At 41.1% G+C, this 144,179-nt stretch overlaps 5 protein-coding genes across 9 annotated transcripts in view; 3 read left to right on the forward strand and 2 right to left on the reverse strand.

Moving 5' to 3' along the window:
• Nucleotides 1-1,074: 1,074 nt before the first annotated feature.
• On the reverse strand, nucleotides 1,075-8,603 carry LOC141016576 (annexin A13-like). The gene is made up of 11 exons (XM_073491032.1): nucleotides 8,472-8,603; nucleotides 7,622-7,697; nucleotides 5,919-6,013; nucleotides 5,645-5,815; nucleotides 4,743-4,776; nucleotides 4,400-4,479; nucleotides 3,728-3,796; nucleotides 2,293-2,394; nucleotides 2,087-2,162; nucleotides 1,877-1,989; nucleotides 1,075-1,463 (listed from the first exon to the last, which is right to left on the reverse strand). The coding sequence occupies exons 1-11, from the start codon at nucleotides 8,484-8,486 to the stop codon at nucleotides 1,344-1,346; spliced, it is 951 nt and encodes a 316-aa protein (XP_073347133.1). The 5' UTR covers nucleotides 8,487-8,603; the 3' UTR covers nucleotides 1,075-1,343.
• A 3,560-nt stretch (nucleotides 8,604-12,163) lies between these two features.
• Nucleotides 12,164-85,913, reverse strand: gpr158b (G protein-coupled receptor 158b). Its single transcript, XM_073491864.1, has 13 exons — nucleotides 85,057-85,913; nucleotides 77,630-77,735; nucleotides 55,127-55,229; nucleotides 49,717-49,928; nucleotides 47,465-47,533; nucleotides 36,708-36,817; nucleotides 33,618-33,856; nucleotides 23,345-23,483; nucleotides 17,623-17,728; nucleotides 15,433-15,579; nucleotides 14,705-14,948; nucleotides 13,871-14,427; nucleotides 12,164-13,105 (listed from the first exon to the last, which is right to left on the reverse strand). The coding sequence occupies exons 1-13, from the start codon at nucleotides 85,911-85,913 to the stop codon at nucleotides 12,164-12,166; spliced, it is 3,831 nt and encodes a 1,276-aa protein (XP_073347965.1).
• A 7,571-nt stretch (nucleotides 85,914-93,484) lies between these two features.
• Nucleotides 93,485-105,822, forward strand: dis3l2 (DIS3 like 3'-5' exoribonuclease 2). 3 transcript variants are annotated; one of them, XM_073491517.1, is made up of 21 exons: nucleotides 93,485-93,559; nucleotides 94,118-94,896; nucleotides 95,015-95,145; nucleotides 95,427-95,480; nucleotides 96,251-96,352; nucleotides 96,532-96,706; nucleotides 96,925-96,989; nucleotides 97,508-97,737; nucleotides 97,823-97,996; nucleotides 98,253-98,332; nucleotides 98,450-98,562; nucleotides 98,794-98,901; nucleotides 98,991-99,224; nucleotides 100,223-100,302; nucleotides 100,472-100,655; nucleotides 101,012-101,098; nucleotides 101,351-101,498; nucleotides 101,819-101,949; nucleotides 102,896-103,000; nucleotides 103,351-103,455; nucleotides 103,868-105,822. In XM_073491517.1, exons 2-21 carry the CDS (start codon nucleotides 94,143-94,145, stop codon nucleotides 103,964-103,966), a joined length of 3,159 nt encoding a protein of 1,052 aa, XP_073347618.1. In that variant the 5' UTR covers nucleotides 93,485-93,559; nucleotides 94,118-94,142; the 3' UTR covers nucleotides 103,967-105,822. The 3 variants fall into 3 exon arrangements, with proteins under 3 accessions (XP_073347618.1, XP_073347616.1, XP_073347619.1); XM_073491515.1 differs by having other exon boundaries at nucleotides 93,489-93,568; XM_073491518.1 differs by lacking the exon at nucleotides 93,485-93,559 and adding an exon at nucleotides 93,946-93,993.
• Nucleotides 105,823-108,977: 3,155 nt separating this feature from the next.
• Nucleotides 108,978-129,988, forward strand: LOC141017238 (unconventional myosin-VIIa-like). The gene is made up of 49 exons (XM_073491889.1): nucleotides 108,978-108,989; nucleotides 109,217-109,318; nucleotides 109,437-109,589; nucleotides 111,162-111,230; nucleotides 111,324-111,439; nucleotides 111,527-111,654; nucleotides 111,798-111,940; nucleotides 112,229-112,342; nucleotides 112,445-112,598; nucleotides 113,874-113,950; nucleotides 114,036-114,155; nucleotides 114,520-114,662; nucleotides 114,750-114,960; nucleotides 115,070-115,205; nucleotides 115,285-115,451; nucleotides 115,641-115,781; nucleotides 117,087-117,245; nucleotides 117,450-117,542; nucleotides 117,771-117,865; nucleotides 118,030-118,114; nucleotides 118,256-118,357; nucleotides 119,347-119,463; nucleotides 119,576-119,794; nucleotides 119,881-120,120; nucleotides 120,209-120,364; nucleotides 121,135-121,203; nucleotides 121,290-121,414; nucleotides 121,665-121,791; nucleotides 122,487-122,606; nucleotides 122,739-122,912; nucleotides 123,050-123,277; nucleotides 123,613-123,780; nucleotides 123,912-124,029; nucleotides 124,491-124,617; nucleotides 124,718-124,884; nucleotides 124,978-125,156; nucleotides 125,672-125,778; nucleotides 125,900-126,054; nucleotides 126,351-126,504; nucleotides 126,604-126,759; nucleotides 127,106-127,211; nucleotides 127,513-127,626; nucleotides 127,884-127,977; nucleotides 128,055-128,161; nucleotides 128,259-128,444; nucleotides 128,595-128,711; nucleotides 128,814-128,897; nucleotides 129,546-129,662; nucleotides 129,787-129,988. The coding sequence occupies exons 1-49, from the start codon at nucleotides 108,978-108,980 to the stop codon at nucleotides 129,874-129,876; spliced, it is 6,441 nt and encodes a 2,146-aa protein (XP_073347990.1). The 3' UTR covers nucleotides 129,877-129,988.
• Nucleotides 129,989-134,079: 4,091 nt separating this feature from the next.
• The window catches only part of LOC141016426 (serine/threonine-protein kinase tousled-like 1-B), a 12,560-nt gene continuing 2,460 nt past the window's right edge, over nucleotides 134,080-144,179 (forward strand). Inside the window, exons 1-21 of one of the 3 annotated variants that reach the window (XM_073490782.1) lie at nucleotides 134,274-134,491; nucleotides 136,258-136,379; nucleotides 137,394-137,462; nucleotides 137,690-137,728; nucleotides 137,859-137,934; nucleotides 138,018-138,061; nucleotides 138,151-138,240; nucleotides 138,344-138,424; nucleotides 138,536-138,628; nucleotides 138,791-138,901; nucleotides 139,544-139,680; nucleotides 139,870-140,061; nucleotides 140,674-140,740; nucleotides 140,999-141,096; nucleotides 141,241-141,322; nucleotides 141,417-141,508; nucleotides 141,605-141,694; nucleotides 142,651-142,820; nucleotides 143,091-143,226; nucleotides 143,471-143,582; nucleotides 143,738-143,845. In XM_073490782.1, coding sequence (XP_073346883.1) covers nucleotides 134,365-134,491; nucleotides 136,258-136,379; nucleotides 137,394-137,462; nucleotides 137,690-137,728; nucleotides 137,859-137,934; nucleotides 138,018-138,061; nucleotides 138,151-138,240; nucleotides 138,344-138,424; nucleotides 138,536-138,628; nucleotides 138,791-138,901; nucleotides 139,544-139,680; nucleotides 139,870-140,061; nucleotides 140,674-140,740; nucleotides 140,999-141,096; nucleotides 141,241-141,322; nucleotides 141,417-141,508; nucleotides 141,605-141,694; nucleotides 142,651-142,820; nucleotides 143,091-143,226; nucleotides 143,471-143,582; nucleotides 143,738-143,845 — 2,136 coding nt within the window. In that variant the 5' untranslated portion in view covers nucleotides 134,274-134,364. Of the gene's footprint in view, nucleotides 134,492-136,257; nucleotides 136,380-137,393; nucleotides 137,463-137,689; nucleotides 137,729-137,858; nucleotides 137,935-138,017; nucleotides 138,062-138,150; nucleotides 138,241-138,343; nucleotides 138,425-138,535; nucleotides 138,629-138,790; nucleotides 138,902-139,543; nucleotides 139,681-139,869; nucleotides 140,062-140,673; nucleotides 140,741-140,998; nucleotides 141,097-141,240; nucleotides 141,323-141,416; nucleotides 141,509-141,604; nucleotides 141,695-142,650; nucleotides 142,821-143,090; nucleotides 143,227-143,470; nucleotides 143,583-143,737; nucleotides 143,846-144,179 lie in introns of all 3 variants that reach the window. The other 2 variants (XM_073490783.1, XM_073490784.1) reach the window with 2 other exon arrangements.

A 144,179-nucleotide genomic window follows, 5' to 3' on the forward strand; every position in this document is an offset into this window, starting at 1 on the left:
TGTCAAGTCTTTTTTTCCCACAAAGCAGAGCAGACATATTCCTACTGGTGCAACACTGCCCTCTACAGGAGATAAAAGGAATACAACATGATCTTTTTTTTTTTTTTTGTTGGGGTTAAATTTATTATCACTGCATACATATGCCACATTTTTATACCACAATGTTAACAATGACCTATTTCATATAATTTAGTTCATTAATTTGCTTTTGACAATACAACCAATAGTAGAAGAGTAATATCGATCACTGTAATCTTGGTTATGAATAGATTCAGTTCAGATACAATGTCACACATGATTGCAGACTGTACTTCAGGGGTTACAGAGTAAAATGTTTTTCAGTATTAGCATTATTGCCTAATGATCTCGAACTTTTACACAATTATCAAGTAGGACTATATTTAGTACAGGTAAAGTTAATTATTACTGAATGATAGCAGACAAACAGCAACTGTCTAATAAAGTGTGTAAACATGAGCTGTGATCGAAGAAAAGACTACAAAGTTAAAAATCCCAGATATCATTTCAGGATGTGACTACAAAAACCTAATACTGTGTACTTTAAGAGTTTAGGCTTTTGCTATCAGTGTAATATTTTAGCCATGTATAATGAACCCTTCACTGCGTTCAGACAACAGAGATCAGACGTGATAATTCGGCACTTAAGTGTTGAGTGTTGCAGCATAAAGGAAATTACATCGCGATCATCTTATGAAAGGCATCTTTGAGGCTTACAGTGGTGAAGTTAATGGATGATGATGAAATGAAACGAACAAAGTGAGGGATGAAAGAGGCTGCGTGGTGAGTGTCGAGCAGCAGCAGCCTCTTGATGTTTACAGCTTTGGGATACGCTCGAAATGGTGAACTACGGCCGAAATACAAAAGGGCTGTGAAGCTGCTGATTGTGAATGACGACCATCTGTTTGGATAAATGCATTAACGTGATGCTCAGCTGCACGGTTTCCATGTAAGTTACGCAATGCTGCAATAATGCTGTCAACGGGATAACAAATAGTCAATGCACCTCGGTTGTACTGGGTTAAAACAGTAAGGCAATCTCCACTCAGTGTGATGTTCCTGGCAAAACTGTGTATTTAAAGCTTATGAGTGTAGGTAAAACACTGTATCACATGATAATTCGTTGAATTTTGGTCCATGCTGCGAATACAACTGACTGTCTCTAAGATGTGAGAGAGAGAGATCAGAAGAAATGTGAGAAGGATGATAGATAGAAAGACATCCACAGAGTGAATGAGTGAAAAAGAAGAAGAGGAGGAAGGATGAGTGGGTACAGAGGAGAGACTGTGTCGCGTTGGTTAAATAAGGCCTGGAGTGAGACAGTTTCAGTGCAGGATCTCGATGAGGAGGCGTTTGAAGTCTCCACCACACTCTGAATCCAGAGCGTCTTTCAGGGTGACATCGTATTTCTCCAGGTACATGTCCTTCACGGTGTCCAGGTCGATCTGTGGGTGGACAACATGACACTGCTGTCAACACAAAAACTCCTTTCATCGCTAGCATCGCTTGTTTTTGAAATAGACAGTCATAAATTAGAAACAGCCAGGTGCAGAGCCGGACTCGGATTTATTTTCACTCCTGTTTATCAACCTGACTGCAGCAGTGATCCGCAGAGGTGACCTCCATTGTTGGGTGTTTATGCACTGTGATGTTGACTGCTGGCTGGAGGCTGAACTGGAGGTTGAACTGAACTGAAATGCATCATTACCTTGAGGGATTTGACTGCAGAAATCTTACATATTATATCTTTAATATCAAAATTTGGTTTTGAAGATCTGCAATCTCTGTGATTCATGAAATTATAATGCGGTAACTATGTATGATCAGACATTTTCGCTGTGTGGTTACAAGGACTTGCCTCAGAACGGCCTACAATGATGCGGATGAGTGTGTCTTCATCGGTGCCCGCTCCCTTCATGGCGGCATTAAGGCGTCGGGCAAAATAAAGCTGCGGGTTCTTCGCACACCGGACTACAAAACACAAAAAGGCAGCAGGTGTTTTTAAAAGAATGTGTCTTTGATTATGTATTTCATGGCTTGTGAACAATCCCGTCACAGTGTTACCTACCCAGAGTGATGTAGCAGTCCTTGAGAGTTCCTGTCGCCTCACCGTCAATGGTGTCCAAAATGTCTGTGCCTGAAAGCTGCAAGACAATAAGTTAATGAAAAGAACAGGACAATAAGATAATAAGACTACTGTCAACAATGAGGAGAGGTCAGCAGGAAATCATCTTGCAAACACAGCTTTTTTGGCATGAAGCAGTGTGTCCTTACCGACTCATAGGCCTTAAATGTGGCCTGAAGCTGCATGTAGTTCCTGTGTGCCAGGATGTAGGTGAAGGTTGACTCATCAGTGCCAAACCTGCCTTCTCCTGCCTGACGGGCACAAAAACAGGAAATAATATGCCAACATTTGTGAGTATATTTCATAGCATTAAAGCAATATTTGCTACTTTTGGTCAGCATTCCCATCAGTATGGGCCTGTACTCAAATTCATGGGATCTGGGAACATGGTGAGTACAGTGTCATCCTGACTGATGAAAAGTACAGCTAGTACAACGAAAATAAGACTCTGTGTGACTCAGTGTCATTCTTTTATGGAGAGAGATCTAAAGATGACTATGAAACCTCATGAGGGCAACAACACTAGTCTCATTTCTCTCTACACCTAAGCCAATTTTGACAACTTGAAATCTCCCCCTATGACATAGAAGAGGCCTTCAAGACACGATCAGACATTTCCAATATGGCGTCTTCATCTGTGGTGATTTCTCTTGCATTACTGTGGCAATCCTGGTATTATCACAAAGCTGTTAGCCTTTTATCTGATGGAGATAGAAAAGTATCACAATTTCACGCTATCAATCAAGTCGTCAAATAAAAAAAAGAACACTGCTTCATTACTTTGCCACGAGTGGTGTGTTATAGGCTAACATTGGCTACGTGTGCTCTTACCCTGCTAGCCTGCACTGATATCAGAGGAGTGATACCAAGCACAGCAACTTCACTGCTGGACTTTAGTTAAATTTCAGGCGTCAAGTAGCCTAGCATCAAATGGGGGAATACAACATTGAATTAGGTCAAAATGGAGGACTGTCATGTAGATAACAGCAAAAAAATGTAACTTTAACCCTCATCATCTAACCAACCATCTAACCCTCAGCAGGCAACGAACACAAGCCAATAAGGGGGACACTTGGTGGGTCTTTTCGGACATTTGGCCACCACAGAGTACAGCCTTTGACCTGATGATTGTGCTAGATAAAAAGTTGAGGGATGATCAAAGTGATGATAACTCCAGCAATCTATCAAAAACGTTGCCAGACATTTTCACTAAATCCTCACAATGCTAAAAGAACTGACTCAGGATCAGTAATTTTTATAGAAGATGGACACATTACCGTCGCTGCACACATTTATTGTTGTACAGTATGACCGTGAAACCTAAAATATGAAGCTTCACAACATAGTGAAATTCCACAAAGATTTCACAATCCTGTACTGTAATAAATGCCACAGCACGGCATCACCAAAACCAAAACAAGCTTTGATTTAATAAAAACCTGCACTTGTGAGATTTTTCCAGTCATCCATCTAAATCTAGGATCAGGTTTCCGTACAAACACTGGTGGTATTTTCGGGGCAGACTATGAATAAGGTCTCTAATTTGAAGGAAGTGTGCGGCGCAGATTTCATCTGTCAAAGTACCTCAAACAAAGATGCGGCATCCTGTTGGGCTAAATCCTCATCCACTTCATAGCCGTCGTCTCTGCTCGCCTGTGAGAAGAAAGCAGGATACAGGAGAGCAGAGGGGAGAAAAGGAGAGGAGAGGTTTAAGAGGATGGATAAAGTATGCGATGCGGTGAGGGAAAAGATTTGGTGAGCGGAGGAAAGGTCAAAAAGATGGATTACAAAATAATCTCAGGCATTTAACAGGATAACAATCATCTGCCACACATTAAAGGGAAATATTTGAAGGCCATTGAAGCTCTCTGGATAAATGTCGCTGTAGAACATGAGTCACAATGTGTTTGTCTTTTCTTATCTGAGGGAAGGAAAAGAGAGGGGAAGCAGAAAAAAAGGGTGGGAGCGCTGGAAGGCTGGAGAAGGCATGGAGGCCGAGGCATGCCAGACAATGATGTGATGTGTGACGAATGCCTCAGTGGGCGAAACACAGCGTGGAGAACAATTCTGCCAGCTATTATCAAAGGAAGACAAGTACTGTTGTCCTTGTCTTTATGGCTTCGCTCCAGGTACAAGACTTCCAACTCAATATCTAACTGTGCTTGAAACTCATGCTGCCTTGTGTAGTGCAGCGCCCCTTGTAACTGTCAGAGTATCTGTCATGGTTAAATAAACCGAAAGATAATGAGTCTTTACCTGCAGCAGTGACATCAGCATGTTCCTCACATCTCCACTGGTGTCATCCTCAATGTCTGCGTCTAGTTCACGCTCATGAACTGGAAGGTAAGAGACAAAAAGTGCTCGAGATATTTTGTAACAAGTTAAACTGGAGCCTGAGGAGGATAAAATCGGACTGTATTTGTGGTCAGTGATGGATCATTTCACCATGAATCACTCCTTAAAGTGAAAACACCCACAACATTATGATAAGTGCAGCGCAGTGTTTATCTGTTCCATGTGCTGCTTAAATGACCACACTTTCCAGCATGAGATGAACATGTAGCCGTTTATCCGTGAGTCAGCATGGAAGGAAGCTCACCCTGGGCGTAAGCCTGCTTGTAGCTCAAGATGTCCTGTAAGAAGTAGAAGAAGATGAGATTTAGACATATTAGAGCTGCTGGAACTGGAATAAACTAGAAACATGAAACTTGGCTCAATAGGTGGAAATGATGTCAAAGACCGCCATGATGTCTTTTTTTTTACATCTCCTCCTAAACCCTACGTCTGATTGCTACCAAATTTCCTGTGGATCATCACTGGACCGAGCGTATTAGAAGTGGCACAAGGCTCGTTGATATCTTATTTAGTTTTCAAGATATTGACCAATAAAGTGGACAGCATTTTACCAATTTCATATATTTCATGTATTAATCAAAATAATAAGTGCCATATTGATTGGTGCAAGTGGCCGTGGCCTATCACAAATTTGCTCAAGATGCCTCTGAGCAACCCTGATTAAACTCACTGGAGACATCCTACGCTATCACTTGAACATGCACCTCAGGTTTTGTTAAATCTGATTCAGGGGGACGAATGACAAAACTTTGAGCGAGCAGTCACTCAACAGCTGCAGGCTTTGTTCTAACGAAACAAGAGTGTGTTTGGTCTCACTCAGTCAAATTCAATTTAACCTAGCTGAAGTGACTTGTCTCACCTGTGTGAAGCCCCACTCGATGTGAGTGCAAAAGAGCTTAATATTTGAGATGGATCAAATGACTGTGTGTGATATGAAAGAGGTCTACAGTTCAGATCTTTTGAGTGTTTAGCATCTTTTAGCTTTAGGTTTTACAGCTTAAACTTGACTGTTTTCTTGTTTCACCCCTGCCCCTCGGACAGTCCGAGTCCACCACTGCGGACTAGTTTACTGTAGTTAACCTATAGTTAAAGACTGAATGAAACTAGACACATGTTGGACAACAATAGTATCCCATATTGACAGACCTCATTGGTGGCTGTGCACAGGATCTCCACGAGCACAGCTTCGTCTGTGCCTGCCCCCTTCATGGCCTTCCTCAGCTCCTTGGCAAAGTAGATATGAGGAGGGTCCAACATGGCCATGGTGGCGTTCTCAAAACTACCAGTCAGCTCCTTCTTCAGGACCTCCTCCAGCTCCTGAGCAAACACATTTGCTAACTTAAATAAACTCATACACACAAACACACATGACAACCAGGCATCATGTTACCTCTGTGTTCACTCACAGGCAGGTACTCACATCATCGTACTTTTCGAAGTAGGCCTGTTTGATCTCCACACGCTGAGCTGCAGAGCGATTGGCCAGGATCTGAATAATGGCCTCTTCATCTGTGCCTGGAGAACACACAGCAGCACACACACGAAGGGTTAACTTCACATTCAAATACAGTAAAAAGCACTTAGCCATCATTGCAATACTACACCACTGCTCGACACCTAAAAAGCATTTTAAAGACTGAAGGCTGTGTAGGAATCGTGCCACTCAACCTGGACACGCTTTTCACTAAAGGTGCAATATGTACACATTTTAGTTGAAAAGTAACCAAAATTATCAACAGAACGTGAAGAATCAACTGTTTTGACGTTACGGTAGAGACGTCTATGTATCGTGTTGCAGAAGTTAGCTTGCTAACCAGCTAGGCCTGGTCATAAGCTGCTGTGTTCGGGATGTAAACACCAACATTCCCCTGGTGGTCCGAGCTCCCAGTCAGGACCGCTAGTTGCACGGCTAACTGAGCTAATTCGCTAAAGGCAGCTACTGTTGGCAGGTTACTGTGGCTGCCTGCTATTTGTTTAGAGTATGACAGGTGGCCAATTCTTACATGTTGCACCTTTAAAATGGCTGCCAGACTTAAAGACATATTTCTGTTAAAATTGGGTTAAACCAGAGTGAATGTTATATTCACAGTAAATGAACCTCATGTGATAACATACAGTAATGCATGCTGGAGCCATTTAAGACTGAAAGATTGTGTCATATTTATGCTCACTATTTTCATAATTGTGACATTTTATTTTATTTGATGTCCCTTTAAATTTAGTGGGTATTTCTGTGTTGGAGCTGCCTCTCATTCAGTAGACGAGATGAGACTGAGAGGATTTGACACTGTGCTTTGATGCCTGTCACTGTTAGACTATCCATTCATCATGATGCAAAGTACACTTAATATGTTTAGTCTGTTTCTGTAACTTGTTTCTGTCACTTGTAATGTCAGTAGTAAATTATAACAGAGATGGAAAATGGAACAGATCAAAAAAGGAGGAAGTATTGGCTACATATTGATAACACAATATTGCTGGTATAAAGCAGCTCCCAGTGAACAGATGTTATTGACAAATTGCCTTAAAATGTTCTGCAAAATGTTCTGCAGGATGTCTGGCAGACTTTTATCTTCAGTCACTTTAAAGGGGCACTATGTAGTTTTGGGGGAGAAGAGAAAGATCTTCATTTACTGATTTTTTATGCCTAAACTAAATAAATAAACTCTCTTTGTTTTCATGACTGAACAAACAAACTGACCTTAAAGGACAACACAATTTCATACTGTTTATATTTGGCGGACCCTGCCACCTTTCTAGCTTCAAACAGTGATAAATATTTTTTTAGTTTGTATTATTAAACATAGTGCTCCTTTAAAATTAGGGTAAAAGTGTTTTGCTCTCTGGAGTATTAACAGATAACATGTTTTGATATCAGGTAAATCAGCTGATTTCATCTAATCAGGTGATCATGTCATGGATGCTTTAAAGGTCCTACTTGTAAGAAAAGTTCATTTTTGAGTCTCATTCCCAACTCGCTTGTGGGATTGTAGGACGGGTCGGCCGCCATCCCAAAGCACCACTTTTTTGACAAGTTGGGAATGAGACTCAAAAATCTATTTTTGTTGTTCCAAATAGAGAAAGAGAGAAGATTTAGCCAAACCTGTTACTCTGTACACTTACCTAAACCTTTACATGCTTTCCTGATGGCCTTGATATCAGCTGTGACATCAAAGTCCTCATATGGGACTATGGTGGGCTAGAGGATAAAAAGTCAATATGGAAATCATTCATAAAATGAAAGAAAAAAGAAAACTACAAAATCATCCACTTAAAATGTACTTCTTGGGTCATGTCACTGACAGACTGTAAGAGTGAAAGCAGCCTGCAGAAAGTAATGTAGCCTTTAAGAAAATTGAACAAACACTAGTATAAAGCTATAATCATTATGCTCTCCGGTCAGACAGATGAAAGAGTGTAGAGAGGATGTATCACAGCAGATCCAGGGCAGAGTCTCCCTGCAGGAAAAGGGTGCAGCCCTGCTGTACTCGCTGAGTCATGGCTCAGCAGCAGCAGCAGCAGCAGCAGTATGCAGCCTCCTCTCCTCTCCTGTCCTCGCCCACCCCCAGTTTAACACAATGCGGCCTTATTGATCAGCGTTTCTGGGAAATTCCTCATCGCTGCTGCTGCTGCTGCTGCTGAATGCTGGGCCTGGCAGGGCACACTGTCTGTGCCCGAGTTAACTGCGCAACTTTCTCAGTACTCACACTGATCACACACAGTTTGTACAGAAAGTCTCCTGATGAAAGCTATAAACTTGTATTATGATGCTTCAGTGATCCTCCTGCTGATGATTTATAGGCTCACTACGACTTCTTATTTTTCCACATCCCATTACATCACCGCAAACCCGACCGTCCAGCACAGTAACAAGAGTTTTCTAAATAAATCCAGCGACACCATTCTGATGCACTTCATACGACAGCTGATGCAGTTTTGGCTGCAGAAGTTGTAGAAAACCCACTTTTCTTACCTGAACGTTGCCCATGATGTTCCGGACAGACTGTGTGCGGCTCTAACAAAGTGACAAATGAAGGCTGAGAGTGTGTGTGTGTGTGTGTGTCGGGTGTGTTGTTTGCTCTGCAGCTGATGTGTGATGCGTGTCAGGTCGGATGGGCTGTTCCTGCATGGAGGCAGCCCTGTCCGGTGCTGCAGGGTGACGTCACTGCCGCTTATTAATTTAGCAGGATGGAGCTGGGTCCTAAAACATGATCATTAGCTAGTTGTTGGACTGATTCTAACATTGGCTTATGAGTTATATGTTCTTACTTGTGCCCAGTGGTGGATTTTAACGAAATACTTTTATTCAACTACCATTTTAAAGTACTTCTACTAAACTTAAAGGGGCACTATGTGACTCTGGAGAAGAAATTTAAACTCTGAATTTTAATATATGCAATATTAATGAGGTAATCATACAAACTCAGAATTTTTTGATTTTTTTTTCCATAACTGAATAAACAAGCTGTTCTCAGAGGAAAATAAGGTCCCAGAACACTGTTTGAAGCTAGAAAGGTGGCAGGGTCCGCCATATATACAAAGTAATACACTATAAAATTGTGTTTATTCACTCATGAAAACAAAGACAGTTTTTATTTAGTTTGTTTAAGCATAAAAATATCAGTCGATGAAGACCCTTCTCTTCTGATTAAAAATGTTCCCCAAAACTACAAAGTGCTCCTTTAAAGGGTAATTCAAGCAATTTTACACATTAAAGTGTGTTTACAGGTCTTGGTGAGTACTACTGCATATGTGAAGAAAGTAGTATAAAGCCTTTTGTGGCTCCAGAGGAAGCTGCATGTAATCTGGTAAACTGCCTCCAGTGAAGTTGCATCGTTGGTAATGTAGGCACCAGTGAAATAATTATTATGGCAATTATAAAGTGTTACCCAGTGTAGAAATACTCCTTTAAGTTCCTGCATTCGAAATTTTAGTCAAGCAAAATGATCATCAGCAAAATGTGTTAAAGAATCAAAAATTAAAGTACTTATTAGTTATATGATATCTTCGTTAAAATCACATTAAAATGTAAGAAGCATTGTAATGTTGACGAGGTAGCTGCACCTTTGAACAACTTTAACAACAAGAATAGTTCATCTCTAGCAATACATTGAGTTTAATAAGATGATATGTTTTGTTTGAAAGATCAGAATCTGAAGAGTAACTTAACTAGTTACAACAGCAGAAGAGGCGATGTAGTCGAGCAAAAAAGTACAATATTTCCCTCTGAAATGGAGTCATAAAGGAGAAATACAGGTCTTCGGTAAATATAGTAAGTTTCCACCACTGTCTAATCTAGAGCATCAGGAGTCTCCACATGGTGTCAGTGTTGTACAGACTACAAGAAAGACAAATAGCTCCTACAGTAGAATTGAATTGGACATGTGGCAGACAGAAGCAGGTATTCAAAGGTTGAAAGACTAACAAATATGTTACTTTGTATGAGAAATGTATACACTTGACCTTTTTACTCACTGATGGGTTAAGAGTAAAATTGAAAAGTGGTTGTAATGTTTCATGTTCAAAGTATTTTTTCTAAAAGATGATGATGTTTTGTATACTTGGTATCTTTGGTGATCCATGACTGAGCAATCGACTGTGTATAAGGAAACAGCAAACAGCCTCTGGCACACCCTCGTGATGTTAAGATAGCCGATTGGTTTTCGTTCTGTGAGGTGATTCAACCTTGGCGGTCCAGAGAAAACACTGGCAGGTTGATCAAGACATATGGATTATTACTGTAAACCTCACACAAACAATATTGAGCACAACAAAGACAGTCTTGAAGCAAACTGGGGCTTTATAGAAAGATTTAATCCAGAGTTGAGAACAGGGTATTTACTATATGTACATGCAACACAATATGAATGTACAATATGCTGTAAACACTCCCATGTGGACGCTACAACATGTTGTAACTTCTTGGAGCAACACTGTACAGTATAACAAGCATAAAATACATGAAGTGGGCAAGTTACATCATTCCATTTCAAACAGCCTAAAGCCACCAGATAGAAAAAACCATGTGAGAGTTAGAGAGAGTGGTGGGTCACTTTTTTTTTATCAAGCCTTTCACTTTGTGGATGCTCCTTTCTGAATGCTCAATGGGCAAAACAGATTATTTACACCTTCACTCAAAATGCTTGATAAATACATGACAACATCTGACATCTAGATTTGAAAATCCCATGTGCTCCAAAGTCCTCTTTAAGTATCTCATAAGATATGCAATTTTTTTTAAGCCTTCTGGTGAATGTATTTTCACTGACATGCACACACAGCCGTAATGAAGCTGAACTGTCTACCGTGTTTGACGCGCTGCATTAGGTGTTGACCGCGCTGCATTAGGTGTCAGTGGTGGGTGGCTGATCACAGGACAGAAAGGCTGACTGTTGTTCTCGACGGATGTGACGTCTAAATGATAAATGACTCACTTTCTGTCAGCGAGAGGGTGGCAAAAAAACGCTTTGGTCATGCATAGTCGTGGTTTTAGCAATTGAATATGTGCAAAGATTTGAAGGAAGGTGCATTCAAGCTGATGTAAAACGGGCAACTAAGTGACAGAAAAAAATGTATTATTCACATCATCCACCCTAGTCAGGCTTGGTTTTGGTCCTCTGGCACATTTTTTTTAGACGTGGAAATACTACAGCCTCTGAGAAGGGACATCCAGGGTGAGAATATGGAGTAAACAGTAAATAAATATCAACAGAAGGGAGAGCCTCGTGGATATTTCAGTACTGCTCAACTGTAAGCCGTTTGAATAGGTGTGTACAGTATTGATGGCGATGCACGTCATTTCAAACAGCATGTGGTACGTAAGGAGACAAATACCAGAAGCAACAACATCAAAAGTTCCATATTTGAGTACAAGTTAACCAATAAACATTCAGTTATTGGATGCTTGACAGTTTGCCACATGCAATGAATTTTTAGAAAAATACACACCGTATATTGAGCATTATTACTGAAACATACAGTTTTTCTTGTTTTGAAATGAAGCCATACTACAATCCTTTGTTATTCCTGTGTTCCACTAATCAAACAGATCATATTATGAATTATGCATTTGGCCTCAAGGTAAGACATCACAGCTGTGTCTGGGGCTTTGGTCCTGCTTCTCAGAGCTGATAACTCATTTTTTCCTAAAGTCTTTTTTCCCCCCTGCTGCCTGCTGGTTTTCATCATCAGCATCTTTATACAGTCAGTCTCCACTGACTTACCGCGTAACGTAGAATATCATCGGCGTAACAAAAAAAACATTCGTCTGAATTCGATAAGCTCATTCGGTGAAGCATTTACTGTGTGACTAATGATTGTCTGATCTGTTGGTAAATATAGATATGATTCATTTTCTCATTATGTAATCAATGTGATAGAACATACGTACAATGTAACTTCGACAAAATGTGCAAGCAAAAGTGCAGACTGAAAAATTCCTTTAAAGTGACTTCAAGGTTGCATTCAATGCAATGTAACAACGACACGTTTGCTGTTTAGCAAATGTTTGGGTTGCATCGATGGACAGCAGAATAAATGTTCTTTTCCCATTCAGGTCACCCAGAGAAAAGCTTCCTCATCAACTGCAGTGTTCTGTCTTTATCAATGTGTCCTCTGTGCTGTCCGTCTGTGAATACAAAAAAAGTACAATCATCACACCAGTCATCATGCCCTCCCCCCGGAGTCTTGCTCGTGAAAGTCCCAGGGGCAAACATCCTCCGTGACTGCCGCTTTGTAACTAGAACTCAAAGAGCTCTCTTTCTTCTTCTCTGGTGATTTTTTAGTCTGAGCAAAGCTGGTGTGTGAGGGCTCACCCCCCCTCCTGTTCTCCATGGCCTCTGGGTCTCTGGTGGAGCTCCTCCGCCGCTCAGAAACCGGCCCGCCGCACTCCGACGACTGGCTGACCCGCCTCCTCTCCGACTGTGGCTTGCTGGAGGAGCTCCGCCTCTCTCTGCTTTTCTCCCTTGCTTTCTCCCTCTCTGCCTTGTAGTTGGACGAGCTGGAACCTTTCCGTTTCTTCTTGTGGGTGGTGGGGCTGTTGCATGTCTTCTCCTGCTTCGGTGAAGGTGGGCTGCTGTAATCCCACGGGCAGATCTCAACCATCAGGGAGGGAGGCTGCAAAAGGCTCCCGGTGGACTTGGAGTAGTCTGAGTGGAGCCCCTTGGGTTTGCCGTCAGTGGGCGTGACACTTTTCTTACGCCTGATTCGGTCTGGGGAGATGGAATCTGAATCTCCTGCCAGCATGGGCTGCTCATCGAACTCCCAGGGACAGACGTCCGGCTTGAGAGGGAGAGGTGACCTGGGTGGCCGAGATTTCCGCGTTTCCCTTCCGTCCTCCCTCTCACTTCCTTTATCTTTGGAGCGGCGTCTGTTGGAAGGGGACTGGCCTGCTTTCTGCCTCTGCTGGGAGCGGCTCCCTTTGCTGATTCCAGAGCTGCTGCTGCCTCTCCGGCCACTGGTGGTTTCTCCAGGAGCGATGGAAACATGTTTCTGGGTCTTTGCTTCAGACGGAGTCTGAGGTTCTTCCAGCTCCCAGGGACAAACCTCGGACACATCGTAGAGGTTCCTGCCGGTTTCGGAGCAAATGGACGGCTGGCTGCCACTTACCTGTTCAAATCAAGTGATAAAAAAACACTGTAAATCAATTACTGCATTAATCAAATGATTTGAGAGCTAAAGAGGGCTGCAACTATCAATTATTTCAAATATATAATATTACGTAATCAGTTAACTGATTATTTGAATCTATAGCAGCTAAATGGAGAACATAGCGTAGCATTTACACTAGCTGCTCATTTACTAAACAAAAGTGAATACTTGCTCCGTGTCTGCTGTAAGTGTAAATAGGCAAAGGTTTTGTTTACAACTTGCTTTGTTGCTGTCAAGTGGCCAAAAAAAGTTATTTCTGGAGAGTTATTGCCAGTTTAAAGGCCAGATGTTCCAACCACCCAGACACATAATATGGTCCCACTGGGATGCTTTTGGTAGGCCTTGTTGATTTATCAGTGTCCTTCCTGGTCTGAAGTCTGGACAGAATTCAAATGATTCTCTCCTTGTCTGGCCATTGAAACAAACAAAACAGCCTCAGCTCAATCCCTCTATTCTTCTTCTCACTAATAAGATGCTTTATAAGAAAAGGTCTCCATCCACTGACATGTCATTGATATTTCCAGAATGAGCTGGTAAGTGGAGCTTGAGTTAAGAACTATGATTTCTGAGGTAAAGAAAAAATCCAACGAAAAAAAAAGCAAATCCTTATATTTAAGAAGCTGAAAATAAATGACTTTGAAGTAATTAATATATTAACATTTCAGCACTACAGCTCAATAACATCAATCAGGTTGGATTTGAATAAAAAGGGGTAAAAAGTACCTGTTGTTTCATGATGCCCATCTTCAAGGGACTCTTGGAGTACTCCACTGACTGGCTGATGATCATCTTGGGGTAGTGCTCAGGAGTCTCATCCACCTCAGACAGCATCCTCTCCTCCTGCCCCTTCATACCCTTCTTACTGGCGTCCTCCACGCTTTGCGTCTTGTTGGTCAGGCCCGGCATCTTCTCCTTGGCACTCGCGATCACGCTCAGAGACTTCTGCATGATGGAGGTCCGCAGGTGGACTGGTTTCTTCTCGTGCGTTAGGTTGTGAGCGCTCGCCGATTTCCAGAATAGTGGGACAGACTCGGTGGACTCGGCTGGTTCCAGTCTCGGAGGGGTTGCAGCTGGTTCCAGCTGCTTCTTAGTGTGTTTCCGGCCAATCAGGGAACCTAGAAGAGATCCTTCCCCGCCATCTCTAACGGGAGTCATTTTGTCTCCTGTGGTCGAGCCAGTCTGGCTTCCAGTTTCCTCGTCCTGGTCACAAACGTGGTCATAGCTGAGTGATTTCTTCAAGCCCATGACTTTGTTCTTCAGAGAGTCATCGCGAGATTTGCCTGAGGTTAGATTAAAGGAGACATTGTTTCCTCATTTTCAGGTCCATAATTTTATTTTGGGTTACTACTAGAATAGGTTTACATGCTTTAGTGCTCAAATAACACATCGGTTTTCTCATACTGTCCAGTGCTGCAGCACTGTGTTCCCCCATCTGTCTGAAACCTTTATGCTTCATGCACATTTACTTGTATTAAAGGTTAAAACTCAGTTAAATGATCTGAACTGACATGCTGCTTCTGTGGCCCTGAGATGAAACAGCTGGAACCATGACCTTACCGTGGTGGCTCGCTTCAAGCGGGTTCCTCCTCAGGGTGCTGCGGTTGCTGCCGTGTTCGCTGCCGTCCTCACGGCTGCACTGCCGGTGTATGTGCATGGTCTCTGGGATCTCTGTTATCCGTTTCATTAGGGAGCGGCCCAGACCTTTCTTGGAATTGCGCTTCTTTTGGAGGTGCGGGTTGTTGGCGAGCATCTTTTTCCGTTTGTAGACTTCCAACTGGGCGTACAGCTTCTTCAACTCATCCTAGAAAGAAAAGGGACACTGTGAATGTTCAGCGGCTTTGAAAGAACTTCCTACTGTGTAACTTTTCGATAAATTTTTTCATGATTATTGCTGATTTGGTACTGGTACAAGGGGTGGAGGACTGAAGAGTTTTCCTTCGCGCTTATCTTGACTGGCTTCGGTAAGTATAGTATGATTGTGGTAGTATGATTTAGGGTAGAGCTCTAATACTGTTGATCTGATTGGTTGGAGTTTGCTCGTGATAGATGATGGTTCATGATTGATTGGTTCATCCAATCATCTGTCAAGTAGTTTTTCAAAGTGCCTGCCATTTTCCAAACAGTTGTCTTTCCAGATGCTTCTGTCTAACCAACCATCTGACACGTCATGTTATTATATACACTTTTAATGGCTCCAACAATCTGTCTCATGTGTGACACCTTCTATAAGGAGTAAAAAAATAATTTGGAAGCATATTTAGATCGTGCCGTGAATGCTCCTTTACCCGTATGTCCTCAGGGTCCAAGCTGTGCTCGCTCCAGGCTGAAGTAATGCTGTTGTTGAGGTAAGAGCCAGATCTTCCCATGTCCAGCTCCTCCTCGTAGGCCTCGGTGGCAATATCATCCCTGGCCTGTGTCCCTTTGGACAGGAACTAAGACAGATGGAGAGCAAGGTCAAAGAATGACATCACTGAGTCAGCGGGAAGGGTGAGAAAAAGATGTAAAATTGTAAATGTAGCTTCTCAAACGAGATAAGCCTGGCCTGTAGGACGCCTCTGATTAGATTAATCTTTTGAGAGTATAAATATGTTGGTTAAAGAGGTCAGTTGAGGAGGGCTGTTGGTGAAAATCGTTCTACTGCAGCAAAATCTTTACTGATGTTCATTTTATTCAACGAATAAGTTACTTTCCTCTCCACGATTGACTTTGTTTAACTTAAATGACGAAAAGCATATACATTGATTTATGTTTTTCTATATTAATCATTTATTACTTTCTAACTCCAACTTCAAGTTACGTTTTCTTCAAGCTAATTTCTATCCGTTGACTGTTGGGGCAAACATATATATATATATATATATATATATATATATATATGTATATATATATATATATATATATATATATATAAATCTGTTTTTTCAATTTCATACTGTTTTACTTTGTTTATATGTGGCGGACCCTGCCACAGTGTTCTGGGGACCTTAATTTCCTCTGAGAACAGCTTGTTTATTCATTGATGGAAAAGATAAATATTTCTGAGTTTGTATTATTACCTCATTAATATTGTAAATATTAAAATTCTGAGTTTTAATTTCATCTCCAAAACTACAAAGTTTACTAAAGTGGCCCTTTAATGGATCTGAAATGGATCTGAAATCACAGTTACTTACATTTAAAATATACGCAAGTTACTATGTTATGTTGAAATTTTTTTCTCATTATTTTATTCACTGCAACTATGCAAATTGTGTATAACAAATTCAAATGTATGCAGCTCAGTTTTTGCAGCCACTAATCACGTCCTCACTTGGAAGTACAGAAACAAAAGGTGAGATATGGTTGGATTATTACAATAACAATTATTACAATAACACATTCTATCGAGAAGAGAATGATCTGCAATGATCTGTCTGATTTCAACTTTATCTTCGGGGCCAGATAATTTAGATTTGCTTGAATAACAAATCTGTGAACAAAGAAAGACCAAATATTCATTCCATATTCAAGAACAGACGCTGTGTGAGATTAACATCCTCTCATTGTGCTTAATTATCCCAGTGTACCCGACCGACTTCTGAGGTGCCTAATTAAGAAAGAATGAAAGAACGAGTGCTGATGGTGTATTGTATTTCTCACACAGCGGGAGAATTAAATGTTTTCCATCAGACTTGAGAGATTGCACATAAAGACACCCGCGGGAGCGCTCAGCTAAATTACAATAACCACTAGCGCAGTCTGAATGAGTTTAAGGTAATGGTAGCAAATGCGCCTGTGTGCATCTGCGTGTATGTGTGTGTTCCAGATAGCTAATATCAAATTAACTTAAGATGATTAATGCATTGTTTTGCACACAAGCTACAGTACAGCAGCAGCCATTATGGAAAACTCTCAGTACTGAATAGACCCATAACAATCACAGTGTTTTCCATCATTTAAACAAAGAAAAGTTAGACTTCATGCAGCTCTTTAAATGGCAGCTGCTTCTCTTCTGAAGATTGGTTTCCCAACCAAGTTGTGCAAATACCTGAAGTATATGGGATTACATTTGTGCCCAGTTAATGAACAAGCAATGACACATTTCGAGCACAGAACAAATATGTTTCGCAAGTCTAAATATGATCTTTTGTGTACACACAGTTTCTGAGTGCAACACCACTCTCGTAAATACAAATCCCAGGTCTGTGACAGTTTGTCAGATGTAATGTAGGTGCTAACTACAAACAAAACTCATAACCTCATAACAATGTTATGTGTTGAAAACTTGTATGTTGAAGTAAACATGTATGTAACGCTGTGATCCTACCCTCTCACTGAAGTTACATAGTGCAGAAACAAGTGATAGGGGCCAGAATGGCTGAGACAGAGACACCATTCACCCTGTTACAAGACACTGAACCATCTACATGATTTTGAAGCTGATATTTTGAGGTGAAAAACTCGCATAATGTTGCTTTAAAGATATGAAGTGTTACCTTTGGGATGAGCAGCAGGCCCAGAGTCACAGTCACAGTCAGATGAGTGTGAGCAAAGAACAACATGAGCATCCAGTCAGGGTGCAGCCCCGGCACCAGAGAGAACCTGCAGAAGAGACAAACATCAACATCATCACATTATCAAAGGTAATATTTGTTGGACGGAGTGCTTGGTGTGTGACTGTGAAATACACTCAGACACACAAACACACATCAGAAGCAGCCTGTAGTGATGTGAGTCTCTGGATGCGGAAAACAGAATGAAATGTAGGCTAACACCACAACCCTGAAGCCCTCCTCTTCCATAAAACTGTAAACAGAGGCAGGGAAGCAAACCTGGGGGAAATTATTAAAGTAGCAGTATTTGGAACCGTTTTCCTCCTTTTGAGAGGCTTCTGTAAAGGATATGACTGATCTGTTCACCTGAACTCGAGTGCAGTGAATTTGTGTTGAGGCAAGATACACTTTAAACGTGTCACACTACAGTATAGAGCCACAGACAGCTGCCAAGATAAACACTTTTTTCCAAAAGACTTTGGCTATGTTTAAACCTTCACAATAAGGTATTTTACTGTGTTTTTGCTAACTGGCAAATGCTAGTTTGCTAACATGCTAACTAAAATGTTGAACATGGTAAACTTGATATAGATTTGTCATTGTGAGCATATGAGCAGCCTATGCAGAAGTTAGCATTTAGCTTAATATGCACCAGTGTGTGTGAACACGGCCTCACAGAGCTGCTAGCATGGCCTCTTTAGTCCTGCTTTCCTTTATTTTCTGCTGTTTCTTCTCACATTGCACAGTCTTTCTATGTCTGTCTGTCTGTTTCTGTGTGGTCCTTACCTGATCTGTAACCTGAATCACCTGGAGCTGCCCTCCAGGGTTTGGCTCATTAACGTTTGCTCGACCATCACAGTTTCCGAAGTAGACCTATTATCAGCATTTATCCTCTTGGCTACAGTGAGATATCGACAGCTCATACAGTGTGTTTTCAGCTTTATGTGTAACAGGAGCTGCAACATTTTCCAAAAGATTCAGTGATTTAAAACTGGCCTTAAATTTGATATGATACTGCGTTTGGGTTGGTAACCTGCTAAGATTTCGCAGGGCTACCGTCTTCTCTGTATGGACCCTGACTGCGATCTGGACCCTGTACAGTGAAGTAATGAAGTGTGTAAAGTGCAGCAGGAATGAGTCATAAAACCTAGAAACAAGTTACCAGGTGAATGGGTTGTTTGAATGGATTGTCGTTTAACTGCTGAAAATAAGATCCGTGGTTAACACAAGCTTAAGAGATTTTCTCAATTTCTTCTATGACATAAAATATGCAAATACCCCCTGATCTATTTAAAAAGCATTTAAATGTCTTTTTTTAAAAAGAGTGGTTGCTTACAAGTGGCAGAATGAGACCACAGATGCTGTCAGGGCGTTAAACATCATTAGGGGAGACCGGGTGCAATTGTAACATCTTAAATTGCTCAAAGCAGAAGCAATGCAGAGCCGTGACATTCATCATGCACATGGTCTTTGATCCCTCTCTGCCTGCCAAAGGACAAACTGATGTCTCATACCTGTCTACCTGTTTTTTTTTGCCAAAGCTCATTTTTGAGGTATAAAATAATTTCTTTGGTCCTTAGTATTTTCCTCATACACTGTTAACCTTCAGTGTCCTTGAGTTTAAATGTAATAAAATGTTCTAACAATGTAAGAAAAGTGTTTTGTGTTCAGTTTAAATCCCTGTTCACAGCAACGATCTCTCTGAGCCAGCCAACTGACGTCTCACATATACAAGTTTTTCACTATAAACTTAAACTGGAATTAATAATTTATTATATTAAATTGTTTTACAAATATCTCTATTCTTGAAAGTGTGGGGGCAGATGTAACATTTGACTTCTTGTGCATCAATGAATATTGTGACTTCAGTTGCAAACTATTGAAACTCTAATTTTATAACTTGCAGAATGATCAGTTTATAATAAAGTGTATTGTGTAGTAAGGCTTAGTGGTGTGACGATGAAGCCGTAGTTTGTTTATAGCCTATCCATAGCTTTTTACTTCTGGTGATGTCATTTACGTGTCATAAAACATTTTGAAAAATGGTGTTCATCTGTGAGGATCAACATCATTTCTTGCGATAATCCAAAATTAAATTAACAAAATCCCATAGGCTTTTTTTTTTCTTCCCGGAACCAGGACAATGCTACCTTCTGGGATAGCCTACAAAAAAAAATCCCTACAGCACTCTATAGTTACCTAAAATACCCAGCCTTGATTGTACATGTCGCCAGAGGGCAGCCTGGACAACTAGTCACACCCACATGCAGACTTACTATATGTAGAAAGTAGACTGATGTGATTTGAATGTCCTTCCTGCCCTTCACTGGCTGAGTGATTACAGTAAAATTGATTTTACTGCTGGTGTTTAAAGTTTGGCACGGTCAGGCTCCTGCTTGTAGTTTTGTTTACCCCCATCAGTCTGTAGAGCCAAGGATAGAGACTGTGCCCCATTTTAAATCCATCCACATTTTCCTTTTATCTTTTCATTCTCCTGTTTGTCACTTTGTTGTTTCACCACTTTAATCACTTCTTTTAAATATTCGTTGCTGTTATCTTTATTTTTATACTGTATAGCTATTTGTCACATTGTTTAAAAAGTGCTACATAAAATAAAATAGTTTGCAGCGCAGAGCGGAGACATTGTTTTCTCCCACCATCAGCATTACACCAAATCAATAATTTTGCACAAAGAAATGGCGTCCCATTTCTGTCACCGCTTCCTCAATCAAGCCACGTGCAGAATCTATGTCAAAGCTCACAGCAGCGATTTTGGTCGCTTGTGGCTTCCTTTAAACGCCTCGTGTCATCATTCCCATTATTGCAGCTGTTTCAAATCATAGTTTGTATTGTTCTCAAGAGCAGCAGTACAGGTAATTGCTCCAATTATTGCTGCAGAATGTTAAAAGTACACAAAAGCCTAAATGGGCTCTAACAAGTGGCTGCAACCCATCAAAGCCAGACACCCTGACGGATAAATCAACACAGATATTAGACAGTATCAAGCTGAGTATTGTGCCTTTTGTGTGTGTGTGTGTGTGTGTGTGTGTGTGTGTGTGTGTGTGAGAGAGAGAGAGAGAGAGAGAGAGAGAGAGAGAGAGAGAGAGAGAGAGAGAGAGAGGGGTCCGCCAAGGTGGCTCAGACGTTGTTGGTCCTTTGTCATCGCTCCCAATTCACATCCATAATTCACATTAGGTATCCAAAAAGCATAGTGTGTGTGTTTTCATCAATGCCACCACACCACACACACACACGCTACATCCCGCACAAGTCCAGCCTTATCTCTGGGCGGCAGCAGCAGACTGACTCTGTCAGCTCCCCAAAAGCACTCTCATGTTTTATTCCCCAGCTAACAGGAACAGCTTGATTTATAACTGTTTCATACCACTGATGAAGGTGTCCCCACCGGACTTTGCGGTTTCTCAACAGATTAAAAGAATGCGATTTTTTCCTTTTTGTCCAGCTGAGCACAATGGACCTCTGCCTAAATGAAAGGATATTCAATCACCAGCAGTTTTTATCTGTAAAAGTGTGACAAATGGAATTTTTTGCCCCGGGCTCCTGCAGGCACACTATAAAAACCACCTGGCCATTTTTTTTTATTCCCACTGCAATAGGATTGACAAAATAGTCTTTGCTTTAGGAGTCTTGTAAAAAATGTGGCTGTTACTACTTCTACCATCCACCATCCCAACTCAGACTGTCTAAACCCATAAGAGCATAAAACATAGCTTGTCTGTAAGTAAGCTCCCAAGAGACACAAGAACGCAGAGTTGCGAGTCAGAATTTACCAAGTCGAATCTGATTTAGCAGCTCGATAAGATGATTTAAGCTTTTACAATATCATCTCTGAGTGGGGCAGTAATGGAGTTTTCCAAACCTCCCACATGGATCTTTTTCAAACAGACTCTACCTTCAACTGTGTTACTAACAAAATTGTAAGATGAAGAGAACACGTGGTGTAAAACGGACGAAAAATCTATTATGCTTTTCAATCAAGTGTCTCTGCAAGCTGATTTTCACACAACACAAACATGAAGTTGCTGCCTGAAGGGAGAAAATCACATTGATCAAACCAGACTCCAGTCTGCCTTCAAGAACATCGACAACAAAATGGTGTGTAACTTAGTTTTGAGATAAACTAGCTTGTAAAACCTTTTTAGCCGAAGCTGTTGCTGCACTGTGAAAGAAAAACGACAACTTAAAAGGTGACTAATAATTTTGGCTTTTTAAGGGCAGCTAAACAAGTTAGAAACACAACATTAACATATGATCACTTTTTAAAGTTGTTATATCTAACGTTTTGGTCTCCATCAACCAGGTTCACCAGCTAGGGGTGAGTGATCTGGACAAAATATAACATCATGATCAATTTAATTGCAATCTTGATCCATAATCTTAATAGCGATCATTTTCTCAATTTTGAAACAACATTGCATTAAAGATAGTTTGGCAGAAACTTCTCATTCACCATGCTGCTAATCATGTTCATGGATTTAATGGTTTACTGGTTTACTTCCTGGTTAGGCTGATGAATATGAGCAGTAGAGTTTGTCCCACCGGAGAGTTCTTGCTCTGCCCATAGACTTTACGTTGTGATGTTGTCACCGATTTTTAAAGCTGTACTAATATTAAACCTAAATGGATAAAAAAAAAATTGTAATAATTGTCCTTGTTTGCAGTTTCAGGTGGCCTATCAACTGTTTTACAAATGTCTCTTCTATAACGGCTGTCAACGGGAAAGTGCTTTTTGGCCCAAAGGGAAATTTTTTGCTGCAATAACGCGAGTGGCCACTGCGCACTGTGGCGCTGCTGTGTCCAGGTCTATAATACATTCATGCTCACGTTGCATTATTCACAGTATGTCACCCAAGGAAGAGCTACGTGAAGAAATTTGTCCAATCAGCATAGCCATCAAGTTAGCTACATCTCTCTATTGGTTTATTCACGTAGTCATGGAAACAGTAGAGTTGTCGATGATGATTCTCTGTGCGTTCACCTTCACATTACACAAAGTTATTTGATCCATTGTTAATACTGGGTGAGTATTGTCGATGTGAATTACAGGGGGAAAAAATCAATGAGGTTTCGGTGACATCCAGCTTATTAAATATATGATGATTACTCAATAAAAAGACATTTAAAATCCTCACATGTTGTTTAATTGAGTATATTACATAACTTTCCACCTCTAAGTGAGAGTAACACATAGACAGCTACAGGGCAAATAGAGTTTATTTTGGGCTCTGGCACAGTAGATCTATGCTGCGTCTCCGCCGGGGGAAGAGGTTTTTTTATTCACCCCCTTTCAACTGGCTTACCCAGGCGCTGCTGACACCTTTCATTTCCCTGATGAAGCGGGCGGGTGAACCCTGCCTTTCATCTGACATGTTGAACACTTGTTATACTCTTTCGAACAGGCAAATACCCCTACCATTATATTAAACAACAGCTTGTGCTGCAAGAAGGGGTGAAGTCGTCTAAGTCCTTTGCTTTATTTCATCATTACCATCACAGATATGTTCATCAAGAACGTTTAGATACTTGTTTCGTATCCCCTTCTCTCTATCCTCCCTTCATCTTTTTCTGTCAGCACACACATCTCTTCTCTCAATGACTGTTCCTGCCCGCTCGTGCCTGTTTCAACCCCATTTTCCGTACCCACCTGATGATGTGGAAGATGGCTGATATGAGGAGCTCATTGTAGATGGCCACGGCCATGTAACGTGGCTCGTGGAAAGCCGAGGGTACGGTGCGGACGGCGTAGCAGAGGTACACGCCCCATAGCAGGAACAGGAACTCCGCTGGGAAACAAAAGGAACAACAACAAAAAAAGGGTCACACGGTTGTTAAAATCTTTATTGTCTTTTCATTCCTTTCCTAATTAGGTTTAGTGTCTTTAGGTGAGAGTTTGTATACTCCTCAAGCTGGGACAATATGCAATCTAGAAAGTTGGATTTTCTTAGTAAAATGCCTCTCGTTAGGCTGGAAACTTTTAAAAGAACAAAGTACCAAAATCAATCTAAAGCTTTAAACCTGCAGTGTGGGACATTTACATATAAATCAAGGTCTAAATTCAAGCCTACGGCTAGAAAAATCTCTGTGTTTCGCAGTATACCAGAGTTTTTAGATCTGGAGTCTGTGGCTACGTACCCACGCCTGTGCACTGGGAGCAATGTGTTTTATGTCAACCAGTAAAGATTAGTTTGTTTGTGTAATTAGGTGGAGACAATAGTTCTGCACTGCAACAGAAGTTCTCATGCGTTTAGTGCGAAGCTAGGGCAGGGAGGCAATTAGTTTAGCCTAGCTTAAAGGCAGGAAGCAAGGGGAAACAGCTAGCCTGGCTCTCTCTAAAGTTAAAAAGTGATATTCTTATATTCAATAATTATATTCTCACCAACACCTGTAAAGCTCACTGATTAAAAAGCTGTATCTCCACTGTTGAAATGCCGAAAGCGGAAATGTAAAAATGAAAATTTGTGGTCGTCGGATTGTTAATTCATCCACCCAGCTAGCCCAAAACGGCAGGTGACCACAGGTTAAACAGGCTTCTCCAGGCAACTAGACTGTCACTGTAACTCTTCCTGAACTGTTATTTTTTCGTACTTTTCAGTTTGTGCATGGATGAAACACATGAGAAACAGCATGTTTAAAATCGGGCTTTAAAGGCGATTAACCCTGTTTTTTAGTCTTTGTACTCGAGCTCTGTACTCAACACACAGACATGAAAATGTGATACATCTTCTCATCTAACTCTCAGGGAGAATTTTCCCAACATATATTTTCAAAATGTTCAAACCTTTTCCTTTTGAGCATTGGTTTAGTCTCTGTTTTATCTGCATGTTAAATGCATTCAGTACTGTTCTGTTACTCAGGGCACAAAGAAGTGGATCCTCATCCCTGCTGACACTCTGACAGCATTGACACCAAGAAGTTAACCTCAGATTTAGCAGTTCCTAATTGAGTGAGGATTCCCCGTGTTTGCAGTGTTTCCCCCAAGAGAGACGGCTGCTTCCTTGACAGTGTGTTATATTCCTGCTATCGTCTCATCTCACAGAGGACACGCAGCGATTCACAAGCAAGATGTATTTAGAGAGCTAGCTGTCTTCACGGTTATCAACACATATCAGAATAAATATGTGCACAGATAGCTCATTATCACCTAAATTGTCAACGTAATAGAATTCTAAAGAACATCAGCTGCAAAAAATCAATATTAATTATTTGATATGTGATGGAGAGGACTCATTTTGCAGGGATGAAATTATGTCTTGAAGCAATCTAATAGATATTTGCTGCTCTCTGGTGTAGAACAAAAAGATGATGCTTATTTTACTGCCAGGGGAAAAACCAATACACCACCTCTCTAAAGTTTGGAGTCACTTAGAAAAGCAGATTTTTTTCAATCAAAATAACATTAAATTGATCAGTGATTCAGTCTGGCCATTATTAATGTGGTAAATTACCATTTTATCTTCAAATGACTATTTCTTTTTGCCTATTTCTAATGAAATATCTACATAAGTGTCAGAAGACCATTTTCAACAACCATCGCTCCTGTGGTCCAGTGGCACATTGTGTTAGCTAATACCAGTTTCTCACGTTAAAAGGCTAATTGATCATTAAAAAAAAAACCCTGCAATTATGTCAGCACAGCTGGAAGCCTTTTTACTGATTAAAGAAGCAATGAAATCGGCCTTAAGTATCTGGAGCATCATTATTTTTTAGTTCGATTATAGTCTCAAAATGGCCAGAAAACTTCTGAAACTCGTCAGTCTTTTCTTGCAAGAAATTGCCAGGAAACTGAAGATCTCACAAAACGGCGTGTACTACTCCCTTCAAGGAAAAGCGCCAACTGGCTCTAACCAGAATAGAAAGAAAGTGGGAGGCCCCAGTGCACAACTGAGCAAGAAAAAGTACATCCTAGTCCCTAGTCGGAGAAACTGACGCCTCACAGGTCCTCAACTGGCAGCTTCATTGAATGGAACCTGCAAAACATGACTCCAGGATGCTGGCCCTCTAGGCAGAGTAGAAAAGAAAAAGCCATACCCTAGACCGGCCAATAAAAGATTGCGATGGGTAAAAGAACACAGACATTGGACAGAGAAAGACTGGAAAATGTAATGTGCAGATGAATCTAAGTTTGAGGTGTTTGGATCACATAGAAGAACATTTGTGAGACGCAGAACAAATGAAAAGATGCTTGAGGAGTGCTTGACGCCATCTGTCCAGCATGGTGGAGGAAATGTGTGTAAAGGGATCTTGAATAAGGAAGGCTATCACCCCCATTTTGCGTGAATGGCACTTGATTGGAGCCAACTTCACCGCACAGCTCGAAACAATACAAGATTTATTCAGGGAAGAAGCAGTCACCAGATCTCAACAATATAGAGTTGTAGTGGGAGCGTAAGGAGTGTCGATCAAGCCAATCCAACCTGAGGGAGGTAGACCTTTGACAGCTAATACCAAAGGTCTGCAAGGCTGTAATTGTTGGAAGTTCTTTGACGAAAGCAAAAGTTTTACAGGCAAAATGATTATTTCACATACAAATCATTATTTCAAACCTTGTCCATGTCTTGACTATATTTTCTATTCATCTGGCAACTCAATTGTAGTTTCAAATAAATAATACAGGTTAAAGTGCACTATGTAGTTTTGGGGGATATATTTTATTCAGAAGAGAAAGATCTTCACTGACTGATTTGTTTTATGCCTAAACAAAATAAATAAACAAACACTCTTCGTTTTCATGACTGAACAAACTGAATAAACAAACTGACCTTAAATGACAGCACAGTTTCATACCTTTTTACTTTGTTTATATGTGGCAGACCCTGCCACCATTCTAGCTTCAAACAGTTTTCTGGGGACCTTATTTTCCTCTGAGAACAGCTTGTTTATTTGTTTGTTTGTTATGGAAAAGATGAATATTTCTGAGTTTGTATTATTCTTCTTCTCCAGAACAACATAGTGCCCCTTTAAAATTCTAAATGAGCATCACCAAGTCAGAGGTTTTCCTCTGACACAGGCTTTTATACAAGCGTGTTGTTTTGTTTGAACGCAGCGAAGAGCACGAAGAACTGAGCCAAGGACTGTGTTAGCATATAAGTCCATAAAGTCTTTACAGTGATTACAGTCCATTAATATTCATGAATAGACCTAGGCTATAAATCATCACTAATTACATGGTACTTAGCCTCTGAATCGGGATGCACTTAGAGCTGCTTGCAAGAAGGGAAGGATAACAATTCCCACTAATGCAGATTAATTACGGATTCAAATGAATTCCTTATTGTTGACATTATCAATACTGTTTTGACTCAGCACCATTTCGCTCTGCATTTCAAGACAAAATAGGAGGATTTATTCATTTCTGGAAAGACAAGTGTTCCCTTGTCAGCATTATGACTAAACAAGTCAAAACACAGAAAAGCAATTAGTTGAATTTTCACAAGCGTGGCACTGCACCGCCGCTCGCAGTGTTAGAATCCTGCAAGGCAGCTTTGCGGGGTGTTTCCTGTCCTTCAGTGTATCCCCGGCACAACAGTGTGTTCTCACTGGCTGTCAGAGCGAGCAGCAGGGATCCCTTATTTCCTGTGTCGTCTCGAGCGCGCACCCGAATGCGCACCGACACACACAACACAGACAGAGGGATTTTTTTGTGCTCTACGTGTTTTATTCCATCTAAAGTGTTTGTTCCTCTCTCTGAAGATGCTTTGCTCCTCCGTCCTGTCTCCTGAGTGTCCTTAGCTGTCCTCCCTTCACCAGCTCCCGCCTCTTCTTCCTTCCCTCTCAAGTTCTCCCCCTCTCCCCAGCTGGTGGAAAACACTCTCTGCATCGCTGCCCACATCCCTTCAAGCTTCATACTTCACAGGCTTCACTCTTCTTTTTCCCTGCCACTCTCTCTCTCTCTCTGTGTCTGTCTGTCTGTCAGTTTTCAGAGGCAGACCGAGCATCTCTCAGAGATCCATCCTTTCCTCCTTTCCAAACAGGATTAGTCTCCCCTGCTGTCACACTGGCTTCAGTGTGGTGCCCGTCACCGCCTCCTGCTTCAAGACTCGGTCAGTAGGAAGCTACTGTATCACACACACAAAGCCATCTGGGCGAGCACAGGAAAACCGATGGGATAGTACCTGCAGCATCTTACCAATACTGTCAGTCTTCATGCTTGATAGGTACACAATGAAGGCTGGTTATTTCATGGACTGTCTCCGAGTCTGGAGACACGGGTCAGAATTTTGCTGAAGGTTTTGGGTGGTCATGGTCATTATCTGTGGTCATTTTCAGCCACAACTATGACATTTAAAGATACTGTATGCAGTTAAACACAATGGTCTGACATATCTGACATTTGTACTGTGCTTATTTTATGTACTGTCTTGCTTTTTCTCAGCATCTCTGATAAACAAAATCTACCCAGCAGTGACTTCTCACAGCCAGCCGGACAAACTGCTAGTTTTGAGTAAACTCAAGCTGCGACTTTCTTCACTCTGCAGCCCAACAGGAGAAAACATTAGTGAATATGTTGGTATTATATGAAAGAAGGAGACATACATGTTAGATAAATGAGATAAAAAAATAACATCATAGAAAAGGAAATGAAAGTGTATGTATGTGAGCAGAAGCTATGAATGGATATTTATCATTAATATGGATTACACATCATTGCTGCCATGCTTTAGGTTTTTTGGTTTAGTTATTTCCTGCTTTATTTCGATAGATTCATCCTCGTGTGTCATATTTCAGTCCTTGTCTTTCCCTCTCTCTTTGTAAGTTATTCTGTTCTGTTCCCTTCTTCTGATCTGCACTTCTTTTTTTTCAGTTTTGTTGCTCACATTTTGAACTTTGGAAAACAGAGAGCAGCTGAGATGCTACGTAAACATAACATTTGATACACGGACGTGGGAACTGGGGCTGCAGCACCTCATAAACCATCAATTGATGAAAAAAGCGTGATGCAGACTCTCAGCAGGGGGAGAGAGAGAGAGCTCTTGAGGACGAGTGAGACGGAGGGAGCGTGAGAATATGAACTTATCCATGGGCTATAAAAACTGACTTTGATCACGAAGCCTAACGTTGCTCTACAATTCTGTGGTTTATCAGCCAAGTGTTAGAACCATACTTCAGACTGAAATCTCTGTGGCATACAGGTAGATCTGCTTTATGGTGTCTCGTCTCCTATATTAAACGTCTGTATCCTCACTGCACTGGTGTTAACGTGCCGCTTTGGTGACAGCTTGTCAGTTGCATAATGCGTCTCAACATGCGTGCACTTGTGATTGGATTCAAATACACACATATATCATTAGGACACAACGTTTTTACACAAAGAGATAAATAATTTAATGTATAACATGTGCCAAATTTACAAGATGGCCCAAACAGTTAAGACATTCAAATCAATACAAATTATTAATGTTGCGCACCATTTACAATGAGGCAATTCTGGGTCATATAAAAACTGTTGTTCCATTAAATTATTACGCTTGAATCAGAGTTGAATTGAAATATTAAGGAGGAGGGTGTTGGAAATTATCTCAAAGTCATGTGGAGGGCCCAAAGCAACAATTTTTGTACAGTCCCTTAGAGCCTGCTTCTACACTACAGGGAAAAACTGGTATCTTTATTAATTCTTAGAGTTTGGATTATTTGATTCATATTATTTATAAGCTGAATAATAAAAGGTGAAGTTGTGGTAGCAACAATATAACAGATACATATTCAGAGATAATTCAGTGAGGAATGTATTACACTTCAGTTTCCATAATTGAGGTAGATTTGGGTAAATAGTCTTTTTATAATGTTCCATAATGAGTAGCTTTTTTTTTAAGCTTTTTATTCTGTGATAGCTCTTGTCTAGGCTTGTTTAAACTAGACAAGCTTATCCTCTGGAAAGTCCTTTGAGACATGCTTGCCATAAAGAGCTGTAATAATAACAAAGGGATGCTGTGGCACCTCCTGTCCTCCGGAGGTGTTTTGCTTTAAGACACTGTCAGAGAGGCGTCCTCCAACTTGTTTATCAGAGCGTCCCGCTGTTAATGCTGCGCACAGCGTCATTCATTAAACTGTTTGTGAGCGAACCCATTAGAGAAAGGTGAATCCAACAATTGACATTATCATCAACATTCATAACTGCATCCATTTAAGAGCAGAGGTCTTTCAAAGTGCTGCCTGGAGGGCACTGCACTCGATAAGCAGTCCTATTACGGCACAATAATAGCAGGTTTTGGAGCATTTTGTGACTTTGCTTAAAAAGGCGGTTCTGTTCAAATCAGAGACGTTTATCACATTTATACAAGACGGAGATTTCCTAGAATACACCTGTTTATTTCTGTCGCACATGATTTATCACTTGAACAACTATGGATGCATTGTGCTCAAGATTGGCTGGAAATTTCAAGATGCAGTTTAACGACTTCAGACAGTTCCCTCTATTTCTGTGCAATCTATTTGCTGTAGGCACCATCAGCTGCGGTAAAGAGGACCGCACCGTCCACAACAGATGAGCCAGACACGGTGCGGCTACACCACTGAAAACTCAATTCTGTGAGGTCGGAGAGCGTCTCTTTGCCTTACTGTGTCCATCAGTTTCTCAACCGTCGCAGGCTGTTTACCCTTTGACCACACTTTCATTGGAGCCTCTGGACTTCAAACCACTCGCAGTTGAGCCGGCATGCTGCCATTATTCCTTATGAACTTGTTTTTTAGAGACGCCACCAGTTCCAGTGAAGGAGTTGCAAAATATGTTTTCTCAAAAAATATCCATCAACGGTACTTTTCTGTATTTCTGTGCTGTTTCATGTAGTCTACTGTAAGAAAACAGTTCAACAGGCCCAATCAATCACCATAAAGCAGCCTCCGACTGAAATAAAAGGAGGAGAGAAGGATTGAAGGAAACAGATTTTATAACATTTTCAACGAGAATCTGAAGCGTGTTCTTTCATTTTGCAGAGGCGTTTCTTCATCAAAGGTCACGCTGGAGATATCTTAGGTTTAAGTCTGCTTGTCCATGAATCTCCTTTAGACTGCAACAGAACTGACACCAAATCTGGCACCAAGAATGTTGGAATGACGAGGTGATGCCCCGTCCTTCTTTTATAGGTCCATGCTCAAAAAAGAAGGAAACTGAAAATCTCAAGTTGTTTTTCAATCGAATGCCAAATATGTGGCATGTGTGTCTTTTTAGACCAAGCTTGATTAAAAAAAAATACCAGGCAAAATATCAAATAGCACTAAAGTTTTTTGCATCTCAGTCGACCCGAAAGAAGAAACTTCAGGTCGATTTTATAATGAATGTGTGATTTGACAGCATTTCTCTCTGTTTGCTTCCTGAGTCAACATTCAGTCTGACAACATCACAGATCCTTCACTGGTTCAGGCTTCAAAATAAAAAAGACATGTCTCACACTTCAGCCCACACAGTAATGTTATAAGAGCAAACAGCAGTAATGTGGTAGTGGGAAATGTCCTTCTCTATTAGAAAGAAATTGCTGAATCTGTATGTGGAAAAGTTGCAGCGACTCTGTCAGTCCGTCCATCCCACCCTTCCCCCCAGGTAAACAGATCCTGCTGTTTACTGATGGTGTTTATACGATTTGCAGCCAAAAACATGAATTCATAATGTCTTTGTTGCTTTCCATGATACACAGTGGGTCAGGATCTCTCTCACCACACAATATTATGGCACCTGTAAGATTATAAGAGGAAACTGGGTGGAAACCAGCTAAAAAGTGCAGATCTCATTGGTTCACTGTATTTTTATGGTTCCAATCTTTGATGATGACTTTGGGAGTTTTCACACAATTGGTCCAAACTACTAAAGGAAAAAAATGATGCACTGTTGCATTTAAGTTCTGGTCCAGAATCTGGTCACACTGACTTTTAACATGAACATGAAGTTATACAGACTGACAGGGAACTCGCTGATTGGACATTTTTATTGGACATGTTTATGCAGCTCTTTAAAAGTGCACTCATATAGTTTTGGAAAAGAATAAAACTCAGAAAGGTAATATTTACAGTATTAATAGGGTAATAAAACAAACTCATAAATATTTACTTGATGAATGTTTTTCCATAACTGAATAAACAAGTTACCCTCAGAGGGAAATTAGGTCCCAAGAACAGTTTCAAGCTTGAAAGGTGGCGACTTATAACGGTCCTGCAAATATAACCGAAGTAAAGCTGTTTGAAATTGAAATTGCAATAACTTATTATTAGCATTATTAGTAATGCTGGACTGCAATGTAATGAATAATGGCTAAAAAGACGGGATGAAGAGGAGACTTCTTGTACAGTAATGTGTTTGGGGGCTTATTACTGTTGGATCGCTGTCAAACACTTTTAATGGTCTTTAATGAACTGACAAAGTGCACAGAGTAGGGTGCAGCAGTTTAACAGGTTTGACCTATTAATCAGGGGAAATCCCCGCGCTGACGTGCATACGTGTTCCCATGAAATGAGTTAACTTAATGACACGGGTTATAAGCTACAGATTGATTTCAGGATTGCTTGCCGAACAGTTCACGCTCGGCAGATTGATTTATTAGGCCAGTAATTTAGCTTTTTATATTGCAATTAAAAAATCCTGTGGTTGGGTCACTCGCTTTCGGACCACAAACGACCCGCACAAGAGTCCTTTTGGAAGCAGACTGAGACCCACATTTTCAAGCAGTCTCAGTCTAGTTGTTTGGGCTGCACCAGGGCTCAAAAGTATCTATACAAAGCTCAGGTCTTTATTTAACATGTTTCACTGAGAATGATTTAATATTAACAGGTTTTTCCAAGCCCTTTAGTGAAATATTGAACAGGTGCTCCAGGGTGGGGGGTCTAGAGTGTTAAAAAGAGAAATGTAACATCCCCCAGAAAGCTTGTTTTTGCTGAGCTCCGGTGGTGAAACTTCTCACCTTGCTGGAGTGAACTAGAAGTGTTTTTCAGGGTGTGTGAGTACACTGTGACATCATCATTGGGTATGGTTACAGCCTTAATGAAATTAAAACTTCACTAGAGAGGGCTCTGAAAGACTTCATTCAGCTGGGTGTCAAGGGGGCCCTGTGGAGCTTTCTGATAAACAAACAAAAGTGATGTTTAACACAAAAACACTGTGTGTAATTTTGAGGACTGCTTCGTAAAAAACATTTTGAAAGGCTGTCCCCTGCTCATGCACGAGTGAGGGGCAAAAAGTAAGAACCCAGTCGCCGAAAGTATTGGAGCAAAGAATTCAACTCCAACTCCACAGGGTACCTTTAATTCACTCTTTAATGAGACTCTCTCTCACAGAATATAAATAGAAGATGGCAGCATTCTCAGCAGTTTTTATGAAAATTTAATGAAGAGTCAAACAAAAGTTGAGAAAAACTGTGTCAGAGCAAAACGGTATGACACGGTATGACATTTTCATGATATGATAACCTTCTCAGAAAATGTCACATTATACAGAATTACAATTTATATTATTATTATTATTATTATTATTATTATTATTATTATTATTATTACTATTATTATCATTTTCAGTTACAAAGAACAATAAAGGAATGAAAGTCCTGACATGAAACTTGATATAAATTTGAAATATTATTTGTTCAATAACACTAATTTGTTAGAATTTAATACCGTAGATACGCAAATGTAAACATGTAACATGGTATACCTTGAAAACAGTATACCGCTGCAATCCTGACTGGAAAATGAATAGATTTCTAACATTAACAGCTAAAATGTTCAAACAGGCTGTTGTGTGCCTGCAGTGTTTTCCAAAAGCAAAGTTTCTAAACTAAACTTAATCTTTTGCCTCACTCGAGCAGCCCAGACCAAAGCTATAAGCCCAAAAGCTCCTTACAGTGAAGTGAGACCCAAATTTCCTCACTAGTCCTGTAAAGACATCGCTACACACAAGGCACATGTAAGTACAGAAAAAAGAGAAAACACACGCTTACCGACAGCCATCATGTAGTCCCATCGGTCCAGCAGACACATGCTGAACTGCAGGCCCTCCGGGGTGAGTCCTGCTGAGATCAGGGCTTGACTCAGCTCAGGGTTCTGGCACACAGCGGAGGTCCAGGCCACCAGGAACCACAGCACCACCAGCAGAATCACCACCAGCAGCCGCAGGACGCGCCAGCTGGTCATGTAAGGCGTCCTCTGGGCGGTGCGGGACAGGAACACCTTTAACACCCTGGGAGAGGGAGCAGAGAGGAGGAAGAGGCTGCTGCTGGGTGAAATCATGACCAGCAGTGAATAAGAGATGCTCTCCCTGCGATTGATAACTCAATGCCTGCGGCTCTTATTAACATGCCCACTTGAATCAAAAGGAGCAGGGAGAACAAGGCTGTGATCCTTGAAATCATTCATGTTCATTAAACATATTCCTTTTAACGTTGTAATATCTCTTGAGCTGAAGGGAAAATAAATAAACGGTGGGCAGGAAAATGTCTGAGAGGAGAATGAGGGTACAGGAATTTTTACAATCCAAAAATCAAGAAACAATATTTAAAATCTCCTAATTGACCATGTGAAAGCACCATTTTTCATTCACTGGTCAATTATGAGATTTGGGGCACAATCTTATATCACCGTGTTGGTGTTTTTCCTGGAATATCATAGTTAATGTTGCTCCAGGCCCATCATTGAGACTGACAACATCTCTTTTAATGTGTAATGTCATAGCAACTCAGGGGGAAGACCAGAAAAAAAACACACGTGGAAGAAGTTGTCCTTTGAAACACTTGTTATACATTGGGATAGTGCCTGTTTTTAACCCAAACCATGTTTTCCAAACCAAACCAAACATTTTATTTCCCTAAACTTAATCAAGTATTTTAGTTACCTAAACCTAACCAAGCATTTTAGTTCCCTAAACTTAATCAAGTATTTTAGTTACCTAAACCTAACCAAGCATTTTAGTTCCCTAAACTTAATCAAGTATTTTAGTTCCCTAAACCTAACCAAGCATTTCAGTTCCCTAAACTTAATCAAGCATTTTAGTTACCTAAACCTAACCAAGCATTTTAGTTCCCTAAACTTAATCAAGTATTTTAGTTCCCTAAACCTAAACAAGCATTTTTGTTGGCTAAATCTAAGCAAGTATTTTAGTTCCCTAAACCTAACCAAGTACTTTATTTCCCTAAACTTAATCAAGTATTTTTGTTACATAAATCTAGCCAAGTATTTTAGTTCCCTAAACCTAACCAAGTACTTTAGTTCCCTACACTTAATCAAGTATTTTTGTTACATAAATCTAACCAAGTATTTTTGTTGCCCAAATCTAAGCAAGTATTTAAGTTCCCTAAACCAAACCAAGTATTTTGGATGCCTATAACTAACAACAGTATTTTAGTTCCCTAAATCTAATCAAGTATTTTTGGTACCTACCTAAGCAAGTGTTTTAGTTCCCTAAACCTAGCCAAACAGCATCAGAAACCTGGAAAGAAACAGACAGTAAAGAGTGACCTTAATGTAAAAATAATAGGTGAACCGTATAATAATTCTAATGGGAATGGACCCCCTGTTGGGATTAGATAATAGATAATGCATCATTTGCATGTTTTAACATACAATTTCAGAAAACTTTTAATACAAAAATAATTGTGTTTTAATGTAAGCAATCAACTGGGGAAGTTTCATGGTGATATCTTTGAGTTAAAAACCTTTTTGGTGTGAGTTTGTATTTCTTCAGCTTGGAGGTGGTTGAACAAATGTGATTGGAACCGACACAGTAGACTGAATGCAAGCAGAGGTAGTTTATTTATAAGCTGCACAGTATTTACTACATTCTCTGCATGCACACAAGACAATACCGCCTCTGTAAAGGGAATTAAAAATGCAACACATCAGCCTAAAGTGATCTGACGCTGTGTAAGGGGAATTATATGGAGACAAAGATAGCACATAGTGATGGAATATTACCATTCAGACACAGAAACAGTCAATTCTCTGTTTACTATCTGTGCACCGTGCTCATCTGCTGTCTCCGACCAGACTGTGACAAATCTATCTTATCTCTGATATATTCAGTGAGACTGGGCTGTAAGAGCCTGGCCCCGGGGGCGCACTTCACACCCAGCAAGCTAGGAAAAAAATCTAATTGGTAATTTTGCCACGGGAACACTCTGGCCGGCCTTTGACCCCCTTCTCCCATCACGGCAACACTCGCTCAGAGCTGAAGAGCAGGAAGTGAGAGTGAGTGTGTGTCTGAATAGATACTTCAACAGGCAGGACGGACCCAACCTGATGTGAAATTCAAATGTGCTTACTGGCAGGACTGCATGTATGTGTGTGTGTTCATAAGTATGCAGACTGAGAGGGAGCTGAATTATTGAAACGGAGAAAGGCCAACTCACAGGGCAAGTTAATATCAGGAGTGGAGAGGAGGGACCAGGAGAGGAGAGAGGGAGAGAGGGAGAGAGGAGGGGAAATGATGAGGCGAAGAAGGGAGTAGGGAGAAGATGTGAAGAGAGGAAAGGAGATAGGAAAAGAGGAGAGGAGACAAGGAGATGAGAGGAGAGGAAAGGAAAGGAGACGGGAAAAGAGGAGAGGACGGAGAGGAAAGATCAAGAGGAGAGAGGCGACAAGGATAGAAGAGGAAAGGAAATAGGGAGGGACGAGTGGATGGAGAGGAGATGAGAAGATAAGAAGAGGAGAAAAAGAAAATACACAAGGAGAGGAGAAGAAAGGAGATAGGAAGAGTGGAGAGGGTGGAGAGGAAAGGATGACAGTAGAGAAGTGGGAGGCTGATAGGAAAAGAGGAAACGTCGGAGAGGAAAGGAAAAGAGAAGAGGAGACAAGGAGAACAGATGAAAGGAGATAGGAAGAGAGAAGGGGATTGAGAAGAGAGGACGAGAAGAAAGTAGGGGAACGAGGAGAGGAGCAGAGACAAAATGAGATGAGGGGAAGAGGTTTGCCTATTTTTATTTTTATCTTCACTTATTCATAGGAACGGGATAAATCATACAGGGAATGCCGTGTCTCACTCATACGATGATCGCCACCCTTTTTATTCCAGTGCTGTTAGTTTGAGTTGACAGTACCTGTACAGCTTGAGGATGACGGTGCCGTACATGACGGCAAAACCCAGGAGGCGAACCCACCGCAGGAGGATACATCGAAACACACTGGGGTGGAAATACAGGATCATCACCTGTAGAGTGATACAGCAGTGTTAGTGTTAGGGTGCTGTCAATCTTCCTTTATAACTCCATGCTCAAACGTAGCCTATTGTTAATATTTACTATGTATCTATAAACTGTATACAAGGCCTTGTTATACATTGTTTCCGCTAGAGGGCACTCCAATATTACAAATGACCAACATTTGCAATTACCAACAGGTGATAGCTTTCATGGGAAGTTATAATTAAGCCTAGGCACTGGTAAGCCCTGTGACGAGGAGGGAGGCATCGCTCTGTGACTGTACCGTTAGAGGTTAACATTAGCACATTGAATGTGATTCAGAAAAACTTTATTGTTCGTCAGATGTGGCAAAAGCATTTGCACCTTTACATACGAGTAAGCCAAAAACTACCATAACAAAGACAGCAAACCCACTTAATGCTGTGCTTTTATCACCCATGTGTTGTAAGCTAGTTGTTAGCCATTTAGTCAACACATGAATCTACTATTCAGACCTGGATAACACGGAGCCGCTCAGCCTTGCTTCCAGTTTTGACCGGTGGCAACACAAGCAAAAACTTCTTGAATTGCAGACAAGGTCAATCATGACTCTTTCCATTATGACATTTCGATCCAAGGAGGATTCATTCAACTTCTTCATATAAAAATAATATCACAATACCTTTAGGCTGTATCGTGATACACGATTTATATCTGGATATTTTGAAATGAAATGAAATGATTGAGCTACAAAATCAGCTATCACGATATTTTGACCGAATATCTCGATATCGATACTGCAACAATATTGTAGGGTTGACTATTAGTACTTTCACAAAACATAAACAATAAGATTTACGATAAATAATCATTAGCAATGTGGATATAATGAATAAGTGGGTAAAGACAAGTGTTAGAACAAGTAAAACAGTCTGGTAAGTTCAGAAAATGACATCACTTTACTGTAATGCAGCCTTTAAAAACCAGGAAAACACAACACTTAAACCATATCATGACATAACGATGTCCAAAATCTAAGATGATATATAGTCTCACATCACGATAACGATATATATCGTATATATTGCCCAGCCCTAATCTCACTGCACGAGCGCTTCATCCCAAGACTCTGAGCACCTTACCAGCCCTTTTCTACCAGACAATGTGGGCACTAGGCCCAAGACGGGAAGGGCGAGATGGCTCACATTAACCAACACATAATGAAAAAACCCCCCAAAAAATACAGATTTGATTCGTAATTTCAGAGTATGATGAGCCATCTTTATTCTTAACTATTCGATTTATATTCAACTCCTGAAATTCGTCCCAACAGCCCTATCACACACACACACACACACACACACACACGCACACAAGCATTAATTACATTTCATCATTTGTGCAAGCAGAGAATCGCACACTTCCATACACACACAGAGGGAATCAGAATTGAAAATGAGATGAGTCTCCTGCACGTGAGAACCAGAGCTGGAGGCAGATTTGGCCACGCAGAGATATCGTACGCCTCCAGAGCTCCCGCTGACATCGCTTTACTGTATGTAGCTCGTATGTCAGCTGCCAGAACGCATTAGATATGTGAGTTTGAAGGCTTGGTTTCTATCTAATTTTTCACGTGCTAGGCACTGCATCTGTATGATCATTTTCATGTTAATTTGTATTTACATGTCACTGCATGTTCACGTTTCTCTGTGTGCACGGCTGTCGTGATCTGCCTGTGTGTGATCTGTACAGGAACAGAGAAGTTGCCAGGGGCTCATAAAACGACAGCCTATCATTTTCTGCTCGGTGTGAGTTTTATTCACACCTATTACTGTTAAAGACAAGGCTGTGACATGAGGGAGACAAGCCTCACCTGGTGAGCCGTACAGACCCGAGCCTCCATTTGCATGCCTATTACAGCTGCGTTTCATTTGGTTAGTGTGTATGTCAGAGAGACGCCACATGGCAAATCTCCAGTGACCCGCGTGAAGCGGAGCAACACTTTCTGCTCTGAAGATCCAGCGCACTCTGTGCTCATTTCCACTGAAGCAGAGAAAGCCTGCTTCACTCACCTGCTGGATACACACACCCTCCATGATGTTAAAGTACGACTCCTGCCTGACTCAGCCTCGGCTGGCTGTTCAAGTGTCCTCTGCACTGATTCAGACAAAGCGAACACAGACACTCAAGTTTTAACCTCGATTAATACAGACTGCTGAAAGCCTCACTTGACACCTGATGCATGATGAATAATACCAATCTGTAATCCATTCACATATTATTGCCGTCATGTTGATCACCTTTATATCAGCTCCCATGGAAACTTGATCTTGAACACTTTAAGCTGCATTAACAGAGTACTCTCAATCAGCAAGTGAGAAGCATCATCATGTCGGTGTTTAACTGGTCGGCCCTACGCCAAAGAAAAATAAAATTTCACCTAACTTTTTGTACAATGACAAAAAATACTCAAACACAGTGAAGATGGGATTAGCCTTGTACCCTCCCACCAGCAGAGAGTGCAGGGTTTACATCATGCTTACATTATGCCTACAGATCTCCATTGACATTACTTTAAATGGAAGATGAGAAAATAACTTTTTCTGGATGGATGCTTCAGATCGTATCACATAACTTAAATAAAATTCGAAAAGTGACCATTTTTACTTCAGGAAGCCATCACAAAGCTAAGAGCTGTGGAAGGCACGAGCCAGGAAGGAAGCTTTCGCTGGATACTTTTGTCGCGGCATCTCAACAACGTGAAACCAACTGGATATGTTTGTAGGACGAGGGCCTACTAGAGCTAAGCACAAGAACTGCTCAGTTATTGGCTGCAAGAATCAACATTAAAGTCTTCATCTAAAGATGTCCAAAGGATTAACTTTATTTTTGATTAAAATGTGACAGAATGTCCCCGTAAAAACTGGAAAAACTATTGAACTGTGTGTGTATTTCCTCCCAGACTGCTCCGGTAATTCCACAAGCTCAAGGATGTGTGGACTTTTACTAAGAACTGCATTACCAACGAGGACCAGTAACAGTGCAAGCTCCAGAAAGGATCCACACCAGCTGTCCATGACCCGACTTCAAACTCTGAAGCTGTTAGTTTTGCCATGTTTATCCCGCTTTTCTGTTAATTTTGTAGTTCGGCCTGTTAGTTCAGGCGTTAGCATGTTGCCCGGCTAATGTGGCTACTCCCATTGTGGGGCGATGTTGGACTGATGTTGTAATATTGAGAGACATTCAAGAGAAACTGTGTGAACTTCTCATTTGAAGTATCAATATATTCATGCATGCTAACACCATACAAAGACCGTTACAAAGCTGGTGGCCTGCTGAGCAGTGAAGTGAGGCTAACGTGGATCATATTCCTTCTCTAACACGTGCGGTGGTGAAGATTTGGTTCAGAAGCAGTTCTGCGGAAGTGGCGCAAACAGGAAGCTAAAAACATGAGCGGCGCTAGCACGAGAGATGAGAAAACTGATGCGTTCTTTTGAAGATCGGAGCGCGTAAACCTATTTCACCCAAAATAAAAGTATGAAAATGAGCTTATGAGTCCTCTAAGCCAGTGTACCAGAATGAAACAATGAGTTTTTTTCTTTCCAGTGAATTATTAAGGTCACCTTCACTGAGAAACATGCCAGACCAGTTTACTATTGTATCGTTCCATTTACCTTCCTGCCAAAGAGACAATAGGGCATATTGAGACATTTCCTTAGTATTTTATTTCTAACTTTATCTTTGTTTGTTACCCTGTTGTCTGAGTAGATCATTAATCAAATGTGTTACCTCTCTCATAGACTGGCAACCTGTTCAGGGCGTAGCTGGATCAGGCACAACACTCCACAACTGGATCAGTCGGTACAGTAAATGGGTGGATGGATTACAGGTGCGGTCGGTATAAACGGATCCCTGAGGTCGAGGAGTGCAGCCAGCCTGCGATGCCTTGGCATTCGAGAGATGGCAGCTATTCAGAGTAATTAAGCTTCAGTAACAGCAGCACCTGTAACTTCTTTTCCTCGGAAAAGAAGCTGAACATCTGTAGCAGACAGAACAAAACAACCAGCCGACCCTGAGGCTGTAGCAGTCTGGGTGTAAGATGTGTTTAAGGAAAAGGGAAACTAATGGCTAATTGGGAATATCAATAATAGAGCACTCTACAATAGAAAATGCAGAATAAAGAGTCATCACGAGAATCTGACATCTTACACAGATATTCAGGAAGCTACAGGTTAAACAGTGTCTTGAGATGACAGGTAGTGAAGGGGTTTTGAAGTAATGTCATAGGAACACGAGCGGGGAACTGATCTACAGGCTTTATCACCACAAGTTTGCCGTGTTTCTTTGTGAGATTGAATACAGGATTAAAAACGGGGAAGCTCAGTTTCACCCACTCCACCAAAACGTGTCTCAGTTCGCCTTCAGTCTGTCACTCTCAGTCCAGCTCTGGCAAACATTCTCTCTCACCTCCTGATTAAGGATGTGACACAAAGCACAGCGCGCACGCAGCGGCGACACTTTCCCTCCATCCACAATCCTCATCAAAAACCTTGCAGCGCCAAAGTCTGTCATTGGTATGCCGTTCACGAGAGAGCGTGGAGCCAAGTCCATTTTATACCCAAGAACAGGAATTATAGCTCTTCCTTTTTAATGCTCCACTACCGAGTCAGTGTTGCAGCTCAGGATCCCATAAATGAGTCGGTGTATGGAGGACAGACGGGTTTGTATCCAAAGGAAGGGTTTTATTTTATGTATCATTTCTGAAAAGAAAAATAATCCCTCCATATTTCAGACAAAGGCAAAGCTTTGAAATGACAGTGATTTGGTGGAAGACAGCTCTAACATGGCTCCTGACTCTTATATCAGTGATGAGTTTTAGTGAAAACGTTCTTATTTACACACATTTTGGGAACTTTGGCAAATGGCTTTTGTTCAAATAGATGAAAAGATTTTCAGTTTCATGTCTGTGCATTAAGTAAGGGGCTGAAACCAAGGAGCAATTAGCTTAGCATAAAGGATCAGCTAGCTGCCTACCGACTTATTATTTAAATTGTTCTATTTCCATTGTTTCATTCGTACACAAACAGAAGGAATTAAACAATCTAAATATTACAGATTGTTGTATCTGTCATTTCTGTTGCAGTCTTGTTATAACACACTTGCTTTTATGTGAAGTCGTCCTCCTTACACTGATTTTTCATTTTTCCATCTTTTATTCCTTCTACTGCTCTAAGTCTGTTTATATGTTTTTACTTTCTCCCCTGCGATGTCTTTTTCTTAGCGTCCTTAACTGCTTTTATTTGTTATTATTAATCTATTTATTGGCCTTTATTTTTTTTACTGTCCGTAATCTTTTCTATCTGTTCTTAATTCATTTGATGTGATGTCGTCTTTTTATTGTCCTTGATTGATTTTATTCTTTTATTTATTTATTTCTAGTTTTGCATCACTTTTTAATTATTTTTTTCTCTCTCCTCTTTCTTTTTCTGACTTTGCCTGTTTTATCGCTTTTATTAATTTTACTTGTAGATAATTATATTGACTTTTTGTGTTCTTACATTTTCTGTTCTGCCTTCTTGTTTTAACTCGGCTTCCTTGTGTTCATTCTGTAATGTTGTCTTTCTGAGTTTCCTGCTTTTGCTTGTTTGTCAATGCACTTTGTAAACTCTGTTTTAAAAGGTACTACATAAATTAAGTTTGTTATTATTATTACAGAAGTAGCATACATGCTATATGGCTAACAACAATTAGGCTCAGCGACTGTGTAGCTCCAAGAGTCTTGTTGTATGTGAGGTTGCCAAGTGTTTAGTAGCATCGTGGTAGCAATACTAACTGTATCTGGCAACCCACACTGTGGCCAGAGATGTTGCAGAGAGCCGCTGAGCTGACTGATAGCCTGTTCAAGAAATAGCGACACTGCATAACTCCTCATAAAACCACAAATAAGCATTTTTACATCCGTGTTTGAACAAACAAGATACAACGTGTAAACTTTACAGGTATTGGTAGGCTTAATTTAAAAATTTGACAGAGCCAGGCTAACTTTTTCCACGTTTGCAGTCTTTATGCAAAGCTAAGCCAATAAGGTCGTGGCTCCTGCTCTATACCTAACGCGCGGACATGAGACCATAGCAATCTTTTCATGTCACTCTCAGAAAGAAGGTGAATAAGTACATTTCTTAAAATGTTAAGCTATCTTTTAAAACACACATTTATTGATTTTGTGGCCACTTGGCTGCAGCAGAGCAAGCTGTATACAGAACATCGACATTTTATCAACGTGTTATAAGTTGACATGATGAACATATAAGTGAACAGTGGCTTATTTACACATCAAGTAGACACGGAGCAGCATTTTGAGTCATTATTTTGTCAACCTGATGAACATAAGTCCAATATTCCCACTCTTTTATTGTAACTCTGTGTCTCTGTGGGTCCGTCTCTCCACATGACCTCTTTCACACAAGGGAGCGGGAAGGTGCTGAGGTTGCTGCAGTATCCCCTACTGGCGAGGGGTGGAACACACAGTTTATAAATAGTTGGCTATTTTACCATAACTAATTTGAATTTGCTGCCTGACAGAAGATATATGAGAAAAAGATGTTTAAAATGTGCAAATTTAATTAATAAGTGACGATGTCATCAGGTCAGGTCAAAGTGCAAAGGTTGGGCGGGGTCTGCTGGCTTAACTTGGAGGATGATTTAGCAGAAGCAAGAGCTATCGCACAGAAAAGAATATTGGAAGCCCAAAAGGTACCAAAAATTATAAATCAGTGTGTCTGCCACACCTGCTGAATCGTCATCCACCATACCGAGCCACAGCTCCTGCCTTCGCTACCGCTAGAGATAGCAACTCAGGCCGCGTATCACCCACTGCTGGATTTAAAAAGCCATGACAGCCAAACTCAAGCTTTCCAGGAGGAAGAGTTGAGACAGAAAACTTTTGAATGATCATTTCAGCCTGGCTGGTTTTCAGAGTGGCACAGAGGCTGCATGTTTCAGATATAAACTGTGTTTTTGGCTTTATTTGCCGCAAGGCAAGAGAGAAGAGGGATCACGCTGACGGAGAGCTGAGTGACTGGCGTAAGGTGACCATTAGGTTTGCCCACCATGACTCTGACAGGTATCTGGAATCGGTGAGAATGCATTTACATTTCATTATTGTGCAGCATCCCTCGGCGAAAATACATTCCCGCACAATGATTCAGTGTTAACATACAAATATTGATTAGAGCACCTCTGAGCATTATGTCTTTTTCACAATCAAATTTAGAGGTTGATTTGACTGGAGATTAGTTTAAAGGCAGAATGAGGATTTGTCCTCTGAAACATTCAGAGCTGGCCCTTCCCTTCCAGCTCTTCCATTTTTATAACTTCCTCTTGGATGCCCGTCTACAATCTGGCATCTGGTCCTATGTTTTTATTGAGTCCCGCCCTACCACCCTGCGCGCTTTTATGGACTTACACACACGGGCAGAACTGTCTCGACCACAGCCAAATAAGAAAATAAAGGCTGAGGTCTCTGCAGATACCCCCACACACTTGTAGTCGATCAGAGGTAATGATTTTTTCTGTATCCGTCTGTATTTGCGTCTATGAAGTAAAACTGAATCAGCTAACTATTAGACATAAATCAAATAATGGAGCAGACAAAATCACAAAGAAATCCTTGAGGGTGCAACAATTCATCAGACACTTGCTCTGCATACTACATGTATTTCTTCCTCCAGCCCTGTGCCTCTTCATGTCTCACTCTAATGCTGACCTGTGGTTAGGATTAGCACCCCGCCTGGCACCTTCATCTCTTTGCCTCCAGAGCAAACATGCAGCCTTCCAGCTCTCTAGACCGAAACAATAAATCACCTCTGCAAATAAGAGGTAAAAGTAGGCCATGCCGTTTCACACGCCCGCACATACAGGCATGCAAATCCATGCACAAATGCACAAAATCACATGAAAATATGAAGTTTTAAAGCCACTTAAACACACTCATAATCCATCCTCCGTCCTGCCTTTACACACACACGCATATACGCACAAACATGCGCAGAGATCAGCAGACACAAACAGTGTCACGCCCTTTCTGCAGTGCTACCCATGTGGACTACAAAGTCTCAGGGGACTGCACGATAAAAAGCCACATTTTTATATCGCCCAGAAGAGAAGGTGGCCCTCTTGGTTCGCATCCAACCTCCCATGCCTCCTCCATCAATTAATCAGCAGATGTATTTTTAAAACAAGTTGTGCTAGAACTTGATGGACTGTTTAAAAATGCATTGAGCACCAGAGCAGAGCAGCTGCGCCGAGCTCAGCCGAGGAGGCTTGTGGTGGCAGCAACAAAGAAACAGCAGCGGCAACAAACGCTAAGACTGCAGGAGAGGAGACAGACACAAAGGTGAGACGGAGAGAGAACAAGAAGAGGGGTAATGAAAGGGAAACATGAGGGAACGGCGGGGCAGGAAAAAGGTGGAGACAGGCAGGCAAGGTGCTAAGAAATGCAGGAAAAAGATGGAGAGACGGCGGAGCAGCGGGAGGGAGGGACCCCTTGAGTGGATCCAAGTGTGTGAACATAAGAGAGTGGCGGGATATTTTTGGGGGGAGCTATTATTGGTGCTTGAGTTATCCTCGAGGTGAACGGAGGAGAGGGTGGATGGATGGATGGATGCAAAACCAAATCCATTTCTGAGTGTCACGCCAGAAATATAAAAAGAGCGTGGTCACATTAGGACGAGCCCACAATACCTGCGGCCCTTTCTCTGCTGCAACAACCCCCCCCAGGCTTCCTATGCAAATGCCGATATCATTCTTATGGTAACACTCCAGTAACTTCAGAATAAGATCAAAACCTTCATCCCAAGAGGCAGCGGAGCGCTCTGAAGCTTTTTCCTCTCAACAGATTTTGTTTTTTTTTCTCTCTTCTGAAAAATGGCTAACATCCAGCCATCAGGCTTTGTGTTTGAGGAGAGCAGCGGCTCACTGTTGGCAGTCTGCGCAGGCATTTGAAGGGAGCAAATTCCCCGGTCGCATCAGATCTCCACGTTATATTGAGCTCAGGTTTCTTCCATCTGTTTCCCTGCTAAAGATGGGTTTCTGACGCTGCACTCCAGGTGCACTGTGGGCTTTGTGCACAAGTGTAAATACACACAAACACAAATGCACGCTGGCACCCACCCGCGTGGACGTGCTCACACACACAGACAATAGAGAGGCTGGCAAAGGCACATGCACAGTAAGTCACACTGTGATGTCCAACTCTTTGTTTTTGTGCAGACCATGATCAGAAGTACATTATACTATAACAGCGCTTTATTTACATAGTAATGTCTTCTGAACATAAGGAACAGCAATGCCTTTTCAACATGAAGTGCTGGTTTGATTTAATCTGAGCCATATTTAGCTTTTCTCAGAAAAATAAGTGTTATATCAAAACTCTACACCTCCGCACACACACAAGGAGCACTGTGTAGTTTTGGGGAAGAAATTTTAATCAGAAGAGAAAAGATCTTTATTGACTGTTTTTTTTAATGCCTGATCAAACTAAATTAACAAACTCAGTTTAAAGGACAACACAACTTCATACTGTTTTACTTTTATTATATGTGGCGGACCCCGCCACCTTTCTAGCTTCAAACAGTGTTCTGGGGATCTTATTTTCCTCCGAGAACAGCTTGTTTATACAGTTATGGAAAAATAAATATTTCTGAGTTTGTACCTCCTTAATTAATATTAAAATTCTGAGATTCCCAATTTTCACAAATGAAATTGTATTTTTGATGCTGTTTATGATCATCATTTTTTTCTGCAATAGTCGCTGAATGTCTCATGTTCTGTAATTACCTCTATACATAGTCGTTGTCATTGTCAGCGGCGGAGTACCAAATTGGATTCGAATTGCCTTCATACACAGGAGGGATTAACAGGAAACAATGCGTGTATTTAATCCAGCATTACCGTGTGTAATTGTTCTCCAACAGCCGGAACAGAGCTGTTGCTGCTAATGCTAATGCCTCTGCCTCACATTCAAAGCTGCTGTAAGTGATATATTTTATCAAAACAAGTGTTAAATAGCGAGATCGTGACAAGCGTGATTACTGTTACAGAGCGTTCGGTCAGTCAGCCATGTTTCTCCTCCCCCCCTCTCATGCAGTAAAAGAGAAAATACACTTTCTGGTATCCCTGCCTACTTTATCCAATCAGGACAGAGAACTCCACAAAGAGGCGGTCCTGTCTTGCTCATGAACATGCAGAGAGCAGGATCCTCCTGTTTGCTGCTGATTACAGCTGCATGTTCATGTGGTGACTGAGAGGAGGGAGGGGACAGGACCACTGAACCGATGATACATGGGGTGGCTTGTATTGGGATGCTGCACAGGAAATGTCATGCATTTGTCACTGTGTTTAGCGCTTTGTTCCCTTAAAACAATATGTCTCCAAAATAAGACAACAGATTCATTTTTTTGCCATTTCTTGACAGCAGGTTTGTTATAAGCAGCGAGCTGCACAGGCTGCACACCTCCAGCTCCTCAGCAAGGTAATCAACATCTAGGTAATCAACTCCAGTGAAACTAATTGCGGTTGTCATGGCGTCTGTTGTATTTTTAACAAAGGAGCTGCTCGAGGAGTGTTTTCTGACGGGTAAATTGTGGGTGCTGTTTAATATCAGAACACAGACTCACTGGGAAGTAGAGCAGCAGCGCCCCGCACAAGATGGCTTCCAGCAGAATGAGACCAGATGTACGGATGCTCTGTTAACGAGGAAGGAGAGACAAGAACAAAAACATAAATCAATCATTGACATGTGATTTAATGTGCTGAGGGAGGTTGAACATTTTTGGCTTCTTTGAGAGGTCCAGCATGAAGGATTTTGTGGCAGCAGATTGGAACCAAACCCAGGAGAAACGATGGTAGCTGCTTGAAAATGCAAAGAAATGCCACCAGTGTTTGATTTGTCCATTCTGGGCTACTGTAGAAAGACATAGTGGTACAATACAGCGGGCTGTGTAGATGTGATCGGCTCATTCTAATGTAACAGAAACACAACAACTGTTAGTTTTCTATTTTTATTTCTGCCCCTAAATCCTTCACACTGGACCGTTATCAGTTTCAGGTTTTGCTCAGCTTTGTTAGTTTGCGTCGTGTCAACAAGATGTCGAACGTGTCAAAATGATGCATCAGATTCATGTCGTTGTGATATAAAACATGACACGCATGCAGAAGGAGGGCCACGGTTTATTCTTCAAATCCTGTTGCTGTAAATCCCACTTTCTTATTGAGTATTTCGGGGAGTTGTAGCTTCTCCGCCAGCTTTGCAGGCAAATGCAAATGATAAACTGTTGCCTCTTTCAAAGCAAACACAAAGAGGGCTTGAATATATATATATTTTTACGTTTTGCCTCCCCTGAAACAATAATATGAGGGACGACAGCACTTTTCTGGGTTGGATTTAATTACCCACATTACATCGTGGAAGATTTCATATGTTTTTTATGTAAATCCAAAGGGCTCCAGGGACATTTCTTGTGAACTGAAGAAACGTAGGAAAAATTGAAGCGCTAATGTCTATAAATAGCACACAGGGAGAGATTCAACTCAACTTTGCCTGTGGACTGGTTGTAATTATCCGACACCGCGAGGATCTCATGTTTATTTCCCTTTATTCTATTAGCAGAGCGGAGATTACGCAACGGCTTCACTGTGAAACTGCGCGGATTCAAATGAAGAGCTCAGGTACATTTGTGGTAAATGGTAATCATGTGTATCAAGAAAAAAAACAGAAATGGATACTTAGATTGCATTTCATTTGGCTTAGATTAAAGAAGGTATCCCCTGTAAAGATGCATGTTTTGTTAATTTATATGCATTTTAAAACAGCTTATTAATGTTTTTGTGTCAGACTTGCTCCTCTTAGTTACTGAAATGCGGTGACAGTGTTAAATCCATTAACAGAACTGCTTAATCATGGACAATTATCTAATTTTACTCCTGTGTGAGCCTGAGTTCAGAGGGATTGTTTGCCTTTTGTCATAGATCTTAACTTTCACCTCTGACCCTTCACCTTCTTCCATCTACACTTTCACAGATATCCTGCAAAGAGACATACAGATATTTCCAGCTAATGTTCGTAAATTAATGAAAGGAGCACTCTGGGGATTTAATATCCCTTGTTTGCATATGATGTCACGTCGTTCAGTTGCGAGGGCAGGAAGTGATTTATAACAGATAGAGATACGTAAGGTTCTTCGGTGTCTCACCGGCTCGCGTCATTCATGGTTGTCCAAACCTTCATCATCCAAAGTTACTGTTTTCTTCTACTGTTTGTACTCCTGTGCCTGAACAACAATAAGTAGCAACGATCCCCCTAAAGTTTGGGGATTTTTTTGAATGCCCTGAATCCAAGCAACCAAGGATGGAGTTTCCTGAGTTGCATTAGTTTTCCATTAAATCAAATTGCCCCGTACTCAGCCCTGAATCAGGATATGTCATGGTTACAATGTGGGTTATGAATAAAAAATTGAGCGGAGCGATCAGAAACTGTAAACTCTGTGGGTACACTGCTGCAGTTTGTAGTCTGGTAATGTAATGATGTACTGATGGGAGGGAATTACCTTTAAACTTCCAAACACAGCCCTTAAAGGTGCAGTTAGTAAGATTTGGCCACCTTTCGAAGTCATCCTCCGAACAAATGGGGGGCAGCATTTCACCAGAGTAACTGCTAACTGCTGCAAACTGTAGCTGCCATTAGCTTGTTAGCTTTATTAGCTGTGCAGCTAGTGGTCTGGACTGAGACCACCCAAGTTAGCACGATCTCTCTGCAACACGTTAAGGTGTCAAAACTTGTTATTTCTGCACATTCTGTTAAGTTAATTTTCAAATGTTTTCAAGCAAACTTCCTACATATTGCACCTTTAAGTTGTGTTTCCCACCTCACCTTGTTCCTCCTGAAGTGGTAGACCACCACCATGCTGCCCAGGTCCAGCACCATGCACAGACCCTGGATGGAGGCCACAGCGAGCCGCAGAGCGCCGTCCTCCTGTATCAGGCAGGGCGTGTCGTCCCGGCAGTAGGGGCAGCCCTTGCGACACGGCAGACACTTACTGGACACGTCAGAGGTCTCGTCTCTGTTCGAGCCCTTCTCCTTACCTGAGGAAGGGAGATATCACAATCAGATATTTAAGTGTCGGGTATATTCGCATGCTCAAGTGTTTCTACCAGATGAAAAAGAGCCCTCTGAAGACTCCGTATCCAAACACAACTCAGAACCCAGGTCTGCTTTACTGGGTTGTGTTTTCAAGGATTATCATTGTAATTAATTTGCATTTAGCTGTCACACACTGACATCTTATTAAATGCTCAGTTAATCAATTTGAAGGAGTAGAAATCATCAATCCAATAAATCACAAAGCCTCGGGGGTGATAATTACGAGAATACAGCCTTTAATTAGGCAGATGAGGGAATAATGAAGGAGAGGGGGATAAAATATTGTGACACCGCTCGCTTCATCACTGCGCTCTGCATTATTGTTGTTATATCAGCATGTGGCACACTTGGATGTGGTTTATCAAGTCTGGCCCTAGATTACTTTCTCCATCTCATTTGAGAGTTCACATTAGCATGACTGGACGTGTTCTGTTAAGTGCCTTTGAAACCAGAATTTAATCAGTTACATGTAAAGAAACGGCTGCCAGAAATATAATTTCCTCGTTCTGCGACGTGTCTGCTGTGGCAGGATTTGGAGTCAATATTTAGTTCAAATCCTCCGTTTTCACCACACAGACACTGTGCAGCTCTTCTCGGAAATGATGCTTGATAAGCATGTAATTCCTCTGTAAGTCCCGGAGCTCGTACAGCATGCAAACACTGTGCTCGAGCTGTACAGGGCTTCAGTGGATTGCAACAGAATGTGTTAAAAGTTAGCAGTTGAACAAGTTAAGAAGGAACTGAGTATAACATTTGGTGGTTTTGCTTTTCCAGTTAGTCTCACTAAAGGAAGGGATGGAGGGGACCCTGATAGAACAATGACTTGATCCCCCCCTCTCACTGTCTTTTGCCTTTTTGCTGTAGAGAAGCTGTTTATCTTCTCTGCTACTTGTGCATGAATCTACATTACATCAGTGCCAGAATGTCTTTAGCTATCTGTTATGGGCGACTATCTATATCTGTATCTGTTTATGCAACCGGGTATCACCCCAAGCTGTGTAATAGACTCGCCGGTCCACTGTGTCACAGTTACGTTTGGCCCTCTCCATCTGTGAAAACAACACAGTCACACAGTCTCTTCCGTGGTTAAATTAACTATAACACATTCTGGTTATATTTTCATTTTCATTCGTTTGGTTTAGTTTATGTAAGAAGGGATGGTGAATATTAATACAACACATAGTAATACATGAGTACTGTCGCCTGGGTCAAAATCTGACAACTAAACCGCCCCACAATCCCAAACCTCCTCCTGATACAGACTTTCTGGCTCTTTCAATTGGGTTCATCCATTGTTCCCATCATTACGTTAATACAGCACCTTCATACACGTGTGTACTTTTCATGCAAGCCAAACCATCATACTCACGCAGGTCTTTTACACGCTTTGGCCTGAGACTGTTCTGCTTTTAGCCACAAAATATCTGTGTTTGTAACCGTCCTTAAATTTTTACCGAATACCAGTGTGGTTTACACTGGAGGCTGTTAGAAATAGTCTATTCTGCTTGATTTTCTGTAATACATTATTTTCAGCTGCCCTTCATACTCAATACACCCATGAGTTTAGCTGCCAACAAAATAACATTTTAACCACTAAGCTGAATTAATAAAATAATAAAGCATGATTTGTATTGGAACCCCACCTTTAAAAAGGTCTGAGTCCAAATGAAAGTCAAGTAACCGTTAAAGGTCGGGATGGAAATCAATAGAAGTAAAACAGATTACAGGAATAATACAAGTTGGCTTGAATGTGAAGAAAATTAAAAAGCTCTTGACAAAAATCTGAAAACCTCCCTCAGCCCATTTTGCATGCGCTTTAGAGACGGTTGTCAAGTCGTGCGAGGTGCATCAGCATACCTGCCACAAGTAGGCTGTGTAAAAGAGGGAGATTTTCTAGGGTATTGGCAAACAGCCCACCCTCAACACACCCACCATATAATCCTACCCCACACAATAATAGAATAAATTCAAGGATGTGAAAGGGAAATGGCTTGAATTCATAGCTCATGTTAAAATACATTTAAAAGACATACAAAATGTACAAAAAAGCAATCAAAAGTCAACATCTGAAAAAGCCGTCATTGCCAGGTGGACCTTCACAAAGTAGAAGAGGAAGGATAAAATGATGCAATCTGGTGGTGGCAAGTGACACGGGAGGCTGATGTCAATAAACGGGAAAGTCTTGCACCTAGTTGGGTGAAATCTGAAAGATTATTTCTTCTTCTTGGGACCTGTTGCATCCATTTCTAGCTCCAAACTGAGCGGCGTGGAGGGACTGAGCGAGCACAGAGACAAATGACACACTTCATGTACCCTGACACTTATCCCACACAGAAACTGAGAGGAACCCATTTGATTTGCGGCACTTTAAAATAAAGCAGGAGATTAACAGGAGAAATTACAATTCTGGAGGGCAGTAAGAGAAAAATAGGGAGACAATTGGGAGACAGCATACCTGTTGGCATGAGTGCATCAGTCAAACTTTATCCTGTGCTGCAAAACTAATCTGGTGAAAACTAATGAGAGGTTATTGCAAAAAATGTGGTTGTTTTTCATCTCTGTTCAGAGTGTGTTATCTTCGCATATCTAATCGCAGTAGTTTACACCTACGTATGTGTGTGTGATTATTAGAAGACTCATCTGGGACCACAGTCTGTTCTTAGAGCCGACTTTTGAGGGTGAAATCATCGTCACGATGAAAGGAGAGAGATATGAGAAAACAACAGAAAGCAGGAAAGAGAAGCCCCACTGTGTTGTCTTGAATCAGTTTCACACTTCCAGTCTGGGGCCAGATGTTCATTTTGATTCCACACCTCTCTGTCTGGGGTCAGTTGTCAGGTTCAGGCAGCACCTACCATCCATCAGGAGTGATCTTTCAGAGGGCTTAAAACTGCAAAAAAGGGTTTTTCAGTCATCGCTGCTGTCGTTTTGTTCTAATTTATTTTTAGCACAGCTGTAGTTACACGTTCAGCCTTCATTTTTGAAGCTGCTGATGAGCTCAGTTTACCTGAACACACTCATACAGTAAACGTTTGCATTGAGAGGAGTTGGAAAAATGAAAACTTGTGTTTTTGCTTAGACTGGGCAGGTTTATGGCCGTTATCTAGCTCAAGGGTTTGCAGTCAAAAGTCTTTCAATTAACTCTAACCCTCAAACTGGAATAAGAGGTTGCTAGAAAAAAAAGTATTGGTTAGTATTATTCCAACTTTTGCAACAAAGGTACAAAGGTAACGTGGAAAATGTTCACTATTTCACTACTCCGGTCAGAGCTGTGGATTTTAATTACGGTGGACAGTGTTGCACAGAACCTGGTGAGGAAGCCACACTTGTTTTTAGGTAAGAAAGCTCACGTTGTCGCTGTGAGCTGTCTGACTGGCTGTTTGATGAACGTTCGTCAGACTCTGTGATCAGTGCTCTGCTGGTCAGTTTGACGTCTCAGTGTTGCTCTTGGGCAGAGCTGACAGGAGCAGACAGATGGCTCTGGATGGAAGATGCGTCACATTATGATGCTTGTCATTTTTAGAGAAAAAAAAAATCAAAACAGGTCTGAGTGCAATGCAGCTAATTAAATTCTGTTTTGACACAGTTACAGTTACAGTTATAAATTACATTTTTTCAGGATTGCTTTTTCATCAGCAATCCTGGAAAATCTATCTATCTTGTTGTTATAGTCACAGCTATCAAGACAAAATGTCTAAGGTTAGGAGCTTAAAAGTAGATCGTGCCATTCAGATCAAATGTCACGTTTCCTGAGGTTCAACTGCACATTTCCAAATAATGCATTTGTTATTGCAGGCTGTGTGTCTCTCTCTCCATCCTTTCTCCCCTTTAATATCTGTCCTTTTGGCCTGTTGCTAGGGAACAATACAAAATCTGTTTCCAGTCTCGTCTGTTTTTCGGGGATGCACCAGAAATAACAGACAGGTTCCAGGGGGGGAAATCAGGGTCGCCAGCTACTGCGACCCAATCTGAGCTGCAGTGATTTTTAATGACGGGTTCGGCGCGAGGTTTGGAAGATGAGGCTCTTCACAGACGGAGCCGTTTGACTACGGGCCTCATCACGCTGCATTACAATAAAGCTCCAGCTTAGCATATCATCCCCCTTGGGGTGCTGTATTGTTGGAGTCAGGAATGAGAACCACCGCCGTTGCTTGATTATCTCGACATCAGGGCCAAGCTCTCTGCCGGAGGACACTGCAGCGCTTTCAGTCAAGGTGTCAGAATACAGGCATTCAAATCCGAAGCACGAGCAAGGAGGTAAAGTTAAGGATACTTGAATATTGCCAGGGTAAAAAGAGGTGCATCAGTGGAGAAAATGTGCATTTTACTGCAAGATATCAACCAGTATTCTTTAGTTGTTTTGGGAGCATTAATGCACAAATCTAACCACTTTGTTGCTTGTCTAAATATTTTCAATAAGCATCCATATCATCAAGTGACAATTTTAATTAGTAACATTTTTTAAAACATTGTACTATATTACACAGGGGAAATAGCTTTGTTTCCATGTCCTCTACTGGATTCAGCTGGAAACATTAAATAATCAGTCAGAGTATGAGCATCAGCATTAGCTTATGCTAGCTAGCTAGCTATTGACAGCCGACAAAATCCATGGTTATTGGCTAGAAACTGAAGCTGCTTTTGTTCATTTTGGTATCAAATCAAAGCGCCACTGTCGGAAAAATGACTTTCATATGCTGAACCCACCTTGTGACAATGGAGAGCCTTGTTGGGCAAAACAACAGTAGGCTAACTAAAGGCTAAAGTCTGACTAAAGCTTTATTCAAGTTTATTCCACCAACATGTGTTCTCTGTCTTATAATCCAACAGGTCTGTGATTCATGCCACCTGTGGCTCCCTCCGGAGCTCAGAATAGAAACGTAGTAGGTAGACACTTCCACAATAAGAACAATCACAATCCTTTGACTGAAGATTGAGGTTTCATAACCTCACTAGCCCCAGGATACCTATTCAAAGACATAAGAAGAATTTCAAAGAAAATGTGTGGCTGTCAACTGAAAAAAAGAGTTTTGTTTTTTTTCCATAAATCCCAAAAGCTTGCTTCTGAAAGATTCAAAGTTTTGATCTGACAGCTCACTGCAAAATGTATTTTTATATCACAGAGGGATTTGTAACCTACTTTTAAAGCCATTGAGTGCCACTCGGCTCGGATGGTAGAATCCTCTCCTGCACTGGCACTTGTACTTGTCCAGCACAAATCCATGGCCGACGATGGGAGTGCACTGGGGAGAAAAAATGCAGAGAAAGACAAGTGGAGATTAGCAAAATTAGTGTTCACATACCTAACAAGAATATCACAGGAGGAAGCTGCATGGGAGCAAAAGAGAGAAGCTGAAGAGGAAAGAAGGTGAAACAATAGGATGGAGAGAGATGCTCGACCAAGATGGTGACTCAGTCAATGCAACTTTGTTTTGCTACTTAAAACAAATAAAAAATCATGGGACTAATAAACGAAAAACATAATCGGATAATTAGCGGTTCCTCCAAAAAGACTTGTTTGTTTATTAGAGTAATAAATGAATATTTGAAGAAGTTGTCGCCTTGTGCTTTTGTAAATGGTTCATTATTTACTGAAATTTTGCAGGACACATTTGTGCAGATAAATCAAAATGAATTGTTAGTCGCAGCCCTACAGTGAGAAAGAAAGCCAATTATATCATCCAGACATGAAAATGAACCAGAACCGATGTCAAGTTAACATGAGGTCGGAGTCACAGACGCACAAAACACAAACAGCGATCGTGATGATTGTTCTCTTCAGACATTCATTAATATTTTCAGTGTTTCTGGCTCCCCAACATGCCTCTTGAGTAAATATGAATTATCTATTAATGGAGCTTCCAAATATTTGTAGGAAAATATTGTCAAGATCTGGATGATTCATGGCGACTAACAGTGGGATTATTACATCTCCCTGATAAAGCATGCTGTAACATTTATAATGCAAAAGACTAAACATAGACTGCAGCGTTTTATAGACTCCTCTTCTATCAGTGAAATCAAAGGATTTAAATATTATACAGGGTCTCACAAGTTCAAACACAAGCTCAATGAAGTACAGTTCCTATGTGTTTTCACTACCCTGCTTCTCAGGCGCACTGAGTTAATGAACTTATTTCAATCATGTTATTGAGTCTCCTACATCGTCGACATGCTTTTCTGCAGCGTGAAGCAGCAGCAGCAGACGCCCCACTTATAAACATGCCTGGCGTCAGGGGAAATCACAGGGCTTTGCCAAGTAACAGGGAAACTAATTAATATCTAAATTAAGAATTAAGGGTTGTTTGCAGAATTAAAGCGTGTCTGCATAAATCCAGCTTTCACTGATAACTGTGGGAGCTACATGGGCTTACACGCCATCTGGAGCGAAAACACACCCGGCGACACGCAACGCACAGGCACCAGTATGGATACTGCACACTCATGTGAATGCACACACTCCTGTGCTGAAAAAAAAAGGGGGTAATAAATTTGACATGAACGTTCATAAATAGTGTATTACATTGCATGCTAGCAGTAAAAACAGTATAGGCCTGTCTCCTCTGGGACAGCTGCAGTGGAGAACAGCAGGACTAAATTTATACCTCATGAATCAGTGACAGTCGCTGATAGACTCTTTTTATTTTTCTGGTATTTAAAGCTGAGCATATGTTGAAGGAACAGTTTGACATTTTGAGAAATATGCTTATTCGTTTTCTAATGTCTGAACCCAGCTAGGAAAATCTAAGCTGAGTCGGCATAGTCTCGGTCGTGAGGTACGGCTGTTGCGTGGACAAGTCCAACAACACACAGCTAAGTCGAAAGTACACCACAAGTGCCATATGGCCTTCTGCTGTTGGCCTGAGCCTTTTATTTCTAGACTCAGACCATGTACATTCATACCCAGCTTGGCCAGCTTGAGTTTGGTTACCCAGAACTCAGCTGCTTGCTTACTACAGCTATCTGCTCAGGCTCGGCCTGGATGACGTCCGCGTACTACGCATATGCGGCCCGATAGTACGGGGTCCAGGGCGGCATTCTGAAGGGCCGCCATTCCGAACGTTCACTTTCATGTTTCGGAATGCCGGCCCTTAATTATTTTTGAAAAAAGGTCACCATTCCGAACCTGAAACCCTAACCTTAACCATAACCCGGTCGGAATGGCGGACCGTCGGAATGGCGGTCCTTTGGAACGGGTGTCGCCCCCTGATAGTACGCTACTAGCTGGGAGTGTGGAGCTACATGTCCAGCCAGGAGGCAGTTAGCTTAGCAAGGACTGGAAGCAGTGGAAACAGCTAGCCTGGTTCTCTTCAAAGTTCAAAAACAGAACTAACAGCACCTCTAAAGCTCAGAAATCAACATCGTATGCTGTTTGGTTACCCCAACTCGAGATGGTGTGTGGTAGGTGTCTTTCTGAACTTTCACATAAGCTGTTTTCCTTTGTCCTGACGTGCCAGATGGTTTGTTACATAGAAGCATCCCGCTAGAAACTGTGTGAAAAGGGCAGGGCCTTTCAAAATATGCTTGGCAGGTTATTGGAGGAACCGTCTGTCTATAATCGTCTATTGCAGGCTCACTTCAACCAATCGGATCAACAGCAAGAGAGTGGTACTACCAGCAAAGCCAGTTAGAAAATTAAACTTTAACCGAAGCCACTTGAGAGAAGAGAGTGAAAGCATCTTTTTTTTCCCATCAGTGCCGTTCTTTCCTCTTCTTTCAATGAAATACACTCATCAGTTCTGATATAACTGGAACAGTCTCCAGTAGTTCTTCATAGGACACTGGTGGACACAACCACTGTGTGTTAGGCCACAAGTGCATAGCTTGAAGCTTGAATCTTGCAGCTGCCTCGCAAGGTAAGTTTTCCCCAACTTCCGGTCTTTATGCAAAGTTAAGCTTACCTCCTCCTGAGTCTACCTCTGCCTCCGGCTATATTAATGCTGCATCAGTGGCGCCAACTTGGGTTAAACACTAAGGGAACAAAAAATGCAGGTAAGGTTTGATGACTTGACGTTGGGAGGAGACTCTGCACGCTCCAACTGAGTTTAGGCTGTTTTAGGTAGTCATCTAAAGTATAGGGAGGGAAGGGTTTCAGTGTTTCTGCTAGTCAAGTTTTGTCACCACATGCAAAATAAAATCACAAAAAGAATGAAACATTCTGCGATCAATCATCTGACCCACTTCCTTGATACATACATGGTTGTTGCTGCGCAACACGTTTGTTACACTACACACAGGAGCCAGATTTCTTAATTAGCTTGACTGCATATGTTACATTTCTAGGTAACATAGGTCTTTATTTTCTGAAGTGAAAGCGCTCTGTATGCTAAAGCTTCCCCTGAACTTTTGCTCAGATCAGTTGTTTTATAAGCTGACAAACAGCCCCAAACCTCTAAACTGGGAAGCAGCAGCATGAGGGCAGGGCTGTACAGGGTATAACAGAATAAACAGCAAATCATTGCTCCAGTGTTGCACCAGTGAAGACAAGCAGGCCTGGGAGTTATGATGCACGTTTCTTTCGGATGAAAGAATGCGAGCTTTACACCTCCGAGACTTCTCCTCTTGATTTTTGCATTTTTCTTTTGAGGTATTGGCTGACTGAAGTTGGCAGGTACTGCTCTAACATGTGAACTGTGTCAGATGGGGACCCTTTAAGCTATTTTGGGTTTTTGTTGGAATAAAATTCAACAGCCAAAAAACTAGGTAAAAATACAAGCGTAATGATTGTACAGTGTTCAAAATATGAGTGAGGTTTTTGTGTATTTCAGCAGTTTTGTTTCAATAGTGAACATATCTGCCTCATTTTCAGCCCTTCGTTATGTAACAGGAGAAATCCAAGCAGAATTGCCTTTCCAAGGGATAAATGTCATCAGTAGCCCTCTTAATAAAGATCCAGTGTGCCAAATTATGTTTTACATTCACAGCCATTGTGAAGCTACTGTACAGTATGTCTATATATATATAGAAAGATCCTGCACATCATAATCAAACACAAAGCAAAAGAGGATATATAAGGGCCTTTAAAGCAAGGTTTTGAAATATTTGTTCCATTTCCATGACATTTAAAGCACATTATACAAACTTATGGACAGCTGTTACAGTAGCATTGGGTAATTCATGATTATCTTATCTACCCAGTGACTTTAACTGGCACTGGGAACATTGTAATGTACAAGAAACCATCTTATGAGCCATAATGAAACAAGACTAAGAGTCTACAGCCACATTAAAAGCTCTGTGAGGCTATAGTAACAGTGGTACTTTGAGCTTAGTGCTAACATCATCATGCTAACATATTTACGATGACAATATAACATGGTCATTAGCAGGCAATATTTGCCATGTTTTTCTTATCTTAGTTTAGCAAGTTAGCATTTTACTTAGCATTAAAAATACTAATTACAACTGCTCATGCTGGCGCTGGAGTCAACTATGTCCCTACAATGTCCCCTACATGTCTCATGGTCCCTACGAGAGACAAAGAAGATTCACTATATTTACATAAATTAAGTATACGTATGGTAACTTCTCTCTACGTTATGTTATGCCACGTTATGTTACATTATGTCATGTTATGTTATGTCATGTTATGTCATGTTATGTCATGTCATGTTATGTTACATTATGTTATGTTATGTCATGTCGTGTTATGTTACATTATGTTACGTTACGTTACATTATGTTATGTCATGTTATGTCATGTCATGTTATGTTACATTATGTTATGTCATGTTATGTTACATTATGTTATGTTATGTCATGTTATGTCATGTCATGTTATGTTACATTATGTTATGTTATGTCATGTTATGTTACGTTATGTTATGTTACGTTATGTTATGTCATGTCATGTTATGTTACATTATGTTATGTTACATTATGTCATGTTATGTTATGTTATGTTACATTATGTTATGTTATGTCATGTTATGTTACGTCATGTTATGTTACGTCATGTTATGTCATGTTATGTCATGTCATGTTATGTTACATTATGTTATGTTATGTTATGTTACATTATGTTACGTTACGTTATGTTATGTCATGTCATGTTATGTTACATTATGTTACGTTACGTTATGTTATGTCATGTCATGTTATGTTACATTATGTTATGTTATGTTATGTCATGTCATGTTATGTTACATTATGTTGTTATGTCATGTTATGTTATGTTATGTTACGTTATGTTATGTTACGTTATGTTATGTTATGTCATGTCATGTTATGTCATGTTATGTTACATTATGTTATGTCATGTTATGTTACGTTATGTCATGTTATGTTATGTTACATTATGTTATGTTACGTCATGTTATGTTACGTCATGTTATGTTACGTCATGTTATGTTACGTCAAGTTATGTTATGTCATGTTATGTCATGTCATGTTATGTTACATTATGTTATGTTATGTCATGTCATGTTATGTTACATTATGTTATGTCATGTTATGTTACATTATGTTACGTTACGTTACGTTATGTTATGTCATGTTATGTTACATTATGTTATATTATGTTATGTTATGTTATGTTATGTTATGTCATGTTATGTCATGTTATGTTACATTATGTTATGTTACGTTATGTTATGTTATGTTACGTTATGTTATGTTGTTATGTCATGTTATGTCATGTCATGTTATGTTACATTATGTTATGTTATGTCATGTTATGTTATGTCATGTTATGTTACGTTATGTTATGTTATGTCATGTCATGTTACGTCATGTTATGTTACGTCATGTTATGTTACGTCATGTTATGTCATGTTATGTCATGTTACATTATGTTACGTTACGTTATGTTATGTCATGTCATGTTACATTATGTTATGTTATGTTATGTCATGTCATGTTATGTTACATTATGTTGTTATGTCATGTTATGTTATGTCATGTTATGTTACGTTATGTTATGTTATGTCATGTCATGTTACGTCATGTTATGTTACATTATGTTACGTTACGTTATGTTATGTCATGTCATGTTATGTTACATTATGTTACGTTACGTTATGTTATGTCATGTCATGTTATGTTACATTATGTTATGTTATGTTATGTCATGTCATGTTATGTTACATTATGTTGTTATGTCATGTTATGTTATGTTATGTTACGTTATGTTATGTTACGTTATGTTATGTTATGTCATGTCATGTTATGTCATGTTATGTTACATTATGTTATGTCATGTTATGTTACGTTATGTCATGTTATGTTATGTTACATTATGTTATGTTACGTCATGTTATGTTACGTCATGTTATGTTACGTCATGTTATGTTACGTCAAGTTATGTTATGTCATGTTATGTCATGTTATGTCATGTCATGTTATGTTACATTATGTTATGTTATGTCATGTCATGTTATGTTACATTATGTTATGTCATGTCATGTCATGTTATGTTACATTATGTTACGTTACGTTACGTTATGTTATGTCATGTTATGTTACATTATGTTATATTATGTTATGTTATGTTATGTTATGTCATGTTATGTCATGTTATGTTACATTATGTTATGTTACGTTATGTTATGTTATGTTACGTTATGTTATGTTGTTATGTCATGTTATGTCATGTCATGTTATGTTACATTATGTTATGTTATGTCATGTTATGTTATGTCATGTTATGTTACGTTATGTTATGTTATGTTATGTCATGTCATGTTATGTCATGTCATGTCATGTTATGTTACATTATGTTATGTCATGTTACGTTATGTCATGTTATGTTACATTATGTTATGTTACGTCATGTTATGTTACGTCATGTTATGTTACGTCATGTTATGTTACGTCAAGTTATGTTATGTCATGTTATGTCATGTTATGTCATGTCATGTTATGTTACATTATGTTACGTTACGTTACGTTATGTTATGTCATGTTATGTTACATTATGTTATATTATGTTATGTTATGTTATGTCATGTTATGTCATGTTATGTTACATTATGTTATGTTACGTTATGTTATGTTACGTTACGTTATGTCATGTTATGTCATGTCATGTTATGTTACATTATGTTATGTTACGTCATGTCATGTTATGTTACATTATGTTACGTTACATTACGTTATGTTATGTCATGTTATGTTACATTATGTTATATTATGTTATGTTATGTCATGTTATGTCATGTTATGTTACGTTATGTTATGTTACGTTACGTTACGTTATGTCATGTTATGTCATGTCATGTTATGTTACATTATGTTATGTTACGTCATGTTATGTCATGTCATGTTATGTTACATTATGTTACGTTACGTTACGTTATGTTATGTCATGTTATGTTACATTATGTTATATTATGTTATGTTATGTCATGTTATGTCATGTTATGTTACATTATGTTATGTTACGTTACGTTACGTTACGTTATGTTATGTTATGTCATGTCATGTTATGTTACATTATGTTATGTTACGTCATGTTATGTTATGTCATGTTATGTTACGTTATGTTATGTTATGTTATGTTATGTCATGTCATGTTATGTTACATTATGTTGTTATGTCATGTTATGTTATGTTATGTTACGTTATGTTATGTTACGTTATGTTATGTTATGTCATGTCATGTCATGTTATGTCATGTTATGTTACATTATGTTATGTCATGTTATGTTACGTTATGTCATGTTATGTTACATTATGTTATGTTACGTCATGTTATGTTACGTCATGTTATGTTACGTCATGTTATGTTACGTCAAGTTATGTTATGTCATGTTATGTCATGTTATGTCATGTCATGTTATGTTACATTATGTTATGTTATGTTATGTCATGTCATGTTATGTTACATTATGTTATGTCATGTCATGTCATGTTATGTTACATTATGTTACGTTACGTTACGTTATGTTATGTCATGTTATGTTACATTATGTTATATTATGTTATGTTATGTTATGTTATGTCATGTTATGTCATGTTATGTTACATTATGTTATGTTACGTTATGTTATGTTATGTTACGTTATGTTATGTTGTTATGTCATGTTATGTCATGTCATGTTATGTTACATTATGTTATGTTATGTCATGTTATGTTATGTCATGTTATGTTACGTTATGTTATGTTATGTTATGTCATGTCATGTTATGTCATGTCATGTCATGTTATGTTACATTATGTTATGTCATGTTACGTTATGTCATGTTATGTTACATTATGTTATGTTACGTCATGTTATGTTACGTCATGTTATGTTACGTCATGTTATGTTACGTCAAGTTATGTTATGTCATGTTATGTCATGTTATGTCATGTCATGTTATGTTACATTATGTTACGTTACGTTACGTTATGTTATGTCATGTTATGTTACATTATGTTATATTATGTTATGTTATGTTATGTCATGTTATGTTACATTATGTTATGTTACGTTATGTTATGTTATGTTACGTTACGTTATGTCATGTTATGTCATGTCATGTTATGTTACATTATGTTATGTTACGTCATGTCATGTTATGTTACATTATGTTACGTTACATTACGTTATGTTATGTCATGTTATGTTACATTATGTTATATTATGTTATGTTATGTCATGTTATGTCATGTTATGTTACGTTATGTTATGTTACGTTACGTTACGTTATGTCATGTTATGTCATGTCATGTTATGTTACATTATGTTATGTTACGTCATGTTATGTCATGTCATGTTATGTTACATTATGTTACGTTACGTTACGTTATGTTATGTCATGTTATGTTACATTATGTTACATTATGTTATATTATGTTATGTTATGTCATGTTATGTCATGTTATGTTACATTATGTTATGTTACGTTACGTTACGTTACGTTACGTTATGTTATGTTATGTCATGTCATGTTATGTTACATTATGTTATGTTACGTCATGTTATGTTATGTCATGTTATGTTACGTTATGTTATGTTATGTTATGTCATGTCATGTTATGTCATGTCATGTCATGTTACATTATGTTATGTTATGTCATGTCATGTTATGTTACATTATGTTATGTTATGTTATGTTATGTTATGTTATGTTATGTTACGTTACGTTATGTTATGTCATGTCATGTTATGTCATGTTATGTCATGTTACATTATGTTATGTTATGTTATGTCATCTTATGTTACTATATGTCATATTATGTCATGTTATGTTGTGTAATATGTATATGTGATGCTATTACATCAACCAACATTCAGCTTTAAGTGACTAAATCTAGATTTTTTTTCTAAATCTGTGATTTATCCACTAAACTCTACAATTTGCATTCAAAACCTGAATGGTAACAGCAAGTATTAAAAAAAACAGAAAATAAGCCACATCAAGCTGCAGTTCCTCGACTACTGAAGCAAATCTTGGCATGTGTGTGTTTATTTGTGTGCGTATTCTCTCTCAGGAGATAAGCATACCTGTGAAATTAAAGTCTACAAAATACAGGTGGGGGTCACTGCTCTGAGCTGGAGCCTGATCATTTTTAATTCCTCCTACCTAGAATGAATCTGGGTCTTGGCCAGGATGTTTCTACCTCTGACTGAGGAGCAGGTGGCGAGACGAGGACTCAGGCTCCCTGAGGGCCCCAAACACTGTTGGAGGCCAACTCTGAAACTTTCAACATCTGCTGCGAGGAAAAGATGAGAGGAGTAGATAGATAGATAGATAGATAGATAGATAGATAGATAGATAGATAGATAGCTAGATGCACAATAAATACATACATACACACATAATGGCACAAATATGGCAAATTGAAGAACTGGCCGACCACAACCACACACACTCACGCTAATACAGACATAAACATTCCCCACCACCATTTGTTATGAAGTTATTTTCTGCTTACTCCAACGGAAGCAGAGACTCATTAAGATAAGACATACCCAGGGACACCGAGGTGGGCAAGGATGAAATATGATTCTTATTCCAGACCTTTATTGGGCTCTGTGCATCAGAACTGTTGCATTTATTAAACCTGTCTGTGCTATCGCAGCACGAGCAGCTTTGGGTTCCCAGGTGCGTTTAAAGCACAGCAAATAAGATTGTGGAGTAAGTTAGCCCACACGACTTGAATATCTCCCCTAATTTCAACCTTGTATTAGAGGAGTAACATTGCTGTTTCCAACCTACCAACCTACATCTCTCAAAACTAGTTCAAGTACAGATCCCAATGCGTGTTATACCGAAAAACACGCATGTCGCACAGTAGATTGACAAGGACCATCAGGACTAGATTGATGTCACCCAGTAGCCCTGAACTGCTTCGCTAGCACACAGCTCCATATGTCGTCTATCACCAGCACTGCTTTTTCCAGCAAAATTATACACACCGATGCAGCAAAACACATACACACACACACACATACACACACACATATCTAGAGGCAGGGAGTATAACGGTGCCAAGGCCAGCCTCGTTTTTCCTCAGCCACTATGAAAGCGCTATGAAACGGTCGTTTGACGTGTCTCAGTTTGATGAATCACCTTCATCAGACCGCGGGCTCAAAGTGTGAAAGTATTTTATAATTGCACCTTACTTTGGATGCAGTGGGGACGTTTAATTCCACTTCTTTCTTTTTTTTTTATAACTCTTGATTGACAGGGTTCAAGGTTGCGTTGTCAATCACTGAAAGCGCCGAAAGACTTCTCTTTTCAGAGGGACACCCTGGGGAGGGGATGTTTTATTAAAGAGCCAAGACCTTATCCTTGTATTTTCTCAGACCTTGTATAGTTGATCAATGGCATTTGCTCATTAAAATGCAAATTTTCAGGGAGAGGATAGTGTGGCATACACATAATAATGTCGGTTACGGGTTACGCACGATGGCAGTGGTCTTATAGTTACCTAAAAAACACATAAGTGCCCTGTTTTTCTGAAACACAAATAGAACACCCACAGAAAACCAGACTGATTAGTCATTTAGTTGTTTTTTGTTCGTTCATTTAGCCTGACATTGTCTGACCTGAGTTTGCATCCCCCAATCACTGGCTGCATTACTGCTCTCTGCTGTAGGTTTGTGCTTTGTGCTAACATTAGCCACGGGCGTCGTTGTCATCATTTACAGTATCTCACTCGAATTATCATAATGTGGGTAAACAACAAAGATGGCTATTGTTAATATTCACCATTGTCAAGCTAGCATATTAGCACTGGGAAATTTTTGCTGCACTTTATCCTCCATTCTTGTGCTACTAGCTAGCTCGCTACTAGCATAAGCAATATACCCACCTAGCCTTGTGTGCAATGAGTGCACAGGCAGAGTGCATGCAGGTACACAGGTAAACAAACAAGTAACCTATCCAATCTGTTTATAGGGGCTACATAAAAAGGATTGGATGGGCTTATTCAAGGCCTGCAACAGCCATAGATACTGGATTTTTTTTTTCTTTTATTTATCAGAGCATTTGATATATTAATTGTTGCCAGGATGAGATTTTCTACAAATATAACAAAAAAATGGTTCCAGAATCACTTTCCGACCCTAGCTCTAAGAGGACTATCTTCGCAAAACAGCTCTACAGGACCTGTCCAACATCTACAGAGCTCCCAGCAAAACGCTACACAACCATATAACATGATACCATCATGCAAAGTTCAAAACATCCCTCTCCTGAGAGTGAATACAATTCCTCCACAGACTGAAAATGAGTTATCTGTAACTTTCACATGGAGGCCGCCTCATGTTTGGACCGCAGCCGGCGGTACCTGTTTTCTCATCAAGCTATTTGATAAAAAGCTGTGAACACGACACCAAGATGGTAGTTGGCAAGAGAGGAAAGGAGAGAGAGAGACAGAGAGAGAGAGAGCACTCTGCGTCCCTCAGAGATCTATAAATACACTGAAAGCATTAAACCCTAAAAGCATTACAATCACTCTGTCCCCTGGGCAGGGAATCTGCCTGCTGCTGTTTCACAAGACTACCAGCCACTGAAACAGTGGATGTCTGAGGAGAGGAGACCTTGGACTTAAGCCTGTCTGGAATTTCTCCATCAATGTAAGAGGCAAAAACAGCGATATATAGTCGGTTATTGATCGGTGGCTTGTTGCGGTGACAGTGCTGTGACTAGAGATAGAGTCACCAGGCTGGCTGAGCTGAGTGGCGCTGTTGGCTTCTCTGCATCCTGAAAGGACATTAGCTGAGGGAGAAGAGGTGATCGGATTGTAAATTCAGAAATTCGGGGCTGTGATTTAATATTTAGGTTTGTTAAAGGGGGAAAATGTTCAAAATGCCATCTCTGATTGGCTGTGGGGCCTTTGGAAACGTGTCAGGAGTGAAATTCAAGTCTCACTCCGCATTTTACGACTTATGAGATGAACCCTCAGCTTCCCCACGCAGGCATCAGGGTGGGTGGTCCCCAGCTCCCTGCATGGACTCGACTGGGAGGCCTCGCTCAATTAAGATCCAACTGCTGCCGCTGACTTGACAGGCTCTTACATTTTGCCGTGGCAGCCGCTGAGCTGCAGGCAACAGATTAGAGAGTGAATGGTGCTTCTCTGTGGAGGATGAATCCTCCCTGACGACTGTCCCTCTCTGCTGTCACTCCCCAGCCCTCCCTCCCCCCCTCGTCCTTCTCTCCATCCTATATGCATCCTTGTCCTTCTGTTCTCCTTCCTCACTTTCTGCTACAATGCATGCGTCATCAAGCTAATTAAAGATCAAAGAAGAAATATGACGGAATTGCCAAAAAGAGCCTATGCACTGACTACCTATGGTTTTATTTAAAAAACATTGAAATGTGGTATTATTAGGGCCCGAGCACTGACAGTGCGAAGGGCCCTAATACTAGGGGTACTACTGCATATGTGTAAAAAGTAGTATAATGCTTTTTATCAGATTAAATGCAGCTTCCTCTAGAGCCACAAAAGGCTTTATACTACTTTTTTCCCCCGCATAAGCAGTAGTACTCTGCAAGACGTGTAAACACACTTAATGTGTAAAATTGGTGGAGTTACCCTTTAGGAAAGAATAGCCAAAATCAAAGCAGAGGAGGTCAAGGTATCCTATGTTTTAGTGTGTTGTTTGGGTCAAGAAAAAACCTTAACTTTGCTTTATTGAAGAAGCCTTTACAGTGAGGACAGCAGGACACAGAAGAACATGAAGGCGAGCCAAGGTGCATATGAACCATCTGAATGTCCAAGCAATGACGTAAAAACAACAATCCAACTGTACCATTCAACAGCAACGCCCATTTCATCCTGTTTCATGGTTCTGAATGCCAGCAGGAAATCAAAGCTGGTAAGAGTAGGATTGAGGCGTTCCACGATGGATGTGCTACGTGCCTGGTTTAACAAGATTATACCCTGAGAATCATACAGAAAATCAAAAGCAAGAACATCATGACGGCAGAGGTGACTGTGACGGCTGAGCCTTGTGCCTCCAGGGGAGGGAGATTGTACCCTGAAGTGCCAAATTGAACTGGACTAGGATTGTCAAAGATGGAAGAACAATGGAGGAAGCTCAATGCTGGTTTTATGTCCATATATATTCATACCCCCAGTTTCTGGAGAAAGTACACAGATTTCCCTTTGAAGAGTAGGTTAATTTGAATGTCAGATGTCAAAAATGACCCATGCCATTATATACACCTATCAACCAAAACATTAAAATGACTGACAGGTGAAGTAAATAACATCGATCAGTTTGTTACAATCAAACATTCTGCTGGGAAGTCTTCACCCCCTCATGGCAATGCAATTCCCAATGGTGACCCCCTCCAGCAGGACAATGTGCCCTGAAACACCACAAAAACTGCTCATAAATGGCCCAAGGAATGTGACAAAGAGCTCAAGGTGTTAACCTGGCCTCCAACTTCCCTAGATTCCAATCAGATTGAGCATCTGTGGGACCTCCTGGGACGAGTCCAATCAATGGAGGCCCCACAGTGGATCAGACATGGCTCTGACCCGATGAGGCATGTAAACAGGACCTCTGGGGTTGTCCTGGTCTCTAGCACCAGGGTGTTGGCAGTGGATCCTTTGGGTCCTGTGGGGAGCAACATGGGGTCTCCATGGATTGGACTTTTTCCAGCAGGGCCCAAGGATGTTCTGGAATTTGGAGGCCAGGTCGATACCTTGAGCTCTTTGTCAAGTTCCTCTGGCCACTGAGCAGTTTTTGTGGTGTGGCAGTGCACATTGTCCTGTTGGATGGACAGCTGTCATCGGGGAGTGCAGTTGTCATGGGGGGGTGAACTTGGCTGTATTTCGGTGAGTGTTCCTGTGAAGTAGGACCCAAGGTTTTCCAACAGAACATTTCATTGTAACAAGACGATAAATGTTAGTCGCCTCATCCATCACTGGTTTTAATGTTGCGGCTGCTTGGTGTATATTCCTCAAACTCTACAATAGGTTAATTTCCAATCAATAGTCTCGACTAATTGTTATTTGTAAAGCAGCATAGTAGTGTCACATTTAAATTCAGGTCAAGAACATCTTGTCTTTAGAGGGTTGCACCATCAATAAATACTGTAATTTGATTAAAACAGAGATAGAGAAAGCCCTAGACGGTTGCTTACAGTATCTTTCCACTGAATGTTTTATCAAGGAATGATAAGTTATTGCAAAATTCCCTTTTTAATAAAAAAAGTTGATGGTCAGTGCACTTGTATTAAAAACGACTGAACACTGTGAACCTAATATTTAAAAACAGCTTCAAAATCATGTTGATGCTACAGTGTCTTGTAATAGGGTGAATGGTGTCACTCTGCCCCCTCATCACTTGTTTCTGCACTATGTAACTTCAGTGAGAGGGGAGGATCACAGCGTTACATACATGTTCACTTCAAGTTCTCAACACATAACATTGTTATGATGTCATGAGTTTTGTCTGTAGTTAGCACCTACATTACGCCTGACAAATGTTGCAGACCTGGGATTTGTGGTCAGTGGTGTTGCACTCCAAATCAGACAAAATGTCAATTCCTAACCTGTAGTGTATGCATATAATTTCACCAAAATGATATAACTACTGACTGATGCATCTCTTGCTATTAATATTAACAAAGGTCAAGCCATGAAATCCGCATTAGCTAACTGTGCTGTGCTGCCATTTTTTTTTTCAAATCATGCTGCATTTCATAACCTGGACTTTGCTTCAGTCCCCATTAACCACCATCTTGTCAAAGTCTGCACACGACTCTCTGCATGTACGGTACAAGAAGAACCTGGCAGGTTGATTTATGCAAAAATAATCCGTGAACGTGAAAACCACAACATACACATTGCAGTGTTCTACATGTCTTGCATGCGTGGGCCCATCTGAAAAGAAACACCTTAGTGTTACATCTTATGGAGGTGTGCAGGATCGCTCCTGAAGTCACAATGTGAAGTCATGCTCGGTTATGTATGTCCCCTTCAGCCGCCAGAAGAGAAGCAGGTTTTTGACTGTAAAGCTTTACACACAGAAAGCCTCTTACATTTCCACAGCTGGAGGGTAAAGCTCCGTTCATCAAACTGAGAATGTTTTTACCTTGCATTGACCTTTTTTTATAATGCATCTTTCAATACAAACACTAACGGTCTCTTTGATGATGAAAAAGAGAAGAAAAATACTTAAACACACACACACACACACACGCATTCTTTGCCAACTGGTGTACAGATGCAGCGAGTCTTGAAACACTTCAACCCAGCTTTAGCTGTAGAGCCTCGAACTCCCAGAGGAGAGACGGAGAGCCTCTGGCAGAACAAAACAGAAACGAGGAGAAGTGAAACAGGAAAAGACAGAGCAGAACAGGTTCTTTTCTGTCTCTTCTGCTCCTCAAGTCGCCTTTTTTTAAACCAGCAAGAGATAAGGCAGGTAAAAAAAACAAAAAAAACAGGTAGTGCGAGTGTCTACTTTCCTGACAAATACAGACCGACACATCTTAGAAGAAAACCCCAAATCCAGCGTATTCCTTCTACATAAATATCCATTACTGCTAAAATTCTGCAGGCGATGTCTTATTCTGCTGGGTATCCCTTTCCTTATATACTGTATTTAAAGTGACTTTAAGACTTTTGAAGTTTAAATCCTCCTCTTTGCCGCAATGTGCCAGAGACGATAAGGATTGCAAAAGCACAGTAATGCTGGGACAAATATTCAAGTTATGTCCCTTTTTTCACCCCGTATATACAGCCCGAGTCTGCAGAGCCAGCCTGGCTCCTTGCAGCCAGGCCGAGTGGTGCCACATGTGTCCAGGTAATTAATTTCACAGAATAAAGGGGCTCACACATTACTGTGAACATCAGCCGAGCTGCAGAGAGAAATGCAGCTTTATTTGGTCTGTCAGATGGTGCTTCCTGTGTCTGAATAAAGGTAAATCCACAAATTAGGTGCAACAATAACAGCCGGGTTCACCAATTAATGCCGAGGAGGATGCTGCTACATCATTTAAAACAGTAGAAGAGGACGAGGAGCATTTCTCAATTATAACTTGGTCAGTTCAAATGATGATTTAACATGTGTGCCTGACAAAAGGAAGAGAATGGCATGTTGACAGATGGAGATATAATTTCTGGCTTGTCTTCCTGCCATCCTCAGAGGAGGTAATTGGTTTCGAAGAGATGGAGACGGCACAGAGTCACGGGTCAGGGTGATGGAAAAGGCGAAACTGGGAAAGGAGAGAGTAAACGAGAGGCGAGAAGGGAGTGACAGCCAAAGATAGAGAGAAATTTGGGAGAGTGTGAATAGCCATGGAAACAGAGAGTGTGGAAAAGAGCAGGAAAAGGAGAGGAAGTGTGGCTGATCGAGGAGAGAAGAGACAGAGGGGGTAACCCTCCTTGGCTGTCACAGCAGTTTACACTCATTAGCAGAGCTGTGCCTTTGAAGCTCTTTATCTCCAGCGGCACGTTTCACAGACACACACACACACACACACACAGAGAGAGAGAGAGAGATAGAGAGAGGAGAGAGATGATGCTTACTTAAATTTACAAAACACACAAAGAAAAAAAAACATATAAACATCAGATGAATCCAGTCACAAATCACCCACACTAATTACTCTCCAAGTCCAATTATATAAGCAGCAGTTCCTTTACGTAAGACGCTTCCCCTATGACTGACTATCCATAATGCATTAAGTCTTGTATTTGGTTCACAGTGACACATCCTACCTTCCTCCACAGTCTCGCTGTATCTGGGCAGACCAGAATAAAGGCCAAGAAGAAGAAGAAGAAGATGACGAAGAAGAAGAAGAAGATGAAGAAGAAGAAGAAGAAGAAGAAGAAGAAGAAAAAGGATGCTCAACCAAAGGATCACTGATCAATAATTTTATATTAATGACAGATCAAATGTCAGTGAATGTGTAAATAATAATGACAAACCCACAGAGAAATACAGATGAACTGCATGTCCCATCAGCTCTGGAGTTTTTTTTAGCCCTTTAATTTGACATTGCATTATCTCAGCAGAACTATAAGAACAGGAAAACCTTCACAAGAAGGTTACCCGCACTGCTAGTCCTGTAATCACACCTTTTAAGTAGCCTTAATTGGAACAAGATACGGTGTATAGTTCCTTTTAAATTAGCTGTATCAATTGCATTACAGTTAAAGTAACATTATGTTGAAATTGGCATTTTGTGCAATTCGGCGCCCCCCACAGTCTCTGAGTGCAACACCACTGTCGTAAACACAAATCCCAGTAACAATGTTATGTTGAAGTAGACATGTATGTAACACTGTGATCCTATCCTCTCACTGAAGCTACATAGTGCAGAAACAAGTGATGGGGGGGCGGAGTGGCTGAGACAGAGACACCATTCACCCTGTTACAAGACACTGTACCATAGAAATTATTTGGAGGCTGTTATTTTAAGGTGAAAAAGTTACATAATGTTGCTTTAAACATGATTTTTACCACGAGTGGATGTGGCTCTGTAGCCATTTTGCCAAAGTTTGTTGACATCTCTTTAGCTCTTCTCGTCCACTGTGAGATACCACAGCCACAACTGTCAGGCTGACATTAACTAAATTCCTGACTTGCCTAATTATAATTGCAGTCTAAATAATATAACATCATTTTGATTTTCCAGCCCGCCAAATCTCTCATGTTGTAGTTAGTTGCTAAGATGTAGTTAGCAACTAACGCTAGCTGGTGAATGTAGTGGAGCTATTAGTGAGCTAAAGAGATTTTTCTCAGGAGCTTATGAGACCAAACAGAACTAAAAGGAGAAGACTCTTATTATAATTATTGCTAATGTTGTTACGTGTGCGTCTGATGTGTAAATAGACAACAGTTTGCTAGCATTTAACAGCGTGTAGTGCTGCCCCCAAGTGGCCAAAAAAAAAATTCTTGCAGGTTTTGAGTGCAAAAAAATGATCCTCACTATGTCAGAAGAGCCGTTCCCCTTAGTCCCATAAGTGGATATTTTTTATCTTGTGCACACAAGACATTAACTCGTGTAACTTTAAGCATGTCAGCCGTCTTGGATTGGTCACATCCATACAGCTTTAAAAAATTATGATATACGTTTTTTCAGAGTTCAGGAGCAGAATCAGTATCTAAAAGGAAAGAATGGTGTCAGAACATCTCTACTAAAAACACTATTCTATTAAAGATGATAAAGACTGCAGAGCGTTGAATAAAACTGACTGATCATCAGAGATACAATGAGAAGGGAGCTGTTGTAGTAATACTCCGTCACATTACTAGACACTGTCTCCTTATTATCTTTCTCTCTGAGACAGAGCCTCAGGGTGCGTTTGTACTTGATGGGGAAAGCAATGAGCCTCACGTCGGCTTTCCACAGCCCATTTCCCAAAAAATGTCTTTAACGGGATTTAGAAATTAACTGTTTTTTAATAAGGACTTTGGGACAAAAAGCAATTCTTTTCTACTTGGTCCATGATAACAAGCTAAAACAACACTTTCTCTTATTTTTATTAAAGTTTTACCTGGTGTAGTATTGTGTGTGTGTGTGTGTGTGTGTGGTGTACTGGGACACTGTTTTGGCACCCAAATCATATTTCATGGAGGCTTTTGACTGCATCGTTTTCAGACCTTAATTTGAAGAAGAAAATTGAGGTTAGGTCCCAAAAGTGTTACACCACAGTACAGGCAACGGGGCTGGCTGAAGAACAGCTCAAAACAATTCATTACAGCAAATAGGAACCAGCTGGGAGAAGAAACGAAAAGAGTAAACCATTACGAGAGAAACACCACAAAATAAGAAATGACGGGGGCGGAGAGGGAACAAGACACTGAACATTTCACATCCAAAATATGAAACATAATCAAAAATTCATATGGCACTGTGATCGTGAGTTCAAACAGACTCACTGATAGGGGATATATACTGTTTGTCAATCAATATTCTGACTAATCCATATAATACTAGTCAAGCAAACTGCTTGTATTTCCACTTGTCTAATGGTATTAAAGTCATTCTTTCCACTCGACACTCATTCTCACCTCCCATTATATTGGATGTGATCGCCTTCACAGCATGAATGGCTGAAAAGGTCACATGAGACGTTGGATCCACATTTTGCTCTCCTGATCATGGCTAGAATTTTTTTTTTTTTTAAAAAGAGTGCAGACTTAAACCAACTACTAATGTTAGCATAACAAAATTGTCAAATTATTGTTCACTCATGTGGCACTTTGGTTATATTGATCATAAATCATACAGAGGGCAAAATTATCGTCGCAATAATTGAATTATCATACATTTGGCAAAGCTGGTGGTCTGTCAGTTAGCCCAGCACTTTGTTTCAAACTTCATCTGCTTTATCTGCTATCTTCTCTTTACACATACAGTGAACATCTGTAATACGTCTAAATTAATTCTACAAGAAAAGTCAATTCCTATTGTTGATTTCATTACAAAATGAAATTACCCCTGGAAGGACCAGATTGATGACGCTGTTAGAAACAGAGTTTCATGGTCAATACTTGTCTCCTCTAACAAAACATTCGTGATTAATGTATATAATTCAATGTTGTTTACTGAGTCTTAATTCCTGCTTCCAACATCCCTACATCTGAAACAGCAAGAGACAAACAACACTGATGATTCAAGATGGCACTGAATCACTCACTGCCGCTTGACCAAATATGGTGTTTGTGGAAATTCATCAAAAGAGGAGAGCGATGCGGGATGAGCTCGGTAATGATCTGCTGAAGACGTCCTCTCATCATGTTTCATGTTCAGGGTTCATTTTAATATATTAAGAGCAGAGGGAAAAGTCTATGCGCATTCACATAAATGAACCCAATATTAACAAACACAAACATACACACACACAGGAAACACCTCGGATAATTCAAAGTATTTCCATGAAAGTGATCTTATATAGAGAGGCTGGAATGGCGTTGGTAACTAAATGGCTGACTGTGCCCACAACTGTGATGATAATAAAAAGCCACCACGCACACCATCTGCACACAGAGCTCATACAGATCTAAGCAGAAGAACTACAGTACTCTAATCAGCACCATTCAGAGTTTACCAGCGAGCAGTCACAAGAGAGCCTCTTATAAAGCTGGAACAATGCGGAGGAAACAGCGCAACAGATCAAGACGAACAGGGAGACCCCCTGTGTCTCCTCTGTAGTTTCCCCCCCATGACAGACTGAGAGGGGGGAGGAACACAGACAAAGAGCATTGGTCAATTATTCACCACATCTTGCTGCAATCCATTACACTGCATTTATAATACATCATATGGCCAGCGACATGCCACGCAAGCCTGAGCAGCTCCTCTCCCATGCTGGAGTCAGGGAGGCTTCCTGCAATACATCACATAAAACTAATGCATTGGCACTGACATGAGCAAGGCAGCGAACGCACAGGCGGGACCACACGCTGGCAAAGACACACACACACACACACACACATATATGCAAACAGCACAGTAACAGATACAAACATGATGTATGGCTGCTGCCAGTTCCATCACAGCGGTCACACAGGTAAAAACACTGTACCATGGAGAAGACGCTTACAGACGTGTCACCATCGTCGCCCCTCACCATCACAGACAAGGAGCCTGCAGCAAACTCAATGACGTCTACAGACTCTGGACTACTGTCTGGGGTTTTGTCTTCTCAGACAATTTATCACGCAATGATGAGAACAATTCTCGAGTGACTTTTGATGAGCTATGTCAGAGTCGTGGCTCTATGCATGACAATGTTAGTCTGTCAGTCCATTACTTTGGTCCAGACTGAAATATCTTTAACTATTGAACGGCTTGCCATAAAATTACTGGGTGGATTGGCACAAAAGGTACAGACAGTAATGGACCAGACTGACGGAGGTTGACAATAACGAAATGTTGTCATGAAATGTGGTTCAGACGGACATTCACACTCCCCTAAACCCTAAATTCCACCAGATCCGTGTTCGGTCCGTCTCTGATCCACCACGGCAGCAGAGCTGATAGGTTTCACTCTAATCTATGTGTGTACTTCCACTGGCTCCACTGCATTGCGTAGCTACTTCTTTGCAGCTCCGGTAGTCCAGACCCTTCCACAGCAGATACGCATGGCTTCTATTTTTGCCGGATGCCGGAGCACGGCGCATCAATTCAGACAAATTCAGCACACAGACTGAAACAACATCATAACGCCCGGTTAATCCTCAGAATATAACGCTCCGTGTTGACACCAGCACAGAAATCTCAAAAAAGAGACAAATCCAAGCAAATCCACCCTTCTTCTAATCCTTGGTTTGGGAACACTAAGCTTTTGTCTGTTTGTTGTTGTGTTTATAACACATACAAATATCATTGCGATTGCATGTGATTCTGTAAATACTGGTACTCCTCGGTCTCGCCACTCCAGCTGTCTGGCAGTGCTGCACCGCGCTGTACTCAAAATGGAACCGGTGGGTGTTGACGGACGAGGGAGCACGGAGCATAACCGTAGTGGAGCACATGTAACCAGTGGAATTCGTGGGTAAGGGTGAATTTTAGTTACTTCAGTGATTGCTTAATGGTGATGGCTCCAGACTGACCTTTTACAGTGGTTGCACTGGTTTGCTTCGCCTTTTCATTTAGGCGCAGCAGCAGGTACATTTACATAATTTCTCCCAATTTCTTTCTCATGTAAATGAAGTGCCTGACAAACTCAAATAAGTATTTCAACCTCAAATAGTATTGTTCAGTGGCTTAATGTTTGTTAAATGATATCTTATAGGCTACATACAGCATTTAGCTCCGAGCACTGCTGTGCCCACGTACAGCCTCACAGAGCTGCTATCAAGGCTGTAGACTGTTGAATGTTCCATAGATATTATGTTTCATACAATGTGGCTGAGTGAACCGACTTCAGAGTTTCACTCTTTCAGTTTTGGTCAATTAGCTGATGCTCTCAACCAGAGAGCCTTACAGTGAAGTCAAGGACACTTTGATAGGGAACATGGCTATAAGAGGAGATGGTAAGCAAGAATAATATCCAACAAGAAAGTCAAGAATGGCTGTAACTCATATTTTACACTATTTTGTCAAAGTTTTTGGGGGTTTTTTCAGTTTTTTGCTTGATGCTCCTATTTCCCTTGTTCACAGTGTCAAGTTTTAAAGGAAGTAATGAGCAGACTTAAGAGTTTACAGCTGAAACAAATGACAATAAACAGCAATCCAGAATGACAAAATAGACAAGTGAAATGAGAGCATTTTGATCATGATCAGAGCAGAGGAGACTCACTTCCATGCTGGTGAGATTACAGCGATGAGTCCCAGCGAACCAGCCACTTGTGGAGCACTGGTCAATGTCCACGTCCTGCAGGTTCACATCCACACGAACCACACCCCTGTCGGAGAGAGAGGAGGAAGGACATAAATAAGGAGAAGAAGGAGAAGAGGGGTAGGGAGGAAGGAGGACAGTGGTGGAATTATGTGTGAGGGAGGAGATGGTGCAAAGATAGAGCGGGGAAGAGATAAATGAATGGAAATTATAAGGAAGTAAAATGAAGTGAGAGGGGAAATTAAAGAAAGTGAAAATTGAAAATGCCGATTCAGTAGATTGGAATAAATGATAACAAAGAAAAGAAGTAAATACATTTCATGGGAGTGAAATAGAAGGGAAGGCAAGGTGAGATTTAGTCAGATAAGGAAAGAGAAGGGGGGAAAAGGTGATAGAATTGTATGAGGTTAACCAAATTGGTGGGACGAAGCGGAGGTAGAGAAGGCCAGAGTGAAAGTGATGAAAATTAAAAAGAGCAGGAAGAGCGATGCTCAGGGGAAGTAAGGTCAAGGGTGAGAGAAGCAGGGAAATGTGGGTGGTAATTGAGAGGAATGAATGAAATAGATTGAAAGTGGGAAAGAAATTAAGAGTGACGGGAGCGAAAGATAAAGAGAAAGGTGTAGAAGAAAGAAACAGAAGCACGGTTGAAGTTTTAACAAATACCTGCACAACGAGGTTATACTATTCCCTGCTGGAGATGCACTTTAAAGCTGAAGGTTATATTGTTTTGTTCAGAAAAGGACACATAATATCAAGCTGTCTCGAGCTTTCTCCTTACTTCTATATAATAAAGCCTTCACTTGCCCTCATTCTCTTCATTCTTAACTCTCATCCTCTATGCTTAAGTACTAATAGTGCTAATTTAACAGAGGATCATTTCTCAAGTCTGATCTGGACAACATTTGGATGCAGTTAGTGGTGTCAGTGTCACGACCACTGCCCGAGGAGCTGACTCTGGAGCTGTCCCGGGTGTTTGCTAATCATTGTGCCAGCTGGCTGAAACCTCTCTGGCATACCATGCTGTCAGTGAAAAGAGCTCAATTTGGAGCACAGTGGAGCATCAGAGCAGCTAAAGAGACACATATTTTACTCAGGGGGAGGTGGAGACCAAAACAGAGCTGAAGGAGAGATTATTGGGCTCTGCCTCGCCAGGTGCCCAGAAACGCGACCCCATATGAACGCCACTTTGTGCTCGATGTGCTGGACTGTACTGCATAACTTGGAGAGATGTTGGCGAAAGCAAGGCAAGGCAGGTTTATTTGTATTGCACAATTCAGACACAAGGCAACTCAAAGTGCTTTACAGGGGCATACAATCACATTTAAAGATGTAGGAAGACATCAAGAAACAAAACTTTAAAACAAGTAATAGGTTTAAAAGAGACACGACTAAAGAATAAAAGTCACAGTGCAGTTCAAAGCCTTAAAATTGCTTCAATGAAGGTTCTCAGTCATCCAGGTCATGGTAATTCTAGGTGCTGTATCGTAGGCAGCTGGATGTGTTTCAGTTCCTTGAAGATGTTTCACCTCTCATCCAAGAGGCTTCTTCAGCTCTAACTAACTGGAGGGGAGTTGCAGGCTTTTAAACTCTGTGTTAAGGACATGTGTGAACTCTTGCTAAGGCTAGGTGAGCCCAGGTGTGAATGGTTGTTAAGCTGTCTGGGGAGGGAGCTCAGTACAGCATTGTAGGTGGGTGATAAGTAATGTAGTAGGCCACCTCCTCTGTTCAAAGACGGTCGTTCCAGTTTGACAGATGGATTCTTTTACTCTTCTTTCAAACCATCTGCCTTCTCTTGCCAATATGTTTACATTGTTGTCCTCAAAGGAATGATTTTTCTCCTTCAGATGTCAGCAATGTAGTTTATGCTGTTCAATTCAGCCATGACTGCACAGATTTGTACATTGGGGACACAAAACAACCTCTCCATAAGCGAATGGCACCTATCTCAAACTGGAACGACCGTCTTTGAACAGAGGAGGTGGCCTATGACATTACTTATCACCCAACAACAATTCAGTACTGAGTTCCCTCCCCAGACAGCTAGCCTTGATTTACATTGATGTAAATGGAGTGGACAAAATAATAGAAACACTTCCTTTTTTGAAAAGATTTTTCAAAATGATCAGAGAAATTATTGCAGGACTATTGCATAAGACTGTATTAGTTTTAGCTACAAAACTAGCAGCTGAGTGCAATGTCAGTTTTAGAAAAATGTAAAGTAAATAGTGCATTTCTTGGGGATTATTCTCAGTGAAGATTAAAGAATAAATTTACCCAAAAATAAAGATTCAGTCATTATCTACTCATCCTCATGCTGATGGAAAGGCAAGAGGCACAGAGGTGAGGGAAGTAGAGGGAGTGCAGTGGGAGGACGAGGATGAGCACAGTAAAACGACACATATAGACACCGATGACGAGGAAGACGAGGGTAGAGGTGTGGCCGACGGCTGTCCGTCAGAGCTCATCTCCTCTCTGTCCCCAGAAAAGAGACGGCTCCGCGAGCGAAACATCGACGAGCTGTCCGAGTTTTACTTCCCCGACACTCAGGAGTATTAAGCTGTAACCTTCATTTTAACTGCAAAGCTAAAAGCGTTAGCAAGCACCACGTGCAATACTGGTCCATGAGCTTGTCCGCGCAATGAGGGATCAATAAATTTGGGATCTCAGGGCTCCCAGAGTCTTGGATTATGCTGGATGAGCTTCCTGTCCTGTTCCTGTTTTTTGGGGGGGAGAAAGTATGTTTTTAATGTTTTAAAATAAGTCCCCATCTACTTCAGTTGTTTAGGAGGAGGCCATTTTGCTGTAAAGCTCCAGAAATGTTTTGTGGACCACGAAAACTTTCACCGACTTTCCATCAGCCTGTTGGTGAATAGATGACTGAATTTGCTCTTTTTGAACTTGTCCCTTAATGTAGGGTATTTGCGATTGACTCGAAATAAACTATAGTGCCCATGTGATGACAGACCATGTCAGCAAGTGTAACAGCGTGGAACAATGGAGCTCTGTCGACAGCCGAATAAGATGGATGAAGCTTTGGCGAAACAGAAAATACCTCTTTGAAAAATGAATTCATTGTGTTTTCAGGGGATTTGTTGGCAATGGGAAATATATAGAAAATCACCACACATACATACACCCTGGGCATTGATTTAGCCCGGCTTGTTTAGGTTCTTATGCCTGTGGCATCTGCAGACAGTCCTGGCAGCAGCGTGTCTTGTTTGTGTTTCGATATAAAGTTTTAAAAACAGTTATTACACATGGAGTGAGCTCTCTGCCTTTGGGTGCTGCTCAGCAACAATGCAGACGTGGTGTTTCTCCTCCAAAGGTGAGAACAATTCTCATGTTTTCTCTCTGTTCTCTTGTAGACCCAAACATCTCTGCAGGACATTGGTGCAGTTCTCAGTTCAATACATGGAGACTGCTGACCTATGCAGTAGTGAACCATCACAGATGCACAGTGTGAAGTGAATAAGGTGAAATACTGTTCAGGGATGTGACTGCAGCACAGCACTGGAGGAAAAATGTTAAACCAGTGGAACCGAGTTCACTTGAGCTGTTGCCGTATAGCCAAGCCAAGCTCGTCTCTCGTTCCCACGCGTAAAGCATGCTCAGTCTTCTCTGATTTATCATTATCATTTATCATTGTACAAGCTGAACATTCACATGCATTCTCCCTCTGTCTTCTTTCTCCCTCTCCTCTGTGGCTCTGTGGATGAGCCTGACACCCGTTACCTCCATCTGCCTGCTGGGAAGTGGAACAAACAAGCAGGAAATGAGAGCGAGGCTTTGGCCACTTCTCTCCTGCAGAACACAACCGGACAGAAAGAGAGGAGGCAAAGGTGCTGATACCTTTGAGTGACAGAGGGTGTGTGTGTGTGTGTGTGTGTGTGTGTGTGTGTGTGTGTGTGTGTGTGTGACTTGGTAGAGACTGAAAGCAGTAGACATAGCAGAAACGTGATGGATGTGCGATCTGAGAACCTCCAAATGCTCGTTGTTCTAAAAATACACACTCTACCTGAGTTTTTCGCCCCTAATATTTTAGTGTCAGGTTATGGTTATGGTTATGGTTAAGGGGGGTAGGGTATGTCATTTGGTGAAAGGCCAGAGAAATAGCTTAATAAGGGCAAAACCTTCAGCACCATGTTGAAGGCCAGCAGTGACTGAGCCAAATGGGCTTTTGGTCCAATGGGACATGTTTTTGGACTATGTGGGTTTGGAATAATAGGCCCAATGTGGATGTTGTGATTTATCCTCCCTCTTCTCTCTAGCAGCCATAGCCATGGCTTTCATGTCGACAGAGTTTTACGTTTGTCCTGGAAGGACAGTGAGAAAGGAAAAAGAAGTTGCTCCGGGGTAGAAAGTAGAAAATCATCTACACTAGCTTATGCCTTTCTGTCCAGAGCCAACCAACTTTCTATTTTAATAAATGTCATCACAGGCCTGCGATGAGTGGAAGAATCCACGCAAAGCGTTACACTGAATTAGAGTGTATGTTTGTCCGCGACACACTCTGGTCATAAACATTATGTTTCCTGCTAACTTGGCTCCCTCTGCTGACATCATAACTGTTGTCTGCTGACAAATGCCAACCTACATTAATTTAAGCCTGATGATTAGCCAGTCAGTTCTTGATAGTGGGGAGAGTAACTAGACAAAATAATTCTTAAAGGGACACTATGTAGTTTTTGGAGAATAAATTCAAATTCAGAATTTTAATATTTACAATATGAATGAGTTCGACATGCTCGCTCTGTAGTTGTTAAGATTTCAATCATAGCCTTTTTTAGGATTTTTCTCACACTTTGGCTTTAGATTAGGCAAAACTGCTCTGCAAAAAGAGCTAGTAAGTGGACCTTGAGTAGCAGTTTTGTCAAAACTAGTAATTTCATTAGTAATTGACTTTTCAAGTGTAACTTTAAAGATGCAATATGTAAGAACTGGTCACCTGGTGAATTCAAACTCCAAAACAATAGGTGACAGCATATCACCAGAGAAACCGCTACCTGCTGCTACCTGTAGTCTCTTTATATTCTTCTCAATGACTGTAGCTGTCATTAGCTAGTTAGCGCTGTTAGCTGTGCAGCTGGCCCAGTTATCGGTTACTCTGGTGATATGCTGTCCTTGATTTGTCTGGAGTGACCTTTAACAGGTGGCTAACTCTTACATATTGCACCTTTAAGCCAACATGGCTGAAAAGTGCTTTGGATAAAATCACAACTGTTCTCACATTTCAACTGATCCATATCTGATGCTGATAAAAACCCTGGAAAAAGCTAGTAAGTGTCAAACTACATTACGTTACACATCCTTGTTTAGGACTGGAAATCAGAAAACCTTTAAGTCTTAGCGGTTTTTATGGTCTAAGAATGAAAAATGACTTGAGTACCATCAAAACCTCTGCCAAGAAAATATGTTGTTTTATAATGCAAAGACAGAGTTTTCTCCTTTTTTATCCCACTGTTTCTTCTTCTTTTCACAAATCACTGTCACTTGTAAAATGCCACGGTCGTTTTAACAGTCACTCAAAAAGCATCTTGGCAGTGCTTGAATAGTCATTTGATTGATTGTGAAGTCCATTACTGAATTCATTTAATGAAACTCAACATTAACAGATGCTTGAGGCAACCGTCACGAGCAGCTCTCTCCCATTTCTCTCCACTAGTTAAACATCCTCATCACTGCATGTTGACGGTTGGGTTTAGACAGGAAACACGTCTTTTTCTTGGAGACGAACGGAGCATCAAAGCCAGAAATGTGTGAGCTGTTACTGCAAATCAAACCGAATTGTAATTTAAATGTGAAGTGTCTGTCTTATTAACTAGTCTTTGTATTGTGGTGATGCTGCGGTTACCCCACAGTCACCTGGATGATGTGCAGCGACAACAGACACTGCAGTACATCGCCCAAAAAATGTCCAGAGCAGCTCCTCCTGGCCACATCACAAGCTCTATAACCCAAGAGTGACTGTCCCTGGAGCAGGTAGTGATGCAGCAATTTGCTCAGGGACACGTCAACAGGGTGGACGCGTGCCAACCTGCGGCCTAAATCACCAGCACACCACACACTGCTGCTGCCTACGAACCGCTGAGCAACATTCATGTGTCATCCAAACAAAATGTCACCCACATCCTTCTCTTCCTGTTTACTCTCTAGTTGCAGTTAAGGTAGATTTTAGTCAACATTTTTTATGGAGGTGTAAGAAGACGTGGGTGTGAGTTTGTGGTAGAATTTTGGCTCCAGAAATTGAGAGCGATTGAAAGCGTTTGGCACCAAGGACGAACCTTCTTTCTTTTCTTTGCAGGTTTTCCTGAACATGCACTACCTGAGCTGTGTGATGGGATCAAAGTAGACATGTATATGAGTGTGTGTGTGTGTGTGTGTGTGTGTGTGTGTGTGTGTGTGTGTGTGTGTGTGTGTGTGTGTGATAAATCTCTACTGAGACGGATGTGAAGGTTTAGTGCACCTAAAATTCAGAGTGCAGTTTGTGATCTTTCATTGTTTATTCATGATTTAATTGATCTTTTTTCGAGACACTCTTGGACTGCAGCCTTGAAATATGAGATCCTTGGGTGATTTAGCTGCTGTATGCATACAGACACACACACACACACACACACACACACACATACAGCAGCCAGTATAGATCCCTTCAACCAACAAATCCAGTGTAAAGCCTGCAGTGTTCATTAGATGGCGGGATGCAGCAGTGGAGATGCACAGCTGTGCTTTGACAGGCGAGCATATTAAATGAGAGAAGTCTACCTGTGTCTGTGAAGCCTCTTTTACACCATCTGTTTCCTGCATCACGGCTGCACTTGATCAGGATCCATATTTACATACAAGTCTCACAGTACATAACTGTCAATCAAATGTGGGGCACTTGGTTCTGGTTGGCTGTGACGTGACTTTTATAGCTGGACTTGATTGTTTGATAGACTACTTAGTATATACTGTATGTTTGTAGCCTCAAATGTGAGGAAAACATTAAAGGAAAAGTTCACCCAAAAATGAAAATTCAGTCATTATCTAGTCATCTTCATGCTGATGGAAAGTCGGGTGAAGTTTCGTAGTCCACAGAACATTTCTGGAACGTCACAGCAAAACAGCGTTCTCCTAAACAACTGAAGTAGATGGGGACTTGTTTTAAAACGTAAGAGAAAAAAAAACAGAAAATGTCTCCATACAGCTCGTCCAGCATAAACCAAATTCTTTGCATTTTAAATTAAGTTCCCATTAACTTCAGATGTTTAGGAAATGTTTTCTGGACTACAAAATTTGACTTCCTTCATCATTTTTGGGTGAACTTTGCCTTTAATATGAAATTAGAGGACAAAAAGTGCTCCCACAAACCTGAACAATCACAAACTTTTCCACACACTTCCTCTCACCTGAACTCTGGTGCAGAGTTGCTCTTCAGTCCATAGAAGCCAGCAGACAGGGTGAGCAGCCAGTGGGGCACGAACGCACCGTGCTCACACTCCAGGTATGGCGCAGACCACTTGATCTGGTTCTTGTCCAGCAGGTAACTTCCACTCTTGGTACCGGGCGCCTCCATCACTCTTCTGTGCACGTGTGGTCTCCTGCCGTCCCTGAACTCATTAAACCAGTCGGACTCCGGGCTCCTGCTCTTCAGGTGGCGGTGCGCGGAGCTGGACATGTCCTGCAGCACCACCTCGTTCTCGGTTCTGGTCGCCTGGAGGAAAACGTGGGGGCCCGGCGTCAGCGCGTCTGCGTGGAAGGTCACCACCGCCCTGTGGATTTTGGGGTCGCCCTCGAGGATGCTCTGGACCAGCGCGTGGTACCAGTGGATGTCCCTTTGCAGGGTGTGCTCCCTGGACCTGTTGGCCTGCAGGATCATGTTCAGGAAGTTTGTGGCGTGCGCTACAGTGTCCAGGATGCTGTGCAGGGAGTAGTGGGAGGCGACGTGCAGGCCGCCCCGCAGGCTGCTCAGCTCGTACCTCCGGGAGCAGTTGACCTGCCTCAGCGCAGAGGAGTCCCCGGTGTGCAGGAAAGCGGTCACCACCCTCGGCAGGTCCTCCTCGATTTTGTGCGCCACCACGGCGCGCTCGGTGGTTGGTACCGAGTAGTAGGTCGGGTGGTGGGGCGGCTCCCTGTTGATGTTCTGGGTGCTGAGGACCGGCGGGCTCTTCTCCTCACGGTCACTGTCCGACCACTCCACATAGCCATAGTTCGAGCCCAGAACCAGCCCCGTGTGCAGAAGCAGCGGGACGACCAGGAGAGCCATGTCGGTCCTCTTCACAGGCGCAGAGAAGAAACCGGGGACACTTGGCAAAGTGTGGCGAACATAACCAAAGCCACCCTCCTTCTCCTGCTGCTCCACGGGACTACAGACACTTTGCAGAAGCAGAGGATGTCCTCAATCTCAGACTCATGGTCGAGCTGGAGACGATGAAGGCTCCTCACTTCTTTGCATCTTTTCTTCCTCGCCGGAGAAAAAAAACGCACTTTCCCTCCTCTTCTACTCCGTCTTTTCTTTACAGCACCTGTGTCAGACCCAAACAGCTGCGGACACAGACCCCCTTCAGCCTCCTAACTCAAAAAAAACCCCACAACACTGACTCCTCGCCGCTCCGCAATCCATTCACATGCAGCGACGTTAGGACCGAGCGCTCACGCTCCCTCTTCACTCCTCCTCGGAGAGATCCGTGTGAGAGGAGTGGGATGACGAGGGACGGAGAGAATTGTTCTTGAAGTTCCGTCCCTCCCAATGAAAGCCTAATAGGCCACCTGAAGTGTTGCCCCCCGGTGTGTGTGGTTGTTTCCCTCTGCCAGTCTGCCGGAGGTGGGCGGAGCGTGGGGAAGGCGGGAGCTGTCCGGTGCTGAAAGTAGCGCCCGTAGGAAGAAAAGCGAGGGTGGTGGTGATGAAGATGAGGATGATGATGATGATGATGATAATGATGAGGATGAGGATGATGATGAGGATGAAGGGCTCCCAGTGACGAGGATGAAGCAGCAGCCTTTCAATTAGACCAAATCTAAAATTAGAAGACAACATCTGAGTGTGAATGAGACTGAAAACAGACAGCCACACACGTATACACATTTTGTTCTAATGAATAACGTTTTCTGTTGATGACCAAAAGTATTTGGACACATATTTCAGTGGGCATTAAAGTGTTTTCTCAACTGCTTACTCACATTTTCTAAAAATAAACCACAAGTTACCAACTGCACAATCACGATTCCTTCAAACTGCACACACTTTTATTACCAAACATCACACTTTCCAACCAGAGTGAAGTTCTGGTTGTATAACCATCTAACTAACTTATAACTCTGTCATCCTGATAGTTCATACATTCACTTTGGCCATGTTGGTCTGTTCTGAACACCAACATTTATTTAGTTTGTCCATCCTGCCTTTTCAGACCAACACATCTGTAATAATGTGACGTAGGGATGACGTATTTTTGTAGGCTAACCTTCAGTTGTTTTTGTTTTTATATAGCTTTGGTACTTTCAAAACTATCTAATGCAAATATTGTGTTTGTTTTGTTTTTTACTTTGACAACCTTTTTTCTGATGTTTCCTCCATTTTTCCCCTTAGTTAAAGGTGCGATATGTAAGATTATTGGCTACCTGTCAAATACTCTTGAACATAGCCGCTAAGTGCTAACTGTCACTGCCGTTAGCTGGACATCTCTGTTAACCATGTAGCTATGGGTCGTATGAGCTGACTCTAGCTGGACTGGGAGCTAGAAGCATCGGGGGATTGTTGGTGTTGCTCCCTATCAGACTTTCACATATTGAGGTACAAAATGGCTAGGGGCTAGCTGGTTAGCATGCTAACTTCAACAGGTATCTATGCAATGCATTACATACAGTAGATGTCCTTGCCATGAGCCTACCCAACACACAATCACAATTAACACCTGTCCCTTATTTCAGTCTTCCCTCCCGAGTGTATTTAAGTCTGTGTTTCTCCCTCACTCTTTTCTCAGTTAGTCTGTTTTTAGTCCTCATGACGCTTCTGCGTTTTCACGGCTGCTCCCCAACCCCCTTTTTTGCACCTCGTGTCTTCCTGTGTTTGCTCATCAGTGTTCTTGGTTCTGTTTCGTGCACCTTCACAGGTTTTCTAAGTTTAGTTTGTGTGTTTCCCTTTATGTTTTTGGATTTGCCCTTTTTTATAAAAGCTCGCCTTTGGTTTTTCAACCTGTCTGTCATGGTGCTTTGCATCTTAATCTTCTTTTGCTAAATGTAAAAGATAGTAAACACACCTTCCAAAAATTGTGGACGCTTACCAAAATCACACAACATTATCCATAAACAAACACACAACTATATACCATAATGGCATACATCTTGTGCGCTTTAAGGGAAAACAACGCTACCCCATTGGTACAATCTCCAAGTACAATATCGCTGGTTCAATTCCAGCCATTGACCTTTGCATGTCATGTCTCCATTTCTTGTCTACCTCTTCACCTCATTCTGTCTAATAAGGTGAAAAATTCCCCCAAAAAATCTTTAACAAGACATGATAAACTGCTAAGATTACAAGTAGTAGCTCTAATTTGGATGGACATTGTCTTCTGAAATATCATCGTATATTGTAGCATTAAAGGAACAGTTCATTCATTCAGCAAATTCAGTAATTATCTACTTACGTCAGGTGAAGTTTCGAAGTCTACAAAACATTATTGGAGCTTCACAACAACTGAGCATTGCAGCATTCTTCCTAAAAACTGAAGTAGATGGAAAACAACTAGAAAAAATCTTATATGGCTCTGTACAGCCCAATCAGCCAGAAACCCCAAGATCCAAAATTGATTTAAATGTTAATTTCATGTTTTGTTTTTTGTTGTTTTTGTTCACATTGTAAAACAAGTCCCCATCTACATCAGTTGTTAAGGAGAATGCTGCAACACTGTTTTGCAGTGAAGCTTCAGTTTTGTGGACTATAAAACTTTACCTGACTTTCCTTCGGCATGGGGGTGAGTTGAAAATGACTAAATTCTCATTTTTGGGTGAACTTATCCTTTAAGCCTTTCTTTAATGGAACAGTGTGGTAAATCCCAAACCACTAAACAGCCCCAGATTCAGCTGAGATTAAAAGCACAAACGTGTGAGGTCAGAGCTGTCCACTTACTTTTGGCTGCACGGTATAGAACATGTATATGTGTATATGTGTGTACAAAGGCACAGTTGTGATGTTATATGATGATACATACACAGCAACGAATCTGAGAAAATGTGAACACGGCTTCTCTGTGTTCAGACACTTCACCAGTCGTGTTGTTGTTGTTGCAGTTGTGAGGCTGAACATCGTTTTCATTGTCACGTCCGTGCTTGTGTCCCCCTCGGCCTTGTTCTGACATTCTCTAGGGCTCATCAGGAGTCAGCCCAGGACTGTAAATGGGCGTTGCAGTGTGCAGCTCACCCGGGGTGACTCGCAGGCAGTTGCCATGGCAGTGGAAGGTGACGACGGCAGAGATCTCCCCTCGCTGCCCGCTGCTGGCTGCAGCTGGTGACGGGGAAGGTAGCCTTTCTGGCCCTTTGCAGCATCTTATAAGTACAGGACACACACCTCTCACACACACTCATCCGTCTGTGCCGAATCAGACTTTGACGTGTAATGCTGCAAACGGTGAGGACGGATATTCATAAATTCTGACAAGAAAGTACCTGTAAATCACATCAATCACCATCATCTCTCTCAATCATTTTGCACACGGGCTTGAAAGACTAAGCAGCCTCCAGGCCCCATGATAAAAAGGTGTGTGTGTAGCACAGACGGTGAATTAGGTGGAAGGAGGAAAAGCGACAGTACCGAGTAGTGAGGTAGCATCAGAGGGAAAGAGACGGGAGACCGAGCGAAGTGACTGTTCCTGCCCCCTCTATTTCATCCTCTTTTACAAGCTGCACTGCCTCCCCTGGCCTGATGAATATTTGATAGGCATTTGCTGCTTCATCTGCATGCTTTACAACTTGAGTCCATACAACCGCAACAGCGGCAGAGAGGCAGCCGTGCCAGCCCCTCTCTCACCCACGCTCCCCCGTTCTCCCAGAGGTTCCTTTAGGTTTCCTCAGAAGAGAGCAAAGGAAGGAGAAGGGGCTGATGAGTGAAAGGGTATTTCCTCTGATGCTGTTAATTTTTCTACAGGCAGGAGTCTGCTTGGCTACGGCATCATTCAGGGACCTGTATTTGATCTACTGAGGTTGTTGTCAGTGGGAAAGTGACCAGGGCTCAATAGAAGACTTTTGAAGGGGTGTGTTTTCAATGAAAGTCTATAATCAAACAGTAAGCGGAGGGGCTCTGGAAAAGCCGTTCCTCACAAGTGTGTGGATGTGTGTTTTTAATGAATTCTGCTCTTGTCACAGCATCTTCTGATATTAAAAGCTTCAGTTTCATCTGTGCTAAAGTGGAAGCTGTCAAAAACATCAAAAGGTGTGTAAGTGAGAAATGTTTGGATGCCGTGCAGCTGCTGGAAGTACAGTGAGGATGTTGAAAAATGTAGTTACTGACTTAGTTTAACTGAGCTGGATGTGGTGATAAGTACGGCAAATCATGTCTCTTCCTCTGACATTTCACCTGAGACTAGAGAGGTAAACAGAGAGCGGTGAGGAATGATGGGAAAATGATGAAATATTTAGTGGTTCAAGTCAAACCAACCAGTTCTGTGGTGGAGTAAAATACAAACAGGCCATCAGGATCCAAAGTAGGAATTCAAAATAATGATTGTGTTAAATGCCAGCGCTCTGACACATCAACCGCAGCTGCTTTATGAAGATGAAAGAGGCTGCTGGAAGCTGTAACTATGTTAATTTCCCACGGTACAGTCGGCCAAAGGAGGGACGGTTTATCAACTGATGCTGGTGAAAATTGAATCTCATCTGCGAATGTCAGCGCAGCGTTCCAAATGAACAGCGTGAGTGTGTTGTGTATAAATATTGCACCAAATCTTCTTTACCTATAGACACATGTCGCCCCGTCCCAGCACACTATTGTCAACACTATCTATTTATCCAGTCCAATACAAGCCAAAAACAAATAGACAAACACAAAAATTCGCTCCAGTGGGCAAAGTAAAGCCTCTGTGTCACCAAACCTTCAGGTTCCCCCCAACATGAATATTCGGTTATTAGTTCTGTAGTTTCTGGAGCTTCACAGCAAAACAGAGTTGCAGCGTTCTAAACAACTGTAGTAGACGAGGACTGAACTAAAAAAAAGGCTCCATACAGCTCATCCAGTGTCATCGAGGTCTCCAAGGCCCAAGCTTTTTTGAAAAGATGTTATTTAACGTGCGTTCTAGCTTATGCACTTGGCACTTAGCGTGTAAATAACATCCTTTCAAGTCTCCAGAAGCCCTAAGATCTTAAATTGATTTGAAAAGATGTTATTAACTTGAAAACTTCACTGTAGCTGCTAGGCTAAAAGCGTTTACATGCACCCTGTCTGAAGTGGGTGAACAAGCTCGACCGTACGTCAAGGGTGTAAATACCATACATCATGTTTAAAGTCCCCAGCTACTTCAGTTGTTTAGGAGAATGCTGCAACGCTATTTTTGCTATGAAGCTCCAGAAATGTTTTGTGGGACTGTAAAGTGTCCCCCAACTTTCCATCGGCACAGGCGTGACTAGATAATAGATAGGTAAAGTTTTCCTTTAGCTGATGGGAGGAAAATTAAGGACCCAACATTAGTCCTATTCTGCCACATGCAGAGCAACCCAACCACCACGATAAATGTCAGCAACCATTGGCATGTTGAAACATTTCTTTAGGTTCAATTTTCAATTTTATGTTGTGACAACGCTGTGTTTACGCTCTGGTTAGGTTTAGGCACAAAAGAGAGAAGGGGGTAGTGTTTCTATGAGAGTTTCTAATTTTTCCCTCATATCTGTGTGGATTTCCCCAGTTTCCTTCTAACCAATGACATGCAGATCGATAGAGCTGACCTCAACTGATTTCATCCAACGTACCAAAGAAAACGTCCAGTGTTTCTGTCGGTGGTTACGTCCCTTCTCCGTACCTGTAAGTCACGCGGGCTCTCTCAGTACCTCGTCTGGCCAACAACTGTTCATGCATCTGTTATACTGATAACACCCAGCTGTAAGTAGTGTTTCAAGCACTCCGACAGTCTATGTCTACTGCAACAGCAGGTGAGACTTAATTAAATCATATAATTAATCCAATTACAGCCTTATCGTGCCATCTCTGCTTGAAAAACAATACTGCACAGGTGGGTTATAATAGAGACCAGATGTTTGCACAGGCAGTCTGGGTGGCTTTGTCGAAGTGTCAGGAAATACACTGCCTGGCCAAAAAAAGAGTCACCACCTGGATTTAACTAAGCAAATAGGCGTGTAGCCTTAAGAAAACCACCTATCAGTGAGGCTAATCTGGGAAAAAAGGCTTCAATTTGCTAGGGAGCATAAAGATTGGACTCTGGAGCGATGGAAAAAGGTCATGTGGTCTGATGAGTCCAGATATACCCTGATCCAGAGTGATGGGCGCATCAGGGTAAGAAGAGAGGCTGATGAAGCGATGCACCCATCATGCTTAGTGCCTACCGTACAAGCCTGTGGGGGCAGTGTTATGATCTGGGGTTGATTCAGTTGGTCAGGTCTAGGTTCAGCAACGTTATGTGCCCAAATAATGAGGTCAGCTGACAACCTGAATATACTGAATGACCAGGTTTTTTCCATCAATGGGTTTTTTATTCCCTGATGGCACAGGCATACTCCAAGGTGACAATGCCACATATCACACTTTTTTGGAAACATTTGTTTTTTTTCTCATGGTATCTGGCTTTTAAATTTAATGTGTGTGCTTGTTTCAACTCGCTGGTTGACAGAATAAGAAAGCGCAGATGGCACTGCTGTATCGATGCTGCATAACATAAGCATGGAAACCATCTTATATATTCAGAGTCGCTGTGGCCATCTGGCTGTGAGGTTGGAGGACACTATATGTAGGTGCAAGCTGAGTGACACATGCGATCAGGTGTCTTTATTTATGAACTCTGCTTTTATTAACTTCAATATATGACAGTTATGAGCTACTGAAGGCATCAGTGAGTGTGTGTATGCATTAGTTGTCTGCGAATGAGCTTTAAAAGACATCCTGGGCCCCTATCAATGTGAGACACGACAACCTGATCTACATTATTCCGTCAAGGTGTCTGAAAGCATCATCTGACTGCACACATCACCTCCATACCATCTCCAGGGAATTATGCTGCTGTGTGTGTGTGTGAGAGAGAGTGTGTGTGTGTGCTTGAAGGAGCCTTCACAAGTTGTCTTGCACTATGCGGTGAAGCAGGCGTGAACAGACAGGTGTGAAATCAGCCTGTCCGCAGGGAGAAGAGAATCTATAACAAATATATGGGTGACAAAATTACACACCATCACGGCCAGACGTCACACGCTCAAACACATCCGTCTCACTGAATGTTAGGTTAGGTCTGCAATCATTCCCATCAGACAGGATGAGTTGTTTGCACAAGTGTCATACACAACAATATGTCACTGCAGTCAAATAAATGTAATATTTGGTCTTTGCTGCCCTCTAGAGGTTACTTGTGACTCTCAGCCTATCCAGTGATTCAACAGAAAAATCATTTAGTCACACAGTGAATGATGTTGCATGGTTGCTCCCAACGACACTGATTCATTTAGGTGTAATGTCTGACCAATAAGGAACATTTATATTCCATGATATCAATATAAACAAATAAATAGATTGATAAATCTCGATTTTTTTTTCTCAGTGGGGCGTTTCTGTGCATTGGATTGATTCTGACAATTCCGACAGCCTCCAAAGGCATCATCATTGTGTCCGTGCATGACGACGGAGGACGTGAACGTATCAGCTAACGTTAGCATTTTTGCTCTGAACGAAAACCGACTAAGTTACACAACTTCCACGCAGTGAGTAAGGTAATGTTTAAAATGATGAGTTTGACAGTCTGTCCGTCTATTTCCGAGTCGTTTGTCGTGGTTCAGGGTTGCTGTCTGACTGACATACAAGCAGTTGGTTAACGTTAACCAGACACTTGCCGTTCAAAGTAACTGATGCTAACAACTGTTAGCTAACAATAGTTAGCTGCTAGCTGCTAGCAAGGACGTGTTTTAAACGTATTCTTAGCTTGACGAAACCTTAAAACTGAGGACAAAGAGACGACACAGTGTTTTTTTATTTAAATGCCCAAAGAGTGGATGTTTAGCTAACTAGCAGCCATGTCTACATTTGTTTCTGTTACTGAGCTAACATACATGATGTAAGATGAGTGGACTGCTCAGCAATAAGTCACCCAGCCTCCTGAAGAGTAGCTTTCATTTTCATTAGAAGAAACAAACTTCTGGTGCGTGTTATGAGTGCACTGATTTCTAAGCATTGTTGCTAATTAAAGTAACCTTGCCTGTAAGTTATGTATATCGAGTCATGCTTGAATTGTAGCCTTCACAGTGTGTTTTCTGACTTTTCAGGGACAGCATCTTTCAGGATTGCCCCATGGATTCTCCTCGGGAATCTAAGAAGGCTCACCTGAATCGAGAGCCAAAGCGCACCCACAATCAGCCAGGCATTGCTCCTCAGAAAGATGCCTATGCCAGGCTCCTCAGCCAGCACAGCAGCAGCAAGTTCAGTCTGTATCTAGAGCAATATGCAAAGGATATGTCCTTTCAGAGGGATGGACCTGGGCCGAGCACACTGCTCAAAGCCCAGAGTGACAAGCTGAACATACCACAGCGAAAAAGGGACCAAGTGCCCAATGATTTCTCTGACTCAAGTGACTTCTCCCCATCTTCAATGAAAATAAAAGGAGAGGAGAGTTCACTGTCTCTGTACATGGAGAAACTGAACACCTGCGGTGCTCAGCAGGACGGTGAACAGAAGCAAGGTGTGTCTGACAAGCAGCGTCGGGGACCGAGAAGGGACACCGCCACCAGCCACGATGGAGACATAGACTCTGGCGAGGAACTCAGCTCTTTAAAACCTAACAACCCCAAGAAGCACCAGAAGCCGCAGAAGAAAAGCAAGGACCCTAAAGAGGCCGACTCATTTGTTGGACGTCCCCAGTCCCCAAAGAATGCCAGTGCAAGTGGACAAGAGCAAGAGAAGATGACAAAGTCAAAGAAAAAAAACCTGCCAAAGCACCCCGAAGACGAGAACAGTAGAGAAGGGACAGTCAGATCAGGGGTTGACACTCAGATGTCAAGGCCCAGGTCTCCTCATGGTAAAGACAAAAGACTGCAGCAGCCCAGAGGTAAATTGTAGGTTAGTTTTTGAGATGCTAATTCTCAGCAGGCGTTGCAAGAATGTAGTTGTATACTTTTGATGACTTATGCTGATTGTATTACATCATTGGCTTAAATCTTTTTCAGCTTCAGGTGCCAATTCTCCCGCTGACAGGAATAAAAACAAAGGAGGCAGAGGATCAAAGAAACAAGTGTTTGAATCCTACATGACACTGGAGGAGGTTTCTCATGGCCTTAAAAGAGGAGAACTCATTCAGGTACTGAGACACCACTGTATTAAAATGTATAGTAAGTATAGATGAAATTACTGAAGGTGGTTATACTATTTGGGAATACAAGTTTTATGAATATTTGATCATTTTTAAATGGAATTTGTGTGACTTCATGGTAATTACTTTCTGTATATTGAAAAAAAAATCTCAATACCACATACCTGATGTGCCACTGAGTTCAAGGTTAACTTCATACAGTGTGATTCAGCAGTAAATCACATAGCATACTGATGAATTAATTTCTAAATTGCACACTTTCTCTGCAGGGACAGTTGAGGATCAACCCAAAGAAATACCATGAAGCTTTCATCCCATCACCTGTAAGTTCAACCCAGAACGGATCTGACACATTGTTTTGCTGTTTCACAAACTTTTTTAATGGTTTCTATGAATGCATCTCATAGCGAAGGTGTTGCATGTCTAAAGTATTGGGGATGGAAATCAAGAAATGGTTCGACATGCCTTCAAACCTATCAGTTCCTTTTATCGATGCTGGCATGCTTTTCTAACAGTTGTGCATTGCAAAACAATGACGCCAAGCTCATGCATCTATGCTGCTAGAATCTTGACTTGAAACAAGGAGGAGGCATGGCACAGAGGAGGAAATGGTCCAAAGCATGGTTATTTTCATACAGAGACAGCAGTACTCCTTTAAAGGTCTGTAAAATAATAATATCAAGTAAGGGTTGATAAAACTCAGGCAGGTTTAACAGGTTTTTTCTTGTCAAAGAAAACCCAAATGAAAATGAATGCTGTATAAACATTCCCTCATTTCACCCATCTTAGATGAACAGACAGACTGTTGCCACTGCTAAAACTAAATATCCAACTACTAAAACAGTTGCATTCACGCTGAAAACCAGCGTAGGATATGTTTTTCCACACAGAAAATCGATCAGGAAACAGTAAGGAAATTGTTGAAGAATCAGACCGATAAGCTGAATGAAGAACGGGATTGATATAAATAACATCTTATCAGTTCCCATCCCTGTACAGTACAACTGTATATACATGCAAATATTGTTATAAACCTTTCAAGACAGATGTGAAAGGCAGACAGGAGACAAGCAATCTGTGTTTATGTTTGCAGGATGACACAAGGGACATATTTCTTGATGGGATTGTATCTCGCAACAGAGCGCTGAATGGAGACGTAGTGGTGGCGCAAATCCTGCCTCGGGACCAGTGGAAGGTAGGCCATACTCTCCTATCTCTGTACAGTATACTTTTATTTTGTAAGCCCCTTGTCTTTATGTGGACATTAGAATTTAAAAGTTATTGATTTCATTTTTATAACATGCTCTATTTTAGCATTTTTTTTTCCCCAAAGGACATCAGAACACACCAGTAGCAAGTATGTGTCTGTTTCAGGTTGTGAGGTCAGACACTGACTGTGAGGGCTCCAGTGAGTCAGAGACCCAGAGAGAAAACACAGCACAGAAGAAGACAGCGCGCACCCCCAGGCCTGATGTGATGGTGGAAGACCAGTGCAGCGACCAGGACGAACTCGTCAGAAGAGTTCAGAATACCACCCTCACCGAGACAGGTACCGTGATGATGTGTCACTACAGCAGCTATTTCAGATCACAATTAATATGGGAACGGTGTTATCAAGTAATAATAATTCAGCTAATGTTTGGTATTGGTCAATAAACTCTGTGTTTGAAGGTTTATTTACTGGTCTACAGGGAGTTTCAATGCAGAGAAGCACTACAGTAGGTCGGCTAATACCTCTTCATTTGCCCTTTCTTCTCATTGAAATAGGGGTACCTCTGGAGGACCCCTCAACCTCACGATCCAATGGGGAAATACTCCAAAAGACTGCTAAAGTGAGTTTCCAGCCTTTCTCTTGAATTTCTTACTCACACCTTATCTTCTTTTTTCCAATCATTTTCCTGAGAAGAGTCAACAGACTTTAATTAGTTTTTCCTTCCTGCTCAACATGAAACATCAGCTCTAAATTGTCAGAAACAACTTAGCAATATATTCTACTACTTCACGATAAAAGCTACTCATTTCCTGTTACTGAAAGTCTTTAACTATACAAAGGAACTACATAAATGTTGTTTGCATAATGATAAGGGCATTGGCACTGTAGTCTTTATGACATGTTCAAGTGCTGGTTTTTGGCCGAGACACAGGCAGACAAACGCGATATAAGCCAACACAACGGTCAGCCTTTGTCGAGGCTAGTTCTTTGAAGTCAGTTCGGTGTGTCTGAGCACAAAAGTTGTCTTTAACTTTTTCTTAAGCAGCTTGTCGTCTTTTGCTCAGGACATTGAAAAAAAACACACAGGTCTTACATTTTACATTCATCACTATATTTCCTTTATCATTTGTCTGTCAGGTGGTCTACATTGTTGAGAAGAAACATTCAAGAGCTGTGACAGGCTTCCTGAAGTTCCTACCAGACAAGCCTTTCGCCATGTTCTCCCCCGTGGACCACAGGGTGCCACGGATTAACGTTCTCCTGACTAACTGTCCCGAAGACTTTACTTCCCGCCCGGGCGACTACACCAACACCTTGTTCATATGTCGGATCACCAACTGGACAGCCGACAGCAACTTTGCAGAAGGGTGAGTGTTAGTTTCAAACCTTGATACAGGAAAGCATTTCAACATTGTGTCAACCAACCTGACTCTCTCCTTATGTCTCCTCCAGTCAACTCCATAAGACTCTGGGTCAAGCTGGAGAGATCGAGCCAGAGACAGAGGGCATCCTGATAGAGTATGACGTGGATTTTTCTGAGTTTTCAGATGAGGTGTTAGACTGCCTACCCAAGAACTTGCCCTGGACCATCCCGCCTGAGGAGATGAGCAAGAGGAGAGACCTGAGGTAGGACTCTAAAGCCTGTACATGTTTCTGTAGCTCCACACTTTTTTTATGAATATTTTCTTTGAGTGGGAACATGCTACATGAGTCAGATCCAGTTTTTTGAAAAAATGAGCGATGGGAGATATATAGAGAGAGATATATATTGCTCATAACTGGGCTACTGGTAATTTTAAGTTTTGTAGTCTGATGGCAGCAAGCAAGTGTTCTGTATTAAGACTTCATAACGATTCACAAAGCATTGTCTTATCTTGTGCAGGAGGGAGTGTATCTTCACAATTGACCCTGCTACTGCCAGAGACCTGGACGATGCTCTGTCCTGTAAACAACTCCCCGATGGTAAATTACCTTAACTGTGGAGCTCACCGATCATGGTTTAGGTTGAATTCTGACTATAAATACAGATGCGTGTTTTTACTGGGGAATGGGAGGTCATAGACTGTCTTCTTCACACAGGTAACTTTGAGATGGGAGTCCACATCGCTGATGTGAGTTATTTTGTGGGAGAGGACAACGCTTTGGATGCTGTCGCCAGCCAAAGAGCAACTAGCGTGTACATGGTTCAAAAGGTGAGTGCTTGTTGAAACTTTTTTTTAAATAATCAGCTACTTCAAATGGCATCCAAGAAACTACTGGTTGATCTGACCAGATGTTTTTGCCTTATATGAAGTGTTATTTTTTTTAAACATTATCTCTCAGTTGTAGCTTCATAAACATACCTTCTTATTTTCTCTTCAGCCCTCAGTGTGTTCATATTTTCGTCCTAGAATTGATCCCTTCATGTGTTTGTCACTGTGCAGGTGATCCCCATGTTGCCTCGGCTGCTGTGTGAGGAGCTGTGCAGTCTGAATCCTCTCACAGACAGACTCACCTTCTCTGTCATTTGGAAAATCACACCAGAGGGAAAGGTATGACCATTTAAAATTCACAGCTGTTGGAGGTATTTTCTGCTCCCTGGTTTTCCTCATTGGTTCCACTTCACCTGCCCACCCTCCAGATCCTGAGCGAGTGGTTCGGCCGCACAGTCATCCGCTCCTGCGTGAAGTTGAGTTACGACCACGCTCAGAGCATGATCGATGCCCCCGAAAAGATGTTCTCTGCTGAGGAGCTGCCACCTGTTGACCCCGAGCACCCCATCGATGAGATCCATCAGGCTGTGCTCAACCTGCACTCCATCGCCAAGAACCTCCGGGCTCAACGCTTCTCAGGAGGAGCCCTCCGACTAGACCAGGTCAGGCCTCGTTGCCTTGTGTTTGACTATTTTGTGAAATCTGTCCTTTGTTTTTTCTATACCATGTACAATGGAGCATGACAGAAACGTCTGAAAGATAGCGCCATCATCCAAAACTCTTGACACAAACTCTTTTATTTATTTAACTTGTTTCAGTCTAAATTGAAAGTTTGAGGTCCTGCAAACTAGAAAAAAACAAGATGAATGTGACCAAAATGTGATGCCACAGCTGCAGCTGACCAGTTTCAGCACTCCACTCATATCACCCTTATTTCAGAATAAGAGTCCATCAAAGATCGTTCGAAGGTGAAATCTACAAAATTCAGAGCCACACGATATTGGACTCCAGCACCAGCTCGGACCAAAACAAATGTGTGCTTTGTTCACTCAATAAAGTTGAATTTTGTCGCTAAAAGGATACTAAAAGACAACATCCATCACAGCCACAGTCTGTTCACCCTGTTGCCAACTTGCAAAATATACACGTATATCTGCTACTGTACCAGCAGACTACAGAGCAGCTGCCTTCCTCAGCCTGTGAGACAAAATCAAAATTCAAATCAATTTTATTTATATAGCCCAAAATCACAATCACATTGCCTCAGTGGGCTTTATAAACTGTACAGTGAAACGACATCCTCTGTCCTTAGACCCTCGATGAGAAAGTTTCTTACAAGGCCACCATGTTAAAATGGACTCGCATGCAATAACATTCATAAGCACATTCATGAGAACAGAGACGATCAGATCACAATACACACAGTGTGTGTGCGACGCCATTCTCTCTTCAAGACTTTGTTACTTCACTATATCTTTACATAGCAAATAGTTGAATGCTGTGATTATAATGCTCTAAATGTTATTTATTCAAGTTTTCAAGAGTTCATTGAAGAGATTTAACAAGATTATTTAAACTGGATGTAACCCAGCAGTAACTGTAATTGTAAATTTATGGAAACTCGGATAAGTCAGCTTGTCATTCCATTTTTTTCTTACAGTTGAAACTGTCTTTCACCCTGGACAAAGAGACCATGATGCCTCAGGGCTGCTATATTTACCAGTACAGAGACAGTAACAAGTGAGTAACAAACCCCCCTCAGATACATATTTCTGTCTGTATCACTTCTGTTTCTCTTTCAAAAGAAATATATATTTTCAGTGACACGTGTATAACTTCTGAATTATTGTTCCCATTTTAATTTCGCCCATATGGCCATCTAACTCTCATCCATACCTGTGTTGTCTAGGTTGGTGGAGGAGTTCATGTTACTGGCTAACATTGCCACAGCCAACCACATCTACCGCAGATTCCCTGAGCTGGCCCTCCTCAGGTGCCACCCGCCACCCAAGACCAAGATGGTGGATGAGCTCCAGGAGCTGTGCGACCAGTTGGGGATCAACATCGATCTGTCCTCTGCAGGAGCGTTGCATGTCAGTAGCCCAGTTTCTAACATCTCAGAAACAATTAGAAAATCTGTTTTTCCTCATCAACTCAGTGTGAGATTTACAGGGTTGTATTTTCTTTCAGTGATCAAATTCAAAATGTCAGCATTACAGGTGTTTTTATATTGTCCATTTTATATCCAAATGTTTGCAAGCTCTTTTGAATGATCACACAAGGAAATGGTGGCTAGCATGAGGCTACCATGATAGCAAGGTGCATTGAACTTTCGACTGTAAAATAATTGTATTCTGTTACGTGGTATTTCTCTCTCTCTGATGCTCAGTAAGTTAGTTATTTAGTATTAATGATTAAAATCTCTTTTCTTTTTTTCCCCAACATGCAGAAGAGTCTCAATACTACTCTCGGTGATGATGAGTATACCACTGCCAGAAAAGAAGTCCTCACCCACATGTGCTCCAGACCGATGCAGGTAAGAACTCAGTAACCACCGCTGAAGGCCTTCTTTTCTTTATTTTTTAACTTTTATGATGATGTTTGTGAAGCCTGTGTGGAATACTTTTGCTTTTGTTAGATAAAGAATGAAAAGTTCTTCAAAATGAGAAAAATTAGAAAAACAAGGTCATAGTAGTTAAAACAAGTCATGCAATAAAGTCATTTTACAAAAAAAACCTCCTTTTTGTGAGATTGAATATAGTACTTAATCTGTTGTTGGTGTTTCCAGATGGCGTTGTACTTCTCTTCAGGAGTACGCCAGGATAAGCAGTTATTTAAGCACTACGCCCTCAACGTTCCCCTCTACACTCACTTCACATCGCCCATCAGGCGCTACGCTGACATCATTGTCCACCGGCTTCTGGCTGCTTCACTGAGTGAGTACCTTCTCTACTAAACTCTGTCTTTGAAACACAAAAACAAGTAACAGAAGGTCCTGTTTGTTTCCAACAGTGCTGTGGTTGTATTGCAGGACCTGTGTGGTTGATCATGTAGAAGAGAAATGCAGAAAAAGAACAAAGCGGCCTCAGATCTCACTCTGAGTCGATGCATTGTTTATGCTGTTGCCTTTGCAATAGTTTCTGGCCTTCCTGTCTCTGTCTGCTCCTACCGTGTGTTTCTCGGTCAAATATGTGTGTGTTTTTTTTCTTCTTTTCTCATACTCGTGTGTGTCTGTCCGTTGAATGTTTGCTTGCAGAATGTGGGCCTAGTTTGGGGCTGTCAACACAAGAAGTCCAAAAACAGGCATCACATTGTAACGACAAGAAGACTTTGTCCAAGAGAGTGCAGGAGCTCAGCTCTGAGCTCTTCTTTGGAGTCTTTGTAAAGGTCAGTAACCAAATCACAACATACTGTCAACAAATGGGACTCAATGGTCAATCTGAAATGTTATTTTGTCTTCTTTGTTGCACTGGCCATGGCTTCAACTAGGGTTGAGCAAACTTGCCTTAAATGAGTATCCCGTATAGATAATATATTTTTATTATATATATGTTTTACAAGTAAAATGTGTCGGTATCTGATCTCGTGATGAAAGAAAAATCCTCATTAGGTAGTTGATTGAAGTTTATTCATTCAAGTTCTTAAAAAAATGTCTTTAGTTCTTTAGGTAGTTTCTCTTACTCTTATAAACAAAGATATTGATTTGAGGCTCAAATATGAAGCTGTTCTATAAATAGTTTTCTAATAAATAATGATTATAACAACTTCTAATCAACCCATATCAACTTCAGGCTTAAATTAACAATAGTTAGCCCCACCCACTTCCGGTTTCAGCGCCACCTACTTCTGGTTCAAGCCTCACCCATTCGGAGTACGGATACGGATACAGATAATTTAGTTGGTTGAACTCACTCAGGACTCGTTTTAACAAAGTTTAGAGTTTATAATTATGTCAAATACTAGACCAACCAAAACATAATGAGTTGTTTATGAAATATAGTTTTACAAACCTTTTTATTACTTTTCTCTCAAATAGAAAAAGTAAATGTTTCTCTTCAAAACAAACTTTCCTGCCATTTAAGCTTTTAATTTCAATAATCCTGTTTCACATTTCATATTCTGTGGTTGTGATTTTGTCAGGGTACTGAGGCTCTGACCCTGGGTGATCATTAAGATGGAGCTTAATGGTTTCCTCCTCAAAAGACAAAGGGGTCAACAATCAGCTAGATGTCAAAATGTAAAATAAGCCGAGGTTTAAAGCAGTTCCTTAATGTCAGGTCAGAATCATACTGTCACTATACTGAAGTCTTTGTTTTTGGTCTGTGCTCCACAGGACTGCGGCCCACTGGACTCTGAGGCCATGGTGATGGGAGTGCTGGATCAGTCCTTCGATGTGCTCGTTCTCAGATATGGAGTTCAGAAACGCATCTACTGCAAGGTCAGCTCAATAACACTCCATCTACGGGGGGCAGTTTTGTTTTCACTTTTATTTAATGTTTTTCATTTTGCTTTTTATGTTCTTAAAAACTCATTCATCTTAACTTTTTGCAGTTTTCTTATGCAGTCGACCATTTAAGAGAAATTCTTTACACTGTGTTCGATGACCTTAATTCAGCTTTGTCAATCATCTTTCACAAGCAAGCACACTGTTAATTACTTAAAAGCTCATTCCAGAGGGAGAAATGAGGCAGTCCAGAGAGTGATGTTGTGACGATACAAAACAAAACCATCCAACAAGTCAACGTCACAGCACTAGTTTTCTTCAATACAGTTTGTTTTCACCTTCAGTCTGTTACGGGCCTGGACTCCTTCCACCATCGTAAGGTGGGAAAGAAGTCTGAGCTGACTCTGGTCTGGACAGCAGAGGACATAGAGAAGCCTCCAGTAGAGCAGGTAAGAACCACACACGCTGAACCTGCTTATGTCGTGGTTTGGCCCACCAATAGGAAAATGAGAATATTCTTTAAAAGAAATTGAGACATGAACGTCCGGTTTCATGGATTTAAAGTTCTTCAATGGGTGATGTATAGTTTTAAATGAATTGTTAGACAGAGAAATGCTAAACTACTAATAATTTTAGTACAGTTGTCAGGTGTTGTGGCCTTTATGCACCTCCAACAGATTATTGAGATTGTTTTTAAAGACTGAACATAACGTTAAAAAAACTGGAGAAAATAAGACAAGTTATTCCATGAACAAACAGGTTGAGCAGCTAGCTGGGGTTAGGATGGTTAGAAAGTGACCTTGAACAAGCAAGTTTTACAGTGTGAATTGCAATAATCACATTTCTTCTTTCCGCTTGCAGGTAATCTCAATCTTCACATTAGTGGAGGTGCAGCTCAAAGCAGACGGCGCACCCATGAAATACAGCGCAGTGCTCAAGAGGCCCGAGGAGAACGAATGATTAACACCCAGATGTGCCGTAAAGCACTCAAACACCTGTATGAAAATTTGGAATTGCACATTTTCTTTAGTTGATTGGTAGAAATGAAATCGTGTAGTTTAGACGCAGTGTTACTGTGGTAAGCAGGGAGGTCACGGATCAGGTCAGAGTCATACTTCAATTGAAATTCACAGCAAGTTCAAGTGTAGCCTACTTAATCCAAATCACCCACACAGGTGCATGACTGCTGCTCATTTTCCAAGGTATTATAATGTGCGTCATGTTTTAATGGAATAATTGCTGTGAAAGGGACTTTGCCTCCAGCTTTTCTTTGGTTTCCATTCATTTCTGTAATAATAGGAAGTCAATATTTATAGACGTGCAACATGTATCTATACCAGGTATGAGTATGAGGTATAAAACACAAATTAGTAGAGAAAATGGCCGTCTTGAAAGCAGAACAAAAGTTAAAAATCTAACATGTACAGCTTTGACTTCATTATGGATTTCAAATTGAATTGCGACTCAGGTCTGACTGTGAACCCATGCAGCAAAAAGTTTTATTTTGCTGTTGATTTATTGTCCTGATAAGGACCGCTTTGATGTGATACAACTGCTGTTCACAGTCTAACGTGTGAAAGCTGAATTTTAACTATTTTCAGTTTACAACAATGACTGGTTTCCTGATTCAGGATGGATGAGGGACCTGTATTTGTGTTTGTATACCACACTACTGAAGCTGACTGTAATGTACCTTGTTGTGGCCGGATCAGACAGTAGAAATGTAGCAGTAATATTGACATTTGCATAGAAACAAAACGACAGCCACCATGCCACTTTTTATATAACCCTATGTATTTAAAGTGTTTTATGCAGGAAGAGTTTTGAGATTGTCCTGTGGGCTGAACAACGGAGCTGAACAGTCTCCTCACGTCTCCTCACAGGACTTTTCATTTGTCCTTTAAAGGAAGGTTCTCATTGATCGAACACATTGTTCTAGTCTAAACTGAGGTACATTTTCTGTATTTAGTGCGTCAGTCAGTTTACTAATTTATCAACTCATTTTTATTGTTTTTAATACAAAACATGGGAATGACTTGAATGTGAAATGCTGCTGAAAATGGTTGGTGGCCTTGAGATCTTAATGTATTTTATGTCAGCTCACAGGCTTCAGAGTGCTTCCAACTGTAGTTTGTGTTGTTTTTTAAAATTTTGCTCAGATTTAATTTGTGCAGCCAAAATACTTAATGGACCTCGTGAGAATCAACTGTGAATTTCAGCCTTAATTTAGTCGAGTGAAGACGAAACTACATTTTAGCGCAGCTGCATAGTTAAAAATGGCTGCGGGCCTCCTTTTTTTTCTTTGACTGGATCAATGTGCCTCCTTCAGATTTTAGTTGAACAGTGCCAAGCGGTGTCGTACAAATTAGCTGCTGCATCTGCACTTTTTTTGTTGTTGTTGTTTTTCATTGTGTCTAGATTTTTGAAAGACCACTGGCTAATGGTGTTAAGTTATTTTGTTGGACATAAACTGACAGTTTGTGTCTTGAGCTTTAAATGTATTTTAAACCAGCAAGTGAAGTACTAATGCAAAACAGCTGTACTGATTTAGGGGTGTGTGTTTCTCTGATGAGGGTTGAAAATGTATCTCTCACATTTGAAAACCTTAGAAGGCAGTATGGTTTAAAAAAAACCAAAAAAAAACCCTGAAAAACAATAGTACAATTTCTGTGTGTCTTAACAAAGTTATATTGTGACATGTAACTTTGAATATGGTCAGTATTGAAAGTGCTAAACCACAATACAGAGCAATAGATAGATGTGTTTGTCTACAGGTAAATAAATACGTACAAGAAATCCACTAGAGGAAAAAGTGACTCAGACTGTGTTTTTTTTTCTGAACAGTAGTCGACACTATCAGATATTAGGTGGTGATGCTCTTTGTAGAGGGAAACAAATAATTTTAATTAATTTGTTGCTGGGTAAAACCCTGCCACCAGTATGACGCACTGCCGCCTCTGATTACAGTCACTGCCCTCCCTTGTTTAGTTTATATTGCGAATAAATAGATGATCTGCCATCTTTATTACCAGGGAGTGTTTCTTATTAACCATCCATAAAAGTAGTGTACATGCATATAGAAGACAGTGAAGCAGACAGTTGGGTGACATCACCTTCATAAACTGTATATACCACACCCAGTGAGACGATACGAGGTGAAACAACGTCTGTCAAGCTTTTTTTTTTGTTTTTCAAATCTGGATTAAGAATTTTAAGAATCTCATTTACTTCTGAGAAGACTCACATGTGTCACATCTTTAGTAAAATTTCAGGTCTGCTTAATGCTGCTATAATCAATATGTTTATATCAACAATGGATCATATGACTGCTTGTAAATTAAAGGGTCATTTGTAGTGATGGAAGCACAGACAATTATAACCCAATTTGGATTCATCCCTCAGCTCTTGAAAGCTTTATAGCAACTTTTTAGTTTTTGTTTTTACAGCTCAAAACTGTATTGGTGTTGGTTGTCACTTTTTGTACACATTGTAGCCTCCTGTACACAACATCAGACAAAGTTAGCAACTAGCTCGTGAAACAAATGGAGCATTAAGTTCAGTATAACAACTACAGCCACTTGTATATTCCACAATGAATGAAATAACACTTGGTGTAATTGAACTTCTGTAAAGGTTTGGGTTTTTGGGGGGTTTTTTTTTGGTTCTTTTTAAATTGTCGTAAAATATCAGGTCTGCTTTAAGCTATAATAATCAATATCTTTATATCAACCATGGATCACAGGATTCGGCTACTTGTAAATGAAAGTCATTTTTAGTGATCAACACATAATTATGACCCGACTGATTTATCCCCTAGCTCTTCAGGTGTATAGCAAATGTTTAGTAGTCGTTGTAGTTGAATGTCCCAAAACTGAACCGTTTTGGCTCACTGTCAACACTTTTTGTAGATGTTTACCACAAAAAAGCTCAAATAAACACACTATCGGCTTCCCAAAGGTAGCAGCTAGCTAGTAATTGGAGCGTATAGCTAGCCGCTAAAGTGGCAAGTCTTTCCAGCATGACAGCTAAAATGAGAGTGAATAGTGGAGTCAAGTGAACACTAAAACTACTCTATAGTAAAGCTAATAGCTTCTCGCTTCTCTGTTACTTATTGTCTGCAAAATATGTTAATTATAGTATGTAGCATTTAGCTAGCTGCCAAAAAGCCAAATATTTTCCACATGACTCAGCTAAAAGGAGAGTAAATAGTGGAATAAACACACAGACAACTCTGAATTACTGCTAATGTTGCTTCTTGTCCGCTGGATGTGTGAATTAACGTCCTGTTTGCTAGCAAGTTCAGCAAAGCAACATACAAGGTAATATGTCAGTGTTGTGTTCACGGCTTGTTGTAAATGAATTAATTTTTTTATTCCTTCAAATGGTGGTTTATTTTTCAGACACTGACAATTACCGTTCCTCAGCTCTTTTAAAGTAGGCCTCTGTACCTTTTTGTTGAGTAGCAGTCACTATACAACACTGTAAAGTAAAAAACGGTTAATGCTATACGTTTGCTAATGTTAGCCACCGTGAGCTGCTGGTCTTATCAGACCACTCTGGGCTGCAGCAGTGAAACATTTTTGTGAATTAATTTCAAGCTAAGTTGCTTTGTATTGTTACGAATTCAACTTGTCATTTGTCAAAGAAGAAAATGTTTCTTTCTTTCAAATGTTACATAGTATCACTTTAAAATAAAAACTGCCTGTTATCATCCTGACATGTTATAACTCCTCTGGTTCAGTGATGTGATAAAGAATGTTGTCAAAGATCAGGCTGAGCTCAAACAGAAAGCTTATCTTTGTATCATAAACAGTCATGCGTTGAGAAAATGTCACCACCTTTAGTCGCTACGAGCAGTGATGAACTGACACACCGGCTGAGCAATATACAGGAGCACCTGGTGCTGCGGTGCTCAAGTGTTGTTCATGACAGTCTTTGCAGAGTCCTTATCAGCTGAACACACTGACGCCAGTGAATAACCAGCGGCAACTCCCATGTCTATTCTGTTTTGACTTTAAACCCACATAATCTAATGACGCAGTCGCCTATTAGAGGGAGGGCTCCCTGAAGGTTTGAAGTACAACTCAACCTGACACACTGGAGAAACTGCCAATGAAATTTGTGGTCTAGAAAATGTCATTACGGTTCATTACTAACAGTGACTTCTCCCCAACCACAGAATCCTGACTGGATGTTATGTATAATCTGTCTAAAATGCTGACCACACAGATAATTAAATCTGTCCGGTCCTCCCTTCAATTGATAATCTAGTTAGTTTAATCTCATATTTAAATCTTTATTGCCCTGATAGGCCTTGAGATGCACAGCAGTGTCTGATTTACATAACCAGGGTCCAAAGGCAGCACATAAATTCATTACGACACTCACTGTGTGACCGTGGTCACTCCACAGCAGGGCCTTTTTATACATCGAACTGTATTGTATAGTTATATGAATGTGCTGTTATTGCTCTAAAATAGTCTATGAACATCAACATTTACTGTTCATGTCGTACTGCCTCGGATGATTTCCCAATCAGGGTGATCATTGCCCACCCGCCCCACCCTCCGTGACAAGACTAATACTCACCTCTGCGTGAGAGATCAGTTTTATTTTCCAGTCGGTTCCAAAGTCAAACTGCCATAAAACCAATCTGTCAAAGGCAGGAGAGATTTTGTTCCTCCTTCCTCATATTGAGACGCATTCAAGAGGGTGTGAAGGCAGAGAACAGCTCCACAGCCGGCTCAAACAGTGAGGATTAATGAATATCACTGGATTAACGCAGATCAAGGATTGTTAGGTAAACCTTTGAATTGTTTTGTGTGTTACATAAATGCTTTGTTGTCCTGTTATGTGTGTTTACACACAGTGTGCTTCGTAATGAGTAGTGGTTAACGCAGCCAAGAGATAATCTGTTCTTCTCATCATAGTTATTTCTTTGTTTAGGGAGTAGAAAAGCTGTAAACTGGTGATGCTGAGAAAGGTAAGTCTTTCCATACTGACTGTGTGAATTTTATTGATCAGAATACTGCTTCCCAAAAAGCATTAATTCATTCAGTTGTCTTTGGACAGAGCGTCACAATTCCCGGCAGTCATTTATTCAAGGAAATACTGTAAACTGATCGCCCCGTCATAAATTCTGTGTTCTGAAGGGCATTATAAAACGCTAAACAATGTCAGTGGCTTCATTAACATATTTACTGTCCTCAGGGGGAGTGGGTTTGGGTGGACTCTGACATTGGGGTACCCATCGGAGCGAGGGTCAAAGAAACACCATCTGGCCGGAGGTTACTGGTGAGCGATGAGGGAAAGGTAAACATCCAACGCTGGCTTACATACAGAGCAAAAATAAAGATGCTGACGTTGAGCAGCATAAAAACATTTTCAGTCTTCAAACTGTAGTTTCACCTCTTTCTCCGTCCTCCTCCAGGAGCAGAGTCTGTCCCCGGAGCTGGAGGCCTCCGTCAAGATCATGCACCCGACATCGGTGGAGGGTGTGGACGACATGATCAAACTGGGAGACATGACCGAGGCCGGCATCCTCAGGAACCTGCTGCTCCGACACCGACAAGGCATCATCTACGTATGTGACCCACAAACTGTAGCCTGACTTTGAAAGAGAACAACCTGGTGTTGGATTAAAAAGTGGCAGTGTTGAGGAATCATTGAGAATTGAGTACGAGTATTCAGGAGAAAACAGTTAAAGCACTAACATTTAAGAGCGGAGCAGATTGTTGTCACTGGTCTGAATGGATCTGTAGGTACAGTTGTGCTGAGTAAGTTTCCACCCGGTCAATTCATGACTATCGGACCAGTTTAACAAGTGATCCTGTAAATGATGGAAAGTTGCAATTAAGGGCTTTGTGGTGAAATAGAAACCGATACCTGCTATCTTAAGGCCTGATAACAGAAACTTGTAGAAGTAATGTCAGTAGATTGAAGTACAGTCTCTAAAAAAAACCCTCATTTTTGCAGTGAAAACAAGTGAAATGATTTTGTGCTTTTTGTTATATTTAAGGTAAATCTCATGATTTCTCAGCTTGCCCTTACAGATATGTTTTCTTTGCATAAGGTTGTGAGTAATCAGCCTTATTGATTTCTGAAGTCCGACAGAGGTGGATGGACTTTTATTTGCGGTCAAAATATCAAAAAGTGACATTTGAAGCACTACGTAGTAACATTTCTTTCTGGAGGACTTCCTCCTTTGTTTTCTGTAATCAGAACTTGATCAGGTCACATTTATTTACCTCCATCTGTCCATCTGTTAATGGACAAAAGGCTTGTCCTTGTAACAGATGTGGACAGTAATCGCTTCCTCCTCTGTTCAACTGTAAGCAAGAGATTCATGTTTGCATCTGTTACAAGGACAAGCCTGTCATCCGCTAATAGATGTTCGTTATCCCTTCCCTCCGCACACTGATACATTTGGCAGGTGTAGCTCAGTAGAAAGAAAATAGTTCCCACATGAAACTGCTCATACCAAGGTCTGTGGATTATCTTGAATAACTGTGTCATGCCATCTAGCTCCATTATTGATTAACAATCTAGATGAATAATTACCCCTTCGGGTGAGAGGAAATAGTCTGTATTTTGGATTTTTGGAGGAACGCTTCCTTTTAAAACATTGCCTAGGTTAAAAAAAGGCAATCCATACAAATTAAGGTGAGCTTTTCTTATTATAAAAAATAACGCCACACGGTGTTCTGTATCGTGTACCACCCATTTAAAGCAGTTCTGTGGAGCATCCTGAGCTCCTCGGACATTTTGTGGTGTTTCATGTTGCCGTTAAAGGTGCAATATGTAAGAATTGTCTATCTATCGTACTCCCAACAAATAGGGGCAGCATGTCACTGCTAACTGCTGCTAACTGTTTTCTGTTTATGGCATAATGTCAAAATGTTATTTTAAAAATATTATTTCTTACATATGGCACCTTTAAATCTATCAAATTTGACATTTTTCAATACTTTGAGGGAACAAAATGCCAATCCACTGTATTGGGCGGCAGAAAAATGTCAGACGTGAGCATCTCAACTCCTGGTTATACTGTATAAAACATAATTAACTGCATGGCTAAGTACCAACAGGGTTGGTCTGATTTTATTTCAACCTGACAGTCCTGAATGTCTCATACAGCCATTTTCTCTGATTGTAGACCTACATAGGCTCTGTGCTGGTGGCAGTGAACCCGTACCAGGATTATCCAATGTATTCAGGTGACCAGGTGAGTCCGTGGTGCTGTGGTTGCAGATCATTTATCATGTAATCTTTTTTCCAGAGGTTGTAGTGATGTGCTTTATACGTGTGTGTCCTTCAGGTGAAGTTGTACCAGAGTCAAAAGCTGGGTGAACGCCCTCCGCACATCTTTGCCATCGCTGAGTCCTGCTACACTAACATGATGCGCCATCTCAAAAACCAGTGCTGCATCATCAGGTCAGAATGAAAAGCTCACTCACAAAGTCAGTCTGAGTAGAATAATTGATGTCAGGTTTGACTTTTCTGACTTGTCTTTTTTCTCAGTGGGGAATCAGGAGCAGGGAAGACAGAAAGCACCAAGCTGATCCTTCAGTACTTCGCAGCAGTCAGTGGAGGGCTCTCTAAACAGCAAATTGAACAGCAGATCCTGGAGTCTAACCCAATACTGGAAGGTACAGCTGCCAAGACATGCAGTCATACTCAACAGACAAGCAACAGCTGCCTTTGGAGACACACACATACACAAAATAAGTGGTTGAACACTTGACACTGATTGTTTTCTGACTCTCAAACGTCCCTGTTCTGTCCCACTCAGCGTTTGGAAACGCTAAAACCATCCGCAACGACAACTCCAGTCGCTTCGGGAAATATTTGGAGATCTTCTTCAATAAGGACGGAGTAATCGAAGGTGCTCGGGTGGAGCAGTATCTTCTGGAGAAGTCTCGTGTCTGCCATCAGGTGAGGTCGCTCCGTCCAATCAAACTCAGTTCAACTTATCTCTCCAGAGGGAAATGTTTTCTGTAAACCCATAAAAGGCATTATCTGTCACTGGGCTGGTTGAATAAACACGGTGTTATCATTGTCATCTGGCACTCAATCACCTGTAGAGGAAGCAGAATGTGAAATGTTATGAGCTCATTTTTATGCGTGTCCATTTACAACTACTTTACATATAACTGACGCATTTCAAACACCTTTAGTTGACCTTTTTTCACAATGTAGTTATTTTTTGCTCCACAACCTCAGGCCTTGGAGGAACGAAACTACCACATGTTTTACTGCATGCTGGCAGGAATCACAGCAGAGGAGAAGAGGACTTTGAGCCTCGGAGATGCTAAGGAATACACATTCCTTTCCAAGGTAGAACAATAGCTATCGGCTTAACAAGTCGCCTCAACCAAAGCAAATCACAAATCATCCTCCTGCAGTAAATAATATAAAACTTCCCCTCATGTGTTGCAGGGCAGTTGTATCGTGTGTGATGGCAGGGATGACGCTAAAGACTACAAGCGAGTTCTCTCTGCTATGAAAATCCTGACCTTCTCAGAAAACCAGTGTCAGGAAATCCTCAAGCTGCTGGCAGCCATATTACACCTGGGAAACATCTGCTTCGAGGGTGAGTGTCACAGCTTAAGACTGTCTACATGATAACACAACTATACTGTAATCCTATCTTTACTGTACAATATGCTGCGTGATTCAAAACACAGGGTTAATAGTTAGTACCCAATGCAAAATGTAATTAAACGTAGCAAAGTAGTAACACCAGAATGTAAGAATACTCCATTATTCCATATTGTAGAAAGTGAGATTTTCCAAAGTGAGTATCAAAATGCTCAATTCTCAGAGGAATGTAGACAGCCTGTATTCAGAAACTGAGCTGTCAGGACTTCAGTAGGGTTGTGATGTCATAATTACACAGTCAACACCCTCAGCAGTGTCCCCAGCATGGCAAAAACACCAGCAGAGCTGATGCAGAAACACAGTGAGCGGTGCCCGTTCAGGCCTGTGGGAGCTGACCAATCAGAACAGATTGGACTTTTAGGGAGAGGGGTCTTAAAGAGACAGGAGCAGAAATGGAGCATTCAGACAGAGGGTGAATAGAGGTGCTGCAGCAACGGACAGTATGAGGAAAATCATTTGTTTTTTTCAAACATTAAAGCATGTCAATATGTTCTAGTAGACACCTAAAATAAAAATATGAACCTAAAAATGAGCATCAAAAGTACAAGTATTCACTGTGTAAACAAGTGGATACTGTTTTATAATGGCTATATATCAGTATTATATCTTTATTGTGATATGAGACTATATATTGTTATATCATTGTATTGTGTTGTCATTTTCTGAACTTACCAACGTACTGTTCTACTTGTTCTAATACTTACCTTCACCCACCTCGTCATTACATCCACATTACTGATGATTATTTATCAAAAATCTCATTGTGTTGATATTTAGTGAAAGTACCAATAGTCATCTCCATCTATTGTTGCAATATCAATATTGAGGTATTTGATCTTTTACGGAGATATTGAGATAATGGGATATAGCCTACAAATACTGCGATATTAATTTAAGGCCATATCGCCCGCCCCTGTGGTATCTACATCTCATTAGTTGTGTGCATGAATGTGTAAACAGCTGTTTCTGTTGCAGCTGGTAAAGGCTAAAGCTAATTTTAACTTGTATACAGTTCATCATAGGCTTTTCATAAAACAACACAACGTGAAAAATGGTTACAGCTGTTAAATAAATGTGGTGGATTAAAAAAATCCAATTATTCCCTCTATTATATAGTGTAGTGGGTGTATAGTGTAGCCTAAAATGGAAGTACTACAGGAAGTAAAGCATAATAAACTACTCTTTTTGGTGTTGTTCTTTCCACCAGCCAACACACAAAATAACTTGGAAACCAGTGATGTCAGCAAGTCAGTGCACCACAACATGGCAGCGTCACTGCTGGAGGTGAGCAAGTTGTGAACGTGGACTGAAAACGTGATTTACACATCACCATTCTTCAGCATTAAATGATGGAGTCTGTTTCCTGCAGGTCAACAAGTCTTCACTGGCGACCAGTTTGACCCATCGTTCCTTCAGGACCAACAGAGAGAGTGTGACCAAACCCCTCAGCACCGAACAGGCCTCTGACTGCAGAGACGCCTTTGTCAAGGTAATGAAGCTGACTTAGTGACGGTAAATCAGAATGTATTTCCTTATTGGACACGGCCCCAGGATAAAAGGAACTTTAGCCTATCAATGTTGCGTATCGTGTTTTATAAGCGTTCAACAGCATTGAGTGATTTTTAACCTTTGATAACAGAGAGAACATTTGAGTACTGACACTTCAGCCACATTTAAATAAGGAGGGTGAAATCCAGGTTTCCAAATAAGGCAGTTGTGGAGAGAGGGTGGATTCGGGGATTTGAACAATCAACCATCCAGTCAAAAATACACTTCAGTGCTTGATATTCCTCATTTTACTTGAGCTGACTCATGCTCAGAAGATCAAATTAAACTTGTGTCTGATTTCACAGGCAATCTACAATAAGCTGTTCATATGGATCGTTGGGAAAATCAACAGTGTCATCTATCAGCGGTTGACCAAAAACTCCAAATCCTCCTTCTTGTCCATCGGCCTGCTTGATATCTTTGGCTTTGAGAACTTCCACACCAACAGGTCAGGACATGTCTTCACACATCCTTCAGCCTGTCAGAACCGTACCGTTTCTTAAAACTGAACAAACGTCACCTTGTTGTTTTGCAGCTTTGAGCAGCTGTGCATTAATTTCGCGAACGAGAAGCTGCAGCAGTTCTTCGTGGGCCACATCTTCAAGCTGGAGCAGAAGGAGTACCTGAAGGAGGACATTGTGTGGAATAACATCAAGTTCAGCGACAATCAGAACATCCTGGACCTCCTGGCTGGGAAACCCTGTAACCTGCTGGCTCTGATTGATGAAGAGAGCCATTTTCCAAAGGTGCCGTACTGTACCTTATTACTTTCTCATCAATTCACAAACAAATGTAGATTTCACTGTAAAATCTGCCAGTTCAGTTACATATGTGTGCTTGTTTGGTGTGTCTCAGGGCTCAGACGCCACCATGCTGAACAAGATGAATAAGCAACACAAGAAGAACAAGATCTTTGTTGCCTCCAAAAGTGAATATGACACATACTTTGGGATTCACCACTTCGCAGGCGTGGTTTACTATGACTCCAAAGGTACTAAAGCGCAAAGTCCAACTAAAAAGGAAACGCCTGCTGTGAGGTGCTAAGTAATGTTGTTTTCTTTTCTGCTCAGGGTTCCTGGAGAAGAACAGAGATGGCATCAGTTCTGACATAATCAAGATGGTTGAAATGTCCAAAAATAAGCTGCTCCATCAGATATTTGAAAATGAGCTTTCAACCAATGGGTTGAAGATAAGTAACAACAAGAAGGTCATCATGACACCTAAGAGCTCTCTGCGGGTACGAACGTTCAGTTTTATATTGCTTTATATATCTCTTATGTAGAATATGATGTAGATATGGAGATCATACTGCTTGTTTCAAATATTTCTAATAGTTTAAGATGCAATTCTAGATAAGAACACTTATTTTGTTGGATATTTGTTTGCATTTTCTATACACTGGTGTGACACTCTATCATCTGTGCAGGCTCAGGGTGACGGCCGCAAACAAGTGCCAACACTGAGCGGTCAGTTCCGTCAGTCTCTGGACTCCCTCATGAAGACTCTGTCCGCCTGCCATCCTTTCTTCATCCGATGCTTTAAGCCCAACAATGACAAGCAGTCTAAGGTGAGTGACACAAGGGCAACTGCTGCACTATAGACGGATACAGTGATACACACTATGATTGCTCTGTGTAGCCTTTTTAAACACTGCTGTATCATTGAGGATTATGTGTCATAAAGGGCGAGGAGAAGATAAACTACCTTGTGCAATGGTGAAAGTCGTGCTTGTGCAAGTGTTTACTCAAGCTGTGACCTTTCCCCTAAATCCTGTTGTTACCTGAAATAATGAATATGTTGCTGTGAGTGTAGGTCCACGGTCTGCGTTTGTTTCTTTCCCCTCCGAAGAGGATGAAATTAATTTTCCGCTCAGTTCCTACCGGATAAACAACAATCTCTTCCTGTTTTGTGTCATAAAGCAAATTAAACTAATTTCCTGGAAAATATAGCCGACAAACAAACACTGGGAAACTTTTCTCGCCCCTTTTTATTTGGTGCAATTTGTCTCCCTTCTAGATAATATTTTGCTATTTTTAATTACATGTACATTTTCCATCAGATTCTATTACAAAAGTTCAATCTAAAGGGTCAGATTCAATGCAAAGTGTTTCTATCATGTTGAGTGTGTGTGAATTAAATAACTAGATGTGTGATTTATTACATGAGATGGCCGGTGTGGTGAATCCTACTGTGACCACTACACTAATGGTTCCCTGAGTTTTCTCAGATCAAAAGCAGATCAAAGTTTGTACTTATTCTGTGAGATATTTCAACAATTGCTTGGATTGGCACAACATTTTCTACTGACATTCATGGTCTCCTGACTATAAATCAGAATCACTTTGGAGTTTATCTTCAGCCCCACCACTAGATTGAGATTTGTATATCTGAATAAAACATTTTGACACATTTTGAATAGAATTCCATGAAATTTGGTGAAGACATTCATGTTCCCCAGATGATGAACCATAATAATTTTGATGATCCCTGAACTTTTCATCTGAATCTGGTCTAGATTTCCACTTTGCTTTATGACTCAATACCTACAACACATTTCCATCTGTCATAACTCTACTTTGTGTTTGTATATTATCATGCTAACATGCTAAACTAAGATGGTAGACATGGTAAACATTTTAGCCTACCTGTTTAATATCAGCACATTAGCATGGTCGTTGTCATTTGATATACTTATTATTTTCTATTTCAACCAATTATTATGTTCTCTTACCCGAAAATAACATAACAATAGTAATAATCCTAACAAAAGAGTACACTTAAAGAAGTAACTGTGCTATAGCTGTTAAGGAAGAAGACAAAATTGTACTCATAGCCAGAATATTGACAACCATTTTCACCTGCTCTCCTTTAGGTGTTTGACAGAGAGCTTTGCATGCGTCAGCTGAGATACTCTGGCATGATGGACACCATCCGCATCCGGAGGCTGGGATACCCAATTCGCCACACATTTGTGGAATTCCTGAGGCGTTACAGGGTGCTCCTGAAGACGACCGACTGCAACCCCAAAATTGTTAGTCTTTCTGCTGTTTCTTGAGATTATTGTCATACTTTTGAAATCTAAATTGTTTTTGCTAAATATCGCTCAGGCTAATGATGTAAATGTCAGTATGATGCTTCAAAGATGGTTTACTTCTTTATTGTCTTTCCCCTGGAGGACTTTGTGCTGTCATTAGCATCTCTTCACTGTTAAATCAATCCTTTATTGTCTCTCCAGAACGCAGCCTCTGCCTGCTGTGAAGCCATCTGCAAGACAGTGATTCAAGAAGAGGACGAGTGGAAAATAGGCAGAAACAAGATTTTCTTGAGGGTGAAGAAAACGTATAATTCAAACATGTTTCCCTGCAGCTTTTGTCTCTTGTTTTGACAGAACGTCACTGCAGATTACCAGCAAACATGGGACAAGTGAAATAGTATCAGTATTATGAATCATGCGACCCTATAGAAGCTATTGTTGTTTAGTTATTACTGGATGGTGCAGCTGACTACGATTTAGCTGCTGTTTATATGATTTTTGGTGACTTAATCTTTATTTCAGGATGTCCATGACGCTGTCCTGGAACGACTGAGGGAGGAAGAGCTTAACAGGGTGGCACGAGTGATCCAGGGGGTCATGTTGGCACAGAAAGACAGGTACAGTCTCTAAGAGGAGTAAAATCACAAAGAGAGTATGAACTCAAAATTGATTAAGGTCATGGATACATTTTATTTTTTTTACAGTATCTCAAAGGAGACAGTGTTGGATAGCGTTTGATCGAGAAATATGTTTCTTTGCTTTACTTTTCTTCTTTTTGTAGAAAGTCTTTTCTGAAGAAGCGCAAGGCAGCTGTGGTGTTGCAGAAGAACTGGAGGACTTACGTGGCGCAGAGAGACCTAAGAAAGGTTGGATGCTTAATAACTTTAATCTATAGAACTCAGAGCATGAAGCTAACATAATGCTCTTTCCTGGACACAAGCTACACAAAGGAAACTTATCTCAAGTCCACTGACCTTGTCCTTTGTTTCCACTCTCGCTCCAACCAGCTCCAGCACGGCTATCGGCGGCTGGTCTCCAAGATCCGTAGTCGGAAGCTCCAGTTACAGTACCGAAAACAGCAGGCAGCAGCACTCACCATACAGAGCCAGGCATGTACTGTAGATACACTGTTAATTAGCTTATAGTGAAGCTTTATTCATTTTGATGTAAATATATTACAGTGCATTTTGAATATTGTAGTAAAATTTAAAGGTGCACTTTTTTACAGGCCTATAACCAAAAAAGAAACAGAACTCTTGATATATGGAAAAGCAGTCTGCCAGAGATAACATTTTAAATGTACTAAATGTACTGTAACATTTAGGACTATATAACCAAAAGTGTTACTAGACAAGTTACACGATGCACCTTTAACATTTATATACAGTAATATTTTGGGATTTTTATGTATCCATATTTGTTGATGTGTTTCAAATGCACTTTTAATTCAATACAATTTTCTTAGAAAAGAAAACAAACTATTTTAGTTAAATGTATTTTGGATTACACACCTGTTCTTATATTACACACGAGAAACCAAAACATGAATTAACTGAAGAGTATTCCTAACAATAATAATTACATTAATATTATTTACAATGATGGAATTTAATGATGGAGGTATTTTAACTCGAGAACTGCACTTAAGTACACTTTCGAGGCATTTGCACTTTACTTGAGTATTTCCATTTTCTGATACTTAATACTTTTACAGCACTATATTTTGGAGGGAAATACTCAAAATACCAGTTACTTTGCTGATCTCATGGTGCTTCAGAGTCAAAGTAAATGAATTTATCTTATTGGCAATCAAATAAAAAAACACACACTTAATGTCGGATATTAAGAAAAATCTGATCCGACCCATAGTATACAGTATATAGATACATGTCAATAAATGTATTTATTTTTACCCGTACTAAATTACATTTATTGCCTGAAAATTACTTTTGATACTTATGTACATTTAATATCAGATACTTTTAGACTTTCACTGAAGTATTATTCATACAGGTGACTTACACTTTCACCAAAGAATATTTTAACACGATATCTTTATTTTAACTCAAGTATGACTTTTGGGTACTTTTAAATGCAGGTACGAGGCTACCATGTGAGGAAGGACTGGAAGCAGAAGAGAGGGGCGGCCATACTGCTGCAGGCTCACTACAGAGGACTGCTGGACAGAAGAATAGTTAAAAAGATGAGGACAGATGTAAGAGCTGAAACTGGCAATACATTCATAGATGTCAACAAATAGGATTCATGTTTCATTCTGAATATGGAAACCTCTTCACCTCCTCTCTCTGTGTCTCCCCACCCAACAGCGGCAACTTGCCTTGGATCTTCAGCGGAAACTGAGTCTAATCGCCCAGCCTGATGAGCCCGATGAGCCTGATGAGTCCGATGAGTCCGATGAGCCCGATGAGCCCAATGAGGAGCCTGAGCCAATCATTGAACAGGATTCAGGAGAGAGCAGACGTGATCCCTCGCCCACACCTTCAATGCAAGAAGAACACGAATCATCAGATTCAGATGAATCTGAGGTGAGCGCATATTTTTGTTGTGTAATATGTGAACATTAACAAATGCATGTCATAATTAATATACTGACTGAACTTCTGCTATAAAGTCTATGTTGAAGAGGAGCATCACACCAGAGCCGGTGGAGGAAATCATCCCTCCAGTCTCGATCTCAACAACCCCTTGCCAATCAGAGGAGGAGGACGACGACGAGTTTGATGACGAAACTGATGAGTTCTCATTCTACAAGTTCAGCATCCTTCACTTCCAGAACAGCGCTACACACACGCACATCTCCAAGAGACTCCAGCGGTCTCTCCTGCCCCACGATGACGAGGGCGATGCAGTGGTGAGAGGACATAGAAGAAAGACCTCTAAGAGATTGTCATCTTTTCCCTAAATCTCACTCCCAGTTTTCTCCTCTCATTTTTCTTCAGGCATGTGTGTCTGTAAACTGGATCATACTGCGCTACATGGAGGACCTGCCAGAACCAAAATCAGCGGACGCGACATCTCTAGCGTCCAGCACCATCTCTCACAAATTCCCTGATAGACGAGGCAGGAGGCTGAGCAACCTGGTTGGACTGGACCAGGTAACAAAGTGTCATGATTACATGTCAAGAGTAACAATAACAGGACCGGGTTGAACATGTAGATAATATGGGTTTTAAAGACTGATACCAAAGCAAAAATAATTGTATTGAAACTGCAGAAGGTTATTCTTTTGTAGCAGTGCGTTGTCTTTGAAGCAACAATATGTAACTTTCTGCAGAAAACTAGTTGATTGTTGAGTGTTTTTCTTCATCCATCCATCATCTATAAACCCACTTACCCTTTGCAGCGTTGCGGAGGGCTGGAGTCGATCCGGGCCAACATTAGCCCGAGTGGCGGGGTACGCCAGTCTCGTGCCCAGATCATCAAATACCCAAAGTACCCGAAACCGTTAACCCGATGAGTTGGTTTGACTGTCTGGGAATGAGACTCAACAATGAACTACTTTTTTTTCAGAATAACTTTAAAAGTTACATAGTGTTGCTCTGAGTTTCACTATAAAAAGTACATAATTTCAACTGAAACAAAGCGGAAAAGCCTCTGGAAAAACACCTGAACCATGGGACACTCCCACCTCTTCACATAAAATGATAATAATGAAACATGTTCCTGCATACTTTGGTAGAAACCTTTCAAAGTCGCATTATAATCACTTGATAATAGCTGCTTACCAAGTGCAACCGGTGCTTTAGTCGCAAACAAATGTATCGACCCAGCTGTATTTTCTGCTACGGTGTAACATAGAAGATCAGCTTCATCGTCAAATCAGTCGTTCGTCTGACCTCTAATTATCACTTCTTTTCTGAAATAGAAAATACTGAGGAAGAACAAGAAAAAGCTTGGAGGTGGAGGCAGAAAATCTTCTGTTATCCTCGAGGAGGTCAGCACTCATCATTCCTTAGTCCTTATTTCTGTGCTGATTCATGGTGTGTGTCGGATGCTTATTGTTCTTGTCATCTTCACCAGCCGGAGGACTTGACAGAGGACGAGGACGTTTTGATCGGAGAGGGTCCTAGGCTGCAGCGGCCACTTACATCCCAGGAAAAACTTAACATTATCATCGGATATGCACTATCAAGACCGGACATAAGGTAGAAATGTGGTAGCTGTTTACATGATAGGGGAAACACATACACAGATATAATGTCTGTATACAATGGAGATACATTGTGCAGCTTTGTAATATTCAAATTATATTATTCCAGAGTTTATCCGTTTAGTTTTTCCATTCATTAAGTTCCTTTTGAATCTTGTCACATCCATTGTTCACTTCTTATTTGTCTCGTTTGAATTGGTTGTCACTGTTTTTTGCCTTTTTTTCATGTTTCTCTACCTGTGCAGGGATGAGATTTACTGCCAGATCTGTAAGCAGCTGGTAAGAAATAACGACAGGAAGAGCCGTATGCTAGGCTGGACCCTTCTTTCCATGTGTCTCGGGATGTTCCCCCCAACAGACCTCTTCATGAAGGTCAGTCTGCAGCATTCACTAATACACCTTGTAATTCACATCAGTCTGTTTGGTGTAATTTCAAAGAAATTGGCCTCTTTCTTTAAAGCGTATCCCTCCTCTCAAGGATCGCTTCTGCTTTTATCACGAATAATTGTGAAAGGATGATAATTATTTCTCCTGGTAGTTCACGCCCACCCGCTGTGCTGATATGATCAAAGTAGTAAAAGTAGATAAGATCAAAAACACTGGATAAACATTGTAAAATGCAGATAAAGAGTCAAATTACGAACAAAATACGATTACGTTAAAAAAAAAATGGGAAAAAAATGAAGCCTTTACTCACTGTCTTATTATCTGCTGTGGGTTTAATGATGCAGTCAAATGTTCAGGGTCTGGTCCAAGAGTTCACTTCGTTATAGTTGTAGGTATTTTCCCATCTTTTTGATCGTGTATATTAATTGATAATAGGGTGAAATTCTGTCAATACAGAGGGAATCTTGTATTTTGCATGAAAGCTTTTTAATCTAATTAATCTATTTTTTTCATGTTTCACTAGACTGTCAGAAAGTTCCTTATGTAATGTCTTGTAATCAGCACTAATGTTATTCATTATATTTAAAATTGTTATCAGTCTTACAGGAGAAAATAGTGCTCAAGTTCCTTATTCTGCAATATATTTGATTTCCCTTGTTCTGCTCTACTCTGTTCCACAGTATTTGGAGAATTTTGTCCGCAAAGGGCCGAGTGGTTATGGAGAATATTGCACTAAGCGCCTGCAACGTATAAACGCCAATGGTGAAAGGAAAGAGCTGCCCTGTTGGGAGGAGCTGCAGGTAGAATCACTGAATCACATTTCATTTTTTTGTTGAGCGGCACGGCTCACATCAATCGGCTCTGAAATTCGAAACAATTGGGTCGTTTTCTTGATTTGAATCCAGTGTCACCTTCCTTTTCCCTACTGCTAGGCTGCAAAGTCCAAGGAGCCCATAGATGTGTCTGTGACTCTGATGGACGACCGCATTGTCAGTCTGAATCTAGAGTCAGCCTCCACTTCTGCTGAAGTCTGTCAAGCTTTGGCTGACAAGATTGATCTTCGAGACACATATGGATTCTCCCTGTACATCAGCCTCTATGAGAAGGTGAGCTTTACTTCCTTGTCTCTTGTTTTATCACTTTGGCCATCCCATACAGTGAATCCAGTTTCTTCATGATGTTTAATGTGTGCTAAATCCCAGTACAAAAGATTGTAGGGAACCATGTTGTTCTTTATTTCCAGATGTGGTCTCTGGGCAGCTGTGGAAACCATGTGTTGGATGCAGTGTCTCAGTGCCAGCAGGAGATGGTGAGGCAGGGCAAGAGGGAGAAGGACACCCCCTGGAAGCTCTCCATCCGCAAGGAACTGTTCAGACCCTGGCATGACTGCTCAAAAGACCCGATCAGCACCGATCTAATCTACAGACAGGTCATCAAGGGAATCAAGTCGGGAGAGTACACCAGTGAGAAGGTGAGGCTCAGGAGTCCTGTTGTCAACCAACTGAAAATAGCAGTACTTCAAATATAAGAACTTTAATTTTTTATTGATTCAGGTGGCCCCTTGTGACAAAAGAGAGTGGCCAAAAAAGCAAATATAGAATATGTACTTTTGCTTTGATCAAAACAAAGTAAAAAAGGTCAGAGTCTCGTTGTAACTTTTGTTATTTGTTACATTCACCCTGGTCTCAGTGGTAACATAAAACTTATTAAACAACAACAATGATGTCTAATCCAAACTCAACAATAAAAAACAATAAACCTATGAGTGAAAATTGTGTCCAATAACAATTGTTTTGCATCTCTCAGGAGGATGAATATGTCCACATGGCAGCACAGCACTATTACATCCAGTTTGGCTCTGCATTCAGCAAAGACAACGTCCAGAAGGTGGTTGAGGAGTGCATCGCCACCCACCTTATTGAGAACAAATCTATGTCAAAGTGGATCCAACTCATCAGTGCAGCAGTCTTACAGGTAAAGTGCATTCAGTCAAACAAAAGGAGCTACTCTGTGTATTTTGTGTGTGCCATGTGCAGTGTTGTAAATGGTCTTATTTCTATGTGACATGAGCACCTCAGGATAATTCTTCTATCCTGATCATACAGGGTCCTTATGCCAACGGGAACCAGAGAAAAGAGAGCGTAAAAGGAGAACTGGTGGACAACGCCCGACAGAAATGGCCCCTTTACTTCTCCAAGTTTTATGATGTAACAATGACATCAGGTCTGTCAACATACCACTTCTTTTACATGCAGTATTTGAAGATATAATATGTCAGATTTGTCTAAAAACGGCTAGAGGTTTACTCAGGTTTACTCAAGCTAACGCTGTGTTTTACTTGGTCGCCTGTCACTATGAGTTAAGTGATAGAGTCAAAGAGTAAGGCAGGAAGTTGGCGAAAAGGAAAAGATTTCCTTGTGTGAGAACATTTGTTCCAGAGTCACGTAGATAGATTTTTATCAGCAGTGGTGGTTGTTCTGATGTGACTCAGGGAGTTTATTCCTACAGGAAGTGTGGTTCTGCACCCGACTCTCTCCTCCAGAGCTGGCTGGGTCTAAGCTGCTGCAGCTGCTTTTCCCCCATTTTGCTGAGCATCCCCACTTAATAATTGATTACCAGTGGCAATTTAAGAAATGACAGACCACTTACAACCCTGTATTAAACATGACCATATCTGTCTACAGGACCTCCTTTGTCCAAAAACAGGTTTTTTGTGGCTGTCAACTGGAGCGGAGTCCTCTTCATGGATGGAAGAGACAAGAAACTCCTTGAGCTTCCTTACATCGAGATAAAGGAGGTGCAAGTGATGAGGCATGGAGAACTTTCAGATTCGTAAACAGTTTTGTATCATTTACTCCTTTGCTCAACATTGTAATTGAGTTTTGTTATTTTGTGTTTATAACCTTTATAGTGAAAGCTATTTAGGTTCTCAATCAGTGACTCTGGACACAGTCAGAGGAGAGTTTGGCCTGACATCTGAGGAAGCTGCAAGCATGGCAGCACTTATAGATGAACACCTGGAAGGGCTCAGACAGCACTCGGAGTACGCAATGGCTAAGCAGGATGCCAGCAAACCAGGTAAGATTCCACACAGTAAGGGTCAGTAGTCTCAGACACACTTACGTAAACTTATGATGTTTATGCACTCTTGCTTCCTCGCGCCTTCTACAGAGGACCCCATGTTCCTGGTTTTTAAACGATGGGACCTGCTGCTGATAGAGAGAGATGGAGACTCCACTGATAAGAACTGGGTCAGAGCGACCAATGAGAGGACCAGTAACAGGGGTGCAGTCTATAAGGACACAGTGAACATTCTGCCAACTCTCAGCAGGCCCGCTGATGACATTCTGGTAGTTACCTTTATGTGTCGTACTTTTACGGGTCACATATGACATATTGTGTGTTGTATAGAAAATGAATGTAGCTGAACAGAATTAAACTATAAATGCTATACAAATAGGACATTCGAAGAGACTGAATGTAAAGAAGGTTTCTGTACTGTAAATTAAGGTTGGGTAACTTATCAATATTATATCGTTCTAGACTATGGCTCTAGACTTTATATGTCGTTATATGTGATATGTTGTCTTTTCCTGGTGATATAAGTGATATAATTTTCTGACCTCACCAGACTGTTCTTCTTGTTTTAATACTTGACTGTATCCACTTAGTCATTATATCCACATTACTGATGATTATTTACAAAAAATCTCAATCCACAGTAATTGACTTGACCCTAGTTTACAAAGGGATGCATTGCATTGTGAGTTCTCAGGTCTGCAGATGCAGCAGTGGATCCATGAGTCTGATGGTTCACATGAGCCCCCCTTGTGGTGTAACTAATGAACTGTTTGTGACCCATCAGGAACTGCTCAGTCAAAAGAAAAAAATTTCATCAACACAAAACACCACACAGAGAGAGGAAACCTTGGCTCCTCTCTCTTTGAAAGAGTTTGCACTTGAAAACTTCAGGTAATAATATCCTATGAGTCGCTTTATAATATGGCACCTATGAAATGTTTAGTTTACATCTCAAACACTCAAGAATGAATCAGAAATGTTTTCATAATGTGCCTTTTTCTCCCTGTCACAGGCCTGCAGGTAAAGATGGCGGGCGAACTGGTGTATCCAGAGGGTTCGGCAAAGAGAAGCTGTGGATTCATTCGAGAGAACCCCTCAAGCAGCCACTGATGAGGTGCCTGGTCAACAACTCTGAACTCAGCAGCCTGGCCTGCAATGCCTTCACTGATATCCTCAAAACTAATTTTGCAGATGAGGGCGATTTTAGATGCCGCTCCACTCACATCTGTGTTTCAGTAACAGCTGTTAAAGAAAAACAATGTTGGGATCCTTTTTTCTTTAGATTCTAACCCTGGTTCAATGGATCTTCCAGACTTTATTTTGCTGTTTTATTTATGTAGGGCGTTTTTTGCAGTTTCACTATTGGCATGTAGGGAAATCCGCACCTAAAGGGACTGTGTGTAAAACAGATTTGAGTCTAGAGTCTATTACTGTCTGTGTGAGTCTTTAACCTTGGCTGCTACCTATCTTGAAGTACATGGGCGACTACCCCATCAAACACGCTCGCAGTCCGATAGAACTGACTGACCAGATCTTTGGCCCAGCCACCAAGCACGAAGCCCTGCAGGACGAGATCTACTGCCAGATTATGAGACAGATGACCGGCAACCACAGCAGGTGCTCCTTCAGTGTGAACCTCTGTATTTTAAAGGATTTGCACTGAGTCAAGAGCCAACATATCCAATCCTCTGTACATTTTTCCCCCCTCACTCTCAGGATGAGTGTGGATCGTGGGTGGCAGCTGATGTGGCTGTGTACAGGCTTGTTCCCGGCCGGCCACAGTTTGATGGGACACGCACAGCGCTTCATGGAGACACGGCCCAGAGATCAGCTGAGTAATGCCTGCCTGCAGAGGCTGCTGGGGATGCGCAGGTCAGAAACCAAAATAATAGATTTCATGTGACAAGATGTTTACAGGTTACTTGGTTAGTTACTGGTGGTTAGTTTAAGAGTGCAGCAACAACAAAAAAAGTCTATTTGGAACTTGAAAAACTGGTCCGAATAGAACTTATTGAATTTGACCAACTTAAATATAGATTTTGAATATTTGCCTCTGAATTTGTGAACCCTCTTTACATTGTACATTATATTAGATATAAAGAAATCTCTGCTTGACAGGACTGAGCTGTGGTATTGTAGCATCCTTTATTTTGAATAAACTGTCTATCGTCTGTATTTGTATGTACAATCAATTGATCTGAATGCTTTGTACCCTCAGTAAGGATCCAAGGAAGTGTCCTCCCCATATGGTAGAAGTGGACGCCATCCTACAGAACAGCGCCCAGATTTTCCATAAAATCCACTTCCCAGATGACAGTGATCATGTACGACACAACACTCTCCTTGAAAGTCTTAGATGAGGTTTCCATTATAGTGCAGACTCTCAGCAGTGTTTTCAGTCTTTGACAGCTGATATTAACTGCCGTTACTTCTTTCGAATTTTGGATTTATTTTTTTCTGTACAGTACAGACGTGAGAGTGGTATCAGTCTTCTCACTCTCACCTAGAAAGTGAAGAAGCATATCTTCAAAAATGTGAAACTTTTCCTATAGGCTGCATACCATCACAGCATGCAGTCAGATTTCTCCTTGAGTTCCTGTACTCACTGTCCTTGCTGTTGTTCAGATTTTCGAGGTAATGTCGACGACCACAAACAAAGACCTGTGCCAAAGTGTTGCCTCGGAGCTCAAACTGATCTCAGCTGACGGATATGGCCTGTACCTGAAAACACCAAACAAGGTGGGGTTGGGGAATATTCCTGCCCATGGTTGTATGTTGATTCATATGTTTTTGCCATTAATTAAATGTGACAGCGACAATGAAGATGCAGTTAGATATATTGATTTCAATGTGAGCTTAAGGGGATGTTTTGTGGTTTGGTTTGCATCGATACTGCAACTCAGTCTGCTGCAGTAAACACAAATAGAGAGACAGTGAGGTCATACATTTTAATACGTTTAACTGTTTAACATATGGATGTTATTCTTTATTCTTAGGTTACTAGCTTGGATGAGGAGCTATATTTCTTTGACAGTCTAAAGCAGACTTCAGACCCCGTTTTTGCTAAGAAAGCAAAAAGAGTGAAAGAAGGTAATACATCACATTGATACCTTGAGTTTTACATGCCAGTGCTTCTCCATATTTTTAATTGAAATCTTGCTTCCCAGTTGACCACACCAACATACCCTACCTGGTGATATTAAGGAGGAAGCTCTGGTTCAACGTGACCCCAGGGAGAGACCTGGTCGCAGACCTCACCTTCCACTTCCCACAGGTATTCAATCAAACTCACCCTTCATTCTGCTTGATTTTACTCTTTTTTCACACACAGAATTGTCATGATACATGACCTCTGTTGTGCCTCCAAACAGGAGATGCCAAAGTACCTGCGGGGGTACCACACCTGCACCAGAGAGGACATGATCAACCTGGGCGGGCTGCTCTTCAGAGTAGAGGTCGATTCAGACAGGACGCAGTTTGTCATGATCCCTAGAATGTTGAAGCAGCTGGTTCCTGCGGACCAGATAAAAAGCATGTCCCCTGAAGAATGGAAGAAGGTAAATGTACAGAGGCAGGGCAGAAATTATTGACATGTCTATTTATCTAAGGATCTTTGGGGGAGGCACCAGGAGAGAAGTACATCACTGTTCTCAGTGTGAGGGATGTCCACTGAGTGGTTTTCTCTTTGCTCTGTGTTCTACTTGCAGCACATCATCTCCTCCTACAACAAGCAGAGTGGCATCACGGTGCAGGAGGCAAAAATCGCCTTCCTGAAAGCCATTTCAAGTTGGCCAACCTTCGGCTGTGCCTTCTTTGAAGTCAAAGTGAGTCATCAGGATGAAGTGACAGCCAAATTGGCAGACAACAATTCAATTTGAGGAAACTGTTTTGTCATATTATGATTTAATTTGCCCTTGACTTTGCAGCAAACGTGTGAATCTAGCTACCCGAGTACAGTTTTGATTGCCATCAGCAAGCAAGGTGTCAGCTTCATAGATCCAAACACAAAGGTAGGCACATTAAGAAGCCTTAGATTTATATTAAAGGAGACATATTATGCTCATATCAGGTTAATCATTTTACTACAAGAATAGGTTTATATGCTTTAATGCTCAAAAAATGCATTTGTTGTCTCATACTGTCCAGTGCAGCAGCCCTGGATTCCCCCTCTGTCTGAAACGCTCTGTTTTAGCTCCTGTCTCTTTAAGTCCCCCCGTCCCGAATACCCAGTCTGCTCTGATTGGTCAGCTCACACATGCTTGAGCCAGGACTCACTGACTTAGTGCTCACTGTGTTTCCAGTCGACTCTGTCATGCTTTCAGCTCCAGTTAGCTTCACTTCTATCATGAATATGGAATAAATTGTTAAAATGAGTGACATTGTGAAGTCACAGAATTAAAGGCAGGACTACTAACGAGGCATTTCAGGCACTTCAGGAGCATTGTTTACTGTAGGAAAGAGGAGCTCCTGTTGGTGCAGACTTTGGGCTTTTTTTAACTATCAAGGCCTCTTACATGTACAAGAACCTGAAGGAAAAACGAAAATGAAAAAGCATATTAGGTCTCCTTTAACATGCCATGTTGTGTGGTAGTAAAGTATTTCATTTCACTCAAACCAGTACATCTTAATGCAGCTTAATGACTCTGTAAACCTTTCAGGAGCTGCTGGTGATGCACAAGTTCAAACAAATCTCAGATTACTTCAGCAAAGGCAACCGCTTCCAGATGACCGTCGGCACCATGATGAAGAACGACTTCATCTGTGAAACCTCACAGGTGAGAGGCCGTCTTTTCATTTCATTCTGGTTAAACATTTCTTGCAGAAGAAGCCAATACGCATTATTCTGTAAAGAACCCATTTGGCAGTAGTGATTTTGAAATCGATTTCCTTTTGTTTCAGGCCAGAACAATGGAAGATCTTCTTAGCTCGTACATCATCATGTATGAGAAGTTGACGAACTTTGTACCAAGGAACAGCATCTTTTTCTGAGGCTTCAGGTGGAAAAGAATATAGTAAAATGCTGTGATTTATGTGATCAATATCTTTACATTAATTTATTTGTATGACAAATTGTCCCTAATAAAGATTCACTTTATGTGAGTGTTTTTTTCTCTTTTTTTATTTTTTTCATTGTATTGATTGCATGCCCTAATTTGTGCCCCTCTGAGAACTGTTGAGTGTGTAGAACTTGAATTGAGAGTCATGTAAATGTCGTGGTATTAAACTTTAATATGTCCGATATTGAATAATTTATTTTAAGAAAGTTAAAAGAGATTTACCAGAACCAAACATTTTCCTGCTCCTTCATTATTTTGTCATTTATCTAAGGTGGATTAAACCCTAGCTTTTGCATGCGCGTGATGTTTTCATATTTTCTGATTGAACAAATTACCTCGAGTTTCACCATTAATGGTTTTTACTGAACTCTTAAAGCCTCATCGCTCGTAAAATGAAACAAATAAAACTTTCAAGCCACAGTTTTCAAGACGTAAATGCATGAAAAAAACAAAGCATAAAAATGTAACTGGCAGTGGCCTTTACCATTCTCCTTTTATTCTCTAATGATGTTTTTATTTAGAGATTTTTTAAATCTGATCATTTACATACTTCTTGTTGTATAATGGACTTGCAGTATTCTATTCCCACTACACACATGCAGGCCGAAATATTTGGAAAAATTTAATAAGCCTATGAGCTTAAAGATGGCAGATTTGTGTTGGAAAAAATAACATTCAAACTGATCAGATAACAGATTTTAGCTTAATAAATCACATCATTGTTATTAGGGAACTGTGGACAAAGCATTCTTCACTGAGAAAGTGAGTTTATGGTGCTAAAAGGTACATTTCTGCTCATATATTTATATTATCTATAATTAATGCCTACTGTCTTTTTTAGGGCTCTCAAAGGAAACTTCAAAATAATGGGCATAGTGCTGTATGTATGTTTGTTGTCCACACAGTGTATTATATACTCTCGTACAAGGAGCATAAACAAGTTTTGCTGACAGTTAGTGACATCACCAGCTGACAGTTTTGTGGCTCTGATCTGTGTTGTTGGCCAGTGGATGTCAGGGAAGTAGAAAATGGGATATGGTGTACAATCGCGCCAAACTGAATGCCTATTTTACCTGTGCAGAGTTTTCCCGTCCAGCAGGAAAATGCAACAGCCAGCAGCAAATAAAGAAGCGAGTCAGGTGGAGCATAAGTTATTTTCACAACAGACATTTGACATGTTATAGCAGCAAACACACAGCTGCACTTGATGACATTAGTTATGGCTGCAGTCCAGTTAAGTGTGACTCTTCTAGTTATTCTTCTGTACTTGCTTGCATGACTGACTGGGACAACTAAATGGAATGGAGATGGATTAGTGACACTTGTGCTTCGCAGCTATGACTGGTTAGTTTGCTGTGAAGGTCTGTTTGGATATCTTTAACTTTCATCATTTTACACATTAAAAATCGTATTAAAGCCTTATCTGGCTCCGGAGGAAGCTGCATGTAATATGATAAATTGCCTGCAATGATGTCACTCAGCGGCTACGTTGCATTGTGGATAATGTAGGCGGCAGGTTTTGAGAAGCAGTCCACTGGTCTAGCATTACACTACCATAACACTGTAGGACTCATTATGGACACTTTGAAAACAAATGACCAGTAAACACACTTTAATGTGTAAAATTGGTGGAGATACCCTCTAGTGCTGAGATGACGGGGTATGACAATAGTAGAAATCATAAAAAAAATTGTCACCTATTATTCTTTCAGCCTTTATAGTAGTAGATTGTTTTCTGATGCAAATTGTGAGAGTTACAATTTTGTAGATATGCAACTGCCTGCAGTAAATGTCACTGAAGAGAACCTACTGATACCATGTGAACTGTATTAACTGAGGTCGACTGAGCTAAAAGTTGGGCTGCTATCAGATTCTTCAAAGTCAACGTAATATGATTATCATCAAAAAATAACTGTTCACGGTAATTCATCTTTGTGGAAAAGTTGCAACTGCCATCAGATCATCATTAGTTCCTTTCTAATTGGTGCTACATAAATGCATTTCATTGAAGTTAATATGTGTGAATCAGATACTTTACACTTCAGAGATGTGCAGCGGAAAAGATGTGGCTGACTAAGTGGGAGCATCCTCGGTGTGTATTCAACTTGTACTTGAATGGGTTTGTAGATGATAAATCTACTCCTGCTAAAATACTTATCATCTTATCATTTAGTATTTTACACTATATAGGCCAATATTTTCTGAAGTTAACACTAAATGCCTTTATTTATACGGTGTTGCATTTTTCCAAACTGTTAATTTATAGCTTTTTTAATACTATATTGGAACGCTGTACATGTACAGCCTACTTAAAAAAAATTTTTATTAATTGTTATTTGATTATCATCAACATTTGCCAAAATGTAATCACCACATCAGTCATACCCATCATATCAGAGGAAAAACTGTACATATAAATGTGGTGAAATGCATTTCTTTTCCTTTAAAATCCAAAACTTTAGTGCACCATGTAAACTTTGTTTTGTTGTTATATTTCATCTGTGAAGCTGGCAGAGTATACTTAGCTGAAAGCTGATTTAATATTTATTACTAAACAAGATGTTTAGACAGTTATGAAATATCATTCCTTGTGTAAATCTACAGCTACTTCTTTAGCTCTTTACTTCCTTTGTATTTTCAAACTTTTATGATTATTTGAAGGGGTGTGATGGTGGTAGGCCACAGTTTCTGTCTTATACACAGACTGGAGACAGTTTTGAAAATGTCAGCCAACTCTCCCTGTTTTCCAGCAGACATTTGATGCTCCTGGAATGTCCCGACTGCTGCTCGAATATCAGTCACCCCTCACCTTTTCCTCATAACACAACTCCAATTTCATACCTGAAAAGACATCACAAACTGTGTGTGTGTGTGTTGTGTGTAGTAGTGTAATGTAGTAGACTGCTTATACAACCCTCCTCATTGCCTGTCAAGACTATTGCTCTGTTACCATGGAAACCATGTGACCAAAAAATTCAGGTTACTACCGGCAGGTGCATATGAGGTGCAGTATGATCGTTTGTGCCTCGGTGTGTTTCCTGATGCAATCTGACTGCAAGGAGGGCAGGGGTTTGACAGACAAACGAGCCTTTTACAGTGTACTCACTATTACTTTGAATGCTTATCTGAACCAATGATATGACATTTGAATTTACTTTCCAAATAGTAGAGGTTAAACAGCTCTACAGTATCAGGAAAAACACACATTTGCTGACTCTCATCTCACAGTCTGGGCTGCGGTGAATTTATTCTCATGCAAAATAAATGTTTTACATTGGAATTAACTAGAAAGGAACGTAAGAATAAGATGTAGGCCAAACGGTTGAATGTTAAAGAGCCTGTCAGTGTGTTTGAGTGTGCGAACGAGTGAGTGTGTGTGTACAGGTATGGTTGTGGTCTTGATACGCTGTTTTTCAGTCTTGAAATACAAGTTGGGGTGGGGGGTGCAGGTGGGAGGATAGTGATGTGGTCTGGGCTATAAGGTCTTTTGTTCCAAATTTGGTGCAGTGCATCAAAATGCCTTTGCCTTCTTGTAGGGCAGCGCACACACACGCACACGCACGCACACACATACACACACACACACATTCTGTGTCACACACAACACATACTGTAGACTACTGTACATGCATGCTGTACGTGAGGATGGATATATATGTTATTATATATATATTTATATACATATAAAAAATATATGTAAATATATATTTATTTATGTATTTATTTATATACACACATATAAGTATGTGTGTGTGTAAATATATATATAAATACACACACACAAACGCACACACATATATATATACATGTATATATATATATGTATGTATGTATGTATGTATACAGTATGCATATGTAGTGTGTGTGTGTGTGTGTGTGTGCGTGTGTGTGTGTGTGTTTCTGTTTCCCGTCGTTCTTCTCCGGCAGACAACTTTCGGCCATCTTTTCGGGGTGTTTGTTGTTTTCACCAAAACAAGAGGCTGTTCTCAGGTCGACGCTGAGACGTGCCTCCCAGTCAACCTCGGGCTAGTTTGGAGGAGGGTAAAATGATCCCAGATCAGTGTCTGTTTCGATGTCATGCCATCCCCCATCGCGCTGCCAAGTAAGGTGCGCGCCAGCCTCGCGATAGCCTCGCCTACAAGAATCAGAGCTCCGTTCGCGAACTGGATGCTGACAGGCGCGCGGTGCGGTCATCATGCAAAGGTTACACTGGAAACGTTTCAGCGAGTGTCTAAAGAAGCCGCTCCTCCGCAGGACCCGCACGGCTTACAAAATGCGAGCCGTCTAGCGACCACTAAACGCTCTAACTCTCGTTTACTCGCCTGTTTGGCTACAGCAGGTGTCAAAAGATGGACGCAAGTTTGGGATTTCCGCGAACGGCAGTGTGTACGCTGGCTCCTCTCGGCGGTAAAGTGGCTTCATGAGTGTCCAAAGTAACAGTGGAAGTGGTGGTGGAAGTTTGGAGGCGACGCCATCTTGGTCGCAGCTCTCCTCGTCCCCAACGATTTCTCAACAACATATAACGGCGACCGCAAAGAGCAAGGAAGGTATATTAGCTCGCCAAGTGCACGACCGACTCTTATTCTCCTTAAAGTGTGTCCTTTGCAGGAGAAGTGGATTATTTTGGCCGTGTCGAGCTAACGTTTGTTCAAGTAAAAATGGATGTCAAGTTCACTGATGCCGTGAATTGGAAGCCAAACGTCAGCTGTCAGTTCAGTTGATGGCCAGTCTAAGTAGCAGCAAGCTATCATGTTTGCACAAAGGCAGCGCTAGCTTGTTGTTTTGCTTGTACGACTGTCAGCTAACACGATTTGTAGCTTCTCGAAGCTGTTGATGCGATTGCAGTTTAGTAGCAGTTTGTAACATTGGCCCCTTATCAGCAGCATCTAGTTGGGATATTAAACAACGTAGCTATGCATGCATCCATTAATGCATTGCAGTGCATGTCCTGACTGCTGTAAACTTGAGCACAGGCCGTGGATTTCACCTTTCTGGACAGTTTGGTTGCATTTGTTTTTCCTCGTTGTTTTTATGACCTGCTTGTTTGGACTATTTACTCCGATATTGCAGAGTTGCTGGATGCGATGTGGCAAAACAGTGTGCAAAAGTGGGAGCAATTTGTTAGGATCTTCCAGCTAACTATGTTAGTTTTATAGCAAGGGTTGTGTTAAAAAAAACACAGGCAGCGGCGGTAAGAACGAAAATATGCGTTATAATGTGAGTACTGATATTGTTGACGAATCATTTTTAAACAATAAACTCCTGAGATACAGAATAATGCAGTAATATGAAGCTGGAGCTATATGGATTAATTAAGCAGCATCGCTCTCTCCCCTGTCCTTAGGTAACCTCACACAGGCCTTGTTGTGTGCTCTCTGTTTCACTGCCCACCGCTTTCATAATGTCCATTATGCCTTTTAGGGCTTGCCCCTGTGCCAGAAGCTATGTAAAGATGACAGCCAGGAAATGTCCAATAAGGAAACAAACAGTTGCAGCAGCAGTCAGCAGGGAGCACAGGACCTGTGTGGAAACTGGTTGTCATAGATCAAGGCCGGCCAGGCAGCATATATGTTTACCCCGCTGCCTGTGTCAGATTCATGCTATGAACAGTGTGGTTCAGAGGTTTACCACTCCGACATCTGCAAATCTGACCAGATTCAGAGGAAATTTAAATGTAAAGCGAGGCCTTGGCAAACCTCAGATGACCTGAAAAGCTGTGTCCCGTTTCACCAGCATAAGGATCACTGATGCACATGTGTAGCATTTGAATTAGCTACATAACTACTGAGAGGCCCAAACCTGCTCCTCACAGACTGTGCAGCATGTAGAGAGATGAGACTTTGGGATTAAACCTCTCTTCATCTCAGTTTGTATTATGCTCGATCTGCACGATGTGGAGATCCCTGAATATCACAGACCAGTTTAGCACTATGCAATGAGGCCATTGTGACAGTCAGACTAATGAGATGGAAGATTATTGTGTTTTCTCGTCGACCTTCCTGTTCAAGTTAGAAATGCAGTGTCACTCATCTACTGTATCTACCCTCATAGCATGAAAGTGCATCTTTTAAAGAGCTACCTGCTGCCCAGTTGAATCAAATCCATTTTTCTATTTTTATCCTCTAATCACTCTAATTTTCTCTAATCCTCCCCCAGATACCGTCCTCTGTTCCTTCTCTTAGCGCTCATTTTTATTCCTCTCCAGTAATTCAGTCGCAGGAAAAAATGTTCAGGGCTCAGTCGCTCTTGTCACCATGGTTTTCTAGCAATGATGTACGCGTCTAATGTTACTCTGTCAATGCCCTCATGCCAGGCCCCATGGAGGAGCTGCACAGCCTGGACCCCAGGAGACAGGAGCTGCTGGAGGCCAGGTTCACAGGAGCTGTCAGTGGCAACACAGTAGGCAGCACTGGGAGCACCAGCGGAGGTGCTAAGGTAACCGCAGCACACACAACACCGAAGCCTTGTTTTTGAGATGCGTCACACACAATCGCAGTTGTCCCAGGAGGTAAAGAGCCTCATGAGTAGGGGCTGCAACTGAGGAGTGTATTCATTGTCGATTAATCTGCCAGTTATTGTCCAGATGAATCAGTTAGATGTTTGGTTTATAAAATATCAACGCAAAGATGATGTCCTCAAATGTCTTGTTTTCTCCACAAGCCAAAGGCATTCAGTTTAATGTCATATGGTAGTAAAGACACCAAAAAATAGTCACACTTCAGAGGCTTTAATCAGGGAATTCTTACTTTTTACCCTTTTTTAAAAAAAAAATTCAAACTGATGAATCATTTATCTAAACAGTTGGCTAATAATTTCCTAATTTACACAAAATCAGTGTAAATTACAATCATTGTAGTAGCTCTACTCCTGAGCTAAAAGTTCATTCTGTGTAGTCTGGTTTCCTGGTTTCGTTACAATTTTTGCTCACAAGACTACTGTAGAAATTGGCTACATCATGTAGATGTCAACAAGAAATTCCAATCCCAACTTCTAATATCACTACTACCAACAACCAGTGCCCGCTTGCACCAGAAAGAATGCCAAACACAAGTTATATCAGTCTTGAGGCTTGTGTTCACCAGTGACTAACTCCACCATGATAGTTACTGTACTATAAGAAAGTGCAAACTCAGCAACAGGGGTTTTTTGGTGACAGGAATTAAAAGAGCTAAACCAAAGGTTCCCATGGTGGAAAAAATCAGGTAAAAGTTCCTGTTTTCTAAAAACGGACGCAGGCTTCTTGTAAACGGCATGTTTTGGAAAAGAGCCATGTGACACACCTAATAACTGAAGATCTGGATTCCAATGTGACGTAGCAGACCGGAGGCCTGCCTCCAGGCTTTGTTTCACTTGTGTATACGTTACGCAAGATTACTGAAGTTGGATAAAATCACTCACATGTAGAGACTTTTTTCATGTTGTGTGTGTTTGAATTCTCACTGTGTGCAGGGTCTGGCCAACGAGTCCTCTAACCACAGCTATGGCAGTCTGGGCTCATCTAGCGACAAGGAGTCGGAGGTAAAACTGAGAAACATTTACCACTTTTGCAACAGACGTGGGTGACTCTTACTTATTTTGGGAAGACGTAACAAAAGAAGGAATTAAATATTGCACATTTTGTTACACAGATGCCGACAGTGAATCCTGGTTAGACACAGTTGCATGTTTTTCCTTGCTCTGCCCACTCGTCTTTCTGTCTCTCCCACTGCCTCTACCTCTCCTCTTCTCTTCTCTTCTCTTCCTAGAACTCTGATTTGAAAAGAGGGAGCTCCCCTGCCTACTCAGTATGTACTCTTTCTTCCTGCTGCTCTATCCTGCTCAACACCACCACCACTCGAACCAGCTTTGTTAGGTAAACTCATAAAAGTTGTACCTTATTTTTTTCTCTTTCTCTCTTATTTCATCAATTCATAGACCCCGGAGAAGAAGCACTCTGAATCGTCCAGAGGGAGGAAAAGGAAAGCTGACACCTATTCAGAGAGTAGTCAAGGTAAGACTGACACCTGTAAGAAATCAGGATTGTATAAGCAGCTAGAGGTTGCATTGAATCTTTTAAATCAATTTTCTGTGCAGGGAAGACCTCCACACGTGGGCCCAAGATCAGTGACTACTTTGATGTGAGTGCAAAAGCAACTTCCATCGTTCCAAATTGTAACAGTGCTCTTCATTTGGAGCCCAAGTCTTACAATGTGTTTCCTTTGCAAAGTTCCAGGGTGGAAATGGTTCCAGTCCAGTCAGAGGCCTCCCATCAGCTCGCCGCTCTCCGCAGAACTCCCACTCTGCGCCTGGCTCAATCGTGAGTATTTCACTAACAGTAGGATGTCTTAACACGAGGATTTCTGACGAGTTGTTTGCACATGAGGGGGATGCAATTTTAACAAAAACCTCTTTGTGTGTAGATCCGGCAAAACAGTTCCTCTCCTACGAGTCTGTCTTTTGGGGAACACAATCCCAAAGCCTCCTCAAGCAAGTGTGTCCAGGTAATGTGACACATGCATGCATGCATGAAACACTGGCATGTCACACTTTTCCCAAGCCTTCCTGCAACATACATTGTACTGACTCATGCCTTCTCTGTCTGGTTCTCTTAGACGGAGTTAACAGGCCTGAAACTCGCTGCTCTGGAGAGCAACAAGAGTCTGGACCTGGAGAAGAAAGAGGGGCGAATAGATGACCTGCTCAGGGTGAGTTAGGCATAAGGATTTAGTTAGGATAACCTGAGTTTTGATGGAGAGTGCATGAGAGGACAACTGTTGAATGTTCTCCAGGTTATGTCAGTTGATTTGTAATATGTTTATAACTACACAACCACGTTTAACAATGTCCCTACCGTCTTTCTTAAACAGGCTAACTGTGATCTGCGGAGACAGATAGATGAACAGCAAAAACTCCTGGAGAAATACAAGGAGAGGCTCAATAAGTGCATTACCATGAGCAAGAAACTGCTTATAGAGAAGGTATCTATTGTCTCTGCATGCACCCCATTTGTGTTCTCACGATACATTCAAATGAAGGAAAACAGCTGCATTACATGTTTTTTGTAAGCAGAAAGAAAAACAACCTAACAGAGACCCTGTATCCTCTTATCATGCCATCATGGCACACCCATATGTCAGCAACATGTAGAAGACTTGAGACATATTGCTTGTAAAGATACAATGGTCCAACGTTACACAGCCAACAGAAATGGAGCAACATCTTTTCCAATAATAAGTCCGATATTCTCTGGTGTTTTAGCTCTGCTTTGTTCGACAATTCCTGAGGGACTAATTCTGCCTGTGGGTTGGTAGATCTTTGAATCTCTTCACCAGCCACCTGTTTTCATGAAGTCTCTACCATTTTGCATAGAGCTGCACAGTGGTGGTGGGATTTAGCGTTTCACAATATTAATTTGATTTATATAATGTCTGGAGCGTTGGGTTTTGTAATTTTAAAATGAACTCACCTACCACACTATTCTGGTCGGAGATGGTAATCTAGAGACTATAGGTGAGCGATTGTCAACAGAATATTTTGTTTGTCTCACTGTTGCTATTGCAAAGCCTACAGAAATTCTTATTATTTCTATATGTGCAATGGCGTCCTGTTTTCGTGAACAGAGCACCCAGGAGAAGCAGTCGTGTCGTGAGAAGAGCATGCAGGACCGTCTCCGTCTGGGTCACTTCACCACCGTCAGGCACGGGGCGTCCTACACGGAGCAGTGGACCGACGGATACGCATTCCAGAACCTGATCAAGTGAGAGAATACAATACATGCACAGCTTTCAGTCTAGTTTAATTAATATCAATATATTTCTTGTAGATTTCACCTTCTAAACTGCATTAAAGGGTCAGAAATACAGTGGCACGAGTAAAAGTTGTGTGCGTGCGTCACTTCACCTCCAGGAGATAACATGTGAAAGTCTGTGTCGTCTTATCTGTACAGGCAGCAGGAGGGCATCAACCAGCAGAGGGAGGACATAGAGCGACAGAGGAAGCTTCTGGCCAAGAGGAAGCCTCCGAACCCTGCGTCACCCTCCCTCTCAGTGGCCTCCACCTCTGAACCCAAGCAGCGCAAAACCAAGGTGGTCAACGGCAACGACTCAGACCCCTTCCTCAAGCCCTCTTTGCCTCAGCTGTGAGTACACTGTCATTTTGTTTAAAACTGGAGGAGGCTGGACCATAAAGAAAGATTATTGCCCCCAGTTTATATTGATTTGACCACTGAAGCCATGCATTATAGGCCTCTCCTAGATACATTTATCTAAACTTAGAGTTAAAGTTTGGAAAACGCTTAATTTTTTCAATGTTAGGAGTACGGTTGAATTCGAATATATTCCTTGAACATAATCTGGTGTTTCATCCACACAACACAGAAATTTTAAAATATTTTAAATGAAACGATCCCGTCATCATATTTGTTTATTGTCTCCTGGTGTTGAAATTTGCAAGCATTAAATAATCATGATCAAGATAAACATTCAAAGGTAATATGAACAGCTGGTAAAATAAACAATTTGATGAAATACATTGATCGCTGAGGGTATAAAGGCATTCTCACTTTTTGCAATATTTATAGTAAATATGTATGTGATGATAAAGACATCAAGATTCTGGAAATTATTGGTTTATGTTTCTTTCATAAGTGCTTGATTTTTACTCGTTATGAACCCCGTAAATGAACAGTCAAGCATGTTTTTTTTCAAGACTTTTGACCTCTGGAGATTTTAAATTGTCTGTATTTTGTCAGACTGACCCTCGCTGAGTATCACGAGCAGGAAGAGATCTTCAAACTTCGCCTCGGACATCTGAAAAAGGTCAGTAGGAAAAAGAAAAAATGAAATCAAGCAATTTATCAAAGATGATGACATACTGTGACCGTAAAACATTGGTATCTAGTGACGTGGTCAAAAGGTTCATTGAAACACTGAAAATCAAATTAAAGCTACACATAGATGGTCACGCACTCGGTTTTAAAATGGCCCCTGGACTTTCAGATTGTTTAATTGCATTCATGGGTTTTAAGTTCACGAACCATCAAACGGGAAAAGAATTAAAATGGTGTGTTTGTGCAGGAGGAAGCGGAGATCCAAGCAGAGCTGGAGCGGTTGGAGCGGGTGAGGAACCTCCATATCAGAGAGCTGAAGAGGATAAACAACGAGGACAGCTCAGCGTAAGTCTGTTCTACAGGAATGTGACCTAATGGTTAAGAGTTCACATACAAAACATTAAAGAAACAGAGAATGTCTTTTATGGTTAAGACGTAGAGTTCGGTATGACCAATGAGCTTAAATAATCTTGTGCGCTCCTCATACAGGTTTAAAGACCATCCTACCCTGAATGAGAGGTACCTGCTGCTGCACTTGCTGGGCAGGGGCGGCTTCAGCGAGGTCTATAAGGTAACATTTGCGTTGTCTTACTATCCCATCCCCTCTCTCTGTAAAGCATGTATGAGTATGAAACGAATTTGTGTGCGTTGTTCTTGTCACACAGGCTTTTGACCTGTTTGAGCAGCGCTATGCAGCTGTTAAAATCCACCAGCTCAACAAGAACTGGAGAGAGGAGAAAAAGGAGAACTACCACAAGTAGGTCTCAAACACACACACACTCAACTTCAGATACACAAAAGACAAAATGTTTCTCCACTAATACACGCTACGTTGACATTTATTTCCTTCCAGGCATGCGTGCAGGGAGTACCGGATACACAAGCAGCTGGACCATCCCAGAATAGTCAAACTGTACGACTATTTCTCCCTGGATACTGACACGTGAGTCACCTCTGAACTCTGCCAGCTGCAGCCCTGCTGGGTTGACATATCCTGAAGTCGTTTATCACCCAGTGCGGGGTTAAAACAACACATCAGTAACATTCAAACCTTTTGTAAAGGTCCCAACCAGTAAATATTGAAATAATGCATGACTTGTTTGTATTCTGCCTCAGGCTTTACGTCAGTCAGAACTGCAAGTAAGAGCAAACATCACAGGGGTGGTATGGGATTGGGAAAGAGTAAATCGTAAAAGCAGAATCACAGAAAAATGCATGAATCAGCGTCAACATGCCCTGACAATGGAAGTTATCTCTAAAGGGTTAACATCTGAGCACGTGGGGTGAAGTCACTGCAGCCAGTGTTAACTTCCCAGCCTGACAATACAGCATAGTTATCTCTCTGAGGACAAAGGTTGAGCATGGGCTCCGCTCATATTGTATAATATTCGCAAAGCTTTCCTTGTGTCAAGGAGCAGCTCACATACATGACTGGAAACTTCAGTCGGGTTCATTCTGCAGCAGAAGGTCCTGAGGCTGAAATTCCTCCTCTTAGCCCTCAGACTGTCAATCTTCAGCTGCAGCCCAGTCCTGTATAAGATCCATTTCTTTTAAGAGCCTTTTTTCATTGTCGATTAATCTGCTAATCATTTTCACAATTAATTGTTTAGTCTCTAAAATGTCAAAACGTCTTCAAATAGACTCACGTATTCGCCAATACCGATAATCTGCATTTTCGGCAGTATCAGCGGCATTTCCAGTACTGGTATAGGAATTGGAACAGCTCTAAGTAGTAGTATTAGTTGATCCCTCTACTTGGAGATCAATAAATCAATGTCAGTAGTATTCTTGTCATAAAAAGTTGCAAGTTCTGTTCACCTGGATTTGTTGACATTCAGTTGTTGAATTATCTCTTTTTCTCCTGTATGTAACCGTGTGTGTGTCCGTCTCTGTCTTCAGGTTCTGTACTGTCTTGGAGTTCTGCGAAGGCAACGACCTGGACTTCTACCTGAAGCAGAACAAGCTGATGTCAGAGAAAGAGGCTCGCTCCATCGTCATGCAGATCGTCAGCGCCCTGCGCTACCTCAACGAAATCAAACCCCCCATCATCCACTACGACCTCAAACCTGGTGGGTCACATGTACAAAAAGTTGAAACTGAAATCTGTTGAAAACGGCGACACTAACTTTTAAGAAGGGGCTAAAGTCGGCTTAAGTCTACGCAGTTATTTTTAATGTTTTATTAACATGGGGTGTGAAATTGTTCTGGCTGGATTTTGCATATCTGGCACACTGCAGTTGGTGATACAGCTGTAGTCCTTTCCAGTTTTTAACCTGATCTTGTGTTGCTCAATCTGTCTTACGCACTGTACTGAGTCTGACTGTGTGTGTGGTGTGCAGGTAACATCTTATTAGTGGATGGTACTGCATGTGGAGAAATCAAAATCACAGACTTTGGCCTGTCAAAGATTATGGATGATGACAACTACGGCGTGGACGGGATGGACCTCACATCACAGGGAGCAGGCACCTACTGGTAAGACCATCACACACTAATATTCCTTTCAGACTGACACCGAACAGTAAACCCCTCTTTACGGTCAATATTGTCTTCTTGTATTCAGCTCTAATCTACTATATTGTGATATCATGGGCAGTGAATTTTTTTAAAGAAATAACCTTAAATGGAAAATTCAAATAGTCAAAGAAATCATTCATTTTTTGACAAATCTATTAAATGGTATGAGATTTATAGTGTATTCTGTATGTGTGTGTTTCAGGTACCTTCCTCCAGAGTGTTTTGTGGTGGGGAAGGAGCCACCGAAAATCTCCAACAAGGTGGACGTCTGGTCTGTGGGAGTGATCTTCTTCCAGTGCCTCTACGGACGCAAGGTACAACACTAAACAGCGCCTGCTACACTTTAGAGAAAGCTTTTTTTTTTTTGCTAGTTGAATCCTTTTTCAGGTCATCGTCACAATAGTTGAAGCAGTGTGAAAGACATGTTTTGTTGGTGATTTTCTGTGTTTTCTTTTGTCTTTTTTTCCAGCCGTTTGGTCACAACCAGTCCCAGCAGGACATTCTCCAGGAAAACACCATCCTTAAAGCCACGGAGGTCCAGTTTCCTGCTAAACCACAGGCTAGCACGGAGGCCAAGGTAACACGCGCACACACACGCGCACACACGCGCGCACACACACACACACACACACACACACACACACACACATGTATATAAACACAGATACAGTATGCAGTTTCACACAAGGGCTAGTATGCCAGTTTTACTGTATCCAATTTCCAGCATTAACTCAATAAATAAAGTATTGAAGTAAAGGCTCATTTATGCCCCCTTTATGTACAAAAATGGAGACATCCATTTCGAACGATGCAACCGTAACTGCCCACATACTTCCATGCCTCCTTTTCGTTGGCAGAGATGTGAAGCAATACATCCAGTAGTAGGCAGCTCAGAGTTTCTGACGGCAACA

The sequence above is a fragment of the Pagrus major genome, chromosome 21 (assembly GCF_040436345.1).
Source record: "Pagrus major chromosome 21, Pma_NU_1.0".
NCBI classification, from domain to species: domain Eukaryota; kingdom Metazoa; phylum Chordata; class Actinopteri; order Spariformes; family Sparidae; genus Pagrus; species Pagrus major.

Bases quoted from the DNA above. Each gene is read 5' to 3' on its own strand.
- LOC141016576 (XM_073491032.1), bottom strand. The intron at 2,163-2,292 runs GTAAGGACACAC...ATTGTCTTGCAG, and splicing joins CATTTAAGGCCTATGAGTCG to CTTTCAGGCACAGACATTTT. The intron at 1,990-2,086 runs GTAGGTAACACT...TGTGTTTTGTAG, and splicing joins GGACTGCTACATCACTCTGG to TCCGGTGTGCGAAGAACCCG.
- gpr158b (XM_073491864.1), bottom strand. From the start codon at position 85,913: ATGGCTCTCCTGGTCGTCCCGCTGCTTCTGCACACGGGGCTGGTTCTG. The intron at 47,534-49,716 runs GTGAGGTGGGAA...CCTCGTTAACAG, and splicing joins ACCACTTCAGGAGGAACAAG to AGCATCCGTACATCTGGTCT. The intron at 36,818-47,464 runs GTGAGTCTGTGT...ATCACTCTACAG, and splicing joins CGCTGCTGCTCTACTTCCCA to GTGATGATCCTGTATTTCCA.
- dis3l2 (XM_073491517.1), top strand. From the start codon at position 94,143: ATGGATTCTCCTCGGGAATCTAAGAAGGCTCACCTGAATCGAGAGCCA. The intron at 95,146-95,426 runs GTACTGAGACAC...CTTTCTCTGCAG, and splicing joins AAAGAGGAGAACTCATTCAG to GGACAGTTGAGGATCAACCC. The intron at 96,353-96,531 runs GTAGGCCATACT...TGTCTGTTTCAG, and splicing joins TGCCTCGGGACCAGTGGAAG to GTTGTGAGGTCAGACACTGA.
- LOC141017238 (XM_073491889.1), top strand. The intron at 127,627-127,883 runs GTGGGGTTGGGG...CTTTATTCTTAG, and splicing joins ACCTGAAAACACCAAACAAG to GTTACTAGCTTGGATGAGGA. The intron at 128,445-128,594 runs GTAAATGTACAG...TTCTACTTGCAG, and splicing joins CCCCTGAAGAATGGAAGAAG to CACATCATCTCCTCCTACAA.